This window comes from Oenanthe melanoleuca, chromosome 9 (assembly GCF_029582105.1).
Source record: "Oenanthe melanoleuca isolate GR-GAL-2019-014 chromosome 9, OMel1.0, whole genome shotgun sequence".
Taxonomy (NCBI): Eukaryota; Metazoa; Chordata; class Aves; order Passeriformes; family Muscicapidae; genus Oenanthe; species Oenanthe melanoleuca.
The window spans coordinates 4,594,458-4,712,500 of NC_079343.1; the positions used below are offsets into that span (position 1 = coordinate 4,594,458).

At 50.4% G+C, this 118,043-nt stretch overlaps 7 protein-coding genes across 8 annotated transcripts; 4 read left to right on the forward strand and 3 right to left on the reverse strand.

Annotated features, from left to right (window-relative positions):
• Window positions 1-4,941: 4,941 nt before the first annotated feature.
• On the reverse strand, window positions 4,942-20,189 carry TRA2B (transformer 2 beta homolog). Of its 2 annotated transcripts, XM_056498536.1 has the most exons (9): window positions 19,950-20,189; window positions 13,772-13,905; window positions 10,268-10,430; window positions 9,974-10,162; window positions 9,089-9,204; window positions 8,183-8,266; window positions 6,394-6,456; window positions 5,860-5,933; window positions 4,942-5,358 (listed from the first exon to the last, which is right to left on the reverse strand). In XM_056498536.1, the coding sequence occupies exons 1-9, from the start codon at window positions 19,983-19,985 to the stop codon at window positions 5,348-5,350; spliced, it is 870 nt and encodes a 289-aa protein (XP_056354511.1). In that variant the 5' UTR covers window positions 19,986-20,189; the 3' UTR covers window positions 4,942-5,347. The 2 variants fall into 2 exon arrangements, with proteins under 2 accessions (XP_056354511.1, XP_056354512.1); XM_056498537.1 differs by lacking the exon at window positions 13,772-13,905 and having other exon boundaries at window positions 19,950-20,024.
• Window positions 20,190-29,735: 9,546 nt separating this feature from the next.
• CFAP410 (cilia and flagella associated protein 410) lies at window positions 29,736-36,182 on the forward strand. The gene is made up of 7 exons (XM_056499161.1): window positions 29,736-29,886; window positions 31,159-31,177; window positions 31,756-31,802; window positions 32,489-32,718; window positions 33,480-33,639; window positions 34,007-34,100; window positions 35,256-36,182. The coding sequence occupies exons 1-7, from the start codon at window positions 29,810-29,812 to the stop codon at window positions 35,370-35,372; spliced, it is 744 nt and encodes a 247-aa protein (XP_056355136.1). The 5' UTR covers window positions 29,736-29,809; the 3' UTR covers window positions 35,373-36,182.
• A 3,300-nt stretch (window positions 36,183-39,482) lies between these two features.
• Window positions 39,483-45,798, reverse strand: PFKL (phosphofructokinase, liver type). The gene is made up of 22 exons (XM_056499248.1): window positions 45,557-45,798; window positions 44,924-44,997; window positions 44,755-44,832; window positions 44,482-44,671; window positions 44,215-44,380; window positions 44,067-44,111; window positions 43,890-43,998; window positions 43,478-43,573; window positions 43,306-43,398; window positions 42,896-43,021; window positions 42,744-42,808; window positions 42,518-42,581; window positions 42,286-42,432; window positions 42,117-42,187; window positions 41,942-42,029; window positions 41,670-41,822; window positions 41,395-41,559; window positions 41,163-41,224; window positions 40,743-40,854; window positions 40,555-40,654; window positions 40,342-40,447; window positions 39,483-40,257 (listed from the first exon to the last, which is right to left on the reverse strand). Exons 1-22 carry the CDS (start codon window positions 45,639-45,641, stop codon window positions 40,110-40,112), a joined length of 2,343 nt encoding a protein of 780 aa, XP_056355223.1. The 5' UTR covers window positions 45,642-45,798; the 3' UTR covers window positions 39,483-40,109.
• Window positions 45,799-47,873: 2,075 nt separating this feature from the next.
• PROCR (protein C receptor) lies at window positions 47,874-50,340 on the forward strand. Its single transcript, XM_056499251.1, has 4 exons — window positions 47,874-48,138; window positions 48,219-48,455; window positions 49,294-49,560; window positions 49,642-50,340. Exons 1-4 carry the CDS (start codon window positions 48,078-48,080, stop codon window positions 49,752-49,754), a joined length of 678 nt encoding a protein of 225 aa, XP_056355226.1. The 5' UTR covers window positions 47,874-48,077; the 3' UTR covers window positions 49,755-50,340.
• Window positions 50,341-55,936: 5,596 nt separating this feature from the next.
• Window positions 55,937-67,469, reverse strand: DNAJB11 (DnaJ heat shock protein family (Hsp40) member B11). The gene is made up of 10 exons (XM_056499250.1): window positions 67,295-67,469; window positions 66,956-67,112; window positions 64,126-64,223; window positions 63,105-63,237; window positions 62,112-62,254; window positions 61,494-61,576; window positions 60,724-60,781; window positions 60,093-60,204; window positions 59,393-59,552; window positions 55,937-56,316 (listed from the first exon to the last, which is right to left on the reverse strand). Exons 1-10 carry the CDS (start codon window positions 67,360-67,362, stop codon window positions 56,252-56,254), a joined length of 1,077 nt encoding a protein of 358 aa, XP_056355225.1. The 5' UTR covers window positions 67,363-67,469; the 3' UTR covers window positions 55,937-56,251.
• Window positions 67,470-67,733: 264 nt separating this feature from the next.
• Window positions 67,734-77,057, forward strand: TBCCD1 (TBCC domain containing 1). Its single transcript, XM_056499249.1, has 7 exons — window positions 67,734-68,090; window positions 68,164-68,313; window positions 69,470-69,836; window positions 70,784-70,970; window positions 72,033-72,530; window positions 75,574-75,749; window positions 76,305-77,057. Exons 1-6 carry the CDS (start codon window positions 67,755-67,757, stop codon window positions 75,701-75,703), a joined length of 1,668 nt encoding a protein of 555 aa, XP_056355224.1. The 5' UTR covers window positions 67,734-67,754; the 3' UTR covers window positions 75,704-75,749; window positions 76,305-77,057.
• A 1,137-nt stretch (window positions 77,058-78,194) lies between these two features.
• On the forward strand, window positions 78,195-84,395 carry CRYGS (crystallin gamma S). The gene is made up of 3 exons (XM_056499252.1): window positions 78,195-78,578; window positions 82,392-82,634; window positions 84,067-84,395. The coding sequence occupies exons 1-3, from the start codon at window positions 78,558-78,560 to the stop codon at window positions 84,337-84,339; spliced, it is 537 nt and encodes a 178-aa protein (XP_056355227.1). The 5' UTR covers window positions 78,195-78,557; the 3' UTR covers window positions 84,340-84,395.
• Window positions 84,396-118,043: the final 33,648 nt, after the last annotated feature.

Consider the following 118,043-nt stretch of genomic DNA (forward strand, 5'->3'; position numbering starts at 1 on the left):
ATCTACATAATTACTTAATACAATTAAAACAAATACACACGATAAATAATATAAATAATAATTTTTTTGCAATGCTTTTTTTGGAAAACAAGGATGTGTGAACCCTTCCCAACCCAGATCCAAGCAGCCATGACTGGGTGTGATCCCACTGTCAGAAAGGCTCCAGGAGATGCCGAGCTGGCGCCACACACTCCAGCCATGAGCTGTGCACGTTCTCTGCCCGCTGCTGGATGGCTCCTGCAGCCTCGGGGGCTCTGCTGAAGGGTGTCCTCAGGTCACCACCTGCCTGCAGGTTAAGTGACATTTTTCTCTCTCCTTTTGAGAATAAAAGCCTAATCCTTGTAGAAGCGCACTGAGGACATGATTGAAGAGAGAAACAAGGTGCAGAATAATCCTGGCTGGGTGGGTGACAAGTGGCCTTGTGCACTCGGAACAGAGTGTTGTGTCCAGGGCCAGGCACCCCTTCCTGTGCTGGGGGGGTGAAGGGCAGTAATCTGAATTCCCCAGATTTTAAGGCAATTAAGGACACTTCAAGCACAGCTCCTCCTGCTGCTCCATCCCACTGCCAGTCTTCCCTGGCACACGGAGATGGATGGAGTAGGAATAGCGGTGACGGGTGCTCGATGCCATGCCTACAGCAAAAATAGATGTGGTTGGGCTGTGATGATGCAAAGCCAGAAGAATCCTTCTCCTCCGATTTCCCCGGCTTTGCTTTCAGCGTGGCTCCTGCCTGGCTGTCATTTGTCACTGGTGCTCGTGGCTCCTCCATCCCCAGCACATTTTTTGGGGGTGATTTTAGGCTGAAATTGGTTGATAAAGGCCTTTCCAAAGATTTTACCCTTGTTCAGGTCATTCCTGCCTCCTCAGGGATGAGCTGTCAGCAGGAATGGGGCAGGAAGCTGCTGGTTCATTGTATGAGGTCACTGCCACTGGGAAGCAGTGGGAGAAACACCAGGTTTTGGGATTAATTAGTGCCCATGGGATGCAATACTCATTTACCACTCCTCAAACCAGCCTTCTGCCAGAGCTGGAGGTAAGAGAGGAGTCTCCTGCAGTTACCTGCATGAGCTCATCCCTCCTGCCCCTGATTTCTGTCTTTGCAAAAAGAGCTCAACAAACTTCTGAAGATGCTTTCCCAACCCTATGGAGCTGATATTATTTCCCAGGTTTGGTGAATCTGTCTTGGTCCAGATGTGATGCTCAAGGGAAGTAGGTGCTTTGGGGAGGAAGATTTCAGAGCACTGGTACAAAACAGCTGGAAAGGCAGCAACCAGATGGGAAAAAAGGTACTAAAAGTGGAGCAGGATCCAGCAGGAAAGGGAAAGCATCTTCCAAGGGCAGCCTTGTAGGCAAGAATACTCTTCCCTGGAAAGAGATGCTGGCATGGAATGAGCTGGAATGCAGCAGCAAGACTGATAAAATGAGCAGAAGGCCATGAGAGGTTGGAGGAGGGTTTGTTTAGTCTGGAAAAGGTCAGGATAACCCCTGTGTGTGAAGGGCTGCCTTGAAAAAACAGGACAAACTAGGAAAAAAACGGAGTGTTTGGTTGGTTGGACATGGGAAGAGAAGGAGATGCTGTTCCTCTGCTGGAGGTTTTGGGAGGAGGTCAGGCAAACATCTGTGACTACCAAATCCATGTTGGGGCCGGCCTCTGAGCTCAGGATAAACAGTCTGGCCCACAGCTCCATTTTATCCCGAGCCTTTGGTAAGCCTGTCTTGGAGCAGGCAGCTCGGGATGCACGAGGTTTCATCACTTACTGGGACTTGCACTCAGGGCACTGGTTGGGTTCCTGCTAACAGAGCAGGCTGGAGCACCTGTGCTGGGATCTCTCCCTGGATCCCACATCCCCACAGGGTGTTGGGAACAGGACAGAGAAAGGACAGCAGGAGGAGGGAGGATCCTACCTCCAGCCAGCAGGGATGTGCTGGCTCCAGAAGTTACCCCAGGAGGCTGCAGTAATCCAGAGGGAAAAGAGCAGTGACCTGGCCCAGGAGGAACCCACCTCACCTCTGTGATCTGCAAGTTTTCCCTGAATCCTTAAGGATATTTTTCACTATTTATCACACAGAGAATCTCAGGAGAGCTTCATCCCACCCCTGCACTGCTGGGATTGGGAACAAGCTGGGAATGCAGCTGCTCATTGCTCCATGGGGGACACCTCTGGCTGCAGAGACTGCACAGGTGAGGCAGTGCCTAAAACAGCGTCTCAAGTAAACCCTGGCCTAAAAATGAATCCATTTCCTTCACAAAAGGACTTGGTTTGTTGTCCTTTGTCCACAGTGGGATTGGGACATGCTGCAGAGCAGCTCCCACCTGCCCCTCACCACTCTGAACAAGCCATGAGGCAGCTCCAGGCTGAGCCAATCCCAAATTTCCCTCATATGGTGGTGATGAACTGTCTGAAATGTGGTTTTTGGCTTTTAGAAACCTCCCAGCCAGAGAATGGTTCAGCTGCTACAGAGGTGAGGGAAGAGCATCAGGGACTGAGATGGAAGCAGACCACCTTGGGAGGTGGGATTATCCCTCAGGAAGAGCAGAGCTGAGAAAATAATTCACAATTTGGTTGGAAAATGCATCCATGCTTTTCAATCATTTTTGCCCACCCTTTGCTGGGACATGAGTGATTCCAGAAGTTTCCAAGTCTGTAACAGTTGGGAATGCCAAGGTGGAGGCACTGGCATAGCTGGGTAATTAAATTAGAGTCTGTGTTAATTACACCTGCACTGGGGCTGAGCATGAGTGAGACATTAATGATGGGAATGGTGGACAGGCAGCAGTAGCTCCTTCCCAACAAGCTCCAAGTTTTGCTGACTGTCCCAAGCTGATGTCAAAGGTATGGATCAGTGGGAACACGGTGTGGAGCAAAGGCCAGGTGCCAGAGATGGGCACTAAGGAGGGTCCTGGTGAGCTGTACACTTTCTATCCAGGCAGGAAAATGAAAGGATCCAAAGCAGCTCCATTGGGATGGGAGCACCTGCATTGTGTGTGATCAACCTGCTGGAGAAAAAAATGGGATTTTTAGGAGCTCGTGGAATTCCATGAGGAGCAGAGTGCTATTGCACTACTTGTGCAAGGGACAAGTACTGCAGTACTGCACAGCTCCCTCAAGCTCCACAATCCCTCCAGGACCCCTCCTCGTGCCTAGGGAATGCCAGGAGAGGCCACAGGGACAGGAGCATCTCCTGCACAGGGAGAGGAAATTCCACCTGCACATGCGGGGAGAGGACAGCAGCACAAACAGCTCCTGGTTTCCTCTTTCCCCTCCAGGTTTTTATTTGCCCTCTGCTGACGGGAAAGCAGGTCGGGAAAGGGCAGAGCCTGCCACATCCAGCCAGATGCTGCTCCAGCAGAGGATTCCTCACTGCCCTGGTGGGATCCACGAGCGTCAGGGTAGGCTCTCCCCTCCCATGGATAATTCCTGCCTCACTGCTGGCAGAGCACCAGGTCAGCCAGCTGTGGGTTCCAGCAGCTCACACCCCACAACTGCCTGTCAGCCGTGCCACAGGGCAACAATACACCCTGGCAGCATCAGAGCCTGGGCTGCTCCTGGAGTGAGAGCCCCTGGAATTATTCAGCAGCAGGAAATGCTGGACAACAGGCTCTCCCCACAGCAGCTGCTTCCCCCAACCCAGGAACAGCTTTAATGTGGATTGTGGGGTGCACCTCAGCAAGCTGCTCCTCACAGACAGCACTCAGTTCCTTGGCACCCTCAGTGGAATTTTCATCTGGATCTGAGCATTACCAGCACCCCTGGTCCTCACAAGGACATTGAGGGGCTGGAGTACAGCCAGGGAAGGAAACAGAAGGGGCTGGAGCACCAGGAGAGGCTGAGGGAGCTGGGAAAGGGGCTCAGCCTGGAGGAAAAGGAGGCTCAGTTGTGGCTCTGCACAACTCCCTGACAGAAGGGGACAGTCCAGGGGGGTCGGGCTCTGCTCCCAGGAACAGGGACAGGAGGAGAGGGAACAGCCTCATGCTGTGCCAGGGGAGGTTGAGGCTGGACATCAGATGGGGTTTTTCTCCATGGCCAGGCACTGGAAGGAGCTGGGGGAGGGGATGGAGTCCCCATCCCTGCAGGGATTTAAAAGCCCTGTGGATGTGGCTCTTGGGGACACGGGTGAGTGGTAGCCTTGGCAGTGCTGGGAATGGTTGGAGACCATCTTTTCCAAGCTAAATGATTCCATGATGCACTGTGGCCTTGCAATGCTCACACCAAGCAGAGACCTGGCACAGTGATTTGGGACACTCAGCCCAGGAGTCATGTGACACATTCCAAAAAATGTGTCACCAGGAACAGCCAACTCAGCCCCGAAGGGGCTGTTACTGCTCAGACAATTTAGAATAACTGCCATGGTCCTGTTGTCCCTTCTGGCCAGTTAGAAACAGGGAAGTTTAAAAAAAATACCTGGGTAATTTGTAAATCCCTAAGACACCTGGTGTGCTGCTGTTGGCCACCTCCTCTCTAGGCAGCTGAAGCAGGCAGGGCCTGTTCCCTCAGTCTCTTCCTCTGCATGATGGCACACCATCCCTCAAACTTTGTTCCCTACATCCACAGAAATCATGAGTTTTGAGTCTAGATATTTCCATTATTTCCACAAAACCCCACATTCTCACCACAAACTGATGTGGAAAGCTCCTCCAACACAAGATTAAAAAATAACTGGCTCACAAATCCAAGCGCACAAATTCACTACGTGGTATGACAGATACACCATGAAGTGTTGGCCCAAAATCTTTTAAATACAAGAGACGACAGCTGAACAGACAAATGAGGGATTCACTGCTGGTTTCACAAGTGAGAAATGGACTTAAGAAGCACCTCAGGTGAAATTTACTTATGGGACACCAAAAGAACTGGTTCTTCCTGGGAGGAATGGATGGCACTTGCCCTGGGATTACCTCCACACTTTTGTTTCCTTGGCAAAAATAAGAAGGAAAAGAAAAAAAACAAACGTCTTTTTATTTTATTTTTTCTTCTTGCTTTCGGAGAGCATTTTACACAGGTTTGGATCTTGGGAATAACTTGGAATCAGTAGAAAAAAAAACTAACTCAACAGTTTTTGTCTTTACAATAGAAACCTTTCAGAGTCAAAATGGAGACTAAAAAAATACATGCAAAACATACTCCTTTCAAAACACAACTGGAAACGAAGCACCAAACTACACAAATATGCAGAATGAAACAGCATTGAACACCACAGAAGTTGTCTTCATAAAAGGTGTAAAAGTCACCTAATTCACTAGGCACTGTCACTTGGTTAAACAGAAGAGACAATAAAAAAATATTGTCCACAAACTTGCAATTTCAACTCAAAGGCTGTAGCTAGAAATTCCTCTATGTGTCATGCTTTAATAGCGACCTGAAAGACAAAAACCCAACAGTCAGACTTCAAGGATTGAGAGACTTCTGGCTAAATCCACTGCCTCTCCATCAGATCTGAGCCTGATGTCCTAGAGATAACCAAACTGCCAAACTCCAGTTTAACAGAGTTCTGGAGGAAGAAACAGGATCTCAGACTCAAAACAAGGGCTGTTATCTCACTTGGTTTTCCTAAGTATTTGCCCTGTCCTCAAGGTTGCCAGTTGCTCAACAAAGCATTAAAAGAACTGTGGCTCAATAAAATATCCACACCTGTGTCAATCTTAGTGGACACAGAAGCTCAGAAGAGGTTCAAGGAATGGGAAATTTACTTTTGAGAGGTGAACTCTGTAACTGGGCCAGGCCAAGTTAAGGCCAGACTAGATGGGGCTTGGAGCAACCTGGTCTATGGAAGGTGTCCCTGCCCATGGCAGGGGTGGCATGGGATCAGCTTTAAGGTCCCTCCCAACCCAACCCCTCCCAGGAGTCCCTGAGTACTTACGAGGTGAGTAGGACCGAGACCTGGACCGGGACCTGTAGCCCCCTCGGCTGTAGTATGGGGATGGTGACCTCCTCCTGTGACAGGGGGACACAAACAATCCCTTTGTTAAAACCTGAACAGGTGAGAGGCAGCAGCTTTATGGGGGTAGCTCTAACCCCATCCTGGCCTCAGGAATGCACTTGGGAAAGCTAACAAGCATGGGAAACCTGATCAACACTTCCACTGGGTAACAAAGCAAAGATCTGAATTCTCTTTTTTGTTACCAGGTTTTGTTAGCAGTATTATTTTTGACTAACACAACAAATACAAGCTCTTGCACTCACAATCTGCTTTCATGTGAATTTAGTCTGAAGCCAGGAGCATCCCACATAAGTAGAGTAAGCCAAATCCACCTTCACTTTCAATCTGAATTACTTGTCCAAGGTGAAGATTTCCTTGACTTGCAGTCAGTGCTACAGCCAGGCACCCCCAAACCCCTCCAATCCAGGCACTCCCAAGTGTTTCCTTGCCTAGTTCCACTAATCCAGTACACACCTGTAAAACTGATCCCTGTCCTGAACAGCTCTCCAGCCTCCTCCGCCGCCACCACCTCCTCCTCTGTGAAAACAAAAGCAGAATGACTTTTAGGAATTAAAAAAATAAACAAACAGTTCACTGTGCAAAACCCTCCCATCATCAGAGTAAGAGAATGATGTACAGATAAGACAACATTAGTTTCTACACTGGATGATGCTGAATTACTTAATTCAACATTGATTCTTAAACACTTATTTGCTCAAGAAAAACCCTTTTATTTATTATCTTCAAGTAGCAAGATTGACTCACTATCCTGAGGAAAAATACCGATTCCAAGGTGGAAGCAAGGAAAACCCTCCCATCCTGACATTTTAACACTTTAGAGTCACATTTAAACAAGAACTGTGATGTAACTTCTTATAAACAGAAACAACACTTTATAGCATTAATATTGAGTGGGTGGACTGGAACCTCCTCAGTTTCAGATCAGCAAAGCTTTACCAGGAAACCAAATGAAGTTTAAAATCTTCCCTAGTTGTTTCCTGGGATTGGTTTTTTAAAAGGTTATTCCCTTATTTACAGACACAATTTTTCAGGCAAAATTAAGCCTCCCACAACAACAAGGAGAAACTGAAGTTTTAAGAGGACAATTCCCATCTGACACTGAATTTCCCTTAAGGCCTCATTTTCACAGAGGGTAGGGAATAAAGGAATTGTTACCAATGGAATTTTTAGGGTGGGGTATGCAATGCTCCACTGCATCTTGAACAATTCCAACTTTTCCTTCCTCAGGGAAGCGCTCACAACATTGTAACACTTCTCTCTCCCTCAAGCAACCCACATCTGCAGTGGGGGGAAGTCGCAGACCATGCCATTTTTCAAGAAGCCAAACGAGTCATTTGTGGCTCCATATTTATTCACAGAATCCCAGAATGGTTTGGATTGGATGGGACCTAAAACACCCCTGTCACAGGCAGGGACAGCTCCCACTGGAGCAGGGCACTCTCACTGGCTTTCCCCTGATCTAATAACTTCTGGTAACGTCCACAAACCCTGCCAGAATGAAAAGGCAACACTTAAGCACTTAAGACTTCTGCAAGTGCAGGAATGTTTGGTAGTGCAGACAGAAGAAATTAACTCTTATCTTTGTGTTCAACTTAGGTGTCCCAGAAATAGTGAGGATTTTGCAGGGGACAAGGATTTTGCTGGAAAATGCTGAAAACAAATTTCTCTATCACCAAAACCAACTGCACCCCAATCATGACTACAGACACATCCAACCTGACAAGGGGTATTAAAAAAACCTTTTAATGCAGATGTCCAATACACAACACATCATGTTCCAACCCCCAATTCCTTATTTTTGACAATATTTGAGGTGCCATAATGATCAGCAGGAGATGCTGGGGACCACTGAAATGTCTCACTTTTTATCTACTACACTGTGCTCAAAATTTAAGTTGACACTCTAATACCAACTCAAATATTAATCTGCACCATTTCAGTGCTAACAGATGAACCAACTAAAGATTCCAAAACGAAAATACAAAGAACACACTTTGTTTTTCAAAACAGTGCAGATTCAGAAAACCTTCTGGACTAAGCCTGGCCACAGGTTAAACACCATCAAGTATTTCTCAATCCAACCAATTTGATTTGTACTGCGCAGTCATTTTGGTGAAGATTCCAGAATGACAGCAAGTGCAAAAACATTCTGGAATAGTTATGTAGGATGAACTGCCTGATGCTTGCATAGGCAGATGAGAAAGCAGTTTAGAAAGCAGCAAGATATTCCAAATATGCTCACCTGTATGATCTGCTGTAATAGTCACGGTCATCATAGCCTCTGTCGTAGCCTCTGTCATAGTAATCTCGTCGCCGTGAGCTGCCACTGCAAGGAGTGAAGGAAATTCCATTTGCTAAGATACAAAACACTGACTTTGTCTGCAGCCTGGTAAATTCACACTATTTTAAGTAGATTATATTATTACTTCCCATCCTTACAGTTGGAAGACTAAGAGCACTCCTGTTTTCCCACCAGTGCAGGTGGAACAGAGCTACTTAAATAACTGCTCTTTAAATGCTTGAACTTTCAGTTATTTTCCTCAGCCTTTTGGAGAAACTTCATTCTGAGGCAAGTCTTCATGCACTTTTAATTCTGAAAAAGCTCCTGTTTAAGCAACTTTCTGACTAAACAATCAGAAACCTGTAAGTCTCAACACAACATCGCTATAACCACCAGTAAGCTCAAAGTCTTAGGAAATGAACTGGGGAATGACTTAGGAAAAGAATTTACACTGTTGGCAACTGGAAGTCAAAAGTGCAGTGTGTGAACACAGCAAGCTGCTAATCCCAAATGTTAACTGAGCCACTGAGCAGCTCCTTGACCATTATTTGTTCTTTCACTCTTGAAAACCTGAGCTTGCAAAGGTCATGAATATTTGAAGGCACATAGGAAAATGATTTAATTTAGAAATTGCCAAAATATCTTCCTGTTCACGCATGCATTACTACTGATGCTCATATCTAGTGTTTTCAGTGTACAGCACAGCAGCCATAAATAAGGAACACAACTTGTGCATTTATGTGTGAGCCCAAGAAACCAGGAAAACCACTCAGAATCAGAGGTTTCAGAGGAGAAACAGGAGATTTTACAGAACAGTGAATACCACCCTGTACTGGTCTGGGGGGAAAAACCACAGATAAAACTTACTAAGTGGGTCTTCCCATATAGATTCCAGGGGTAGGTGTGTGAGGTCTTTTTGTTATGGAGAAGTCTACCCGGATCCTTCTTCCATCCAGCTCCATTCCATTGGCACGTTCCTTTGCCTAAGGATTGACAGAAGAGCATTAGCTGTAGGTATGAACTTTAGCAACAACACAAATTTCTAACCACTGCTCTGAGTGTTAAAATGTCCTAAAAAATGGCTCTGTTTGGAGGCAGGTCTGAGTGTCACACCTTACAGTGAATGTACTGTGTAAGACACTCCACGGCAGCTGGACTTAAGTGCCAGTAACCACTGAAACTGTAACTTCTGTGGCAATAAAAATCCTGACAGGAACATCACTGAGAAACTGTTTCAGTACCTCGGACATGATTAAGAGCAATCTCTGAATATGCTGATGTAGGGAGATGTAACTACTCCACCACACAACATAAAACATTTACAAGTTGAAACACCACAACTAAGGTATTCAAATGTATCCTCTGAATTACCATAATCTTGAATACAGTATCAGTCATAAATAAAAAGTAAAAAGCCAAAACCAATTGCATTTTGGGGTTTTGTCTGTCAAGTAGCAGGACCTACACCTCAAGCTCCAACCCAACATGGAAGCCCTCATGCCAGATGTGGAAAAGACTGGAGACATTCTGGAGTGGAGTTTATGCAGAATATAAACCATGTTCCAGCCCATAAAGGGCAGCTCTACAAGGACTGAGTGACTACAGAATTCCCAATTCACTCTGCAGCACTTTTAAGCCCGAATTCCACAATTATGAGAATTCCAAATATATTTCAGGCTATGAGTTTCCCCTGTGAAGAACATACACCCCAGGGGCTCAGAGAAGACAGCCCACACTGTGCACCCAACCTACTTCCTTGGCATCCTCGACGTTCTCGAAGTAGACGAAGGCGAAGCCGCGGGAGCGCCGCGACTGCTGATCGTACACGATGGACACGTCGGCAATGGGGCCGTACTTGGAGAAAACCTCCCGCAGGTCTCGTTCTGTGGTGTACAGACTCAGCCCAAACACTCCCAGACAACAGTTTGGATCGGGATTTGCCTAAAGGGAGGGACGCAGATATGAAACCTCCAGGAACACCAGCCTTTCGCAAAACCCCTCTGCGTTTCTCAGAGCAGAGGCTGGTCCCAGGACTGACACACGTACCCTGTTCCCAATGTGCCGTCTCCGAGTAGACATGGGGGAATGGCTGTGACTGTGCCGCCGCCGGTAGTCCCGACTGTACGACCTGCTTCTGGATCTCCTGTGCGAGCGGGAACGGGAGCGGGACCTGGTGTAGTGCCTGCGGGAACTCCTCCTCGATCTAGACCTGAGGGAAACAATGTACACAAAGGTACAGTGTTGGGCTTGTTGGGGTGTTTAACATTTCAAAAACCTATCAGGTAGTCACAAAAAGCTTAAGTAATTGTTTTCCAAAATCCTGCAGTACCACACACCTCGGCTATAATCCATTTGCTCACTACTCTCAAGGACTGTGTGCTAAATCTTTGCTATCAGATTACTGCAGATTCTCTCAGGGCATTGTTTCTGCAGTCCAGGAACTTGCACTTGCTCTTCCTTCAACAAAGCTACCTGGGTGTGACACGCTAGTGCTTAGAATATTCAGTGTTTAGGTACAAACAAGTGGGGTTGCTTTCTTTTCACATGTATCAGACAAAAGGGAACAGTAAATATGCTTTAACACAAAGCATGCATCACTGAGGGGGGCACTCTCTTAGAGCTGCCTTGGGTGACACAGAGAAGCAAATGCCCCTGAAACAGCTGAACACAATCTGAAAAAATCAAACCTGAGCTGGCTTGTTTAGCACTGCTTGCTCATGAATATTTACATGTTCACACTCTTAAGTGCATTTATGCGAAGGTGCAACTGCTCCCTAATTCTTTTTCTTCAGAAATATTTTCTTACATCGTGAGCTTTGTGGACATGAAGGTCTGACTGAAACTCTTCAATTCCTTCTCATAAAGCCTCAGCCTTCCCAACACAGCTGATCCTAGAGAAGAAGCAGGGCACTCTCAGGGGCTACACCTGATCTTGGTCTGCTGATGGCTGCAATGAATAACCTGCATTCTACACCACTCCAAAGAAAAGCCCCTGCAAGGCTAAGAAGAGCAATAAACAGTGTAACAGTCAATGGATCATGGATCTGAGTTACAAACTGATTTTCAGGCTCTTTCAGGTCTTAAATGCCCCCTTCCTCTAATTCCACAGCAGCACTACCCCACTAGCATGAGGGAAGCTCTGAACTGCTTTTACTCCTGAGCATTTAACAGCTTCTTCCAGGATTTCTCACCAAGGGTCACAGCCAAATTGTTCAAGATATCTTCCCAGAAACACCTCCAACCTCATCAGGAATGAGCCTGGGAAGCTCAACTTAGAATGAATATTCATGTGCAGGAGAAATTAATTCAACATGTACCATTACAGCACTTGTCACTATGTATTTATAAAGAAAACACTATTTTTGGCAACAAAATAAAAAAAAATAAAAAAAATAAGAGAGAGAGAGAACTTCCCCGAAGCTGGGAAAACAGGAAAAAAAAAAAAAGAGAGAAATTATAATACCAATAACAAAAAAAGAAGCTCCACACATGCACACAGTCACATTTCAGCCAATGATATAGGGGGAAAAAAAATTAAGGCAAACACAGAACTGATATTTCAGATACCGGAATGGTATCAGCCAAAGACAGGAGCTACAAACTTGAATAAAAGTAGATTTTAAAATCAAGTATATCCACACCCCAACTGATAAAAACACCAGGACACAGGTTGGTTCCCAAATCAAAGTTTAATTTATAAAGCTGGTAACTCAAAAATACATTTGCAACAGAAACTACCAAGAAATACAGAAGTTATCACAGGGTTATTTCTCTGGGGGAAGCCAGAGTTCAATGATCTGCACGTGACCACATCCCAACGTGTGACAGCACTGAACAGAGATTAAAGTATGCTGTTTCTAAATATGTGCCTCGACACAATTCTGTCCAAATCTACTAATCAACACTACCTCTGGCATGTCATTCCACTCTTTCCAGCTATAGGCATCTTCAAGACAGCTGTTAAATGCTCAGGAAGCCAAGCTAGTTATAAACTTCTACTTTTTGGTCATCAGAAATAGGAAGCCAGTTAACAGGGTATTATCTAAACACTGTTTATTGCAAAAGTAAGATTTGCCAGGTCTCTCATAAATTCTACATCTTATCTTGCTTCTTCAGAATTGTGTACGATTTTTACTCAGCATTGTGGTTATTCTGATAGTGGGAAATGTTTCAAGGAGTATGGAATCCCTGGAGTCATATGGATTAAGGAGAACATGCTGGGAGGGTGTCCTGACTTTGTTGTTTTAATGTTAAAAGGCTCCCCAAAGGTGTTTTGCAGCCTCCCTCTCTCGAGGTTTTCAAACCCCAATTGGATAAAGCCCTGATAAAGACAGCAGGGTCTGAGCCCAGAGCTGAGTGTTCTGAGCAAGATCCAGGGTTGGGTCCTTCCTGAGCTGCCCCTCACTGCTCACATCTCTCACTGCTGGCACTCCCACAGGTCACTCCAATTCCACACTCAGTGACGGTACTACTCTAAAAAGTATTTAATTAATTATTTTATTTGACACATTTCTTCTTACACTACAAGGACTGCCAGGTGCATGATATGACACTTGTGACTGAGTCTGAATTAAACAAAAAACCTCATTCTTCTGCTGTCAAAGCATCCCAACTACCTTCTCACAAAAGCCTTTCTGTTTCATCTTGCAAGATTTAACACACTATTTGATAGTGTTTCCAACTGTGGGTGATTGCTGACAGCAGAGCATCTTCCTCCAGCCTGCCCCCAGGCTTTGGCAATTCATTGCTTGTTCACATAAAAAGTGTGCTGTGAACAGCTCACCTGAAAACCATACTGCTGAAACCTCACTTTTTTTAGCCTGAATGCCTACAAATTAGTAGAGAAATGATCAACACATTAATTTCTGTAGTCAGCAGTCAACTATCTACTCCTCTAAGAGGAATTCTGAGCCTGCACACAGCTTGTTTGGCAGGTGAGTATCAGGAGAGGGAATACAGTGCAATAGGCACGTGGATGTGTGTGCTGCCACCTAACAAATACAATAAGCAAGCTCTCCACAGCTTTTCTGGAGGGCTTGCAGAGCTAATATTCAAAGCTTCCTACCCTGCCAATTTTCTACTTAAATCAATGGATTCAAAATGTCAGACTGTGAAATTCACATTTATCTCTACTGCTTCTTTTCACTACTCCAGGAACATCACTGCTTCCAATGAAGAAGCATAATACACGAATGTGGCTTAAAGTGGGAAATTTGCTGATGCACCAAACTGTGTTAATGCACAGAAAAACTAAGACCTAGAGTTCCTAGTATGCCATGCTCAGACACAAGTCAATATTCCACGAGATAAAAGGCAGGCACTTCCAAAGTGTATCAGCAAGGATACAAACTTACACAGCTGATTTAACTGTTGGAAGAAGCAGCAAAAAAATCTCAATTTCTATAATTGGGCTTTCCCAATCCTGAAACCACACACATCCCTTTGTATTCCACATCCACAAAAAATCCACTAACTCTGGGAACAGCGCTGGCTAAGCTGGGCCACATCTGACTTGTGAGGAGGAGGAAGAGGTAAAAGAAGCAAACTCACCTGGATTCAGACCTGGATCTAGATTTTGACCTGGAGCGCCTGGAATCCTCCTTAGAGCGAGATCTTGCAGGGGTGTGCCTCCCCGACTTGCCAGACCCATGAGCACTTCCGCTTCTGGAAGCAGAACGGGATTCCTGCACGCAGATATTGAAAGCCTAATTTGTACACAATTCCTTGTTCACCTAGGGGCTGTAAACAAGCTCCAGTGAAATAAATGGTAAATATTCATAGCTATGTGTCCGGGCAGTCGGCATTAGCACTGCCTAGATTTTTTAAGGAGTTTTTTTTTTTCCCTGGTAGACACTTCTTTACCCTGCATGTACTTTTGCTATTAAACAGATAATGCATGCATGTTTAGCAAAATATACAGGGACACATAAACAGACTAGTAATTACTTAGCGTAGTGCTTTCAGATTCCAGATTACTTCTTATCTTAACTTCATTTTTATTCCTTTTCTTCATTCTTCCGTTTCAAATTCTGACTTCTTTCATCTTCCCCACTTCACACAAATTGCTCAATATTCTACAAGTGGGACTTCTGGTCTGATAATTAGCATGCATTCACTTTCTTTTTTTTCAAATTTCAGCTTCACTTATTCCTGAGCTTCAAATAATTCTCATTTATAAAACTTGTCAAATGGCGACTTCCGCATTTTCCTTCTTCAACATTAACCTTAATAGAAAAAGAACAGGATGAAGAATATTTAAGAACTCCAGGATAAAATCTAGTGCCAAAACTGAAACTAGAAAAAAAAAGTGTTGTGGACTTTTTACTATAAATGCAGTTCAAGAATTGAATCTACCAAAGCCCTATAATTTTATCAACAGATTCAGTCAACTCAGTTTAACTTAGCCCTAAGCAGCTAAATTTGCTATTTATTCCTGTATTTAATAGCAAGTGCAATTGGATCAACTGAGTACCTACTAAGGAATTGCAGCATCAGGGAACTCAAAATAATTTGCACTACCAGCCACACACTGAGACAAAATCACCAAGGAGTGACTCCAGTGAGGTCCTGCTGCCACTGACAGATGTGCTTTTGAATGCAGAAAGCACAGCTGGTCCTTCCACGAAACCCAGTGATTGGAATTTTGGGCCCCTCCTGCAGATTGGCAGTCCTGGTGTGAAGGTTTAGAAGCACACACCCCCAGCTGCTTGCACAAGTGGGATTACATGTGCAGGCATCATGTTTCCACAGAAATCTGAATTTCCCACTGACCAGAACTGCTCTGGAGTAATACCCCACCTGCTCTGCTATTTACTGGCAATCTCCTCTGGCAGTGACATGACCTAATTAGCAGTTCCAACTTAAATGTTTTTATTTTTAAATCAGTGTAATGCTTGGCTTCAGTCATATGCTTAAAACAGCTGAATACACTAGAAGAAAGTATTCTTCATCTAAAGATATTAGAGAAAATTCAAAATTCAGCATAATTATACTTCCTCTTAAAAACAAACCTAAACTTAGTGTAAATTCTGATGAAGAAAGCTCACTAAGGACACTGGATACCAGATTTTTCTCAAAAAATCCCACTTTATCTTTCTAACATCTCTTAAACCTGAACACTAACTTAATGGGAATCCTGTACTAAGCATTCAGAAATTAATTTCCCAACCTGAAATTTAATCATGCTTAAACCACTTCCCCACAACTTCAACCAAATGTTACCTGTTTACAGTTTCCTACCATACAGGGGAAAGAAACAAGAGGTACAGGATAAAGCAAATTTGCAATTAAACCCAAGATCAACAGAAATAGCACGAAGTTGGCCAAGTATTCTTCATACAGATGTTTAAGATTTGGTTGTAAACTAGTTTTCCCATGTCCTAACACTTCAAAGGGCAGGGGGAATATTACAGAGTAATTTAAGTTACAATTAACTAACTTAACCTAAATCCATTACTACCTTCCAAAGAAAACACTCCACAGAGATGAGTTCTGAGTTAATGTATTAATTTTGCTTAAGAAGTTTTAGCTCTTTTACAAAGTCAGATAAAGCAAGATTGAATGAGGACTAAACCACAAATTTTCACCTGAGGAAAAATACTTAAATTCACAAAAGATAATCTGGGCTAAACAGAAGGAGCTGTGACCAAATGTAGGTGGTCTGAGACAAGAAAGGAAAGGAGAAATGCAGGATCAGAGGGAAGCAGTTGGCAGGATTATGCCCACAAATACATCCCAAACCCTTTTTCAGAGCTTTTAGAAGTCAAAAAGCTTTGAAGAAATGAGTAGAGAACAGGTAAGTCTTCATAGATTTGGTACATTTTTAAGACAATCTTTGCTGTAGTTTGTTAAGGTTGATGTGGAATCTGGACACTGAGGAGCTGAGGAGAAGCTTGGGAAGAAAAAGTCCTGAAGACAATTACCTACCTAAATCAAAACTAAACAGCTGGCCCATTTTCATTCTCCTCCTCTGCATTTCACATTTCCCAGTCTTAAAATATCTTTTTTTTTTTTTCCCCCCCAGATCATCCTTCAATCCACCACACTTCACAGGATTATGGCACTTCTTTATTCCAGCCTTAAAGGAATTCTAACCCCCAAAATACCAAGTTGCCCCTTTTCCACCCCAAGCCCCAGGAAATCTTCTCTATCCAAAATTCCAAGAACCTGTGCCTGCAGTACTGCAAATTTATTTTACACCCTTGAGGGTTCACATCAGCCACTCCCACAACTTACTTCTCCCATCTGGTTTTGTTTTCTTTGTATTTTAATTTTCCCACTCTTTGTTCTTTCACTCTGTGAATTTTAAGTCACAGAATTTTAAGTTAAGGAAAAATGCCTAAGTGTGGTCCTGGCATGACATAGGGAAGAGAGAACAACCTTCTTTACCCTGCCTGTATTCCAGCACTGCTGGTCAGCAGATCCAGACTGGTATTCACTAAACAATGATCATTTTCCCCCTCTAACCTTAAGTTAGCCAAGTGTAATCTTAACCTCCCTCCCCAGATCCCTTGAATAGTTATCAACAGTTCTTCCCCTTCATCAGGCACTTCTGGAATTCACGTGGAAGCCCTGAAATCCAGGCTTGTGGATTCCAAATGGTTCTTTGCAGACCTTGAGCACATTCAAACCAAGTGCCAGGATGATTTTAACAGCTGTAAGAACACTCACAAAGAGCATTACAGCCATGTACTCTGAGCAGGGAATGTCCCAAAGCAGGATTATTTGGGGGGGCAGAGGTAGGAAAGGTTTCCATGGACAGAAGCAGCTGGAAAGCAGGCCACAGTTCTTTGCACTTCTGAGATTCACGTTTTCCCCACAGGAATGGAAGTTACAGTATTTCAGCCAGTAATGTAAGATACAGAGAAATAAAAATATTAAGGTTTTATAATCATATATTTGTATGAAGTTATGTATTCCACTTGTTTTCCTAAGGAAAGGTGCAACCTCACGTGACATTATCAGATCTGCAGCCTCTTTATGCAAGGTGTCCCTGTGCTGACTCCACATTCCCCAACCTCTCCATTATGGAAGCTGCCTCTCTTCCCCTGAGGGACACGAGGTCACTGCTGGGGACTGTCTCACCACCCCTTCCCACAGGTTTCCAAACTCCACAGAGAAAAGAACACAGTGTGCTTTGACAAACCAGGCCACAGCTTCCTCCCATCACCTCTGCCACTGGCCCTGTGGGTTCCTCCAGCGCCCCAAGCTGGAAATTAATCCATCAGCAAAACCCAAATTATCTTCTGACAGGTTTGGGCAATGAATAAACTTCCCAAGAGGCCCCATCAGTGCCAGCTGCTGAGGGAGGAACACAGGGAATGTGTGTTCTGGAGCAGGATCACCCCTTTGGTGGCACTGAGTGCTCAGCTCATCTCTAACCCCAAACTGCTTCCTCAGACCTCCTTCTCCCACCATTTAGTATTCAAAATCACTCCTCCTTGAAAGTACATGTATTAAATACCTTGTAAGGAATCTGTAAATTGTGTGTTTATACATTAAAAACAAACAAAACCCCCCACCCTCATTTGCATATTGAGCAGCTTCTGACCACATACTAAGCCATGGCTATCATAATTAACTGATTCACAAGGAGGATTCATTAATTTGGCCTTTACCTCATCTATTTCCAAGCCCTCCATGCCTGAATCCCATGTGCTTCAGTGAGGACAATTTCAATAAAAAGAAAATTAAGTTGGAAAACCATAGCATTGCAGCATAACAACAGCATCTCAAGTATATCCCAGTATTTAAGTATTGGAAGCATTTTGTAATATTATTGTTTATTCAGTCAAAAAGTTTCTAGAGTTCAGCCCACTATGGACCATAAGCTGTAAAAGAGAATTCAAGTGGGGATTTTTTTCTTATCTTCCCCCTCCCTTTTTAAAAATGCCATAATCCAGTGCAAATTAGTGCTGCTGCTTAAACAAGTCCCATTCCTGGCAAATGCACCTGGAATTTCTTCATCCCAAAAGCTGCCATGAGGACTCAATCAAGTCAGGCCTGAAAACCAATGCAGCTGGAAATGGAGTAAAACAAGATCCAGCTGACTGAATTCCCAGATCTGACTGACTGAAGGAACACCACAATGGAAGAGAGCAGGAGCACAATTCCTGTTGGCAGCCTGTACCTGGGGCAGTTTAAAACAGCTGCAATCATATTCCAAACTATTTATCCAAACACTTAACTCTACTCTGAAGAGACTCCAGCTTGGAAAAGCACAAAAGCCATTGACTCAGTAAAACATAAGCCTTAAGTAAGCAAAAAAAAACCCATAAATAACCCTGGCAAGAGCAGAAGGAAAACTAATCCCTGCTCCAGTCTGCAACAGCAGGTGTGTAGCTCTATGGTTTCACTTTCACAAATAAACGTCCATTTCAAACAACTTACCTATTTAAAAGCCACAGAAGTTCAGACATAACTCATTTTAGGCCCTGGCAAAGACGCCTACAAATGCTTTAATACACCTTTTAAATTAAATATAAAAACGCAGCAGACAACAATTCCTGCCTCAGTGTTCTGCACTTTTGTGTTTCAAACAAAAGACTTTGCTATAGAAGCTTTATTATTTCCATGCTTTCTGACTGAAAACACAATGCAAGTTAAACTTTATTAAGGCTAATCTGGCTTCCAGTCCGACCTGCACAACAATTAAAGCATCTTTAAAAAAAGAAACACACAAATAATTCATCCTACCCAAAAAAACACCCCCTCCCTAAAAAATTCAGAGTGAATGAAATGAAAACACTGGCGCTGGTACGAGTCTATTCCTTAATCCCTGTCTTCCCCCATTTATTCCCATTTTTAGCCCCATGAAGATCAATTTTTTTTCATCTTACCTACCTTGAAGTAGAAACACTCAGATATTACAGCTTCTTATCGAGGACTAATAACGTAAAACCATATTCTAAGAAAGACATTGCTTAGAATTACTTCGCTCTCTAGTATTTCTTGCCCCCTCCAGTTTCAAACTTAAGAACTTATCACCTCCACTACTCCCTCCGATGCTGCAGCAAAATATTTGAATTATGCTAAAAAAAAAAAAAACCCAAAACACAGTACTGACCCTAATTAAAAACATCAAAGGCAAACAACGCTGATCCAGTAAATAAAAAGGAAATACAGATGTGCATCACAAATTTGAAGCTTAGCAGGTCATCTATTTCGACATTAATAAAAAATTCATCGGGACAGCGAGATCTTCCCGAAACTACGAGCCTTGACAGATATCTCTGCAGGTTTCACAAAGAGAAGGGGTTGCCTCCGATTATCGCGTTTAAATTACAGGAGAGCCCGAGACACCTGGACGCCAGGCCCGAGGAGAATTATTGTACAGAGCAGAGGGAGCGAAAAGCGGTCTAAATCAGAGAGCAACTCGAGAATGGACTGCAAGGCGGCTCTGGAGAGGGGATAATTACAGGATTCCCCTGGCGCAGGGGTGGGATAGAGGACGAGGAGCCCCTGAGGGCTCGGGGCCGCCATTTTGTCCCTCCCGGGCGCGCGCGGTCCCGGCCCAAGATGGCGCCGGGCGCCTCACGCGGGGAGCGGCCCCTCCGCCATGGACCCCGCCGCGCCGCCTCACCCGCCTCTCCGCTCCCGCGGAGCCTCCGCCACCCGTGAAAAGGGACACGGGGGCGCCGGCGCCACCCGAAGGCGATGGAGGGGTGTGCGGGGACGGGAGGGAAGGCGGGGGCCCGGCCGCGCAGCGCGCTCGGGCTCTGTGTATTACCCGCTCGCCGTAGTTTTGCTCCCCGCTGTCGCTCATCGTCCCGTCCCGCCGCTCACGCCGCCGCCGCCCGAACCGGACACGACCGTCCCCGGCGACAGCGCCGTCCGCGCGGGAAGTGACGAGACCGCGGGGCCGCGCGCGCGCGCCCGGCAGGACACGCCCCCTCAGGGGGACACCCCTGACCTGAGGCCACGCCCCACACGGCACCGCCCCCGAAGGGAAGGCCACGCCTCCAACCTTAGCCACGCCCCCGAGTTTGCGCGCCTTAAGAAAAAGCCACGCCCCTGCCCTGAGGCCGCCCGTGAGGCGAGGCCACGCCCCTATTGGCCACGCCCCATTCAACCCCACCCACTCAGTCCTCACCGCCCTGCGTGCGATGGCCACGCCCCCTCGGCTTAGACCACGCCCCGTGACGTCATACTAAAACCCCGCCTCAGTGAGACCCCGCCCCTCCCCTCAGGTGAGGCCCCGCCCCGCCCCCTCAGGTGAGGTCACGTCGCTCGCCCTCCGCAGGCCGCAAAAACAGTTTAAAAATGGGATCGCGAGGGATTTTTTTTTTTTTTTTGCGTGTTTTTTGAGTGTTAAAGCATCAGAGCACGTGGGGAGGGAAGAGCGGGATATATCATAGGCACCCACGGGAGGGCAGCAGAGCGTCGCTGAAATGGCGGGGTTTCCTCCGTGCTTGGCATTGTTTCTCCACAAAACATGTGCAGCCACTAGTGTCGCGAACACGTCCATTGTATCTGTTTTATGTCACAAGCAGCACCAGTAAAGCAGCGGCAGCCCCAAAGGGCCAGGACTGTGTAGGGATTGCAGAGAGGACCGCCCGGACTTAAAACACACAGCTGTGGTTTAACCAAAATACCAAATCCTTCAGTGCTTTTCAAACCAAAACACAAGGGTTGGAGTTGGGAGACAGGAGGAGACATTGCACCTGCTCAGCTCATCCCAGTGAGTCCCAGAATTGTCTAGTTTGAAAGGGACCTTAAAGCTCATCCATTTCCACTCCATGCCACGGGCAGGGACACCTTCTGCTATCCCAGGCTGCTCCAAGCCCTGTCCAGCCTGGCCTTCCAGGGATCCAGGGGCAGCCACAGCTTCTCTGGGAACCCTGTGCCAGGGCCTCCCCACCCTTACAGGGAACAATTTTTCCCTAATATCTAATCTAAACCAACTCTTTTTCAAGTTGAAAGCGCGTGTTTTATTCCATAAACTGCTGCTGCAGAACATAATCCTACTCCAGAAATGCTTCTGTAGCCATCTGACATCCCAGCAGTGGCTATTTTTCCTCACTGAAATGCATTTCCTGTGCAGTGAGTGCTGGCAATGCCCTGCCTGCCCCGTGGTGATGTTAACAAGCAGCGAGGCAGAGACCTGAACAGGTCAGTGCCTCTTCTAAGTGGCATTTTTGGCCACTGGGATTATTGCTGTCACCATTCCCCACACAGATTGAAGAAGTGGCAGCAGCTGAAAAGGAGGGGAGAGCAGGCTGGAGGCAAAGTGAAAGGGTAGAGAGCAAATTGTTGATGGCTTCGTGGTGCACTCACAGGTGATGACTACAGAGACACCCAGGGGGAACCCCAGCTCCATTTCCATCATCTCTGACACTCGTGAGAATAGGCAAGCCAGAGGTTGCTTGGCTGCCTTCCCTCTCCCTTCCAGCCCTAGAAAACAAAGGTGAATTTATCAGCTAAAGAGGAAGGTGAGCAGTATTTTCATAGCTTTTGCTGATTTAAAAATACCACAGGGTTTTTTTTTTTATGCCAATGGTTTCATCTCAATGCTTTGCTTGTGTTACAGCACAGTTGCTGACACATTGATCCTGAGTTGGAATGGCTCAAATCCTGGCCCTGCACAGACACCCCAATAATCTCACCCTGTGCCTGAGAGCATTATCCAAATGTTCTTGGAGTTCTGGCAGCTTGGGGGCTGTGCCCATTCCCTGGGGAGCCTGCTCAGTGCCCCAGCACCCTCTGGAGGAAGAAGATTTTTGTGATATCCAACCTAAACCCCACGTTCAGCTTCAGCTGTTCCCTGGGTCCTGTCTGTGGTCATAGAGAGCAGAGATTGGAGCTGTAGCCCCTGATAAACTCTGCCCTCAGCCTCCTCTTCTCCAGGCTGAAGAGACCAAGTGACCTCAGCTCCTCCTGCCTTTCTTGCAGGAAGTTTAATGGACATTTGTTTTTCCAGCCCTTGGTCTCTATTTAAAAACCTAGGCAGTACTCAACCCTCAGAGACTGCAAACCCCAAAACTTCCTACAACCCTCATCGCATTGACCATCTCTCTTCCCCTTCACCACTGGAATAAGAAGACACCAGCAGGGATAAATCATCTGGAATTTCCTAGGAATGAGGGTCTCTTCCCTGTCCCAGTGGTGGCAGACACTCTAATGCTCCCAAAAATACTCTGAGCAAGAGAAGGGGGCATGGCAGAAAAGAAACAGCAGATCTGAGCATGCTTTGATCCTTTCCTTCACATTTAAATGTGGGTAACCAGGAGTTAGGGAAGCCTCCCTGCCTCTGGGGAACATCTGAGCCCGCTGTGCCTGGCCTCTGCAGCAGTGACACAGATGTGTGAAATGATCCCAAGGAGATTATCTCCCTGCTCCCAGCAGCACCCAGAGAGGGAGCCTTTTGTGCAGGGAGTGCAGCTGGATTGAAGAGATATTTTTCTGTTTGCTTAGGCCACTTCCAGCTTGTAGTCTGGATTTGGGGGCCTCCTGGCCATGATCTCCACAGACATATTCCTGCCAGAGTTTGTAAAACACCTTTTGCAGTTCAATTAACAGTCTCACCTGTGCCTTGGACACTGTTTCCTACAGCATTCTCCCTGAGAAACTGGCTGCTCATGGCTTCCACAGGCATACTGTTTGCTGGGCAAAAACCTGGCTGATGGCTGGGACTGTCCCTCTGTGCTGGGACCTGTGAGGCACCTCCAGTCCTGGGACAGCTCTGGACCCCACAGCAAGAGAGACATTGAGGGGCTGGAGCGTGTCTGGAGAAGGGAACAGAGCTGGGGAAGGGGCTGGAGCACCAGGAGAGGCTGAGGGAGCTGGAAAGGGGCTCAGCCTGGAGAAAAGGAGGCTCAGGGGAACCTTGTGGCTCTGCACAGCTCCCTGACAAGAGGGGACAGCCAGGAGATTGGGCTCTGCTCCCAGGGAACAGGGACAGGAGGAGAGGAAACAGCCTCAGGATTGGGGTTGAAATGCTAAAATAAGGAGCAAGTTCCACTGTGCCCAGTGCTTGTAGATACAGTTGTTATCAGTTCCTTTTGCCAATAACACACATTCTGTGAATACATTTACATGGGAATTGGGATCCTGCTGATTTGCAAATCAAAGTAGAGTATGATGTTTCTTTATGCAGAATGTGTGATGCTGTGAGATGCACAGGAAAGAGCCTGAAGGGATCAGGATGATATCAAGTCCCTCCCTTATAAAGAAACCAAAAAACATGGGAAAAGGGCAGAACATTAGAATCAAGGTGGGCCAGCAGGCTCCCTCTTGCCTTCCTCCTTTCTGAGGATTTAGTGAAGGGAGCCCAAACAGACTGGGAGCTGTAGGGAATTAAAAAAGGATCTGGAGAAGGGCACAAAGAAGCACAGAGAGCTGAACCAGCACTTTTCTCCACCCAGATCTACCAAGGACAATGCTGCTTTGCAGCCAAGTTGTTTCACCTCTTAATCCTGTTCCTTCCTTACATCCCCCCTTAGGAGGTCAATGTCATGCAAGAACAAAGATTAAGTGATGATTAAGAACATTTAAGTGAAGATTAAAGATTAGGAACAGTGAGTGGAAAGTCATGAGTAGAAAACGTTTGTGGCTCAGAGCTGCTTTAACTCCCAGAACAGCAATTTCCCTCTATCCAGTTATATGTAATTCCCAAAATTGATCCCAAGTGGAGAACACTGGCTCGTGCCTACACTGTTGAGGTCTCTGGGCTGCTCTGACTATATCCTGGTAGAAACCTTCCAGCTGCTCCTCATCTGAGCAAATGCTGAAGTACATCCTTAGGTCCTGCTAATTTGTGCTGTGATTGAACTTTGATGTTAATTTTTTCAGGGTTTTTTAACAGATAACCAGCCAAAGGAAAAAAAAAAAACAAAAAAAACCCCAAACATAAACGCAGAAGTGGGAATTACTTAAATTCCTGATTCCAAGTGTATCTTGGAAGTTTCACAAATCCACCTGCACAGATCCTTTTCAGGATCAATGGAATGAGTCACTTGCTATATTTGCCATGTTTACCATGTAAAAGGCAAACAGGGATGCTCACCCGAGGAGTTGTGGCATTTGCCAGCTGAATTGCAGGCTGAAAAAGCCACACTTCTGTAAGTTATGGAAAGGAGTTTGTTTTTTCCAGCAGCACACACGTGCAGCTGCAGAGCCAGCCTGGCAGCTCCTGCTCCCCTCCGCCTCTCTTCCCCCAAACCACCCACACAGCACATGGACACGCTTCCAGAGCACCAGGAACTACAGCAGGGAGTGAGCCAGCTAGGGAATCATTAGTGAACATTGGCTGTCCTGCTGCCAAGGGGGATGGACCAGGCTCTCAAACAGCTTTTCCCTGGAGTGTGTGTGGCACCTTTTCCTTGTGAGCTCCCCCTGCCATCCCACTGCAGCCCTTCCTGGCTCTGTGCTGCCCAGAGCTCTGCCATGCCCAGCACCTGTGCAGCTCTTTGCTGCAAGGGTATCACAGAAACCATCCTGCTAGGAATTAACTTTATCCTCAAGTGCCAGAGCAGAGGGAAGTGAGCAGAACAGATCAGAATCATTTAAGTTGGAAAAATCAAGTCCAACTATAAATCTTACACTGCTGAGTCCACAGTTTCTTCTCTGGGAACAGAGTCTGACCCTCAGCTGGCTGTCCCCTCCTGTCAGGGAGTTATGCAGAACCAGAAGATTCCCCCAAGCCTCCTTTTCTCCAGGCTGAGCCCCTTTCGCAGCTCCCTCAGCCTGTTCTGGTGCTCCAGCCCCTTCTCCAGCTCTGTTCCCTTCTCTGGACTCAATCCAGCCCCTCAATACTGACCCTATGCAGCTGGCTGTGATTTCCCTTCACTGTGGATGTCTGCCTTGGGAATTCTTATTTGTTGGATGAGACAGATCTTGTCTGTTGGGAAATTCCTCCTCCTGGTCAGGCCACTGGAGCTGTGCAGTGCCCCAGGTGGCTTGAGGTGTGGCTCTGGTGCCTGTTCAGCTGCTTTCTGGTGACACAGGGCTAGTGCTGGTGTGCTCACAGGAGACAACAGAGGGACCAGGAGCTTTCCTGGAAATCCTCTCCAAAGCTTTTTCCTCAGAATTTCTGCAAAAGCCTCTCTGTTAATTTGGCCCTGGAATGCTCATCTGCCTCCCTGACTCTGGAAGAGTCTTGTAGACACAGGTGTTCCTTTTGGCTGGCTCTTCAGAGGGACTAAAGATGGAGCCTGTGTGATGTGCCTGTCTCCATCCATCACAATGACATGATTATCTTGTTGGCTCTTGCCAAACTTTGGCATTTCCTGCCAACATCTAAATAGTGATTGCTCTCAATGTTCTGACCCACAGCAGTGATGGCTGCAGAAAGGGAATGTCCTGTGGGTGAAAGAGCTGCTGGAGAGCTGCCATGAGCACCCTCAGAACTACAGCTTGGCCGTGACCCCACACTGCAGCAGTTACAGGAACAACTTGTTGTTCAGAAATGAGGCATTCTCAAATGCATGGGGCTTTTCCAAGGAAAAGGAAAGGGCAGGGAGCAGAGCCCATCTCCAGGAGGGCTGACCACCTCTCTCCAGGATACCAGGAAAATAAAACTCTCCCAAAGCCATGTTGCTTCTTCTATCCTATTTAACAGCTTTTCTCAATCAGGATGGTGCTTGATAGGGATCAGCTTCTGGAACACATAAAGCTGCTGTCAGCAGAGTGGGGTTGCACTGGGAGAGATGGCTCTGCTTGCCATCCCAGCTGCCAGGACTCAAGAGGTGTCCATACAGGCACTGCCATCTCCAACTCCATCTCCAGGAAGTGTCAGTGAGATCTGACGTGGCCAATGGAAGACAAAACCACTCCATGCAGGACCTGAAGGAATGTCAGGAAGCTGTCCTGGGGGGAGATTTAGGTTGGATAATAGGAAAAGGTTCTTCCCCCAGAAGTGGTGGGGCATTGAACAGGCTCCCCAGGGAATGGGCACAGCCCCAAGGCTTCCAGAGCTCAAAGAGCGTTTGAACAACACTCTCAAGGATGCACAAGGTGGGATTGTTGGGTGTCTGTGCAATGCCAGGAGTTGAACTGGATGATCCTTGTGGGTTATTGTGTGATTCTATGACTCCATGATACCTGGGAGGGCAGACACCCATAGGTGACAGTGACAAGCCTGGAGGGCACTGTGGAGGTGTGGCTGCTACTGGCAGCACAGGCAGTCATCACTTTCTCTGGCAGCTCCCAGCTCCTTCAAATTCCCTGTGTGACTCCCACTCCAACAGAAATCCCACACCACATCCAGGCAGTTCAGTTCAGTTACCAGGACACTTAGGGGGTTCCACCTTTTCCTTCTGAGGCTATTGTGGGAATCACAAGTGAGCTGTGAGACCCTGCATAGAGGAATCACAGCAAATGTCCTGGTTGGAAATGAGAGGTAAAAATACATACAAGGATTGCATGCAAGAAATTATTTTCCTGCACCTTCCACAGAGCCATTAAACAGGTTTTAATAGGCTCATTTTGTAAAACACTGATATGAAGCTGGAAAGGAAATGTGAGGCTGCTGTATAGTGCAGACCTGACTGAAGATACTTCAGATATAAGCCCAAATGTACAAAGATATTTTTTTCTTTCTGGCTCCTACAGACTCAAAAAGTGATCACAACCCACCACCAGGAATTAGGGGGCGAGGTGGGGCCTATTAGTGCCATGGGGAGATCTGACCCCTGCTCTGGAACATTGAAAGGTCTATGAGTGACACTGCAGGGCTGTGAGCAGGATGTGGACGTGCCATGGATTGTAGGTGATCCCGTGCAGCCTGGAGAGGCCACGTGGTCCCAGGCCTCAGGGGTTCTCCTGTTCTCTCCATGCACTTTACAAGCCTAAATGCATTATTTAACTGCTCTCTTTTTAAGAGACTGGGGCAGAGGTTTGCCTGAGATGATTATTGCTGCTACTTGGAGAATTAAACAGTGGATTAAAATAGATTTTATTTAATTAACCTGAATGAAATAAATGTTTGCATCCGATTCAATCTCAGGAGAGGTGTCAGATCAGACAGTGCCAGTAAAACTGACTGACCTGTGCTTTTTCCAGAGGGATGAGCACAAAAATCTCTCTGTGGCATCTAGAGAAGATTCCTTAATCTCCTTAGCCTGTCTCGGGCTTGGCTGCCCACAGTGCAGCAATGCAGGGCTGGGGCTGGGATTGCAGAGCTGGGGGTTGGAATCATGCTTGGGTGTTTCTGTGTTCCAGTGGAAGTGAAAGCAGCCTGGGATTCAGTGAACAAAAGTACCACAAAGTCCTGAATATTGCTGTTCCTCAGGTCCTGCTGCTGCCCTCACCGACACACAGCCCAAGTGCCCAGACCCTGAGTTTCCTCATGCCAGCTGGCCTGTGGACAGCTGCATGCAGAAAACCCAAGAATTCTAAGAATTTTTCCATCTGCCTCCAAGTGCTTGTGTATCCAGCTCTAAAATCCACCTGTGTCCTGGCTGTCTGTGGGTCTGATGGCAGCTAAGTGCTGAGACAGAAAGAGGGAAATGCAGGGGGACAATCTGCCTAACATATTTATCCCACATTTTTCCTGAAAAGTGCATGCCCTTTGATCCCAACAAACACATCCCTCAGCCCTTCCCTTACCTGGAAGTGTGGCAATCAGGAGGGGAGGGAGCTCAGTGCAACCTCAGTCCTCTCCCCACACAAGGCCATCACCACAAACAAGGGTTCATTACTAGTGTGTTCCATAGAATCATGGAATCATTAAGGCTGGAAAAGCCCTCTAGCTTCGAGTCCAACCATGAACCTGGCACCACCATGTTCCCCACTGGCTCCATCAGGAACAGAGTGTCCAGCAGGCCCAGGGCTGTGCCTGTCCCCTGTGCTGGCACATCTGAGGCTCCTTGAGTGCTGTGTCCAGTTCTGGGCCCCTCAGTTCAGGAATGACTGGGGCTGGAGTGAGTCCAGAGAAGGGAACAGAACTGAGGATGTGTCTGGAGTGCATGGAGCAGCTGAGGGAGCTGGAAAGGGGCTCAGCCTGGAGAAAAGGCTCAGGGGGAGCCTTCTGGCTCTGCACAACTCCCTGATAGGGGAGGGGATCTGTGGAGGGGGTCAGGCTCTGCTCCCAGGGAACAGGAGGAGAAGGGAGCAGCCTTAAGCTGTGCCAGGGAAAGCCCAGGTTGTACATTGGAGGAATTTTTTCACTGTAAGGATGGCCAGGCCTTGGAAGGAGCTGCTCAGGGAGGTTTGGAGTCCCCACCCCTGCAGGTGTCCAAGGATTGCCTGGACATGGCACTCAGAGCTTTGGGCTGGTGGGGATCGGGCACATGTTGGACTCGATGATCTTGGAGGTGTTTTCCAGCTTAAATGATTCTGTGTTTGTAAACCATGTGTCCCATCCACACACCTGAACCCTTCCTTTTGCAGCAGCATCCAAACACCCACACAACCAAACACGGAACACCCAACCTCCCTCTTGCAGTTGTTTCTGTTGCCAAGTAAGGTGGAAACACACAGAAAAACACTGGGAAACTCTGTGTTAATCCCTTTTTTTGGACTAACCACACTGCTTCTCTAGACCCTTTTATTCCAGCTCTCCCATTGAACCACCTGCTGCTGTTGCACTGCTGAAGATAAAAACTGGAGGTTTTTCTGTACCACATCATATGGTATTGCAGAAACCCAGCAGTCCAGGAGAGGATTCCTGAAGGACTTTGGCTCTGTAAAAATGTGTCCCGAACCACTTGAGCCCCAAGGTTGGTTCAAAGGTGAGTGTTAGTTTTCGTTTTGCCCCATGGGATAAGAGGAGTAAGAAACTATAGTGCTGCATTAGTCATTCTTGAGATAGTTATTAACTCTTGTTTGTACAAAACATACTTTTCAAGGGCTGAACCATCACCTGTTGGAATGTTCAGGAACTGACTGAGGAGAGAGGGGGCCAAAGATGCAGATGGGGAACAGGCAGGGATGGGTAAGAGGACATAAATTATATACCTATTATAGAAAATGTAGAAATATTTTATTTGTGCACACTTCATACATATATAGATACAGGGGTATATGGGGATATATGTGTAAAGTCAGATACAAAGTTATACACTCATGTGTTATTCCAAGGGGGAATGAGATCAAATTGAAGGAGTAGGTTTAGGTTAGATATTAGGGGGGAAAAAAAATTTGTCTGTGAGTGTGGTGAGGTCCTGGCACAGGTTGCCCATTTAAACAATCTGGACATCTTCAAGGCCGGGTCGGACGGGGCTTGGAGCAACCTGGGATAGTGGCGGGTGTCCCTGTTCATGGCAGGGGGTGGAACGAGATGGGCATTTCCCATCCAGCCCAAACCATTTCACGATCCCACGGTGATCCTTTCACATAAATATACACCCACAAAGGCGTAGCTCTGTGTACAAAACATTCTCTAATGAGACATAATTAAGCGGCTAATAGGATTTACCCGTAAATATGAATAACCACCTCAAGCCGCGCGCGTTGCGGCCGCCGCGCTCGGGCGGGCGGGGCCCGGCGGCTGCGGCGGAGCCGGACCAGCGGCGGGGCGGGGAGAGGAGCGGAGCAGAGGGAAGGGAGGAGAAAAATCCATCCCCGGAGCCGCGGGGCCGCCCCGGCCGGGCGGAGCCTGACCCGCCGCTCCCGCCCCTGCAGCCGCGGCGCGGCCCGGCCCGGCCCGGCATGAGGCTGAGCCGGGCGGCCGTGCTCGCACAGGCCAAGGCCGCCGCGCTCGACGGCGTCCGCCGCCTCAACTGCTGGTGGGCGCGGGGACAGGGACTGAGGGGGGACAGGGACTGAGGGGGACAGGGACTGAGGGGAACAGGGACTGAGGGGAGCAGGGACTGAGGGGGGACAGGCAGGGATGGGCCGGGGGACAGGGACTGAGGGGAGACAGCGACTGAGGGGGGACATGCAGGGACTGAGGGGGGACAGGGCCTGAGGGGGACAGGGACTGAGGGGGGATAGGCAGGGACTGAGGGGGGACAGGCAGGGACTGAGGGGGTACAGGGACTGAGGGGGACAGGGACTGAGGGGGGACAGGGCCTGAGGGGGACAGGGACTGAGGGGGGACAGGGACTGAGGGGAACAAGGACTGAGGGGAACAGGGACTGAGGGGGGACAGCGACTGAGGGGGGACAGGCAGGGATGAGGAAGGAGGGCAGGGACTGAGGGGAAACAGGCAGCGATGAGGAAGGAGGAGAGTTTCGGATGAGGCTGAGAGGAAGGACAGTGATGGAGGGGGGACCGGGATGGAGAGGGGACTGGCAGGGATGGATGAGGGGTGGTAGGCCAGGATGGGGAGAGGACAGGTGGGGATGGAGATGAGATGGGTAGGGCTGAGGCTGGAGACACAGGCAGAGATGGGGAGGGGGTTCAGACAGCGCTGGGGAGGGGAGACAAGAGTGGAGGGACGAAACTGGGTGTCAGGCAGGGATGGACAGGGCTGGGTAAGGACAGACAGGCAGGAGTGGGGACCAGGCAGGGCTGGGTGAGGGGTGTCAGGCAGAGCTGGGTGAAGGAGGACAGGCAGAGCTGGGTGAGGGGTGTCAGGCAGGCTTGGGTGAGGGGTGTCAGGCAGGGCTGGGTAAGGGGTGTCAGGCAGGGCTGGGTGAGGGGTGTCAGGCAGGCCTGGGTGAGGGGTGTCAGGCAGGGCTGGGTAAGGGGTGTCAGGCAGAGCTGGGTGAGGGGTGTCAGGCAGGCTTGGGTGAGGGGTGTCAGGCAGGGCTGGGTGAGGGGTGTCAGGCAGGGCTGGGTAAGGGGTGTCAGGCAGAGCTGGGTGAGGGATGTCAGGCAGGGCTGGGTGAGGGGTGTCAGGCAGAGCTGGGTGAGGGGTGTCAGGCAGGGCTGGGTGAGGGGTGTCAGGCAGGGCTGAGTGAGGGGTGTCAGGCTGGGTGAGGGGAGACACAACAAGGCCCATGACTGTGCTGGAGCAGTTTGGTGGAGCAGGCTGGGGGCTGGTGGGGCTGTGGGGGGTGCAGGGGGAGGCTCAGCCCTGCTGTGCTCTCACTGACCCCCCTCTCCTCCCACAGGGGCAGCCACCTGACGGATGTAAGTACTGGAGGAGCCAGAGGAGCCTGGGCCCACAGCTGCAGCGGGGACACCATGGAGGCCATGGGGCTGGCAGGGGACTGGGGAGGGCCTGGCTTCAGGTTGGCCTGGTGCCTGTGAGCTGCAGGGCTTTTCAGGGTTGATTAGCATCTCACACCATTAAAAAAAAGTGATTGTTGCTGTTTCCACATTGGAAAATTTCTCTCCAAGGCCCAGCATGAAGCTTCAGAGAGCATGACCCTAAGTCCTACCTCTGCAGTGATTTTGGATGAGGTTCTGTCTGTAGGGGAAGGCTGGCAGGGGTGGGAGGGAGCCTTTCCTGCCTGTAAAGGCTACAGAGTTGCTGGAGCAGAAGAACAATGTGACGCTGGCTGGTATGTGCACTTCCACTCCTGAGCAGAGGCTGGAGGAGCTGCTGACGCTGCACTTGCTGTGTCAGAAAATCTCTGATGCTGTTAAGCTCGGTTTAGACTGAAGCAAACCCAAATTCCTAATGGTGCTTTTTGTGATTTCAGTTAGGTTTATTTATATTTTCCTCCACGAGTGCCAGCTTGTTGTTTCTGTCTCTTCCTGCCCAGATATCCATATGCCGGGATTTGCCCAACATCGAGGTGATCACGTTCAGGTGAATGCCAGTTTGCCAGCTTTGGAGAAGGCAGGGAAATCACCTTTTCCTGGGGATGGTTTCTTCCCACATTGCTGGGGTTGTGTGTGTGAGCTGCCTGGTTCTTCATGCCCCATTTCTCAAGTAGCAGAGATACAGAAATGATTATTCCTCACAGCTCCTCTGCTGTATTCCCTGTGCTCCTTGAGAAAATATTCTGTTTTGATAAGTGATAAAATAAACCCCTTAGGATTGTTGCTCCTGAAATTCTATTCTGTAGTTTTGACGGGCCTCTGTATGTGGCTTGTTTCCAAAATGCTTGTTGGAATATTTTGTGGATCTCTCAGAGCTTTCCCTTTCCATAATACACTCAACTTTCACCTATCCTGGGAATCCCACGGATCCAATGTTCTGCACATTCGAGCCTTTTAACTTGGGAATCTTACATGGGTTCTCCTTGGGTGGGTCTGAAGAGTTGCTACAGAAAAGGGGGCACTTTGGGGGAAGAAGAGGCTCTTTGTCATCCTCAGCAGGGTGGAGCAGCGGCTCTTTCAGTTCTTCCCTCTGCTGACAAAGATGAAATACCGCAAGCCATGGGCTGAACGTCCCAGGGGTGAGGCTGTTGCAGGAAAGGGGAGTGGGAAGTGCTGTGCTCCCTCCTGGATGGGGCAGCGAGGGTGGGACGGGCTCTGACCATGTCTCCGCAGCGTGAACGGCATCTCGGACCTGGAGCCGCTGCACCGGTGCCAGAAGCTGAGCGAGCTGTACCTGAGGAAGAACAACATCGCGAGCCTGGATGAGCTGTTCTACCTGAAGACGCTGCCGCGCCTGCGGGTGCTGTGGCTGGCGGAGAACCCCTGCTGCGGGCCCGACCCCCACCGCTACCGCATGACCGTGCTGCGCAACCTGCCCAGCCTGCAGAAGCTCGACAACCAGGGTGGGCTCGGGCTCCTGCAGGCAGCCCACAGGGCCTGGCAATGGGGGTGTGTGGGCTCCTCTCGGAGGTGTCATGTGGGTTTTCCTGGAGTCAGGAGGTGTTAGGGGTTGAGTTAGATCCAGTGCTTCTAAGCTGTTTTTTCTCTTTATCTTCCCTTTCCATTTCTCTTCCCCTTTCCCATCTGCCTTCTCTTCCTCCTTCCCTTTTTCCATCCCCATCCCCATCCCATCTGCATCCCCCTTCCCCTTCCCCTTCCCCTTCCCCTTCCCCTTCCCCTTCCCCTTCCCCTTCCCCTTCCCCTTCCCCATCCCCATCCCTCCCTATCCCTCCCTATCCCTTCCCTTCAGGCAGGACTGAGCGCCTCATTATAGCTCAGACAGTACCACTAATTAGTGGTTTTTACAGCTCTCTCTTTGCTGTGGCCAGACAAAGGTTCTATAACTGGATCTGCTCCTGTAGAAAAGCTTCTCTGTTGTTTTTTTCTATCCGGTAGCAGCAATTTGGTGGCTTTTGGAGCTTTCTCCAGGGACAAGAAATAGCAAAGCATGTTTGCATCCCTCCCTGATACCCTTCTCACTTTGGTAGGCTGGTGCTTGCTTCCAGCATCCTCCTGCACAGGTTTCGCTGCAGGAGGAGGATGAAAGCAAAATGCCAGACAATTTTTGGACCGAGCCCCTTGGGAACAGCTCTGCAGCACTGAGATGCCATCCCCCTGGGCTGCTGCAGCTGATAGCAACAGGCATTTGTTGTGGCCTTTGCAGCTGTGACAGAGGAGGAGCTGTCGCAGGCGCTGGTGGATGGCGTGGAGATCACGGCCCCGCCGGCCCGCAGGAGTGTGGAGAACGGCTGGTCTGAGTCCAGCGCGTCCAGCGCCGCCGGGTCCACCACGGAGCTGCTCAGCTGCAGCCTGGAGGAGACAATGTGAGAGCTGGGCAGCTAGCAGCATTTCTGGGCTGAGCTCGTGGGGCAGGAAAGGACCCTGACATTCTGGGGGCCAGGCCCACTGCTGGGGCAGGTTCCCATTGTTCTGGTTACTGGGTCAGTGGCACTGCTGGGGCTGGTTCTGTGTCTGCCAAACAGGCTCTGCTGTGGGGGGTGACCCAAGCTCATCAGCTGCATGTGCAGGCAGGGATGCATCCTCTCTGATCTGGGAGCTCCAGTCCATTCCCTGGGCTCCTCCAGCCAGATACTCTTTGCATGGTTGCCTGTGATGAGGAAGGATTGGCCTGGCAGAAGAAGGTTCTCCCACCTCGTGATAATAACATTTGCTTTTCCTTCCTACTTTTAGCAAAACTCAGGAGGAGCTTGATATGAAGCAAGTTCCCAGGGATAAATATTCCTCCTTTTCCTCTCAAGAGACAGATTGCAGCTGCAAGAAGAGAGTGAGTATCTTTTAAAGACCAAAATGCTTTTCCTTGTATGTGGGGCTGAGCCCCAGCATTGAACGATATGGAGGACTTTGGATGTCCCCAGAGGAGGGGAGCAGAGCTGATGCCAGGGCTGGAAGAAATGTTCAGGAGCAGCTGAGGGCTGTGAGTTTGTTTGATTTGGACAGAAGGAGGACAAGGAGTGACCTCATGCCCTCTGCAGCTTCCAGAGGGGATCTGGGGAGGGGGTGCTGAGCTCTTCTACCTGGGATCCAGCAAGAGGAGACATGGGAATGGTTCAAAGCTGTGCCAGGAGAGGTTCAGTCTGGAAGTGTTTCTTTAGCCAGAGGAGGGTCCAGCCTTGGGAAGGGGCTGCTGACCAGGAAGCTTAGGTGGTTCCTCAGCCTCCTCCATCATGTAGCCTTGGATGAACCTGGATTTTGGTGGTTCAGCTGGAACTTGCAGAGTTCTGGACTCAGTGCCATTGCATCAATCAGCAGAGCAAGATCTAACCCCACTGTCTCACTCTGCCATAGCTGCCTAGAGCATCACCACAGGCTCTGACCATTAAAAAGGGGGGAAGTCACCCATCATTGCAGCTGGAGAAGTTCAGGTTGGATGTTGGGCAAAAGATTTTCCCTAGAAGGACAGTTATTTAGGCTGTGGAATCCCTCCCTGGACTTCTTCAGGACATGATTTGACAGAGCCACAGCCTGGTCTTGGCACTGGTCCTGTGGTAGTGGCAGGGCTGGGGGCCTTCAAGGGTCCTTTGCAGAGAGTACCAGCTCTCCTCATTCCTTAGAGCAGGGGTCCTCTGTCCTTTCCCATCCTGCACATGCTGGAGAGTGAGGGTGGCCGGTCCTGAATGTGCTTTTCCTTCCAGAAGGCAGGCTGGAGCGTGGCCAGGAGCCAGAGGCGTGAGGGCAGCCCGCACAGGACTGGGCGGGTGGGTTTGTCCTGCATTCCAGCCTCGTCACGTGCCACATGCAGCCTCTGCCTGTGTTTGCCCCGAGGGCTTCCTTGTTAATCCCGCTCCCGTGGCTGCAGGTGGCTGTTCCAAACTGCTGCCAGTGCTGCTGCTGGTGGAGGAGTTGGTAGGAAGAGCAGGGAAAATCTAGTGTCCTTGTCCTGGCTGGCTGGTGCAAAGCAGTGTCTGCCTTATCCCGACAGAACAATGTCCTGAATGCCATCCTGCTGCTCATGAAGGAACTGGACGCAGAGGGGCTGGAGATCATCCAGCAGACGGTGGCCAGGAGGCTCCAGAAGAAGGAGGTGCAGGAAGAGTGACAACGCCCATCCCCATTCCAGGCTCCCTGCAGCCCCAGCCCCGCGGCGCTGCCCTGCCCACACATCCCTGGCTGCAGCCAAAGCCTCGGTGCTCCCCGCTCTGCCTCCCATGCCAGGGCATGGGATGGGGTGGGATGCTCCTTCTCCAGAGATTTCCTGCTTGTGCAGCAGGCTCTGACACTGTGTCCTGTGTGGCTGGGGCTCTTGGATGGGAGCTGCAGGCAAGTCAGCAAAGCAGAAAGGAAGAGGGCTGCAGCCAGAGGTGCTGTGTGATCCGAAGGGGAGCAGAGCCTGCTGCTGGCTGGAAAGGTCTCTGCCCCTCAGCCAGCCTGGGAGTGCACAGCACCTCTGAGGGCAGCTTGTACCACAGAGATTTGGTTTGGTAAAGTCTGACAGGGAGATATTGCCTGAGATGGTCACTGGCTGGTGCAGGTGGTGAAGGTCAATGTCCCCTTATTAATTTATTTTCCAGCTCTGGCTGACTTCCTCAGGTCCTTCCTGGCGCACACAGTGCCTGCTGTGGTGATCAGGCAGCTCAGAGGAAAGCTCAGAGCAGCTTAGGTGAACCAGAAATGACTCCCACATCCTGAATGCTCAGCTGTCCTCTCACCCCAACATTCCCTGCAGGCATTAGAGCAGCTTAAGGAAACATTCCTGTTAAAAGGCCCTGAGCATTCTGCCTGCTTTGCACAGGCATCAGGGGTGGGTGTTGCTCTTTAACTGATAAAACTGCATTTTCCAAGTTTTATAGAGCTGTTAAGTGCAAACTAAACTGTTGTGACATACCAAATAAACCAAATTATCCTTCAAGGCTGTGTAAGTGGTGGCTGGGTTCAGCAAAGGCCTGGCTGGGGGCACTGCTCCATTACCTCTGGTTCAGGGAGTGCATTGTGAGCCTGGAGCAGGAGGAGGGCTGGGAGCCCCGCGCCTTCCCGCTTCACTGCACCTCTGACACGGTGAGCCTGCTCCCAGCGCTGCTCTGCAGGGCCACTGGGCTGCCTTGCAACCTGCCTGCAACCACAGGGAAGCAAAGGAGGTGGTGAGGAAGGCTCAGTGCAGAGCCACGTGGGCAGGATGATGGCCCCAAGATACGGGACACGAGCCCTCTGTGCCTCCCAGCGCTGCACTGGGGATGTTGCCTTCCCATGGCCCTCCTGTCCCTGTTTGTGCAGTGTCAAGGCTGTGCTACCAGGAAGGAATTCTCAGGGATGGTGACAGCCCTGTGTCCACAAGCCTGTTTGCCTGACCTTGGTGGGAAGGAACACAGTTTGACTCTTGTCACTCAGGGAGAGATTTGCTCATGCCTTTAGCTCCTCGAAAGACCTTTGGTCTTGCCTTCTGCGTTAAACCCAGCTGCAGTTGTGTGATTTATGATGTCCCAGACTTCCTTTGACGGCCAGGGCCTGGGAGACTCACCCTGCTGAGTGCAAGTCTTCTCCCAGGCCCCTGGCCTGTCCATGTCAAGGAACAGGGGACTTGTTGTTGGGATGAGCTGGACCCCAGCTTTTCTGGGATGTGAGTGATCAAAGGAAGCATCCATCAGGACTCGGTCATGGGGCTGGTGGAGCAATCTCCATGCCCTTGAGGCCACACTGACACAATTCCTGGAGAAGTTTGGCTGCTCCCTGCCTACGTGCTGTGCTTGTTATCCTTGGCTGCTGCTGGTGCTGCCCTCAGAGCTCCCAACTGCTCCTTGCAGCATCCCAGTAAAGCCCAGTGGGAGCTCAGCCTCTCCTGGGCCCTGGCAGCCTGCCTTCCACTGCAGGATGCTCCTGGAGCCTCACTCTGCCCTCTTTTCAGGGTGGGCTGGATGTGCCGGCAAGTTTGAGAGCACAGTCACATCCCTTCCTGCTCATCCTCGGAATGCAGTGGCTGTGCCTGTCCTTTTTCTCCCAGGAATTTGGGCCTCCAGGTATTTTTTTTAGTGGAAATGAGGTGTGAGGGCTGTAATGACTCCTGTCCCTCAATGTGCAGCTGGTCTGAGCCTAGGGACACCCCTGTCCCCATTCACAGCCTAAACCTATTTGCTACAGGGCTGTGCTGCAGACAGATTTTCCACATGACCTGCTGTCACCCTGCCCTGCCTCAGCCGGGAATATTGAGCGGTGAATGGAGATGATTCCCAGCTGTGGGAAATGCCAGCAGCTGTACTGAGCCACTTCCCTTCAAACCATCCTCAGAGACTCTGAGAGGCTGGTGGAGAGAGAGGTGTGAGGGAGAGAGGGAAGGAGTGGGCTGGGGCTCCCCCAAAGTGGAGTGGCACATGGGAGAGCCCATTTCCCACCCAGAAAATGGAGCTCCGGGAGAAGCCAGGTCTGCCTGTGGTCCCCAGAGCAGATACTCATTCAAGAGCAGCAAGGTCTGTTTCTTATGGGTCCAGGGAGGAGACAAAAGTTATTATTTTCCTCTGGAGCCCAAAATGTGTTCAGTTAGGGGAAAAGCACTGAAATAATGGAATCATGGAATGGTTTTGGGTGGGAAGGGACCTGGAAGCCCATCTCATTCCACACCCTGCTGTGGGCAAGGACAACTCCCACTAGCCCAGGTTGCTCTAAGCCCCATCCAACCTGGCCTTGGACACTTCCAGGGAAGGGGCAGCCACAACTTCCGTGAGCAATCTGTGCCAGTGCCTCACCTCCCTCACAGCTGATAATTCCTTACCAATATCCTGTCTAAACCTGAGGCACTGGGAAGCCATTCCTTCTCGGCGTGACACTCCAGGCCCTTGTCCAAAGTCCTTCTCCAGTTTCCTTGTTGACTCCTTCAGGTACTGGAAGGTCACAATGAGGTCACCCCAAAGCTTCTCCATTTGAACAATCCCAGCTCTCTCAGCCTTTCCTCCCAGCAGAGCTGCTCCATCCTCTGCTCATCCTGGTGCCTCCTCTGGCTCCACATCCTTCCTGTGCTGGGCCCCAGGGCTGGGGCAGCTCTGCAGGTGGGGTCTCACCTGAGTGGGGCAGAGGGGCAGGATCCCAATCCCTTTCCTGCTGCCCACACTGGGGTCAGCCCAGCTCAGGGGGGTCCTGGGATGGGGCATGGCCAGCCTTCACCACCTGCAGCCCAACCCCTCCTCCAGGGGCTGCTCCATCTGCTCATCCCCAGCCTGGATTGATCCCTGGGTGTTGCAGTTTTTGCGTCTTATCTACTTCAGCACCAGCACCTGATGGTGTTAAGCCTCATAAGAGTCCCATGGGTCACTTCTAGAGCCTTTCCAGGGCCCTCTGGATGGCCCTGTCCTTCAGGAATGTCACTGCACCCCCAGCCTGGTGTCACCTGCAAACCTGCTGAAGGTGCCGCGAACCCTCTGTGTCAGTGATGAAGATCTTGAACAACACTGCTCCCAGTACAGAACCCTGGGACACCACTGTCACTGATGGCCACTCTGAGCCACTGACCCTCTGGATGTGATCATCCAGCCAATTCCTTATCCATCTAACAGTCCATCCACGGAATCCAGCTCTGGCCAATGCAGACAGAAGGATGTTGGGTGGGATTGTGTCCAGGCTGTATAGAAATCCAGATGAACGTCATCCATAACCTTTCCCTTGTTCACTGAGGGAGTCATTCCATCAGGGGGCAAGTCAGGGGGCACTTTCACTTGGGGACAGCTCCAAAATAACGGCATGTTTGACCCCAAAGACTGTGATGCATGCTGGTGCTGTCCTGTGGGCTGCAGCCATCAGCCAAGAGCCCCAGGAGGGAAGTGGCCTGGGAAAGGGGCTCCCTGTGAGCGTCTGGCGCAGCCTGAGCACACAGAGCTCAGCCAGGCCAGCACACTTGGCCAGAACTCTGAGAAACTGCCTCACAAACAAGCACTGCACCACCCTACAGCACTTGGCTGTTTCCCTTAAAGGTGGGAACCGAGTGATCTTTCTCTGGAATTGAGACTCAATTGTGAAAGGATGCTGACTTTGCACCCACCACGACCTGAAGAGAGAGGAGAAGCTCCCTGTGGTCCCACTCTCCCAGGCTTTGAGGAAGCACCAGACCAGAAATCTCTTGGCCCAGCATTAACCAGGGTGGGAAAACCATGAGTTTTTGCTTGTCCCCCCACCCTGCCCCTGTCCTGCCACCTGTCCCCCCCCCACAATGACCACTCCAGGAGGCAGGTTTGGCTCCAGCAGGTTTTATCTCTAGAGGAGAAGAGCAGCACTGCAGGCAGTGCAGGATCCGGGGGTCACAGAGCAGCAGTGAGGTGACAGACACGGCGCCCACAGCCACGCGGTGACATCGCAGCCAAGCATCATGCAAGGGGACAGGGGCTCGCCAGGACCCCCGTGCTCAGCCCTCCAGACCCCCACGGGGGATGGAGCTTCACCAGGGCACCCACAACTCCTGGGACCAGCTCCAACCATGGCTCTGCATCCTCCTCGCTCCCCTCCCGCACGTGGGGCAGGCGACTACAAGCAGCAGCAGTTGGCTCAGGCGGTCAGGCCGCTAAATAAGGACTCAAAATACCCCATCATTAAATAAGAATAAACTATTAAGGGAAAATCAAGGGTCTGGGCTGTGCGGCTGGGCTCAAGCAACTCTTCTGCATCCGCACAGGGACCAGAACCCACAGCAGTGATTCGGGGCAGGATTGTGCCGTGCTGGGAGCCAGCACCAGGCTCTGCCTGCTGTAAGGGGTCGATGGCAAAGCTACAGGGCTACTGAGAACAGAGGGGACGCAGTGCTCCCCCAGCAGCACGTGGGCACAGAGAGGACACGGCGGGGCTATGGGTCAGCCTGGTGGCACTAGAAGCCCTTCTCGATGCTGAGGGTGCGACGAGTGACGTGCTCCATCTGGCCCGAGATGTACTCGGTGAGGCTGATCTGGTAGTTGGCAAGCATCTTCAGCATCAGCCGTAGGTTCAGCCACCACTGCTCCTGGGGCAGCCTGTGCCTGGCAGGGGGACACAGTTCTAGAGCAGACACCCCGGGAAGGTTCCCCCAGGAGCTGGTGAACTGCTGGGGCAGGGGGACTTACTCAAAATCCGTGACTTTCTTGAGCTCTGTCACGGGGCTGAAGGCCACCACCTTCTTCCGCAGCCCGATCACACAGGCAGTGTCTCCAGAGTTGGCAAACACACGCCCTGGGAGGGGGACACTGCTGACCTTGGCTACCTCACTGGGGGCCAAGCCTGGAGCAGCGGCCACCAGCCTCCCCCACCCCCCATGGGAAGCCCAGCCCTCAGCTCACCCTTGCTGTAGACTTGCTGCAGCTTCTCTGACATCCACAGCACCGCCTTCACCCCCAGCTTGGTCCCGTAGTTCCGGTCAAAGGGAGTCGGGGCTCCCCCCTGGGGACAGAGAAATGGGGATGTCAGGCCTTGCCCAGCTCTCAGGGCCAGCAGGGCCCATGTCACCCTGTCCCCTGTACCTCTGTACCTGCTGGAGGTGGCCCAGGACATTGATCCTGCAGTCGAAGATGCCTTTGCCCTCGGAGGAGTAAAGGTTGTAGAGGAACTCGGTGGTGTAGTGCTCATGGCACTTCTCATTGCTGGGGAGCAGAAGGAAGCAGAGGGGGGCTGCTCCTTCCTCTGGCATGTCCAAGGGTCCCCCTTTGTTTCCCATAACACCTTTTTTGTGCTGTTTTGTTCCCCCTGAGGCCCAGAGCCCTGGCCTGTGTCCCCAGAAAGATCCTGTGGCTGGGGTGGGGACGGCAGTGGAGGCACCCAGTGTCCCAGTGCACCCAGCAGAGGCACCTCACCTGGACCCCTCCCTGGCTAAGGGAAGGGCTCAGCTCCAGCCTTGCTCCCTGCAAGGGCTGGGGGTTGCAGTGACTGTCCCCAGGAGCCCCCAACTCACCGCAGCACCAGCCCTCTCTGGATATCTGTCTTCATTTTGTCAGTCAAGTGCTCCACGTTGGCCTGCAAGATGAACACCAAGATTCCAGCAGCCATCCCAGAGTGTCCAGTCCTGACATCAACCCAGCATCTGAACAGCATGGCTGTGTCCTGCAGCTCCTGCCCTGCTCTGGAGCCCTCCCTTCCCCAGTTTTCCTTCTTATTTTAGCCAAGAGCCGTTCCTGCCCGCTCACCTTCAGGTCGTGGATAGTGAAGGGATCCTCATAGACGTAGGCAGCGTCGGCGCCCACGGCGATGCCGGTGACCGTGGACAGGTACCCGCAGTAGCCCCCCATGGTCTCCACGATGAACACGCGCCGCTTGGTGCCCGAGGCCGACTGCTTGATGCGGTCACAGCTCTGTGCCCAGAGAAGGGGAGCTCACACCAGGGAATGCCACATTTGCTCCCCCAGCACGGGACATGACGGAAGGTGGAGGAGGCCCTGTGAGCTGTCCCTGTGTCCCTCACCTCCATGGCAGCGTTGACGGCCGTGTCGGAGCCCAGGCTGAAGTCGGTGCCGGGCACGTTGTTGCTGATGGTGGCGGGGATGACGCACATGACGATGCAGAGCTCCTCGTACTGCCCGCGGGCCTCCACCAGCTGCAGCACCCCCTCGTACGCCTGCAAGCAGCCGAGGGATTGGGAAATGCTGGCCCTGCAGCCAGATCCACATTCCAGAGAGATTCCTCTGGGATGCCCACAGCCACCCTGCCCCCACAGAAGCAAGGATTCTGCCGCACCTCAAAGCCCCCAATGACCAGCAGCCCCTGGATGTTGAATTTGCGCACGTTCTCCACGATCTTCTCCATGCAGGTCTTGGGCAGCGTCCTGTGGTGGGGAAGAGGGGGCAGACAGTGGGGTGAGGATGGTGGGGACACCCCTCCCCTACACCCCCATCCCCAGGGCTGCACTCACCTCTTGGTGCCCAGCATGGAGCCGCCACGGCCCAGCCATCCTGCCACGTCGTGCCAGCCCACCTCGCGGACCTGCGGGCACCAGCGACAGCTCAGGGGTGGGAACAGCCCAGCCCCTCTCCCCCAGGGCCAGCCCCATCCTCCAGGACACCCCATCACTGTCCCCTTACCTGCCCCTTGGCCAGGCCCTCGAAGCCGTCGCTCACCACGTAGATGGTGTGTCCCTGGCAGATGCCGATGCGCACGGCCGAGCGTACAGCAGCGTTCATGCCGGCGGCCGGCGCTCCCACGTTCAGAATGGCCATGCTGAAAGGGCTCTAAGGGACAGGGATGGGAACAGCATATCCCTGTGTGTCCCCAAGGCGGGCATGGTGTGCCCTGCTGCTCCCCATCACCCCTCACCTTCTCCTGAGCTGGCTTCTGGTGCGCCAGCAGCTTGTAGATGTTCCAGTTGTTCTCAAAGCTCCTGCAAGGACACGGTGATGTGTCCCTAAGGCACATCTGGGGGATGGGGGAGTCTCCCCAGTGCCCCTGGGGTGTGACTGGGGACACCCTTCTGGCTGCAAGAGCCACAAGAAGCCCCTAACCAAGAGGGATGTGTCCTCCAGTCCTAGTCCCTGCCCCTCACCTTCCACGGAGCTGGATGGCCTCCTCAAACCTCTTCTCATCCATGGCCTTCTGCACATCCTTTGTCTTGGACCGAGAGAAAGGTGCAGCACTATGACACTCACATTCACAGGGAGGGGAGTGGGACCCCCACCCAAATTCCCTGGTACTCACCACCTGGACACACTCCATGAGTGGCAGCCGCACCGACTGGTTCCCGGACAGGCTGACCACGCAGGCCGGGGTGTCCGGCGTGGCCTCCAGCAGCGCCATCACCGCCTCCATCCCCATCTTGCTGCTCTGCAAAAGGACAGGGGCACCTGTGACACTGTGGCCACCAGTGCCAGCTGGGTGGGATACTCAGGGATGCTCCCACAGTCTTGGAAACCACGTGGCCGCTGATTCACTGCTGGAAAGCTGATGGTTTTATTTAAAAATCCAGTAAATGAGGAGAAATGGGTGCACAGCTCTGCCCAGCACAGCGGAGCTGAGTCCATCCGAGCCTCACCCAGCTGGCACACCCTTTCCATTGGGCAGAGGGATGGCAGGAGCCATCCCCTCTCTGTGCCCTCCCCTGGACCTACCAGCACGCGGTCGAAGGCGGACGGGGTCCCCCCGCGCTGCACGTGGCCGAGGACGGTGACCCGCGTGTCAAAGCCCAGGCGCTGCACCACCAGCTGTGGGGAAGAGGGGACGTCACGCTGGGGACCCACGGGTGTCCGTGGGTGCCAGGCTGGTGCCGGGGCGGTCGCTTACGTCCTTCACGTAGTTGGAGGAGATGGGTTTGCCGCTGCGGTCGATGGCGCCCTCGGCGATGATGATGATGTTGAGCCGCGAGCCCCGGCTGCGTGTCTGGCACGAGGGGAGGACAAACGGCCACCGCGGCTCAGCCAAAACTCACCGTGGGCCGTGTGTGAGCGCCCTGCCCTTCCCACCACCAGTGCTGCCCTGGGGGCTCCTCGGCTCACGGGCAGCTGAGCCCCCAAGCCAGCGCTGCCCCTGGCACGCGAGGGCTGGATTTGCGCTCGGCTGAGTGCCCCGGTTCACAGGGACAATGGCGGCAGCTCCCGAAGCTTCCCAGGGGCCGGGCACCGCTGCAGGGCTCAGCCCAGCCTCTGCAGGGACTCCCCGGGGGGAACAGGGCATGGGACGGCAGGAACCCCCTCACCTCCCCGAGCCTCTCGCACATGAGGTCCTCCCAGCCATCCTCCGGAGGGGATTCCGGGATGAAGAGCCAGTCAGCGCCCGAGGCCAAGCCGGACACCAGCGCCAGGTACCTGGGGGGACACGGTGGTGACAGCACTGGCCCCAAAACGTGGCACCCTTCCCACCCACGGGGGCTTACCCGCAGTGGCGACCCATCACCTCCAGCACGAACGTCCGCTGGTGGCTGCAGGACACAGGTGGGAAGAGAAGGAGGTGGGTGGGAGCGATGGCCGGGGCGGTGCAGCCCCCAGCCCCCAGCCCCCAGCCCCCAGCCCCGTCCCGCTCACCTCTGCGCCGTGGTGGTGATGGCGTCGATGACCTCCATGATGCGGTGCAGCGCCGAGTCGGTGCCGATGGTCATGTCGGTGCCGCAGAAGTCGTTGTCGATGGAGCCCACCAGCCCCACGATGTTCAGGCGGCAGTTCTTCTTCGCCACCTCCTCGCTGATCTGCCCTGGGGGGGTCACAGCCACCACAGCACACCGGTCACTTCAGGGCGCCGGAGCCCAGCCCTCGGTGGGGCCGCAGCAGCCCTCGCCCGGGGGGCTCACCCACCCTCTCGGAGCAGCTCGTCGAGCAGCCCGGCCCACTCGGAGCGGAAGATGTCGGCGCCGGTGAGGCTGCCGTCGCCGCCGATCACGCACAGGTTGGTGATGCCGTGCTCCACCAGGTTGCGGGCGGCCCGCAGCCGGCCCGCCCGCGTGGTGAAGGCCTTGCAGCGCGCACTGCCGATCACCGTCCCGCCCTGGGGACAGAACGGGCACCTGGCTTGTCACACGCCTTCGGGGGCTGGGAGCTGGGGTCCCGTGGCCCCGTGGTGACCCTCACCAGCTGGATGATGTTGGAGACGCTGAGCCAGTTGGCCTGTTTGATGTTGTCACCCCCCTCCACCAGCCCCTCGTAGCCCTGTGGGGAAGCAGAGGGTGGAGGTGAAAGGTACCCCGGCACAGGGGGGGGGATCCCCCCAGCGGTGATGGGGAGCAGGGGGAACCCCAACCTCATAGATGAGGAACACCTTGGCTCCCACGTATATCCCCATGCGGGTGACAGCGCGGACAGCGGCGTTCATGCCTGGAAAAGTGATACGTGAGCTGGAGTATTCCATGGGACCCTGCACCCCACAGCGATGGGATCCTGTCGGTGACCCTGAGGTGTCCCTTAGAGTGGGGGAACCCCATGGGACCCTGCACCCCACAGGGATGGATCCCATCGGTGACCCTGAAGTCTCCCTTAGAGTGGGGGAACCCCATGGGACCCTGCACCCCACAGCGATGGGATCCTGTCGGTGACCCTGAGGTCCCCTTGAGTGGGCGGGGAGCCACGTGGGCTGAGACCGGGCAAGCTCAGCGCACAGCCGGGCCGAGAAACTGCCCGGGAGCGAGCTGCTTATCCCGGGGAGGGGACGGGCATGGGGACAGGGACGGACACATCCCATCCGTGGGGCTCCCCCCGTGGGTCTCCTGCCCTCCCACGGCGGCGGCCCGAGGGAGATGGGGATGATGGGGACGGGGAAGCACTGGGGATGGGGTCCCCATCCGCCCGGACTCCGGCCCCGGCGGTCTCGGTCGCGGGCACGGACACGCGGGGAGGCCGCGGGCCCGGCCGGAGCCCCCCGCCCCGCCGGGCGCACCTTGCGCATCCCCGCCGCTGGTGAGAACGGCGATGGCCATGCCGGCCCCGGCCATCCGCAGCCGCTCCAGCTCCGCCGCCGCCATCGCTGCGCTCCCGGCACCGGCGCCGCCGCCGCTAACACGCCCCGCGACACGCAGGGACCGGGGACACGCCCAGGGACACGCAGGGACCGAGGACACGCCCAGGGACACGCCCCGCGACACGCAGGGACTGGGGACACGCCCCAGGACACGCCCCAGGACACGCAAGGATCGGGGACACGCCCCAGGACACGCCCCCCCCGCCCCGCGGAGTGTCGCGACACGGTGCGCGTGTCGTGCCGGACCGTGGGCACACGCCCCGCCATCCCGCGTGAGGGCCCAAGTCCTGCGGGAACTGCCAGTGGAGCTGCCCAGCCGCTCTCCGGAATATTTGGAAGGTCCTGGCTGTCCGGTCAAGTCCCAGGTGACGGAGCCATTGTCCCCATCTTTAAACGAGGAGCCTGGGAAGCGGACCAGCCGCCCATCAGCCTCTCCTGTGTGCCTGGGGGGATCCGGGGACAGACCCCCTGGAAGCTCTGCTGGGGCAGGCGAGGACGGGACGTGGGTCGGGACAGGAGGGCTAGTCCTGCCGAACCAACCCCAGGCATTCTCTTCTCCCTCAGAAGGGTCGTGGGTGTATTTTATCCGGATTTCTATACAGCCTGGACACAATCCCACCCAACATCCTTCTCTCCGCATTGGCCAGAGCTGGATTCCATGGATGGACTGTTAGATGGATAAGGAATTGGTTGTGTGAAAAACGAGGTTCCCTTTCCTGGTGAAATTTAAGAAGAGACAAACAGTAAAGCAAAAGGTTATAACATCAGGGTGTTTGGTATTCAGCCACAAGCACACCTGCTGTTTTGGAGACACCCCTTAAATTCATCAGCCCATTGCATATTCCTAGACCCATCATACATTTTCAAACTTTATATAAACTATTTTCAATATTTTAAGAACTGTTTTACATGGCTACTCCTTGAGTTTGCATTTTTAGAGCATACGTGTTTTTTTGGCTGTGGTTTTAATGTATTTTCTTTATCAGACTTAATTTGGGCTGTGGTGTTCAATTTCTACAGTCAGTGCTGGTAGCTGGTGTATCAGCAGTAGGTGTCTTTATTGGGTGTTATCCAACCAAGCAGGCAGGTGGTGAGGGCTGGCCATGCCCCATCCCAGGACCCCCCTGAGCTGGGCTGACCTCAGCACGGGCAGCAGGAAAGGGATTGGGATCCTGCCCCTCTGCCCCACTCAGGTGAGACCCCACCTGCAGAGCTGCCCCAGCCCTGGGGCCCAGCACAGGAAGGATGTGGAGCCAGAGGAGGCACCAGGATGAGCAGAGGATGGAGCAGCTCTGCTGGGAGGAAAGGCTGAGAGAGCTGGGATTGTTCAGATGGAGAAGCTTTGGGGTGACCTCATTGTGACCTTCCAGTACCTGAAGGATCTGCAGGAAAGATGGAGAGAGAATACTGCCAAGGGCCCTGACAGAGGGGAATGGCTTCAAACTGCCAGAGGGCAGGGTTAGATGGGATTTTGGGAAGAAATTGGCCATGAGGAAGCTGAGGCCCTGGCACAGGGTGCCCAGAGAAGCTGTGGCTGCCCCATCCCTGGTAGTTTTCAAGGCCAGTTTGGATGGGGCTTGGGGCAACCTGGGCTAGTGGGAGTTGTCCCTGCCCACGGCAGGGAGTGGAATGAGATGGGCTTCCAGGTCCCTTCCCACCCAGAGCTTTCCATGGCAATATTCCATGCCATGGCAGGCTGTGTGATGCCACTATGTGCCACCCCAGACTATGCCATGCTCTGCCAATGAGACGAGCTGGAGCTTTTACTAGAATTTCACATTTTTAAGTTTTTATTGATAACTATTTTTGATGCAATTAAAAAACAAACCTATGGAGGAGGCCCTGCCATGGATTTCTCATCCCCACTTCCCAGCTCAGCTACCCAGAGCGTCTCCCCTTTCCAGGGAGGGGGGTCCTGTTGCTGGATGCCCTCTCCACACAAAATACTCCCCATTCCCTGGGAATGGTCCCCATCACCGTGTCCCCCTGGGCTCCCACATCCCCCAGGGGAGTGGGACAGGGCCCTGCCCAGCCAAGGGCTGGGGAAACTGAGTCAGGTGCTGGCAGCTCGCCCAGTTCCATCCGTTCCGGGGGGAGCTCGGAGCCTCATCCTGCATCCTCAGGCGCCGCGGGGCCCGGCATATCCGGCAGGGAAGGGGTGCGGGTGGCTCGGGGTAAGGAAATGGGAGAGACCTGGCCGGAGTCCCGCTCTCCTCCTCCTCCAGCCCCACCTCCCCGGCCAGCTTAACATCCCATGGGCCGCCCGTGGGGCCAGCAGCTCTGCCCGGGCTGAGCTCCGTGCCGGGCCAGCCCTGGGGCCAGCAGCTCTGCCCGGGCTGAGCTCCGTGCCGGGCCAGCCCTGGGGCCAGCAGCGCGTCCCCAGCCTGAGCTCCGTGCCGGGCCAGCCCTGGGGCCAGCAGCCGTCCGTGCCATCCCCGCGATGCTGCGGCTGCTGCTGCTGCTGCTGAGCGGGGCGCTGGGCTGCGGGGCGGAGCAGGCAGGTAAGGCAGGGACGCGGCGGTGTTTGGGGACACTGGGGTTGCCTTGGGGCGCACGGGGTGATGTCCCACGTCTCCCGCAGCCCCGCTCGCCTTCACCATGCTCCAGCTGACCCGCGTCTACATGGGCAATTCTATGTTCCGGGGCAACGCCAGCCTGAATGGGCAGATCAGCCATCTCCTGGACGAGAATAATGTCACCCAGGTGCTCCCGCTGGAGCCTCCGGACGCCTGGGCCCGGCGGCGGAACGAGGTGATCACCTACCTGAGGAACTTCAGGCAGCTGGTGCAGCTCTTCAACAAGGAGAGACCCACCCAATGTGAGTGGTACCCGGGACGGGGGTGGGTGCCCCGAGGATGGGGAGCCTCTTCTGCGCTGCCAGGGCTTCCAGGGATGGGTGGGCGAAGGGATGGGGACACGGCCATGTGCAAAACCTCTCTGTGGGCAAAGGGAGCCCTTCTGTGGAACAGAGAATTTCTTACCCGGAGCACACCCTGGGAACGGGATCATGCTCATGCTGTTGCTGCACCTCAAGAAAAGGGCGGGGGGCTACAGCCTGTGGGGTGGTGAGGTGTAGGAACCTTGTCTGCTCCCTGCCTGTGCTCGGCCTGCATCCCAGCTGCATCCCAGCTGCATCCCTGCGTTCATCCCACCTGTATTCGCTTGCATCCCACCTGTATCCCACTACATCCCGCAGCTTGTGGGAACGCTGTTCGTGCTCCTGCCTGCTCTGCCCCACAAGCCCTGTCACCTCTGCTGCTCCTGCCCGGGCTGTGCTTCCCTTTCCTTCCCTTGGTTACCCCCAGAGCGGTTTTGCCCCAGCCCCACATTCCCGTGCCCCTGGTGTCACCGCGGGGTCTCTGGCATGACCCGCCCCGTCCCTCCCGGTGTCCCTGTCCCGGTGTCTCGCTCCAACCGCGAGAGCCACGAGCAGCTCTGTGTCCCAAACCTCCCTCCCTGTAAAACCACAGCTGTGTGGAGATAAGGGAGGGAAAATAATCCCGGCCGGTGGAAAAGTCAGTGTCGTGTTCAAACCGAGGGGAAGCAAAGCCGTGGGTGGTGCGGGGCTGAGGCTGTGTGACCTCGGTGCCCGGTTTGCTGCTGCTGGGACTGAGGGTGGAGCGTGGTGACCCTGTCCCCTCCCTCTGTCCCCGCAGTCACCCAGCACCTGCGCTGCCACCTCGGCTGCCGCCTCTACCCCAACGGCACAGCCCAGAGCTTCTACGAGGTGACCCTCAACAAGACAGCGTTCCTCATCTTCCACGTCCCCAACGCCACCTGGGAGCGGCGCTGGCCCGGAGAGCTCCCGGTGGCCGCCTTCGCCCAGGAGCAGCTGATGAGATACCCCACAACCACCCAGGACCTGCAGTATTTCCTCAACACCACCTGTGTCAGCATCCTGCAGGCTCAGAGCACCAGGACAGGTCCGTGCTGGGGCCGGGGCTGGGGACAGGGACATGGTGGCGTGGCCGAGTCGTCACCTCCATCCCTCTCGCCTCTTGCAGGAAAAGTCAGCGGCCGATCCCGCGCTCCGCTGGTGCTGGGGCTGGTCCTGGGAAGCCTGGCCCTGCTGGGCATGGCCCTGGGCATCTTCCTGTGCACAGGAGGGAGCTGCTAGCGTGGGCAGCCATCCCATGTCACCCCGTGGACTCAGGGGACAAGCCCATCATCTTCCCGTGCATCCATCACCACCCTCTGGAGGCAGGGGACAGACCCATCATCTCCCTGGGGAGGCAGGGGATGGATCCATCATCTTCCCAAGGATCCAGCAACTCTCCATGGATCCATCATCCCCCTGGGGAGGCAGGGGCTGGATCCATCATCCCTGCACAGAGACAGAGGATGGATCCCTCATCCTCCCGTGGAGGCAGGGACCAAGCCCATCCCTCACAAGGGATGCAAGTCCCTTGTGCCACAGACTTTGCTCCCCAAGGACGCCAAGTGGCTTTCCTGTTCCAGCCAACTGGCCCCACCAGCAGCCCTGTGGACAGTCCTCATGCTGGACAGTGCACTGAAACTCCACAAAGAACACTGGGCATGGATGGAAAAATGGGGGGGGGAGCGGCATGGGGGGAAAGCAGCAGGAGAAACAGCCATGGAATGCTTGAAAGGATGGTGTTAAACCCTCACTTCTCCCTGTTCCAGTGGGGATGGAGGGAGGATGTCAGACCTGGTGTAATAAAACCACTCATCAGCTCTCAGCACACCTTTGGCTGCTCTTGTTCCCCTTGGCAGCACTGATGAGGGGCTGTGGATCCATCCTGGACCACAGCTGCTGGTGCTGGGTGGGCTCCTTGGTGTTGTCAGCCCCTGTGCCAGACCTTGGGTTTGGTGCTAAGTTTTCCAGATCTCTGGAAAGACACTGGTGGTGTTTGCAGGAGGGTGTTGCACCTCCTGAGCTCATTTTCTCCCAGCTTTGGTTTGACTCAATTAAGTAATTTTCTCAATGTTTTTCATTTCCTCGCTCACTGTGAGGTGCTGAGGTCAAGCACACACAGCTGTGAGGGGACATTTTTCCTTTTCCACAATCCAAATCCAAGCTAAACACTCCACTCTGACTGTTTAAACTTTGATTGCATTGATAAGAAACCCTTGGCCACGTTTCCCTTTCACCCAAAAGGGGATTTTGAGCTTTCCTGTGCATCTCCACTGCTCTGGTGGCAGGAAGGGCTGGGGATGAGCCAGGAGCTGGCTGGGAACAGCACAGGAGAGAGGCTTTCCTGGGTTAGCTTACTTTTTACTTACTAAAAGCATTAGAGCTCATACTAAAACTTACTAACTTACTTCTACGAAAGTGTGAGTGATTTAATATACTTCAATCCATCCAAAGGCTTTAATTCAACCCCTGCACTCTGATTTCTCTCTGAAGAATTCAGAGACCCCTGAGTCGCTGACACCCTGTGAGCAAGACAGGCTGGGATGAGGGAAGATGGGAAAAGAGTCGAGGGACAGAAGGGATGTGATGATGACCTTAGGGCTCGTGGAGGGATGGAGGAGATGTCCAAAGCCCACATCTCATCACCCTGGAGCAGCCCCCACCTCCCCTGGGCTCCTGGGGCAGTGCTGGGGCGCTCCCCACCCTTGGCGGGCTCCGAGAGGAGGAGAATCCAAGACAAGGGAACGTCATCGCCCTTGGCAGGAGTGAGCTGTGAGCGCTCTGTGTCCCTGCTGCCAGCATCCAGGGACACCAGGGCACTGCCCAAGGTCACACGTGCTGCACTGGCTGCCCACAAAGGGATTCAGTCCCTTCCAGCTGGGAGAAACTGCTGCACTCCCAGCTCTGAGGTTTGGACTCGGGGTAGCTCTGCTACCTGCAGGTGTTGCACCATGGTCCCCAAGACTTGGAGAGATTCCCATTCCCAGTCCCCTCTGCCTGGGTGCAGCTCCTTGCTCCATCTGGGGTGGCTGAGATGCTGTGATGGAGCGGGGATGGCACCCAGGGCAGACCCAGGTGGCAAATCCTGGGGGGTGAGGCCTGGAACAGCAGAGCTTGTTTTTGCTTTTTGCTCCAGAAATGTGTCATCTTTTGGACAGACGAGCAAGTCTGAGCTTCTCCACTTCACACAGCTTTGGAAAATCCTTTTTCCTGGCCCCAAGCCCCCTGTGTGTGTGTGGAGAAGGTTCCAGAACGGAGCTGACTTGGCTGCTCTTCTTGAGTTTCCACAAGGGATGGGGCAGTGGGGATCCCCCAGAAGTGCAGAACCCTGAGGAACAGCCTCATCTCCATTGGTGTCCATGGGCAAGGCACCCAAACCTGGCACCTCCATCCCAAGGCACCTCCCTGGCAGTGACCAGCATCAGCATCTGACCTGGACATGGTGACAAGCACAGAGGGGTTATGGTGGCAGTACCCACCTCCAACACATCGTAGCCCCAAAATTTCTCTTCCTCACCCCAAACATCACCATTTGTTGCTCCAACATTTCTCTTCCTCACCCCAAAACCCTCAAGTGCCTCATGCTGGGGCTGCTGAAGCCTGGCTGGGTGTGGCAGTGGGGGACAGTGGCCTGGCTGCCTCAGAACTGGGAGCTGAGCTCCTGTTTTGCCACTGCTCCAACACAGACCAGCTTCCTGGCAGGCAGCAGCCACATACATGGCTCGTCCTTTCCCAAATTTGGCCACTCTTCCGCCGCGGATCACAGCCTGGGACGGGCGCCAGTGCGTGTTCCATCAGTGAGGGGTGGTTTCAATTTTCTCCTTGGAGGACTTCTGGGCTCTGCAGGAGGGTGAATGAACCCTTCACCCAGCTCCCAGAGTGACCCATCCTGCTATCTGCAGGGATTGCTGGGCAAGCCTTTGTTTTCCATGCATGGTTTCCATCAGCCCACTCTGCTGTTGCTGTCTTGGATAAGGGCTCAGATAAGATGCCCAAGCCTTGATCCTTGTTCCAGTGAGGCCCATGTGCCAGGAACCAGCTCTTTCCTTCATTCCATCCCATGGTGAACTTGGATGGGGTGGGCAGGTTACCTTTTGGACATCAGCTCCTTCTGCAAGGTTGGTATCTCCATCCTTTGGGAGCTGCCGTGGCTCAGGACAAAGCTGCAGGAGCTGCCCAAAACCAGTGATGGGCTCTGGTGCCTGCTGGGGGTGGGCGAGGGCAAAAAAGTGGGGCTGATGGGATCCATCTGGCAGGAAGCAGGATTATCCCTGTAAACACCTCTTACGCACTCGGAGCCTGCACTGGTGTCATTGTGGCTTTTCAGGACTAAACAAACCCAAATTCTCAGAGGTTACAGTGTCACAGGCGCAGATGTTTTAAATCCTGACTTTGGGACACCCTTGTTAACCCCAGGGGGCTGCACTGGGGTGAGGGGTTCTGTTTGCTCCCACGTGGAGGGATGGGGCTCCTAGCTGGGAGGAATCAGCACTTCACCTTCCCTTCCCAGCTGGAGGCTCCCACTCCAAAACCACGTGTTCGCAGAGCAAACTCTTCTCCTGGCACCAGCCCCTTCTCCATTCTTCCTCCACTGCCCAGCCCTGCAGCAGAACGGTTCAGAGAGATAAACACATGAAAACCCCAGATTTTTCTATGGAAAAACCCAAGTTTACACAGTGCTTTTAGAGAAGTTTCCCTGGAACAACGGCTGTTTGGCAACACCTTCACCCATGTCCCAGGGTTGGGAGCAGCCTTCAGTGTGACTGCCACTGGGAGCAAAGCCCTCCTTCCAAAACCCCCCCACCAAGAGCTGAAACTCCTTGGAGCAGCCCCAAAAGTTCACACCATGCAGTCTGGGATGGGGAATGTGTCTCTAGGTGCAGCCAGCCCAGGCTGTGGAGGGACAGAAGACACAGACAAGGCAGCAGGGCATGATGGAAATGTGGATCTGAGCCCTGTATTCCCTCCCATCATCAATCTCCTATGGAATCCTTCCATCTCTCCTTCCCCTCCTCTGGGATGGGAGGATCCAGCCAAAGGGTGGGAACACGGTGCTGATGGAGGTGATGACATCTAAAAGCCAACCTGAGGTTGGCCCTGAAGGAACACACACAGCCCCTGGAGGTGCTGAAAACCATTCCCTTCAGGAATAAACCACGACCCCATTTCAGCCAGGCCTTCCCAAAGCAGCATGGACTTCTCAGAGTGCATTCCAAGGACAAGTGCTTTCCTAGAATTGAACAACATGCCTCCATCTGAACCCTCACAATCCTCACCCTTCCAAGGAAATTTGTGTTTATTCCAGTTTGGGAATGGTGTTGCTTAGAAAGGACTGGAAATTCAAGCTGTGCATGACAGAATTCTCAGCCTGAAGGTTCAGTCAGCATCCTTGCTTGGTGCCAGACCACAATGTGAACACCTAAGCCTCGTGGGAAGCATTTCTGTGGATAAAGAAGTCCGTGTGTGCCATGACTTGCTCCCACCAGCTCCATGTCACTGGAGAAGGGGACAGAGGGTGTCATAGACATAGAGCACCATCTGCATTCCCAGTTGTTGGAAGAAAAATATTCCATGATCCTAAAAAAGCACATTGTGAGTGGGTCAGAACCAAAACCACTGGGAACATTTGAGCAAGCACTGCTGCTGTTGCTGGGCAAAAGTATGGGAGCCCTGGAAGCTTTGTGTGGAGGTGGGAAATGCATTGGATGCTAGGTCTGAGCACACCCTGCAGCAGGGGGGAAAGGGTGGAAGGAAGCAGGGATGCTTGGTTGGAATTTGGGGCTTTTTTTCCTGTTTTTCTCCTTGCTGGTGTGCAAGCCGGAGCTCTACAGCCATTGTTGTGCTCTCCAAAGAGTCTGGCCCCACAATGCAATAAAAACAAACCACAGGAAGGAAAGGAATTAGCAGGGAAAGGAAAAGCAGCAGTGGGAACAAGTACTCAGGCCCAAAATAAACCTGCTGGCTGCTGCTGGGGGTGCAGGTAGGAGAGGTTACAGCTTCCCCTGGGGGAGAACCTGGAGCTTAGGAGTGAAATTTGGATTTACTGCTACAGGTGAGCAGGGTTGCAAGGGGCTGGAGTAATAGGAAACAGCCCCATGCACAGGGATATGGGAAGGAATTTCTTTGAAATCTGAGGTTTCCTAGAAGCTTGAACTAAGAGGGAGCACGGGCAGCACCTGGAAAAGTCAGGGAATCATGGGCAGAGGAAGCAGCCTCAGCTGGGGTTACCACTTCATCCTTATGGAGTCTGAGGAGCACAGACCAAGGGTTTGGCATTGCAGGTTTGTGTCAGCTGCTCCCCAAACCCCTGCTGTGCTCTGCCAAGGCAAATGTACACAGAATCCAACAGGAAATCTTCCCGGGGCTGCTGCTTCCCCTGCGTCACTCCCACTGGAGCTGCAGGGGTGGGTGGGACTGCAGCAAGGGCAGCATGGACACGGGGGCTGTGCCTACCTCGAGCTGCTTCCTGCTCCCAAGGAAGGAAAAGGGAATAAAGCAAAAACAAAACCACCTTGAGGCTGCATCTGCTGCTCCCCAGCAAGCACTTCCCAGAGCCCATCCACTTCCCAAACTGGGAATGGAGCAAGGAGAAGCTGGAAAGATCCCACTTTACAGCCCCCAAGATCCCTGAAGGAACTGGAAGGAGTGTTGGGCTCTTCTCCCAGGGAACAAGGGACAGAACAAGAGGAAATGGTCTTAAGTGACAGAAAATTCCTTCCCTCAAGGGGTGGTGAAGCCCTGCCACAGCTGCCCATGGCAGTGGTGCAGTCCCCATCCCTGGAGGGGTTTAACAGATGTGTGGATGTGGCACTGGGGACATGGGGCAGTGGTGGCCCTGGCAGTGCTGGGGGAACAGTTGGACTTGACCTCAGAGAGCTTTTCCAGCCTCACTGATCCCATGATTTCTGTTGCTGCCTGGCACAGGGAAGCCCAGGTCTGTCCCAGAAACACACCACCAGGGAGGTTTTGCCATTCCAACTCCAACAAACACTTTATTCCCATCAGCCTCACCCGTCCTCACGGAGGACAGAGCGCAGGAGGGGAGGGAGCTTTTCCAGACTGGTTCCATGTAGGGGCAGTGAGGGACAACCAAGGCCATGAGGAACCATTCCCAAATTCCACCATGACCAAGGAGTCTTTGCTACGCTGGTGCAACTTCAAATTTCAAACCAAGCATTGACTTTTGGGACTTGGTAGTTAAGAGAGCCCACAGGGGCCTTGAGAGACTTTTTTCCCCAACCAATTGTGGGGCCTAACACAGCCCAGAGCACTCCCAACAGGACCAGTATTCCTGCCCTAAAACCAGACTCTGGATTCAGAGGGAAAGGTGAGGAAGGGCCCCAAAACAACAGGAATTTCAAAGAAATTTACACAAAGGACGTAAAAAGCAGGAGCAGCTATGAAAATATGTTGAGATGGCCAAGAAAAGTCACATCAAAATATATTTAAAAACCAGAAATTCCAATCTGTGTGGAATTTAAAACTCTTTTCCCCCCACCTATGTTTTCCTGCTCAAGGAATCTCTGTTGTTCCAGGACGTGGAACATGATAGGCAGCACCAGTTGTGTCCTGAAAAAGTATTTCCCCAAACTCTGAGCACTTCCATAATTTACAAACCAAAGATGGGCTAAACCTCAATCATTGCCCCCCTCCCTCTTCCCCCTTCTACAGTGGGCAGGAGAAAAGACTGCAAACAAATCTGACTTTGCATTTCCAGGGAAGTCCAATTTTTCCACACATCAATATCCCTGCAATCCATTGTAGACCTTCTGCACTGATCCTTGCTTCAACAGCTGCTTGAGACCTGCAAGGGAAGGGAGAGTGTCACACACAGAGCACAGCAGGGTGACTTTTCCAACACTTCTTCCCTGCTCCTGAAATCCCACACACTAAACATTCCAAGGAGCTGGCAGTTCAGGGATATGTATTCTTATTCCTGGTATGAAATTCTTACCAAACAGGCTAAAAGAATGAGTCAGCCCTTAAATCCATAATAACTCATCTCCTGGGGTCGACATGACAGGGAAGGGCTGGCAGGTCTCCACTGCTGCTTAAAGGGCAAGTCCACATGGAGCAGAGGAAGCAGAGTGGCAAAGGTGGGTGTGTCACTGTTTCTCCAGAGATTAGAGAGGGAGAGCCCTCTGATTAACTCAGCCTGGTCACTCACTGCCCTGGAGTCCCTCAGGACACAGCTCAGAGCAGCCTCAAAAACCACTGAGCCAAAAACAGGACCCAGAACAGAGGGAAAATCCCAACACTGTGGGTGATCTTCAAATAACTGAAAGAAGGACATTGAGGGCTGGAGTGTGTCCAGGGAAGGGAATGGAGCTGGGAAAGGGGCTCAGTCTGGAGAAGAGGAGGCTCAGGGGGAATCTTCTGGCTCTGCATAACTCCCTGACAGGAGGGGACAGCCAGGTGAGGGTCAGACTCTGCTCAGGGGAAAAAGGGATAGGATGAGAGGAAATGGCCTCAAATTGCTCCAGGGCAGGTTTAGATTGACTATCAGTAATGAAACCAACCAATTTACTTCTACAGAAGAAAATTCCAACCTTTCAGGCATGCAAATCCTTCAGGAAATCCTGCTAAAAAACAGTTTATCTCCCTGCAACCCTTGTCCTGCTTGTCTATCCTTAAACCTCATTCTATTGTCCTTGAAAACCAGTGATGGGATGTATAAGGGTCACAGTAGCTGTGTTAAAATACTGGAAAACTCTCCTGGAAGTATTAACTGGAAGTAGGATGTCTCTCTGCCAGGCAAGAACTTCTCATGTTCCTTCCCTGACAGCCAGAGATTCCTGAACTCTTTTCAGGAACACCAGGACAAAGTGAACCCCTGTCCAGGAGCTGCCCATTATTAGGAAAAGGTCATTCTCCAAAGCAAATTCACTTCCTCCTCTGCCTCCAGAGGAGGCTCCAAGTCACTTCCTGGCTGGTAGGTGAGAGAATGTGGCTCCTGAATGTCTGGTTCTTAGAAAGGAAGGCTGTAGATGGAGAAAGGTATGCTCCAGGAACCCTGAAAAAACTGGGATTAGCACTATTACACACCTAATTTCCCAGCAGCTTCCACACCTCTGGCAGCAGCCTGCAGGCCTGAAGAACACCCTCAATAGTGCACAGGATATTTCAACACATACCCGAGGTTTAATCAGGGATTTTAACCAGGAATCCTAACAATTGGTGCTACTGCACTTCAGGCACTTTTTACTGGAGCCTGAAGTCATTTTTTCCTTTGAAATGTTGCTGATACCAACAAGAAGTGACAAGTTACAGCACAGAGGGACAGGCAGCTCTGATCAGCAGTGATCAAGTCCCACTGCAGGAAAGAAGGGATATTATTTCTGCAACTCCAAAGCTTGGGGAGGTGCTCTCAGAGCCAGAGTATCTTCTGACAGCCCCAGGAGCTGGATATGTGGTCAGGAGATAAGAAATGAGGACCACTGCCAAGAATAAGGAAAGAAGGGATGTTTTGAATTCTGAAGCCTACAGTTTTCCATTGAATGTGTACACTGAACTGCTGCCACACACAGGGATAGACCTATTCCCTCATAAAACTCCTGACATCACGGATGTTTGGAGATACCCAGCACACAGGAAGGCATCTGACTGCCTGCCCAGTCACCTTCCCCTGGGAAATGGGGAATTGCTTTAGGAGGGACAGAAGCACCCAAGGCCCTGTTCCTGAACACACCCTTGCAGTGTCATCATCTCTCTGTTCCCAGATATCTGTAGAGGTGTGTGAGCAATTCTGTCAAAAACATGGAGGCTTCTGCCACTGCTACTGCCTAGTGTCCTCTAAACTGCCAAGAGCAACAGCTGGAATAACCTCACATCTGTTCCAGAGCTGCTGTTGCCTGATGAAGCTTCTGGAAGAGCAGCAGAGCCTGGACTAAGACTTTACAGTGGTCATTGTGCCCTGCACAACACTCTTGGAACAAGAGGGAAAGCACAGGGATAAAACCATGAACCAGGATCACTCTAAGCCCAGCTCAGAAGTACAGACCTCCCAGCCCAAACAGCTGCAGGAAGAGCCTTGGGACATCTGGAGCTGCAGCCACCAACTGGACTGCACAGGGCAGCTGGCACAGTGTGACCAATGCAGCAGATAAAATAAAATCCACCCATGGCTTGGCTTCCCACTACAAACTTGAGGAGTCCAGGAAATCCACTAAGAGAAGTGAATCCACTTCAGAAGAAGCCCTGGAAGAAGTTCTGGGGATGGGGATTTCCAGAAGAGCTGCACTAGTACATGCCAGGAATATCTTTGTCCCATGGCAGAGGATGAGGCCCTTGATTCCTACTCTGACATGGAGCAGCAGAACCACAGAGGCTGCTAGAGAAAAGAATTCTCTCCTAGGACTAGAGGATTTAAGGATCCACCCTCCTGGCAATTTTAGGATTCCTACATGGTTCATCAGGTTTCCATTTAAGCACTGAAGCTGAGCAGAAGATTTGTCCTAGAGGGAGTAGGGTGGAAGGAGCTGTGGGGAGGAACAAGCCCTCTCCTGATGCAGTGTGACATTCCTTACCCTTGACAGCAGAGGGAAAAATACTCCAAGAAAGTAGCAGCAAGGGATTACCCTTTGTGATCCCATTCCAGCCAAGGCAAAGCAGACAGAGGCTGTGGGGTCAGACTGATGAGCAGTTCCAAAACAAAGCACCTGCAAACTTGCCAAGAACTGCATTCCAGCAGCAGCACATCCCAACCTCAGCCACAACCACAGCAGCCAAGCTCCCTTGCTTCCAAGGGAAGTGGGAGTTAATCACAGGCCACCAGCCAAGTGTGCTATGCTGGACAAGGGGCACAGGGACAGGACAGCCCCTCCTGACTGCTGCAGCCCCTGGAGCTGGGCCAGCTCCAGCTCCAGGGCTCTGGCACTCACCTTCCCGCTGCTCAGCTGTCAGCTGCTCCTTGGGGAACTCCACATCAAAGGTGATGATCAGGGAGCCTTTGATGTTGTTGTTATCAAAGTTTGGAAGACCTTCTCCCTTCTTCCACAGCTTGGCGCCGGGTTTTGTGGTTTTATCCCGCACAATGTGAACCTGGCCAGAAAAGGAATTTCAGAACATTGGTAGTGGTACAGGAGCAGGATCCAGGGTCACTGAGGTTGGGAAAGACTCCCAAGATGATTGAGTCCAAGCCATGACTGATTCTGACCTTTTCAACCAGAACAGAGCACTGAGGGCCACATCCAGATGTTCCTTGGACACTTCCAGGGATGGGGACTCCACCACCTCCCTGGGCAGTCCATGTTCTGTGTGTCACCCCAATACTCCAACACTCTTTCCAACCCACTGGAAAGCTCCATGTAGCATTGATTCCTTGCCAAAACCAGTGATATCCTGTGGTTCCAGGCAGTTTTACTGGACACATGCCAGAACTAACACCAGGCACTGCTGGGACAGCCTGCAAGTGAGGCACACATTGTGCACCTCTCAGAGAGAGCTCATTTTAGCTCCATGGGAATTGGCCTGGAATGCTCCAACAGAGGGAATACTGGAGATAACCAGACCCTGAGCAAGCCAACCCTCAGCACAGAGCTGCAGCTGATTTTGGGATGCACACATCACCCTGGGGCTCACCTTGTGCCCATCCAAGTGGGCAATATCCATCTCAAAGCCTGTCAGTGCCTCGACCAGCGAGATTGTCACGTTTGTGTACAAGTCATCTCCTCTCCTTTCAAACACTGGGTGCCTGTGGAAATAAAAGCCATTCAACTTTACTCCTTCCTCAGAGGGGAAACAGGTCCTTGAGCGTGTGTCCTTCTATTTAGGAGCTTGGAGAAATCATAAATAGGAGGGGAAGTGAGAAATTCATCAAATTTAGCCTCTTTTTCCTGTGTAAGATATGCACTGATAAGTGTCTTTTCTATTTCTAGGGCACTGAGTGGTGAGGTGTGGCAAGAACTCCTGACTCACACAGCAATTTTCTTAGTAGTGCATTTCCTTACAATAGTCAGATTGTGCGCTAGGAAAAAAGGAGATATCTATTCTGAATCACACATGGTGAATTCAAGCCAAAAAAAATAAGATATTTTGATAATTCCACTTTTAACAGCATCAAGTCCAGCTTGTCCAGCACCACGAGGGCTGTGCTGAATGCCAGGCCTGCACCTGCCCTGTTGAAGGGCAAGCTCCATCTGGCCAAGCAAGAGCCTAACCTAAGAGCTAAGAGCCTAACTTAAGAGTTAAGAGCCTAACTTAAGAGACTTACTTAAGAACTTTTATTCGGAATCGCAGATCTCCTGGCTCCCCATCCACGTGGGGCTCACCTGTGGGGGAGAAAGGAAAGTTTTGCTTAAAGGAAATAGTTAGGAATGAGTGGAGAGACAAGCAGGATGTTGCAAACTTGCAGCTCACAAGTCAAAGGAAAAAAAAAAAGCAACTAATTGATCTGTAGATGAGCAAAATTAAACATATCCTGAAGAGCTTAGGGTTTTCTAAGAGTTGCCTCAGCAAGGTCACACCTCTGCTTTTCTGGAAGACCTGTCTGCATGTTAATGATGTCCTTTAGTCACTGAAGGGAAAAGGGGAACTAGAAGGACACAGTGCTTCCAACCACATGGGTTTTGTGCATGTCACCACTTCCAGCTAAGGGAGTGGAACTGTGTTATCCAGATTTAGAACTTGCTCTGTGTATGTCCCCACTCCCAGCTAAGGGAGTGGAACTGTGTTACCCAGATTTAGAGCTGGTTTTGTGCATGTCCTTACTCCTAGCTAAGGGAGTGGAACTGTGTTATCCAAACTTTGGAACATACTCCTGGATTCCAGCACATGCAGAGGACACAGCACTTCCAACCACATGGATTTTGTGAATGTCCCCACTCCCAGCTAAGGGAGTGGAACTGTGTTATCCAGATTTAGGAATATGCTCCTGGATTCCAGCACATGGACACAGCATTTCCAACCACATGAGGGGCTTGGGCACTGCCAGTGCCAGGGAAGGACTGGAGAGGAGCAGCTCAGAGCTGAGCACACACTCACCTTCCCCAATGAAGGGATACTCCATGCCATCCCTCACTCCTGGCTCTATCTCCACTTCCAGCGTCCGCTCCTCATTCACCAGCCTGAAAATGGGAAGATCAACCCAACACTCAGTTTCCAACTTTATTTATTCCAACTTCACCTCAACTTTAATTTGTGTCATTGGGGTAAGGAGAACAGCCTCACAAGCTCACACATGCTCTCCCTTGTTCTCACATCTTAACCTAGAGGGTCAGAGCTGCCTTTTTGGTGAGCTGAGACTCAGGGAGTAGAGAAGGTGAAGTTGAAAGCTCCCAAATACACAGTCAGCACCAGGGTGTGTGACTACAGCATGGCATTCCACATCCAGCTGTTCAGATTTAGCTGTGTGACTGTGCAAGGAATAAAAGGCTGGAAGAGGAAACTGGGGAGCTCTACATTTCAACAGATGAAAGAACCAAAAGTGTCTCCCTGGACATGGGAACCTCGTGCTAAGCCTTCCCAAAGTCCCCAGCTCTTCCTGGGAATACAGGCGTGTTCCCCCACCTAGTGGTGGGTTTTGGAATAAACATCCCTATATTCCTCCATAAAATCACAAAATGTATCATTCTGTGGAGCAGGAAAGATCACCAAACTCACTTGACGTTGGGACATTCATCACAAACGACTTCCTGAGTCATCTGGAAGCGCCCAGGCCCCAGCTGGGTGGTTCTCATCTCCTGCCTGCAGTTGCATTTCCGTTTGCCAGGTGCCTGTCTTGCCACTGGCTTGTTCCTGACAACCTGCAGGGAAGAGGGAGAGGTTGAAGCCAGCATTCCTGGGTCTCCACAAGGCTCTGGATTTCTCTGAACAAAGAATGGTTTGGGTTGGAAGGGACTTTAAAGATCACAGTAGTGCTACCACAGTAGCTCCAAATGCGGCCTCAGCAAAACACTGACAAGTTTTCACCTTGTGATCACACACTAAACACCAGAAAAGCTCTCTCTGATGTCACTGTTGCCATTCTCTTTCCTTTTCCACACTTCTTCACAGAGGAAAGGTAACACTAGGATGGAGAACCCCACACTCTGGTTATGACACTTCCTTGTCCCACACAATAGGGAAATTGTCTGGAGTTCCCCCAACAGCCACAACACAAAATCAACCAATGGAAAGCCAGCATGGAGGGATGTCAGCACCAGAGATGGAGCTTATTTAAAAGAAGACAATAATTTTCCATTAACTCTTCTCAGTTATATAACCTGGAAACTTGCAGTGACATGTTTGGCCACAGAAGGAGATTGAAAAATTTTCAATGTGGTTTTGCAAGAATTGCAAAGTGAATTTGAAGCTTATGAACAGCCCCTCAAATATCCCTAAATTTTACAGAGGGACAATTTACACCTCTTTCAACTGAGCTGGTGACTGACAGCCAACAAGTCAGTATTTTCACACTTCATGGAGATACTGCCAGATGCAAGAGGTGAATAAATGTGTGGTTTCTTCAGTAAACTACAGGAAATAGTACCCCAACATCCTCCACTGCCACTCCACAGAAAAAGAGCATCTATTTCAGCTCTAATTCTTGGGAGAAGATATTCTGAGCTCTGGTAACCTGGGAACAGCTGGAAACACTGAGACAAGTAAACTTACTTCTACAAAGTTTCCTGAATACACCTCCTCCAGTGTGACCTCCAGGTCCACGATGATGTCACTTCCTCGGGGAATATTCCTGTCTTGCTGGCGTGGGTTTCCTCCAAACATGAATCCAAAGTCCCCAAAGAAACTGGAGTTAAGCACATTGATTAGGTCAGGAATGAATTCTGGGCAAATGCTTCTACTCCACTAAAAACCAGCCTCCTCCCAGTTCTGAAGCTCCAGAGTAAACCCAGGAACCTGCTGCAGAAAACAACTAAAGCCTTCAAACAAAGCAGCACCTTGGGAAGAGTTTTCTGCACTAAAGAAAACAAAATTTGGAGCAGAACACTCAAAATCTGACCTCTCCACACTGCACTGCTGCTCAGCTGCCACCACCAGAAGGTGCAAACTCAGAGTAGCACTGCAAATCACTGCTAGCAGGTTGGTTTTCAGTAGCTTCAGGATAAGAGGGATGAGGAAAACTCCCTAGGAATCCTGCATATTATCCCTCAGAACAGAGCAGAGCAGCAGTGCAAGTCCTAACCCAGGATTACAGCAGCTGAGCAACTTCTGGAATTACTTCAGGACATTTATCCAAAAGGGCAGAAAAATCAGGATTTGTCCAAACAATGTGCAAATGCCTTTGGTTTTTAATGCTCCAAATTTTACAGGTGCTGTGCAAACAACCACAGCATTGCTTTGCAGAAGGAAAAGTGTCCCCAAAGTGATGTGTGACAACAGGTTAAACCCCAGTCACACACAGATAACCTGAGAAAGTTTCCACATGTTTGAAGCAGGTGCTGCACCTGAAAAAACACCCAGAGGTGCCCATGTGGGAAGCCTCTAGTGGTTCCTGCTTGCAGCAAGGAGTGGGGCACACCAAAACTGTATACCCACTGTAACTGTATTTCTTCAAATTCTCAACTTGCACATCAGTGACTCTGGGCCAGGTAAAAACCCCATCAAAGGGCTGCTTGAGCATCACAGAATGAGAGCAGCAGCTGTAGGACAGCCCAAAGGGGTTAAACCTCCTTACTGGGAGAAGATGTCTCCATGGGAGCTCTGGTGCCCATCCTTCAGGCCCTCCTCTCCATAGGCATCGTACTGCTTCCTCTTCTCCTCATCTGACAGCACCTGGAAAAGGCAGGGATGTGGGAAAAGCGTTCACCTGGAGCTGAGGGGAGGTGTTGGACAAGGCTCTGAGGGCCCACAGCACTTCTCACTGGGGACACTACAGGAGCCCTGCTTGCTGTGCTGGCTAGAAAAGTGAAGCACATAACGAGCACATTTCATTCATTAAAAAGGCAGGAGCAGCTTGGAAAATGTAAACAGTGAGTTTATCTTAAATATTAACAGAGAATCAGAAGGAATAACTCAAATCCTACTAAGTAGGACATGCTGAGACAAATAATCACATACCACCATCCCTGTGTCTCAGCCATGGCTTTTAAAACTTTTAAGCATTGGTTTTATTCCCTAAGTTTTGATCTTCACTCTTTCCTGCCTCAGAGATCCAGAAGTCTCTGGTCCCATCTAGTCTTCCTTGCCCCTCCTCCCCCACTGATCATATTTGGAAAGGCCAGAGGTGACAGATTGGCTTTCAGAAGGCTGTACAGGAGTGGAAACAGATGGAGAAGCAACTCAACAGGTAGAGAAGCAGCTAAAAGATGAAAACCAGCTGAATTTGGGGTGTTTGGAGAAGCTGTGGCTGCCCCATCCCTGGAAGGGTCCAAGGCCAGGTTGGACAGGGCTTGGAACAGCCTGGGATAGTGGAAGGTGTTGGGACTGGATGAGCTTTGAGGTCCCTCCCAACTCAAACCATCCTGAGATTCTGTGGAATCATACCACTGATAAATAAAAATAGGGAAAAAATCAGTGGTGACTTCACTATTATCACCCAGCAGATAGGGGCTCAGTTCTTCCTTTGCCACTTGAGATTCCCATGGAAACTCCTCCCAAATCCATCCTGAGATTCATGACTCTTTGTAGAAGAGTCTCACCTCCCTCTCCTGGGATCAGCCTCCTTCCTAGCTCAAACAGCTGAATTCAGATCACACAGCTCTGGGCTGGAATCACTGAGTCTGTGAAAATGAAGAGACTGAGCAGGTTCATTAACCTACTTTCCCCTCAATTTTTTGGGAAAGCTTTACCATTATCAGTTACCAAGACCATGAACAGCAGTGCTGTTAACAGAGGCAGTATAGTGAAGAAAATTCTGATTTATAAGGGACACCCAGTTCTGGTTCCATTTTGCCCAAAACAACCAAATCAACACACTGTATTCACAGCTAATACAGCAGAAGGATTTCCAAGCTGTCCTGGCTAAATACAGATAAAGACCTTGCAGGGAGGGCAGCAAAAGCTTCCTCCAAACCTCACACACATCAATACTGGATTTCTGATTTGATTTTACAAACATTTTTTCACTCAGCTTTTAAATAGAAATAATAATCTCAACTGCTGGCAAACACTTAAATCAACTGGAACTCGAGGAAGAGGCAGAGAAATCCTCTGCCAGCAGAAAGTGCCAACAAGATCCCAGCTCACAGAGGCAGCACCAAACTCACAGCTCCACATGCATCAATCCTGAGGTGCTGCAAATGATGGATTACTTTAATCCACAAAAAAATTATTTATATTCATTTTCCCTGTGATAATTAAGCCAGTTTATTAAAGTCTGAACTAAAAATGGGTTCAAGTTCTGAGAAAAAACTAAAGTGAACAGTTTTCTTTCTCAGCACAGCATGAATAAATGCTAGCTGGTTCTTTCACTTCCTCATTTGAGGGATATTTGCATACCTGAAGAGCACCAGGGATGGAAGCAACTACAAATCCTTTCCCCTGCAGCTGGATTTTTCCTAAAGGACCTCAACATCCCACCCAAAGAGCAAGTCACTGCTAGGAATATTTGCTAATGGAATTTTTCAGCACCATCTCCTCTGGGTCTCTCTGCTGCACAGAGCAGATGGAATCCAACAGTGACAGAAGGGAGGACAAAAAGGACAGAAAACATGGAGCAAACAGCCTGCATGCCATCACCATGTATGTACAGCCAGGCAAAGCAGGCTCTGGCTTCAGACCTTTGGGCAATAATCTATATTTGATTTATTTAATGCACTGTGCAATTAGTGTGAGGGATCATTTGCGTGCCACAACATCATCATAGAATAACAGGAATTCTGTAATTCTAACAAATGTTTTTCTCACTTAATATCCTCTAAACTCAAGACCAGCACCTTTCACTTCCCATCAGCTCAGACTAATCCCAGCCAGGCCCTACACACACTTGGAGCTGCTGCACCTCCACTTCTTCCTTGAGGAACTGGGAATAAATTCCAAAGAACTTTAAGCTGGTGCCTTGCTGAGAGCTGAGGTGTTGGATTATCCTCTGGCAGGAGCAGCTCTCCAAGCAACCTGGATCTTTGTTTGAGTATCTGGAATTGGATGTATTAACAGGGGCAGGATGGAATTTGATGTAGTAATAGGGGGAGAATGGAAATTAGGAAGGAAGGAAGGAAGGAAGGAAGGAAGGAAGGAAGGAAGGAAGGAGTCCCTGCCTGCAGCAAAGGGATGGAATGAGATCATCTTTAAGTCCCTTCCAACCTAAACCATCCTGGGATTCTGTGACAACAAAAGGTGTAGGATGGAATTCAATATATAACAGGGGAAGAATTTCACGTGGTAACAGGGGAAGGGCTGATTCCAGCTGCACCTTATGGAAGAGCCTTTACATCTCCTACCAACCTCCTTCCCCATCCCCTGAACGCCACAGGACGAATCCTCACGACTCTCAATGGCCAAACTCCAGTCTGTTTTCCTACGAGCCCCATCCACCCTTGCCAGCCCATTCCAGCTCCCGGCCTCACCTCGTAGGCAGCGCCCAGGTCCTGGAACTTCTCCTGCGCCCGGGGGTCGTCGGGGTTCCTGTCGGGATGGAGCTGCAGCGCCAGTTTGCGATAGGCCTTCTTGATGTCCTTGATGGAGGCGCCGCGGGACACCCCCAGGATCTTGTAGAAGTCTCTCCTGCCGTGAGGGGAGAGAGAAGGTGAGGGAACAGGGAGGGGTGCAGGAGAACGGGGATGGGATGGGAGGGAGACAGGAGGGGAAAGAGGAGAAAGGAAAGCGGTGAGGAGAAGGGAGCGGGGTCCCTCCGACCCTGAGTGGGGAAAGGCCCGGTGCTGAGGCGGAACCCCCGGCGCACTCACCCCGCGGCGGCCTCCCCGCAGAGGCAGAGCAGCAGGAGGCAGAGGCGGCCGATCCAGGCGGGGGCCATGGCGGGCCCGGCCCTGCCGGCTGAGGGGGAGCGGCGGCAGCGGCGCGTCCAGGCAGCTCCGCAGCGCCGCGGCCCCGGCGGCCGCCGCCAGCCAATGGCAGAGCGGGGTGTTTCCCGCCAGCCAATCCCAGCGCGCCGCCCTGCGCCGCCAGCCAATGGGCTGCTCACACTTCACCGCCGCCGGCCAATCGCCTGGCGGAGCGTCGCCGCCGAGCGCGCCGGCCCGGCCCCGCCATCCCTGCGGGGTGACTTCCTGCACAACAGCCAATCAGCGAGCGCGGCTCTTTTTCCCGCCCCCGCGCTGGCGGCGGCAGCCAATGGGCGGCGGCTCCCGCCGGGAGGGAAGGGCCGTCTCTATGGTGCCCGCGGCGGAACCCGGAAGTGCGGCGGCCATGGCGGCGGGGCCGGTGCGGCTGTGGGTGCGCACGGAGCCGTTCCTGGTGGGAGCGCTCCCGGCCCCGCCGCCCGCCCGCCTCACCCCGCACTACCTCCGCAAGACGGCCGCCTACGCCCGCGCGCGGGCGGAGCAGGGCTGCTTCCCGCGGCTGCGCTGGCCCTGCTGGCGGCACATCGCCTGCGGGAAGCTGCAGCTGAGCCGCGACATCGCCTGGCTCTACTTCGAGCTCTTCCGCGGCCTCCTGGGGCCCGCCCCGCCGCTCCGCCTGCGCTGGGCCGAGGCTGCGGCTGCCTGCGCTAACGCCGAGGAGCTGGAGCGGGAGCGGAGCAAGGTAAGAGCCCGGGCAGGGGCCCCAGCCCGCCCCAAGGGCCCAGCCTGACTGTCTGTCTCTCCCTGCTCTGCAGCTCTCCGTGGACACTCTGCAGTTCCTGCTCTTCCTGTACGTGCAGCAGCTCCACAATGTCTCCCTGCGGCGCTCTCTGCTCGGGGACGAGTGGCCCAGCCCCAGGACCAAGTCTCCCAGCCTGCCTGGGAAAGCGGCCGGCGGCAATAAGGTACTCGGGGTTCCTCGCTCTGCAGAACTGCCTTGAGCAGGGTTGGTTTATTCCTCTGAGGGTTTCACCTCTAGCAAAGCGTGAGCAAGGGTCCAGCTGCAGAATTCCTGTTCCTCAGTTGTGTTTTCCATGAGACTTTCTTGGAGTCCAAAGCCGACTGAGTATTCCCTAGGAGTCTTGGCAAGTCTCTTTTTAAGAAGCAACAGCCTTTTTGCTTATTAATCAAGCAGGAGACTCTCCTCATGCTCATGGTGCCTTTCCCATGGTCCAGTGGAGTTTTGAAGCCTAGGGGGTTCCTTGGCATCACCTTCTGTTTCTGAGAGGGGAGTTGGTTGTTCAGCTGTAGATCAGCCACGTGGAAATGCTGTTTCCTTTTGGTATCCTGCCAGGTATTTAGGAAGGAGTGAGTTGGATGTGTCCAGTGGGCAGCTCTCTGTGGGAGAATGGATTACAATTTGCAGCCCTATGTAAGGCCATGCAAGCCTCTGGAGTTCTGGCACAGATGTGCTTTTGTGGGCAGGATGAGCTGGTGAAAAGTAGTTTGGGGCAAGCAGGAATCATTTAAAATAGGAGCTGAGTAACTTTATCCTGAAATGTTGAACAAAAGTGGTGAGGACAAAGTGAAATCACAGTTGTGTGTTCCTTCAGCAAAACTCAGCTTTGTGAAGCTCTGCCAGAATTCCATTCTCCTGCTTGTTTTGGGCTGGAGTGCTTTAGAATTTGGAATAAGGATTCTTTCAGAGGGTTTGGTTTATTTGTGCACTGGCTGTGGAGAAATGTTCCTCTGCTTTTTATCCTGGAAGGCAACAGGGAATTGGGCTGCAGGGATTTTCCAATGGAGCAGCTCCAAGACCTTGAGTGTCAGCTATTGATTTGCTTCCTCCCTTTAAATACCAGCAGCAGCAGTGGCCTGGATTTGTGTAGGACTGTAGGAAAACTGGTGCTGCTCTCTAGAAGGACAGATTTGGTACTTGAGTTGGAATAAAATTTTTATTTTTTTGGGGGGAGGTGTGTTTCCTGTGGGAGAGCAGAGCAGCAGGAGTGAGCAGGATTGTGGTTTTCATTCTTCTAGAAGGGTTCTAAGCAGGGATTTGTACATATGATGTTCATGGAGCTTGAAGAACTCACCTCTTTGCATCTTTTCCTGACCCTCCAGAACTGGAACGACCAGGAGCACCTTGCCTTTGTTCAGAGCCACCTCTTGGATATGTTGGAGCTGCTGTTGGAACCAGAGCAGCTCTCAGCCTCTTCCCATTCCAGCTGCAGCAGCCTGGTGTCCTTTGAAGCTGTGTGTGCTCTCAGCTTCCTGCTGGAGGGCACTGTCAGCAATTCTGGCACTGTGCTGCCCCTCCACGAGCTGGCCCTCAGGCAGCCCTGCCATGGCCACAATGGCTATTCCAAGGTGACCAGAGCCTTCTCCCTGCCCAAGCTGGAGAGCTGGCTGCGCTCCTCCCTCACCCCCAATCCCTTGGGAATGACTGTCTGCCTCAAAGCTGGGAAGAAGCTGGCATGGGCACAGCAAGGTGGGAAAAACTGCTGGGAAGTTGTTCTTAGGAAGGCAGAAATATGGGGGAAATGGGGGGAAATGAAAGAAAAGGAAGGCAGAAATATGGAGGAAATGGGAATATGCAGTGGGAAAGGGGAATATGTGAGCAAAATAAAAATACATAGAAGTTTACAGAAGTGTGGTAAGTAGGAGTGTGGAAAAACAGAAGCAGAAGTATACAGGAATGTAGAAACATGTATAAATAGAAGTACAAAAGCATAGAGGAATGAAAAACAAAGTGAAAAACACAGAAATAAATTTAGAAATGCAGAAATACTTATATATACATATATATATATATATAAGTATTAGAAATAAAATTTAGGAAAAAAAAAACAAAACCAAACCCAGAAATGGGAACTTGGCTTCTGTTGCTGACCAGGGATCTGGCAGTGGGGTGGGACCTGGTCTAGGTTTTCTTGTCCCCAGTCCAGCCCCTCTCCTTCAGGGACATGGCAGTGGAACAAAGACACTTTTCTCTCTTATGATAAGTAGTTTAACTCAGTGTTTTGTTTCTCTGACTGCATGATTGTAAGAGGGGTAGTGGGTTAGAAAGATGGGCTTAAGGATTGTGTCCTAGAGGGAGCATTTCCCTTTTAAAACACACAATTCCTGCTTAAAACTTGCCCTCAGGATCTTCTTGCTAAGCTGAGTCTTGTGTTCAGGAACAGGCTTGTGGAACCTGAGATTCTTTGCTGGCTGGAGGTTGTGGGAGGCTCTGATTGCCCCTAAGTAATCTTGAAGTGGTTTTGGTCCTTCAGTATCTCTCAGTTTCTGAGATTTCTGGTGCCTTGTGCTGCTGATGCCCAGGAGGCATCAAGGGTGGTGTGACTGCTGTGGGAAGTACCATCCCTTAAACTTTGGGGCTGATTATTTTCCTGAGGGATTGCTGGACCCAGAACTTTTGTGGGCTTTGTTTTGCAGTGGAAGGAACGAGCAGGAGAGCCAAGATTGCCTGCAGTGCCAGGGTGGTGCCAGAGGTGTCCCCCATGGTGATCATGAGCCAGGTGTACAGGCAGACCCTGGCCAAGAGCTCAGACACTCTGGTGGGGGCTCACATCAGAATCCATCGCTGCAGCGAGTCCTTCATCTACCTCCTGTCCCCTCTGCGGTGAGTCTGGGGTCTGCTGGGGCACAGCTGGGCTCCTGGCTGACCAGGAGTGTGTCCTGGGGGCCCTGAGGCCAGTGGGATCCTGGGGGGCATTAGGAGCAGCATTCCCAGTAGGTCAGGGATTGATCTTACCCCTCTGCTCAGCCCTGTGAGGCTGTGTTCAGATCTGGGTTCCACAGGAGGGACAAGGAGCCCCTGAGAGGGTCCAGTGGATGGTACAGAGATGATGAAAGGACTGGAGCATCTCCCTGACAAGGAAAGGCTGAGGGAGCTGGGCCTGGTTAGTCTGGAGAGGACCCCATTGATCCATAGAGATCTCCAGGGGGTGCCAGAGGGTGGTGCCAGTGACAGGATAAGGAGCAATGGCCATAAGCTAAAACACAGCAAGTTTCACCTGAACATGAGGAAGAGCTTCCTTCCACTGAGGGTGGCAGAGCACTGCAGCAGCTGCCCAGGGAGAACATGGGGACATTCCAAACCCACCTGGACATGTTCCTGTGTCACCTGCTGCAGGTGACCTTGCCTTGGACTTGATGGAGGTTCCTTCCTGCTGCAGTTATGTTGAGACAGACTGGACTGACACCATCATCAGTCTTTAATTAACAGCTTTTTATGCTTTCTTTCAGTGGGCTTCTCTCAGACAACTCTGATTCCTTTTCTTACAGGCAGCTCCACACAGCATTGACTCCTTCCTTCTCTCTGCAAGTTTTCTTCTTCCTTCTGCATGACTGGCTAACTCCAACCTGTCCCTGATCCAGCCACCCAACCCTGTCTGTCCCTCACACAGCATCTTCTTACCTTGTCTGTCCCTTGCAGGACCACACATCCCTTCCTCTTCACAGCACAGCCAGCAGACTCTGGATCTCAAGCTCCAGCTGCATTTACAATTTTCTAGCTAGCCCACTCTTTTATAACACCCATCCTCACTGGGCAGCAAGGCTGTCCCCACTCCTCAGCAATCAGTACAGCTGTAACCCATTGAGGAAAATTGCCTTCTGCACTATCCTTACAAACCATCTCCCCACACCTTCCAGCCCTAATGCTTCTGTATTTCTTTGGCAGATCTGTGACCATCGAGAAGTGCAGGAACAGCACCTTTGTCCTGGGCCCTGTGGAGATGTCAGTCCACGTGCAGAGCTGTGACAACATCAAGGTCATGGTGGTTTGCCATCGCTTGTCCCTTTCGTCCACCAGCGGCTGCACTTTCCACACGCTCACACCCACGCAGCCCCTCATCCTCTCAGGGAACCAGGCAGTCAGCTTTGCCCCTTTCCACACCCATTATCCCATGCTGGAGGACCACATGGCTCAGGTGGGCTTGGCCACTCTGCCAAACTACTGGGACAGCCCCATGCTGGTGTGCAGGGACAGCGGTGACACGAGCGTCTTCCGGCTGCTGCCCCCCTCAGACTTCTACACCTTTGTGATTCCCTTCAAGATGGAAGGAGACACCACAGAGACCCCAGGGGGGCTCCCCCAGGAGTACCAGGAGGTGCTGAGCCAGCGGGAGCAGAAGGTGCAGGTGTGGCAGCGCATGGTGAAGGAGGCAGGGCTGAGCAGGTGAGTGCCCCCCAGGAAGGGCACGTGGACAGAGGGCTCTTGGATGGGCTTCCACAGAAATCCTGGAAGGATGGGTTGGGCTGTGTGAGCCATGTCTTGCAGGCCAGTCCTAGAGCATTAGTAATTAGCAATTCTGGGGTTCTGTTTGGTGAGGTGAGAAGAGTAATGCTCATAGGCATAGATCTGAGTTGTAGAATCCCAAAATTTTTTGGGTTGGAAGGGACCATAAAGCTCATCCTGTTCCACTCCCTGCTGTGGAACACCTTCCACTGTACCAGGCTGTTCCAGTCTCTGTCCAATCTGGCCTTGAACAGTTCAGGGATGGGGCAGCTTCTCTGGGCAACCTGTGCCAGGCCTCACCACTCTCAGAGGGAAGAATTTCTTCCCAACATCCCATCCATCCATGCCCTCTGGCAGTGGGAAGCCATTCCCCCTTATCTGTCCTTCCATCCCTTGTCCATAGTCCCTCTCCAGCTCTTCTGGATCTCCTTTGGGCACTGGAAGGGGCTCTGAGGTCTCCCTGGAGCCTTCTCTGGGTGAACATCCCCAGCTCTCCCAGCCTGGCTCCAGAGCAGAGGTGCTCCAGCCCCTAGCACACCTCTGTGGCCTCTCTGGATTCCAACAGTGGTTCATCCTTGTACCTTATACCTTATTGTACAAGGATACTTTATGCTGGGTATCCCAGAGCTGAAGGCAGCTCTGCAGGTGGGGCCTCACCAAGTGGAGTGAAGGGGGACAATCCCCTCCCTTGCTCCTGCTGCTCCTGAGGAGGTGCTTTCTCATGGTTGTGAGACTCCAGGAAAAGCATTCCCAGATAGTGCCAAGGTGGGGGATCCACCCTGGCAGTGGATTGGGCCAGGGCTGGGTGTGCACCCTGAGCTGCCTGGGGTCCCTGTTAGCCCAACCTTCACCTTGGGATTGAAGCTGGAAATGGCTGTCCCAGCCCTTCCTGAGGTGAGCTGGGACTGGGCATGTGGATCATTGCAGCACTCACCTTGTGGGCATGGCTTTTAAATTTCTCTGGAGCAGATCACATGGATTCAATCCTCTGCCCAGCTTCCTTGGCAAGCACAAAATGGGGATAAAACCCCATTTCAAACATCTCTTGTTCTCCCAGGGCTGTTGCTTCCCACCACAGTTTTGGGAAGGTGTTTGGTCAGCACCTTCCTGTGAAAGAATTGTGAGGAAATAGGGATGATGTGCTTAGATTTGCCATCATCTGCTGCAGTCAGAGGAGGCAAGAGCTCACTGCTTATTCCATAAAAGGTGGGGGGGAACTCTGGCAAGTTTAGAAGCTTGTTGAAAAGAAACTGGGCAGCTGACAGTGGAAAATGTCTGTTGTCTCCTGCAGGCAGGGAAACAAGGAGGTAGACAAATAGGAAGCTTAGAGCAAACAGGATATCAGGCTTGTAGAAAGAAAAAACTGCTGTGCTCAAGCAGGGAGGTGAAAGAGAGTGTTAGATATAAGAAGACATCTTTCAAGAAGTTGAAGTTGTCTGATTGAGGAAAGTGGGGCAAAAAAAAGAATGTAAATCCTGCCAGGCTGAAAGTAAAACCACCATAAGACAGGACCAAGGAGACAGCTTGAGGAACAACTTGCAAAAGCATAAAATCCTGTTTATTCATTTTCTGAGCGTATCAGACAGAAAGTCTTTCAGGGTCAGAAGCAGATCAAGGTAGAGAAAAAGCTCTTGGAGAAGATAAATCCACAAGGGAAGAAAGAAGTGGCTGCCTTTGTGTTCAGTGGGGAGGAATTTGGGTTAGTTTGTGTCCCAGAACACTGCTTTTTGGGGAGTGGCTCAAATGGAAGAGAACATACAGACAGCAGCCTTGACTTGAAAAAAGGATGTGGATACATTTGTCTGAGGGTGAGTGGGACAAAACTGAATGGAATGGCCTGAACTGGAAGGGACCTTAAAAACCCAGCCCCTGCCATGGGCAGGGACACCTTCCTCTATCCCAGGTTGATCCAAGCCCTGTCCAGCCTGACCTTGGACACTTCCAGGGATCCAGGGGCAGCCACAGCTTCGCTGGGCACTTTATCTCAGGGCCTCAACACCCTGACAGGGAGGAATTCCTTCCCAATATCCCATCTGACCCTGCTCTCTGGCAGTTTGAAGCCATTCCCCCTTGTGCTGTCACTGCAGGCTCTTGGAAAGAGTCTCTCTCCATGTTTTTTTGTAGCTCCTTCAGGTACTGGAGGGCCACAATGATTTCACCCCAAAGCTTTTCTTCTCCAGGCTGAACAATTCCAAATCTCTCAGCCTTTCCTTAGAGGAGGGGTGCTCTATCCCTGTGATCAGCTTTGTGGTCTCCCCTGGAGCTGGTTTCCTGCTTTTCTCAGTACAGAATGGGGTCAGCACATCAAATTAGGAATGGGTTCAAAGCAAACTCACATAAAATCTCCAGAATACTGAAAAATGTTCATGTTCCATTTTTGTTCAGAAATGAATTGTGTGAACTCCTTGAAGAAGTCCATCAGGAGCTACTCAAGACCTGTGCCACCTTTGGCTTAAGAAATATCAGATGTGGGCTGATCCCAGAGTGCTGGGATGCTGTTCTGGAGATGCTTTTGTGCATCTGACCAGTGCCAGTTAGCCTGAGCTGAGTGGCCCACCCTGCTGGGGTTGCCTAAAATACCTCAAAAGTTCAATGAGCAAGAATTATGTGAGGTGTGTTTATAGGTGCATTTTTTCCCTGATCTCCAAACTCTCTGGTGCTGTCAGAACAGAATTTCATGTCTTTAGTGTTTAAGTACTGATTGCTAATATTGCTTTTCTCCCTTTTCAGACAGTTTTTCTGCTTTCCCTGAGGGTAAAGGGGAGGCAGCTCTGGAGCAGGGTGGGATGGGGAATTTTGTGTGACTTCTCCAACTCCTCCAGGTTCTGCCTTTGGGGTTTCATTATCATCACATTCACTTGGTTAAAGCTTTTTCTGGTTGTCTCTGCAAGATTCAGGAACCAAGCTTGGCTCTTCCTGATAACTAGTACTTTAAATAAATGTGATTTTTTTCCATATTTCCCTGCTGATGTTTCTGTTTCAGGGCTGAGAGGAAACAGTTCCAGTCAGTGGTAGAAAACAAATTCTATGAGTGGCTGGTTCAGACAGGGAACCGGCAGCAGCTGGACAGCCTGGTCCCTCCTGCCACGGGCTCCAAGCAGGCAGCAGGGTGACATTCCTGGGCAGGACAACATTCCTGGGCAGCAGAAGCAAAGGGAGGTGAGTAAAAGGCCTCCTCCTCTTCCTTCTTCTCTCCCCCCAAGAATTGTCCCATGTTTGTGTGCACAGGCAAGGCAGAGGTAGGAAAAGCAGGAGCCTGTTGAGTAAGTGTTCTCACAAGAGCTTGGCATTTGGGTTTAGTTCTTACTTTCCTGTGAAAATCCATTTTCAGCTGCAATCTGTGTCCTCAGCAGTGCCTTGTTGTCAAGTTTGATTTGTTGGAGGCATCTGTAAGGCAGATGTGCATATTGCACATAATGTGATATAAAAGTGATTGGAATAGCTGCTCTTTCAAAGAAACTGTACTGATGTCTACCCATCTCTTTGCTAAAGAGAGTTGAGTGAGACTTTGGGTAATTCTTAAAATGAGACTTTGGATAATTCCCACTCTTCTCAAGCAGAAGTGGTTTAGGAGCTGGAAACCTGCACTTTGTGTTCTTCTGCCATGGCATCTTTCAAACCATTAGAAAATAGTTTTATTTTTGATTTAGCCTTTGAACTCCTTTTTCTTTGCTGGTATTAGAAATAAAATTGTCTCATTTTATTTTGCTCTAGAGCTCTGGGAGCAGGCAGTGATGCCCTCAGCCCAGTTCTCATGAAGACTTTGTGGCCATCCCACCTGCACCCATTGGATCTGACACCCAGCCCTGGTGTGGATTGGACTGCCCAGCTCCTGTAGGATTCCTGCCTTCCCAGGAATGTGCTGCAGCCATCCTGCTGGTGTCTGAGAGGTGCCTGGCACTGGGGGAAGATGAAGTGTGCCTTGTTCAGAGCTTCACCCCAGTTAGAATCCAGCACACCAGGTTCCCTGGGACAAAGCTGGATGCAGGCTCTGGGCATCACCTGCATCCTCATGGTACAAACAAGTGGTGCTGTTTTTATAAATGTGAAGAAGAAATGTTTAATTTTTTTATTAATTAAATCCAACAGGGCTTTTTTATATGAAGATAGCACTTTTTGAAGATTAATCTTTGTATATAGTTGCATCGTTTTGACAAATGTCAATAAACCAGACTGTTGGATAAACCTGGCACATGTCTTGGGGAAGGGGTTTTACCTGAACAGTTGGTCTTGGAGAGACATATTCTTTATATTAATGAAAAGTGAAGCTGTCAGAGAGAGAAGCTTCTAATTTATGAGAAAAGGGGGAAAAAAAAAATAATATATATAAGTCCTGCCAAGCTGAAAGTAAAACTCCTGTAAACTTCAGCCATGGAGCTGAAGGTTTTGAAGGCTGCCCTGGCATGAGGTTTGGGTACAAGCCCTATTCCTATCTCTCATAATTTTCATAAAGATTATCAGCTTGAATAAGCTCCATTCTTGTGTGCTGGTGGGGTGTGTTTGGGGACGTGCTCATAGCTGAGCACCTAAATAAGCTTGGAAAATAGGCAAAGGCATTGCATGGATGAGTGGAGGCAGCAGCTGGTGGTGCCTAGGGAAGAGCCATCCAAGCTGAGAGTGAGGGGAAGGCACTGTGCTCTGGAGGCTGCACAGCCTCAGAATTCCTCTGAAGGTCTCCCTTGGCTCCTGGGCAGGCAGGTGAGGTGAGTTTGTTATATTTATTCTATTTCTGTAAGATGAGTTTATTGTATTTAACCAACCTCCAAAGGAGGGATGTGCAAAGTGACCACAGCTTTGAGCTGTGAACCTGCTGATAGAACCCAGCTTGTGCTTGGACTCTGATCTTCAGGAATTAAAAATGAAATCAATCCAAGTGGCCTCAGTGAGAGCCACAGCTCTGGGTGCTTCAAGGCTCCTAAAATGGGAAGAGGAGCAGCTGCTGAGTGTGTGTGCCCCGGGCTCTCCCATCTGCCTGCATTTACAGAGCTGCTGTTGCAAGAGTGCTTGTCCTGACAGATTTGAAAGAGGGGCTGCGTGTTTCGGGCGCTGCTGTGCCAAATTCGTGTCCCTTTGTCTCACTAAGCCTTTGGGCTGGGGCACTGAATAGCTGCAGAGGTGGTTTTTCATAATGCACTGGCGGGGGGGTGGCTGTGGAAGCCGGTGATCCTCGGCCTCCCCGCTCCGAGGGCTGCAGTGTGGCCGAAGGGAAAAACCTGCTCCAACCTCAGGTGCTGGGCTGAGAGCTGGGAGTTGGACTTGTGACACTTGCAGAGACAGCCAGAGATCTGAGCATCGTTTGATGTGTGAAATCACTCATTTTGTTGGGAGTGGGGTGGTGGCCACACATCCTTTCCTTCTCTCTCAGGAGGTGTTTGGAGCAGTGTAGCTCCAGCTGAGGGTGTCCCAGGAAAATCTGCAGCCTCTTTGCTGCACAGATGTTTCCATTGAGAGCTTTCAATGCAGATCTGGTCTTTGCAAGCCTCTGGTGTCTGCTCTGAGCACTTGTTTATCGTTCCTTAACTGCATCCTTCACTGCACTGGGACATGCCCTGATGAATATCATGTGCTCTCCTTACAAATGGGGTGGGTCTCTAAGAGCCAAGGAGGATTCCTTCTTGTTTAACAAGCTTGGAAGGGAGGGAGCAGCCAAATTACCACCCGTCCTCCCGGGCTTGGCAGGGGGGCTGCGTGTTTTGAGTGCATTTGGCAGAGTTTTGGTGTTCTGACTCAGCAAACGGTAACAAAGGGAGGATGGCGAAGCCTTCCTTTATTCCATAATCCTGTTTGCTTTTCTGGAAATCGGCTATAGCCTCAGAATCACTGACTCAATTTTTGGATCCCATTCTCATGACAAAGCGGCTGTCTGGTTTAAAACAAGCCCGTTATAAAAAGGGCACCTCGGATCCTGGCTGTTTGTAACAGCTGCTGACGTTCCTCCGGCACAGGGGAGCTTGGCTGGAACGGAAAATGTCCAGAGCTGGAACCAAGGTAAGTTTATTTGCAGTGTATTCATGATTTTGGCTAAAAGTGCACAATTTCACAGGGATGAATTGTGGGGAAACTTTGTTTTCTTTGTTAGGGTGTGGGATGGGGGATATGCTTGAAATCCCTCCTCACGTGGAGGGAAGCTGGAGCTGAGCCCTCCCAAGGATTTTCCCAGCTTTTGGCTGGTTCCTCTAGGTGTGGCTCTGCCAGAGGATGGAGTCAAGCACAGTGACTGGTGAGGAGGCATTTTGGAATGGTTCTAAATCTAAATGAGCAGGGTCTGATGCCTTGTAAATCGGGGTGGAGGGGGCTGGGAATGGCTGTGCTTGCAGAGTGCAGTCTCACGGAGGGCTCCCTTGGAGCTTTGGGACAGCAGAGCTGCCACATCCCTTTGCTGTGCTGAGACAGAAGGAGTCCAGGATGATGGCCATGGCACCGAAGGGAACAGTGCTCCCTGAGGGATGCACACTGCCGGGATTCGGTGCAATCGGCAGGGATGAAAATTTGGAGAAGGAGGTAGGTTGGGAAGCCCAGCTTCAGCTGGAGTGCATCTCAGGTGGGGATCCAGCTCCTCAGGCTTGGCTTTAGCAGAGCTGAGCTGTTTGATCCCACAGAACTTGTGCTGGGTCTGGGACTGGGCAGGGAGAAACAGCTGGGAAAGGAAAGAAGGGTGAGGAATCCGGCCAGTGTCCTTTATGGAATGTCAAACACTCTGTGGGGCTGCAGGGACAGCTTCATCTGGGTTTGGTTTTGGGCTGGGTTCCTTTCAGCCTGTGGAGGCTGTGAGACCCAGGGCTTTGGAGGCACTGGGCAATGCCATGGCTCTTCCATGTCCTTCAGCTCCGTGGCTCTCAGGGGCTGGGCTGCTGCTCTGGGAAGCCGAGGAGGATGTGCTGGTGGCTCCCAGATCCCACGTGCAAACTTTCTGTACCTGAGCCTGAGAAAGGTGCTGGGGAGTTACAACAGCTCCATCCTTGTGTCTCCTGTCAGCTTGGAAAGCCTTGAGCACATTCTGCCTTTCCCCTGCCAAAAGCTGTGTAGCACGGGGAATATTGCTGCTGTGGGGCAGCAAGATGGTCAGGAGGAGTTATCTCCTGTTTCTCTGTGCTGTGCTCTTGTTTAGCACATTCCAGGGAGAAGAAAAGGGCAATGTAGGGATTTAAACAATTTCTCACAATCCTGGTGAGTGATCCGCCCTGGAAAGGGATCACTGCTGACAGAGGAGGCACTACTGGATATTTTTTATGAGTTTTTTTCTAGCTAAGCTTATGTTGAAAAGAAATATGCGGTAACTCAGGTTAGGTGACTAAAGTGAGAGTTTTACATTCCTGCAAGGAAGATCTGCTCTGGCAAACGTGGTATGTGCCTGTAAACCCCAAAAGGCAAGGTTTGGGCAGGGAGAGGTTAACAGGGGAGTGCTGGGAGCAGAGCTCCTGGAGGGTTTGGCTGAAGGAGGGTGAATTCCCTGCAAGTGAGAGGGGACAGCAACAAGGCTGCAAATCTGGACTTGGAATCTGTAATTATTTTATGGGTGAAAACATTAAGCTACTCTGTTGGTGCCCAAATCTATGCAGGAAAGGTGGGGAGAGAAGGTCTGAAATGAGCTGAGGGTGTGTCTGAAGGGCTGTGCTAGAGAATGGGTGGGCAGGATCCCTTAAATTCTGAGATTAGACCAAGAGCAGCACTTTGGTTGGACACAGTTCTATAGGAACAGCCATATCCTTAATGTACCTTTGGATTTCTTTGGCTTTGTGGTTTTGTAAGTACAGGCAAAATGCCCCCCTGGAAACATCAGGAAGCTTTGCTCCATTTTGATTGTGTAAGGCTGGGTGGGGAAGGAACTCTGAATCCCAGAGTGGTTTGGGTTGGAAAGGACCTTGAAGCCCATCCAGTTCCAGCCCTTCCATGGGCAGGGACACCTTCCACTATCCCAGGTTGCTCAAAGCCCCATCCAACCTGGCCTTGAGCTCTTCCAGGTTTCTTCTGCCCATAAAGCAGATCCACACTTCAAGAAGAGGGTGACTGGTGCTGCATGACTGCCAAACTCAGCCAGCAGAGCTTTCAGTGCTGCCTTCGAGTCAGGCTGGCAGGTTTTTGGGTGATACCTTTAGGGATAATGATCCAGAAGCAGGATCTGTAAAAGGCAGCAGGAAGACCTGGCCAGCATGGTTAACTGGCCAAGAGTGGGAAAACAGGAAAACATTTCAGTGCTCTCCTTTCACAGCCTTTTTTCACTGCTGGAAAGGTCAGAGTGATTCCCAGCTCTCTGCTGAAGGTGGGAAGAGTTTGCTTAGGATGTTAGGAGACAGGTTGTTTTGTGTGCACCTTTCATGATGGCAGATCAGTCCTTGAAATTAAGAGGAAAATAACATTATCCTAATAAATGTTAAATAACAGGCCACAAAAATCAAGAGCATGAATCCTCTGGCATGATCAGTCTGACTCCGCAGATCCCTTGGTCAGGCTGGTGGGACAAACTGAGCAACCACCTCCAGGAAAACTCTGGCTAATTTAATTTTTAGCACAAAACAAGTTATTAAAAATAAAAAGTGAGTGAGTTGTTCTGGATTTGGGTTGAAACATTGATTTTTTAAGAGCAGGGAGGTTGCATCCATACAAAGCACTGTAGGTGTAGTACAGCTGGTGAGGATGTATCTTAATAGTCAAACTATGGGGGAAAAAATGGGAAAAATGGATTTTGGAACACTACATGTTGGGTGTGGCCAGAAAGATTCTCTCTAGACCAAGTGGTGTTGTGAGCAAGCAAGGGATGTGGTCAAGATAGACATGATGGTTTGGGAGTCCTCTTGGAGAAGAGCAATGTTTGATAAGTAGTTGTCACCTGGGAGGACCTAAAAATGGGGCTGGAGAAAGGACTGGTCTGGTCTAGGGCTTGGCAATATTTCCACAGAGGGATTTTTGAGGAAAGCTGGGTCTCCTCTCCAAGGCTGGCTGGGTGGGTGATGCCTCTGGTGGGAGGAATGGGATTCACTCATCAGCTCCCATTTCAAGCCAGGTTGTGATCAAGGAAGAAGTGCTTTGGGGCCAGCAGCCTGGCTGTAGAGCAGCTCTTGAGAAAGAAATGTGGGGAAATGATGGATTGTGAATTTGTCAGAGGTTTTGTGGACTTGCAGCAACCAAAGCAGAACAAGTCAGCTGCAAATATAATCCTTGGATATCCATAAAACTGCTACCCACCATGCACATGGAATTCTCCCTTAGTTTCTCCTGGCATGGGCAAAGCTTGTGGAATGTCCACCTTTGGGCAGTGAGTTTTGAGAAAGGAAGTTTTGGGTTGTTCAAGTGGGAACAAGGATGGGCTGGAAGACGTGACCTGGGAGGAAAGTGACTTCTCCACTGGTAAAGATCTCGCTGCAAACTCTTGGTGAGTCAATCTAAAGGAAATCATGGAATCATGAAGGCTGGAAAAGCCCTCTAAAGGCATCAAATGCAACTACCCACCCATGTCCCCAGAAACCTGCTTTATGCATTCCATTGGCTTCTTGTAGCTCTCTGACCATGATTTAGTAACTGCTGATCTAGAGAAGGCGGGAGGGAATTGTTTTCATAGTGTTCTGCTGGAAAAAGGACAGGGACTTCTCTGTGGGAGTGTGGGGCTGGACTGGGACAGAACAAAGGTCTGGGTAGGGCAGAACACTGGTGGCAGCTGGAGGCACTGGGGCCAGAGAGGTGAATTAGTGTGACTGACTGCAGTTGGTCCTTGGTGATTCCTGATATCTGGAGGGCTCTGCTTTTAGACATTTCCTGCCATGATGTGGCTGGATGAACAACTTCCCCTGTCTCTTCTCATTTCAGGTCACCTTCTATGAAGACAAGAACTTCCTGGGCCGCTACTACGAGTGCGACAGCGACTGCCCCGATTTCCACAGCTACCTGAGCCGCTGCAACTCCATCCGCGTGGATGGGGGCACCTGGGTGGCCTACGAGAGGCCCAACTACGCTGGCAACATGTACGTGCTGACCCACGGGGAGTACCCCGACTACCACCACTGGATGGGCCTCAACGACCGCCTGGGCTCCTGCAAGTACATCCAGATCGTAGGTGTCACCCCGTGCAGGGGATGCTGTCCTGTCACACAGCCTGGGAGGGTGGGGCACGGTGCTCATCATCCTGGGGAGCCACAGAGGGGCTTTGCTCTGGGAGCAGCAGGGTGTGTGGTGTGGGGACAAGGTGAATCTCTCCCAGTCTGGATTGCAGTGGGAAAAAGCAGATCCCTTGGAGGGTGGGTGAGTTTTCATAGGAGCAGCAGTGTGGTTTGCATCAGCATGTTCCTTTAGGGATTTCAGAGCTTCAAAGCTTGCCCCTCACCTTTTCTCTGGTGTGTAACCAACTGATCCAACAGTGGAATGTAGGTTTTGCAGGAACATTTGGAATGAGGGGCAGTTTCCTCTCTAGCAAGCCAGGACTCCCTTCTGATACAGGGGACTGAATCTTTGTCACCAAACCCCTCTGGGCATGGGGAGACCAAGCCCTGGAGTGCCCAGAAGCAGGAGGGATGCCTGGAGCCCTCCTTGGAGCAGCCTGGTGCCTCCTGGTATTAGGAGAGCACAGGAGGTGTGCTCATCCCCTCCTGACTGATGATGGGGAGAAGGGAACAGAGGGAATGATCCTTTTAGGAAGCCTGTGGGGAGAAGCATCCTTTAAAACTGTGGATGAAGTGTGGATTGGTGCTGCTGCTCCTGCTGAGGTTTTGCCACTAGTGGGGCAGATTGGTGATCCACGGGTTGCTGGCTTGGAGCACAGCTGTGAATTCCCACTCCATGGAGCAGATCCCACAAAAAAACTGAGAATGAGTTTTGGTTTTCTGGGAATCTAACTCCTCTCTGAGCCTGTTTGAGCTGGGTCTAAATCCCTTTTCATGGAGCAGGGGGAGTGTCCAGCCCGTTCAGATCACTGATCTGGCTTAAGACATGGAGTGAGATGTAAGAGCAGCACAGCTTCCTCCACCTGGACAAAATGTGGGAGCCTTATCCTGCACATCCACCTGGTATCTCCACAGCAGCACAGAGCCAGCAGCTCATTAAAGTCCTCCCAGCCCAGAGCAGAGACCACAGGAGGGGGTCTGGCTCTCTGATGCTCACATGGAGCAATCCTGGTGCTGCTGACCCATCCTTACCCTGCCTTCCTCCCCACGGTGGGGTGTGAGCTGGAGCTGCTCTGCACCTGATGCTCTGTTCAGTCTGCCCCAGCTGCTTCTCCCTGTGCTTTTGGAGGCTGATGTGAGATTCCAGCCCTGTCCTGGTGCTAACTCTGCCCCTGTGTCCGAGCTGGGATATATCAGAGCTCCATCCCACGCTCTGGTAAAGTCACCAGAGAAGCTGTGGCTGCCCCAAATGTCCAAGGCTGGGTTAGATGGGGCTTGGATGAACCTGTGGGAGGTAGAACTGAATGAGCTTTAAATCCCTTCCAACCCAAACCATTCCACGACTCTATGATTTTATTTTTAATTTTTTTTTTTTTTTTTTCCAGCCGAGCGGAGGCCGAGGCCACATCCAGGTGTTCGAGAAGGGAGATTTTGGCGGGCAGATGTTCGAAGCCACCGAAGACTGCCCCTCCATCATGGAGGAGTGGCACATGCGTGAGGTGCACGCCTGCAGGGTGCTGGAGGGCGTCTGGGTGTTCTACGAGCACCCCAACTACCGGGGCCGGCAGTACGTGCTGCCCAAGGGGGAGTACCGCAAGCCCGTGGAGTGGGGCGCGGCCAGCCCCGCCGTCCAGTCCTTCCGCAGCATCTCCGAGTGACCAGCCCCGCCACAGGGCTGACACACCCCCCCAATAAAGCAACTGACTCGCTCAGCTCCGCCTGGTCCTGCTTATTCCCGGGGTTTGCGTGCCGGGGGGAGATGGGGTGGAGCGGTGCTTTCTCTGCGTGAAACATCCCCTGTCCCCATCCTCATCCCCGCTGCTCCTGTAGGAAAAGCCATCCCGAGTGCTGGGGAGCCTGGCAGCCCAGTGTGAGCGAGGGATCCCGCTGCTTAAACTGGGGCTGGGCACCGCTGGAAGCAGGGCTGGGTGTGGGATAGAGGCGGTGAGTGCCTCTGGGAGGGGGCTGCTGGGTGGTCCTGCCAGGAAAATTAATCCACAAACACCAGAGGTTTATGTCCAAAACGGAGACAGAGGAGTCCTTTCTGCTTTAGTCGAGTAAAGGGAGAGGCCATGGGGCATTCCCCTGGGATCTCTCAGATTTTTGGAGGACGCAGCCTCCTTTTATCCTAATTACCTGGCCACATTTCCCTCTCTTTCCCCACTGGCTGAGGTACTTGAGAGGCACAGACTTCCCAGAACACCTGATACCTGAGATTCCCCTCTAATGTATAACCCTCCCTTTTAATTTTTAATTCTTATAGAATTCATGGTTTTTCCCCATTGCTTCTTTCATCTTCCAATATCCAGTTTCATTTACCTGTGTACCTACAGTTTGTTTGTAAAGGCAAACATCTTTTCCCATTCATCAATCAGTGGAATCCATCTCATTGTTTATCTCTCAGTACTGACTTTACCTACCAGCAGACCCACAGCTTATTTGTAAAGAAAAATCCGACTTTCCTCTCAATCCTGAAGGGCAGGAAGAGCTCCTTGCACACCTGGGCTCCCAGTTAGCCCAGTTAGCCACCAGGAACATCCCATTTTGCCCGGTGCTGCCGGAGGAGGGGCAGGTCCCAGGCACAGCCTCCCGGGCACGAATAACTGATGGCTGGGCACTCTTCCCCTGAGACCCCCGGGGACCTGCAGCAGCTCGCACACGGAGCCGAGGGGCTTGGGGACAAAGCAGAGCCCTCCCAGCCGTGCCCTGCAGTCTCCTCCCGTTGATGTATGAGGTTATTACAGAGCAGAGAGCCAGAGCGATGCTGGTCGAGCCACGGGACTGCCACCTCCCGGGAAAGCTGCTGCCGGTGGGGAAAGGGGGCAGCTCCAGCCCCCTGGACTTCCCCCAGCACAAAAATGAGGTGAAGAGTCGCCTTTTCCTTCTTCCTCTCCCTCCTCTCCCTGCTGTCCCTCCCTGCCCCATTCCAGCCTTTCCCTGCAAAGGGTGATGCATCTTCACCCACTCCTATCCCTCCTCCACTCCTCTCCATCACAGACCAGCAGGATGCTGATGATCCAGCAGCATGGTTGGGTTTCACTGTATTTCCCCCCATACTATGTCTCCAGGACTAACCAGCCCTCAGCTCCTGCTCCCTTTTCCCCCCTGGCTCCTGGCAAAGCTCTCCAAGGGCAGCAGCTCGAGCACAGCCTGGCTCTTGGTTTTTTTGACAGTGAGCCTGCTGCTGACCCTGTTGTGGATGGAAAATCTCCTGTAGGTAGGCAAGCTCCACCCTGTGCATTTCCAGCCATCTCCCACCCTGATTTTGGGGAATGTCACCCTGTCCCCATCCCACATGCCTTGCACTGGATGGGTTTGGGATGCTCCAGCTCTGTGGCTGCTGGTATGCATCCACCCCAGAGCACTGGAGGAGCCAGACCTGGATCTGCTTTGCCCTTAAGGTGACATTTTCCCATGTCCTGCCAATTATTCCAAGTCTTACCCTTTCTCCTTGTCCTCCAGGCTCTTTCCCTTGGGTGAATGTTGTGTCCTCAGCATTTGCAACCGACACAAATAACAATAAACTGCTACTTGGGTGTTTTTTCTATCATTAGTTTTTAATTTTATTGTTATTCCAGATGACTTTTTCCATTTTTCCCTTGCCACAGCAGCACAAGGAGCAGGGAGCCTGTGGAGATGAGCGGGGAGTGCAGCAATGCAAGCCCAGCCGTGCTGATGCTGGTTTTTCCTTGACAGCTAATTTCCATTTCCCAGTATCAGGGGGTCTGCTCCAGTAATTGGCATGCAGATTGTGTCCAGTGGGCCTGTTAGACACGAGCAAAGGCTCTGCTGCTTGGAATAAGCCAACCCCAGGCTGATGGATGGGGTGTAAGGAGGTCGTGGGGAGAGAGAATATCCAGATGCCCGTGTGCACACCTACAAAATTCCCCATTCTGTGCCCTCCCCCCATCCTGACTTTCTTTATCCAGCAAACTCTAATATATCATATTTCATTGAGACAAATCCTGCTCCATTTCTCTCTCTTTCCCTGTTTCCCTCTAAGGGAAATGTGATGGAACCTGCTCCTGGATTTAATGAGAAGATGGTGTGGTGTAGCAGGAATTAAAGTGGTGCTGTGCTTCATTAGCAGTTGGGAATCACAAGGAGCAGACCAAGATGTTAATTACACTTTGGGAATTAATTGGTATAAGGCATTTCTCTCCTCCATCATCCATTATCTGGTGGGTGTGTGAGGACTTCTGGAAGCAGAGACCTCCAGGCAAGTGTCTGTCTGTCTGTCCCCCCTCCTCAGCCTGCCCAGCACCAGCCAGACTGAGGGTCACTGGCTGGTTTGGAAATTTTGAAGTCACCTTCATTTCCATCCCCTGGCTGGTTTGGAAATTTTGAAGTCACCTTCATTTCCATCCCCTTGGTGCTCAAGGTCTTGTTGTAATTCTTCCCTCCTTTCCTTCCTGTGTCAGTCTCCTCCAAAATTTTTCTCCAGCTGCTGGGGAAAGCAGGTCTGGATGGGATGGGGCAATGGTGGGAGGTGGCACTGTGCTGAAGGAGGAAAAAACATCCCCCTCAGAGCTGATCCCTGACATCCTGGTCCTTTTTCCTGCTCCTTGACCTGTCCTTGCTGGTGCATCCCTTCCCTCCAGCTCTGGAGAGCCTCAATCTGCCCCTGCAGCATCTCTGCTGCTGAAATCTCCCCAATTCTCCAAGGTTAGCAGTCTCCAGTTTCTTCCCTTTTCCACCTTGGGTTCAGCCTGATAAAATGCAAAAGCTGCTAAAAAGTTGAGGGGAGTGTTATTTTGCCAGAGGACAGAAATTATGTGCTTGGAAATGAATATTCCTCTGAATACTGCCAATTTTTTCCTTTCCTGGTGGTGGCCCAGCGTGGGGCAGGGATGTCACTGTGATGGAGCAGCCCCAGTGGGACACTCAAACTCAACCCCACCCTCCCAAATTGCTCCCAGGCCCTGACAGTGGGACTCAGCCACCACAGCCAGCCCAGGCTCCCATTTTCCCTCCTTTTCCTGAGGTTCTCAGGGCTTTGTGGGTCTTCCCTTGGCATTGCTGATGGTATCAGCACCTTGATGCACCTTTGTTCTGCCAGCAAAGATCACTCCTGAGTGAGAGCCACTGTCCCTTCCCTCCCACACCTGGGAGGGCTCCAAAGGTGTGTGGATGTGGCACTTAGGGATGGAGATGTGGCAAACCAGAGCAATTCAAGGCCCCTTTGCTAGGAGCTAAAAAAAACCCTAATGTTTTCAAAACTCCAAAATTAATGGATGGAGAAAGGAGATGTTCAGTCCTTTTGTTTAAACTTTCTTGATTTTAGATCTTGGTTATCAGTTTAGGGGTGGGTTTGGCAGTGCTGGGGGAACAACTGGTGATTTTAGAGGACTTTTCCAACCTAAACAATTCTATAAATCTGTGATTTCACAATTCCATGATTCTGTGAATCTGATTCTGTGATTCTATGCTTCCATGTTTCTGTGACTCAGGGCAGCACTCCATTGCCACCTGCTTCCCTTGGAGCCCTGCCACTTCAGATCCTGCATTTCCCACTGTCTGCTCACTGAACCCCAGTCCCTGAATCAGGGATTCATCCTCCACCTCAACCCCTGCCTGGGCAGTCTGAAAGCCCTCCCAGTGACTGCAGCCCACACCTTGGTTTTGGAAAAACACTTTCCAGTGTTGTTTTTCCCTCTGTTTTATTTGTGAGTCCCCTGTTGGCCCTGGCTGAGCTGTGGTTTCAGGATGCTCCTTCCATCCTGCTGTGGGGAAATTGTGGCCCCAATCTGGGTGCAAAGCTTTGGAGCTGGTTTGTGTCTCTCACACACGGGTATTCTGGAGACTCCAGCAGTGTCTGGCCACTGTCACACACATCCTGTCACCCAGAGGTGTCTGTGAGTGGTGCCGTGGGAAGGAGCTGCCTCTCCAGCATGTGTGTACGGGCTCGAGGGATGCTGGCACCCAAACGGGGCTCTGAGATCCCCCAAAATTGCGGAGGAAAGGAGAAGAGAGAAAGAGGAAGAGGGCACTTGGCAGGGCGCCATCCTTGCCTTTGCCAGAGCCCAGCAGAGGGCAATAGAAGCAAATGGAAGAGACGAGACCTTGCGAGGGATGTGCTACACGAGCCGATTCCCAGGCAGAGCGACCTGGAAGCGCAGGGATGTGCAGGAGGATGTTCAGGCAGAGGGAATGTGCGCTGTGCAGGGAGCAGGGCTGGGGGGATGCTGAAGGAGGTCGGAGCAAAACACAGCAATCCAAGGTTATTTTGGTAGGAGTTAAAGCAGAACGATGCTTTCCTAATTCCTAAATCCATCGCTTTGGGGTTGGATGGAGAAGGAAAAGGAAATATTTAACCCTTTTGTTTAAACCTTCTGGATTTCAGGTTAGTTTTCCTGAAAAGTACTGCATGGCTGATCACATCCAGTGGATGATGCTGGGAGGAAAGGCTCTGAGAATTCCCAGTCCCGATTATATTCCACCTGGGTAACTGTGACAGAGCCCAGCTCAGTGTCTGGATCTCCTGGAGTCAAATTCCACGCGTGCCTGGAGCCTTCTTTTGGTTCTGCCTGAGCCCTGGCAGGAGGGATGTGCCCCAGGCTGGGGCTGGCAATGCCCACGGGCTCCCGTCCTCCCTGCAGAGGGAAAACCAGGGCAGGCTTCGGGGGAAAGCAGCAGGGAAGAGTTGGGAACAGCATCCCCGTCCTCCTTCCTGCTGCTGGACCAGCTGGACAGAGCTTGGGCAGGAGCCTCCTCTCCTGCTGTGTTACTGCTCCCTGCACGCTCAGCCTGGCTAGGCAGGTATTCCCAGCTGGAATTCCTACATATCCATGTCACCTCCCTATGGTTTTTAAGCATTTTTTTGTCCGAACTCTTTGGAGTCACACAGGGTCGTTCAACAAGGAAAGCTTTCCGTGGCAGGAAGGAGGGTGATCCTACAGCTGCCCTCACAGCGGGGACAGAGCATCTGCAGAGACACGGCGGGGAAGTCTGTCCTGGCAGATTCCCGCTTGAGACCTTGTCTGTTTTGGGGGGGAAACAACAATTATTTCAAAAGGAGGGCTGAAATCCCTGTGGCTGGGAGCTGCAGGTGGCCGGGAACAGGATGCCCAAGAAGCAGCTTGGGGGGATTATTTGGGCACGATGCTGCTGCTGCGGGGTGCGACCTTAGGAAAAAAATGGGATTTTTTTGGGGGAGTCTGGCGCAAGCTTTTTGTTGAGCTGCTGCTGCTGCTTGGAGAGAGCACCGCTGGGCTCTGGTCTTAGAGGAGGAGGAGAAGGAAGGGCCGTCCCCACCTTCCTGTGCAGAGCCCCCCATGCTCCTCATTAAAGCCGTCCTTGCCGGTTCGAGCGCGGCGCGATCTGCCCATCTCCGCCTTATCTCCCCATCTGCCTCCTCTGCTGCTCCCAGATGCTCCTTATCTCCTCTCACCTTCCCGGAGAGCAGCGTGCTGGGGGCAGGGCCGGCTGCCCGCGCTCCCCACCTGTGATCCCCCCGGCTCTTATCAGGCTCCGTGAGTCCTGATCGAGCCCCTGTCTCAAAGTCAATCGGATTTTCCGAGCGCGCCCAAGGTCGGGCGGTGCGGGGAGGCTGCGGGGACCCCGCTCTCCCCTGCGCCCCATTCCCCAGGCAGCGCCTCTCCCCGTTTATTCTCCAACATTATCAATTACATTTGGATTATTATTCCTCATTGAAGCCCAAGTGAGCCGCAGACAGCTATTTCCTAATGGGGAAACGTTACAGGCAACTTATTAACGAACAATGCGTCATTAAGGGGGGAGAGCTTCAAAGGCTCCTAAATGCATTTCAAAGGACACAATGCGGAGCGGATCCTGCCGCATATCTGGGGGACATGGGCGAAATTTGTGACAAGGAATAGACCGGGCCCGATGTAATTAACTAATTCTCGATCAAAGGGGTTTTAGAACTGAATGGTCAGGGAATTCAATTATGGGTTTCCTAATGAACCACTCTGTGCCAAGGCAGGGGGATGCTTTCTTCTGGAAAAGCAGGGCTGAGGATCAGGGATAGTTTTTCTAGGAATGTTTGGGAGAGAAGCACCAGAGAGCTCCTCCCGGGTGGATTTGGTGCTGGAGGGACAGAGATCATGAAATCATGGAATCTCAGAATGGTTTGGATCGGAAGGGACCTTCAAGCTCATCTCATTCCACTAGGGTGGGTTGCTGTGAGCTCCATCTGCCACCATGTCCCTGTGGTGGGACATGCTCCCCCTCCCTGAGTTTGGGCAGACCCACAGCTCTTTGGAGCCAGAGCTGCTGGAAGGGGCTGTGGGATCCATCTCCTGATCCCCTCCCTGGAAAACCTGGGCAAGGGAGATTTCCTCCTCTGCTGCCTGAACCCAGCCTCTGGCAAGAATATCATGGTTTTCTGCTCATGAAAGGAGCGTCTTCTAGTCCTCCACTAGTTCTCTCTTATTATAGAAAGTTGATTTGCTCACTTTACAAAGGGAAATGTATTATGAATTTTCCCTTCATTCTCCTCCTTTTTTTTTTGCCCCGTTTAACAACCGATTTGTGTGTTGCATGAAAGTTACACAGTTCTTTAGATGCGTTTGCTATTTTATTTTCTTTCATTCAAAAATATGTCAGTAATCTTTTTGTTAACATGAAAGATAAAGGATTAGTAATGCAAGATGCAGTTTTCTTGTAACCTTCTTGAAAGCAGACTATAGTTTCTTATCTGGCTCTAACATTCATTTTCCTGAAATGAAAAAAAAAAAAAAAAAAAAAAGAAAAAAAAAGAAAAAGGACTTCTTAAAATGAAATAAACTATATTCGATTCAGATGAGCAGCGCCAGAGAAGGAATTTATTGTGGCTGGCAGAATGGAGCAGCTGCACTGAAGTCATTCTGCTGCAGCACTGGGGACCTTCCCAAGGATCACTGGGGGCCTGGGAAATGCTGCAGAGAAGAGAAATCAATGTGGAATCATGCAATCATGGAAAGGTTTAGCTTGGAAAAGGCCAGTATGATCACTGAGTGCAGCTGCTCCTTTAACCCATGTCCCCAAGTGCCACATTCACACAGCTCTTAAATCCCTCCAGGGATGGGCACTCCACCACTGCCCTGGGATTCCATGAAGAATCTTCCCCAATATCCAACCTGAACCTCCCCTGATTCAACTTGAAATTATTTCTTCTCATTCTATCAAGAGCAAACCTTGTGTTTGTGTTGACATCATGACACCTCCTGAGATGTGACCGTCCAGCTGACTTTGGCAGCCACCACGTTTACCTTGGGGACATCCAGGATGTCCCAAGCTGGAAATGGGCCACCCTCTCCTGGGCTTGGTGCTCACTGCAGATGTACAGAGAAGCTGCCAGGGAAGCTGTGGCTGCACCCTGGAAATGTCCAAGGCCAGGTTGGATGGAGCTTGGAGCAACCTGGAATAGTGGAAGGTGCCCCTGTCCATGGCAGGAGTGAGACTGGATCAAGTTTAAATCCCTCCCAACCCAAACCATTCTGGGATTCCATGATCTTCCACTTGCAGCTCATGAGCAAACAGGGATTTGCAGGACTTCCAGCTCCTGGGAGTTTATTTGAGCAGTGTTGGATCTCCAGGAGGTCCCACCTTGCATCACCCTGCCTATCTTGGCTCCTGTCCTCCCTGCCAGCTGGGGACAGGGCTCCTGCTTTGGGCTGTGCAGGCTGGTGGGGGCAGCCAGGGTGGAAAGGAAACACCAAGGAGGGGAAAAAGAGAGATGGGGACAGTGCAAGGGACCAGCAGGTATTTGAGAAGAAAACAGCTTCATTTTCATGCCATGCTTTGGGTTAGAAGGGACTTAAAAGATCACCTCACTCCAAATTTTCTGGAGTTGATTTCTTTGTACATGCAGAGGATGAAAGGAAACCCAGGGTGAGCAGAGGCTGGTTTTCACAGCACCAAGATCCTCCAATCTGTAAAACCAGGATAGCAGATGGAATTGTGCAACCCAGGAGGGGAGCTGATCCATGTGGGCACACTGGGGTGTCCTCCTGCCCTGCCCACCCTGCTGCTGTGCCAGCCACCCTATTTCACCAGCCTGACAACTCCTCAGGGGTTAAATCCTTCTGTAAACTGCTGGATTTCTGTGGCAATCAGCTAATGGGTGCTCAGCATCTAAACAAGGTATTTTCCCCCCATCAGGTGGATTTGGTTATTATTGAGTTGGCCAACTTTGTTTATAACCTGGTTTGCAGGGAATATTTTGTTTTGCTCCAGAGAATCTTGATATTTTCTGCTGTGGAGGGGAATAATGATTCCTGTCCCTCACAACATGAATTGCAGGGCTTAATAATTAAATAAAATAAAGAAAAGCATCATCCTGTGGGCTCAAATCTTTGCCTCCAGTGTTTAATGGAGCTCTTGTCCTGTGCTAACAGATCCGTGGTTTCATTTGAGGGAAAAGTGTGTTTTCATATCAAAGGAGCCCCCCTGCACTGACCCAGCCTTCCCTTCCCCCTCTCTGCCCTGGCACACATGCTATTTTAATATTTCATATATTTCATAAGCTTTTATGCTTCTAAAAGAGAAGTGAATTTGTGGAGAGTTGAGCTCTCCAGAGCTGTACTTCAGAGCTGGGAAGTAATTCAGGGTGAAGCCTGTATTAATCTCAGGTGAGAGAGATATTTAAATTCAGGCTACCAGTGTGAATATAAAATGGGGATCTCTTTACAAAAATTTCAAATTGTAATATGCAAAGCTTAAAGAAAAGAAACCCCAAGGGAACAGCTTTCTTCTAGAACATTTTGTTCCAACCATCATCTCTTTACCTTTATTTTTTTATTTAAAAAACCCTCCCTTTGCCATTTTGTATTTTTAAATTAAATCTTTCAGTTTTTAAAATGAAATTCTTTATTGCTGGGAGATGGTGATGGGGAAAGGGGGAGCAGGATGTAAGTGCCTGGCTGTGAAAAATGGTGCATGGACCCAAATTTTAGCTGGCACACAAAGAAAATAAATCCCTGCTTGGTTGGTCCAAGGAATGTGGGGCCACCTCCTCACTTGGGGGATGCTGCCTGAATCCTGTTTTTGGGAGAATTCTGTGCTTGGAGGGAGGAGAGAGGCAGCACAGCCATGTCCTTGCATCTTCCTCTGCCAGCACTGGGGAGCACTGGGATGAGCTGGTCCATCCCATCAGCCTTCTCCTTCTCCACAGGCAAACTTCAGGATGGATTTATGATCCACATTCTCTGAAAGCACTTTTGGTAGGAGGGGGATCACCTGCAGGTGTCTGTGCTGGGTGTAATGAGCCAGGATATCCCAAATCCCATGGTGCCATTCCTGGGAGAGCCCTGTATTTGCATCCATGGCAAACACCTCCAGGTCAGGAGAACTGGTGACAGATGACATGCTATTATCAGCTCTGTCAATTAATTAAATTATACATTATGCTTATGAGGGTGATATACTGAGCCACTCTAGATTAAGTGTTGCAATTAAGTCTTTAATTTCTATTTAATAAGTAAGTTATTATATGCTAATAAAAGATCAATTAGTTGCTAACAGAGCATTGATCCAGGTACAATGAGTGTGTCAGGGAAACATCAGGGCTGACACAGAAGGGGCTGGGGGATTTTGTGCACGACATGTGTACAATTAGGATTTTAATAAAGACAAGCTGCAGTGCAAAGGGGACATCCAGGTGGGCTTGAGATATTTCTCTATGTGTGAAACTTGGCCCTTCCCAGGCTGGCAGGGCTGGGACAGCCAGGATGGACCAGACAGAGAATCCCAGAATGATTTGGGTTGGGACCTTAAAACTTACCCCATTCTGTGTCCTGCTGTGTGCTGGGACACCTTCCACTATCCCAGGTTGCTCCAAGCTCTGTCCAACCTGGCATTGAACAGTTCAGGGATGGGGCAGCCACATTCTCTGGACAATCTGTACCAGAGCCTCCCCACCCTCACAGGGAGAAATTCCTTCCCAATATCCCATCTAATTCTAGCATCTGGCAGTGGGAAGCCATTCCCCCTCATCCTGTTACTCCAGATCCAAGGAGTAACTTACTCCTTGTCCAAGATCCCTCTCCAGCTCTCCTGGAGCCCCTTTAGGCACAGTCAGGGGCTCTGAGGTCTCATTGGAATCTTCTCTTCTCCCAGTGAACACTCCCATCTCTCTCTCCTGCGATGTCAGGACAGCAGGTGGTTCTCCCTTGTGGGGTGACCCCAAGGAAGGACCTTCCCCCAGCATGATCTCCAAACCAGCTGCTTTTACTCTTCCTGCTCCACAACCTGCACATCGTGGCATGTTTTCCACGTGCCTGATGCACCTCCCTTGCTCCCCACGGCCGTGCCAGCCCGCCCGTTCCCCCTGGGGAGTTTCAGGTGAGCGCAGAGCAGGGGGGAGCCTGCGGCTGAGCTTCCAGCGGGAGCGCAGGGAAGCTCCAGCGCAGCCAAGATTCCAGCTGAATATGGATGACATCATTATACGGGTGATCCTTTCAGCAACAGCGAGCCGGGCTTTAAAGTAGCGACCTACAGCATACAAATGATGGGTTTAAAGGAAATAAAAAAAGAGATGATTTGAATAGCAGACATTTAGAGAAGAAAAGCTTTCCACCCCCCCCCTCCCCTTTCCCCATTTCTAATATCTTCCGACGGGGCAGGCGCTGTGCATTCGAAAAGAAATTAAAACACTCCTCCTAAATACACTCCAGGCAGTAACAATGGCAAAGTTAAGAAGGTTAGGAGACTTAGTTGTCCCAGCAACATGTCATCAAGTTGGAATGAGCAGGAAACACAGATAACGGGGAGAAGGAGGAGGGTGGGGGGGAGGAGAGGAATAAAACCACAGGAGGAAAAATGCCAAGAGATTGAGGAAGAAAAGGGAAACCCCTTTTTATTTGCTGTTTCATTAGGATGAATCTGATTTTATAGTCCCTAAAAGAGGCTAAAATATAATCTCCTTTTGTGTAATGCGTGTGTTAGGAAAATGTGTCATCAGCAATTCTTCTGTACGCTCCAGCAATAGTCAGAAAATTAGCAGGGATATTCAGGGCATGCTACAAAGAAAAACAAACAGAAGATTCACATTTCCAGCCCGAGCTGTCATTTAAGAGTGTTTCCAACTTTTTATTCACCTTTTTGATTGTTCTTTATAGTTTGTCTGTGCTGCAGAACAGAGCTTGTGGTTTCCAAAGGAAGACAAAGCAAAGAGGAGGTTTGGGATGTGGCTGTAGCTGCCTGGAGAGCCCAGGGCTCTCCCAGTACTGAGAGGTTTTGTGTTCTGTGCTGTACATGGGTGTAGGAGGAAAGCACATGTGGTGCAAAGGACACCTGGCAAAGGACAGAGAGATGGAGGAGAAAGAGAAATGGGAGGTTCATGTGAGCCAGAACCCCAAATCCGGGCACACATGGGCCAGTTGTCCCTGTTCCAGGTGCTGAGGCTGTGTGGCACATCCACCCCGAGTGGTTTCCACACAGGTGCAATTCCAAGTGTCAAGGGAGCCCACAGCTTTTGGTGGATGTGTCCCCAAAGCCTGGTGCTGCTCACCAGTGCCCACCAGTGCCGGGTGTGCTGGGCTCCCCAGAAGGACACGTGTTCACTGCAGGGCAGCATCTCCCCTTGCAAGTGCTCCAGGTTGGACAGTGGAAGGTGTCCCTGCCCATGAGATGGGCTTTAATGTTCCTTCCAAGTCATCCCATGATTCTCTGATTCCATGATGTTGATGTTTGATTCCTGACTAGAGTTACAGGCAAAACTTTAATTAAAATAGTGATTAATTGCTCAGCCTGTGGCTGCAGAAGGAGGTTTGGGTGCTGCTTCCTCTACTCCCAGACAGAGTGCACTGGAATGTCTGGGGGCTCCTTTGCTTCCAAGGGGATGATGATACTGGGAGAAATGGGGTGAACTGGGACAAACTTCAGCTGGCTGCAGCAATCAGCTCCTGATGGCAGAGCAGGGGGCCCCTCCACCACCCCCAGACTCAGCCCTCCCCAGAGAGGAGAGAGGTTTGTGCTGACATGGGGAGTGAGGAGAGGGTGAAACAACAGCATGAGGGACTTGAGGATCCCAGAGAGTTATTCCAGCTCTGTGTCCCTAAGCTGGACTGAGTACCCCAATTTTACACGCTACTTTTAAAAACCCTGACCCATCTTTTTTGTGTGTGTTACCCCAAAACTCATGACATCCCCAAGCCCCTCACATCTGAAACCTCACACTGTGGCTTGCTCCACACTGAGATATTTTTGGTCCTTGCATGTGACATAAAGCCACCCAAAATGATACTGATCTCTGACAAAAATTCCTCCTTTTTCCTTCCCATCAGTTTCTTCCACAAATACTTATTTGTTGTGCCTTTTAAAAAAAAATTAATACTTTCTTGCTGTGGCTTCTTGTAGTGGATTATATTTTACAGCAAGCCTTGGTTTAGTTAATTGATGGGGAGCTTTGCCTGTGAGAATTCTGTAATCCTTGGCATTTTATCTTTGCAATAATTGCTGTGTTTGTGATTATTTCAAAGGACTCAGGGAGAGCAGACAACAAGAAAACATCTCATCCACTCCTCTTTTGCAGCTTGTCCAGGCACCTGGGTGGGCTCTTCCTCTGCAAGATGCTCCCTGTACAGCAGAGAAGGAAAACCAGGGTGAAGATCTGGGGACCTGGAGCAGGCACAGCAATGTCATGGGATCACTGAGGGCCTTGGTGACACGGTGGCACTGAGGACTGGGAGTCATCTTTCAGCATAAAAAGCTGAATTTTTGGTAAAAAGGTTTCATTGGGGTGTTGGTCTCTTCTCCCAGAAAAAAGTGACAGGACCAGGGGAGGTTTGGATGGGTTAGTTGGGAAAAATTAATCACCAGAAGTGTTGTCCAGCCCTGGCACATTAGCACAGGGCAGTGGTGGAGTTCCCATCCCAGGAGGATTTAAATCTGTGGGGACATGGGGCAGTGGTGGCTTTGGCAGTGCTGAGGGAACAGCTGGACATGATCCCAGAGGGCTTTTCCAACCTTTGTACTCCATGGTTCAGGGATTGGCACCTTTCTGTCTGTGGGCAGCTGTGGGCCCTGTGGGCTGGGATGTGCCAGGAGGATGGTGGGGACATGCCACATGGAGGACACAGGGTCACAGCCATGTCTGCCCTTGTCATGGGACTTGGGGCACGAGGCTGTGTTGGTGTTTGCTGTGGGATGTCAGGAATGGGGCCACACTGGTGTTCACCAGGGAATGCTGGACACAAGGACACACTGATAGTGGCCTTGGGCCACTGGATGTGAGGCCAGACTGGAATTCACTGTGGGACACTGCAGGTGAAACCACACTGTGTGATGCCACACTGGTGTCGGCTGTGGGTGATCAGACATGAGGCCACAGGGGTGTTTTCATGGGATGCTGGACATGAGGCCATGCTGGCCATGGCTGTGGGACATCGGGCATGAGGCCACAGTGGCCATGGCTGTGGGACATCGGGCATGAGGCCACACTGGCCATGGCTGTGGGACATTGGCCATGAGGACACACTGGCCATGGCTGTGGGACATCGGGCATGAGGCCACAGTGGCATTGGCCATGTGAAATCGGGCATGAGGCCACACTGTTGCTGGCTGTGGGACACAGGCCATGAGCCCACACTGGTGCTGGCCATGGGACACAGGCCATGAGGCCACACTGTTGCTGGCTGTGGGACATTGGCCATGAGGCCACACTGTTGCTGGCTGTGGGACATTGGCCATGAGGCCATGCTGGTGGTGGCTGTGGGACATTGGCCATGAGGCCACACTGGTGCTGGCCATGGGACACTGGCCATGAGGCCACACTGTTGCTGGCTGTGGGACACTGGCCATGAGCCCACACTGGTGCTGGCCGTGGGACACTGGCCATGAGGCCACACTGTTGCTGGCTGTGGGACACTGGCCATGAGGCCACGCTGGCACTAGTGTGGAGCACTGGCCACGCTGCCAGGCTGGTGTTGTTTGCCAGCTGGCCACTGGAGGCTGCTGCTGTCTTTGCAGTCACCGGCAGCTCCTGCAGTCCCGGAGCACCCATGGAGCTCTGCCTGGCCAGCAGGGCTGGACAGGAGGCTGGGGCTCCTGACTGTCCCTCAGGAGCTGAGTCTGAGCTGGGAAACATTCTCCTCTCTTGTCTTTCTGTCCTTCAGAAAGGAGAGTGAGAAGCTGGGTAGGGATCCTGGGTGCTGGGAAGGAAGAGGCATTTCTGTGCCACACTTTGAAGCAGGGTGACTTTCCAACCTCTCAGTGAGTGCCCAGGTGTGTTTTTATAAGGAATACAGACTTTTCAAGACTCTCTGCATTTTCATAGATTTAGAAGCTGTTTAAAAGGGAGCCAGGTCTGGTATTGTGGATAGTCCTGGCATAAAACCAGAGCCATAGGTGTGCTGATGCCCTGAGCAGGTTCCACTGGGACCCTGCCCCACACACCCCCAGCTGCCCATGGGCTCAGGAACTCCATTTAATCCTAGACCTGGGTGTTGGCTCCTGGCATAGGCCCTGCTGCAAGTGTGCTTGTCTCCAGTCCAGCCTCCTGGAATGTGTTTTGGGTTTAGTTTGTCTTTGCTCCCTCTCTTGAGGGGCCTCTTTTGGCTGGTCCAGCCCCTCGTTGTGTCAAAGGCTGCTGGTGGAGTCCATTGCCAGCACTGGGTGGGCTCTGAGGGGCTGTGCCATGGTTGGTGAGGGCACTGATTGTTCTGGGATCATCCTTGGCTCTCAGCTCATCCCACCTTGGACAGTAGTGGAGCTTCCTGCTGTGTGGTACAGATGCAACCTCATTGGAATAAGCCTGCTGTGTGTGACTTCCTGGCTGTCAAACTGAGGGCTTTCCATTACTTTGAAATTTATGGATGAAAAACATAACCCAGATGGGACATGCTCTGAATGCAACCTAATTTAAAGCTTGGGTGTGAAGCAAATTCCGAGCTGGACATACAACCATAAAATCATGGAATATTTTGGGTTGAAACAGACCTTAAAAATCATCCCATTCTGTTCCACCCTACGGGCAGAGACACCTTCTACTGTTCCAGATGGCTTCTAACCCCTCCAACCTGGCCTTGGACACTTCAAGGGATGGGGCAGCCATATCTTCTCTGGGCACCCTGTGCCAGGGCCTCACCACCCTCACAGAGAGGAATTTCTTTCTAATATCCAATTCAAATATCTCTTATTTAGTTTAAAACATGGAGAGACCTGACTTCTGTGGATATAGCATCACTCGTGCTTTCATGATACAGCTGCATTTTGTGAATGTATCATGCAAAATGTGATACTTCTGGTGACATCCCATGGGGAACAGAGGCCATTTGAGTTCTGTGGTGTTGTCTGGAGAAGGATGAAGGGAATGATGTGCTGTTTTTTAAGAGCTTCCAAGGATTTGGTAAGTGCAGAACAGGCAAATAATAAAAAAATCACAGGATATGTTTTAGCCATAGAGGTAAAAATGTCCTGGAAAGATTCTGTAGCTTGTCAGAGTGCTGGGAGTGTGCATTTACCTGCTTGGCTCTTGGGATAGTGGGAGTTTCCCTGAAAGATATCAACACACACACTACATTTAAGAAAAACACTTCCATACTTCTTGCTGCTATAACTGGAGTTTTAGTGACTTCATTTGAGTCAGTTCTTTGGGCTTTTTTTGCCTGTTATAATTTGCTCAAGCCCTTGGAATACACAGGAAAACTGAAGTTACACAGGTGTCATGACTCAGTGTAAGAGGTGTGCCATGCTCCAGCAACCACAGGTGTCCTGAACATCCTCTCATGCTCAGCCTCTGCCTCATCTTGGTGTGATGTGCATCAGCTCTTTCAAGCCCTTCTGGATGTGGGGATGTGAGCTCAGTGCTGGGAGCAGGAGGGGCAGTGGGATATGGAGTCTCTCCCAAGCCCTCTGTGAGGCAGAACTGAGGGCAGAACTGCAGGACTGAGAGCTCAGGGCACAGGAGGGGGCCTTCAGCAGCCTGAGGAGACTGGATTAGCTCCTGGAGATGCCTAGGGGGTCATGGCTCTCCTGCTGCTGCTTCATAAACACGTTCCTGCTGCTAAATCCATGCAAGTGTCATGATTGCAGGGGTGGAGCTCAGCTTGATCACTTCCCAAGCCTGGTTGCTGAATTCTTGTGTTTTCCTAAACCTGTAAGAGCTGGAATTGCTCATGACACTCCTGAGTTTAAGACCTGCCCAACACCTGGGCAACTGTGGATTAAAACCAGCGTCTGTCCATGGAAGAAAGGAATATCAGGGTTATCTTTGGGACCCAACCCTCAGGCTCACCTCCCTGTAATGTTGGCACCAGGGAAAGAGTTTGAGTCAATCGCTGGGCACAGATCCTACAGCTCTGCATGAGACCAACAGACACAGACCCATAGAGATTGGAAAGCCCCTCTGAGATCACTGAGTCCAGCCATTGGCTCTGGGAAAGAAAACTGGCCTTGCTTGAGGTTCCAGGATGCTTCAGTCCAGAGTCTTGTCAACATACTCCAGGAACCAGCCTCCAAAACCCAGGCATTTGGGTGCTGAAGGGCAGAAATGGGGGCTGAAATACAGAGGCTGGATTTGGGAGACAAAGAGAGGTTTTCTTTGTGCAGAAGGCTGATATTTGAAGGGAGAGGAGCACCTTGGAAAGTAAACCCACAGGGCAAGTGGGAGAAGAGCTGATAAGGAGCTGCAGGGTCTGAGGCTGTGCTTTTGGCACTCTGGAATGGCTGCACATTCCCTCTCCAGCTCCTCAACTCGTAGGTCCCAGGTGATGAGCAGAGGTCTCCAAGGTCATTGATTCCAGTTCCTCCTGCTCAACTGCAGATGGATCCCAGAGGCCACTGTGGCCTCTCTCATGTCCTCAGACTTGTTTCCAATACCTGTAGAAAATCTGTGGTGCACTGATGGTGACTGCCTGAGATTCTGGCTTTGCTCCCAGAGCTGATCCCACCGTGGATGTGACCAGGGAGGGATTTTATGAGTAAAAATAAAATAGGCTGGTGCAATCATTTCTGAGAAAGACTAATTATGACCCACAGGTAGTGGAGGCTCATGTGGCAAATCTACCAAGGTCATGAGACTCACCCCATTCCAGTACCTCCCTGCCAGTAACACCATAACAGAACCACTCCCTGTAAGAAAAACCTGGCATTTGAGGCAGCTTCTTTTCTGGCAGAGCAGAGGTGTTTTTTAATTCCACAGGGGGAGAAATTTATATGCAAAATGATGGATACAATTGACTCCCTGCCTTTAGGCATGTAGGGAAAGAGCTAAAAGAGATTGAGAATGCAGAGGGAGGAAAGTGTGGAGAACTGTGGCCAATATGAGACAGCACTGCAGAAGCAGGTTTACAACATCTTTGTATCCCAAAATTAGGGGAATTTGGGATCACTGCTGATGCAAGGAGACACTAAAGTGGGAGCAGATTGACAGTGGAGAACAGGACATGTTCCTCTGTGTGTATTTAAGCTGCTGGCTCTAATGGCCCTGGATGGTCATCCCAGGTCTGTGCTAGGCCTTCTGAATAAATTCCTGGGCTATCTTTCTGAGCTACTGTTCTGCTAAGCCAGGCGTGAGGGGATGGCCTCTACTAGATCCCAGCAGTATTCTGAGTGTCCCTCAAATCCCTTCTGTCTTGAACCATAAAGGGGAAAATGCAATATATTCCCTGGAAAAGCCTTGCTCTGCCAGCCCGACCCCACTCTTTGTATGCAGAACTTGCTGCTGGGAGTCCTTAATGTTTGTGCTGCTTCATCTTCCCGGGGTTTGGATTTGGCACGAGGGGCGTGAGCCATTTCCCAAGAGCCTCAAGCATTTGGGCAGCATTTCCATCCTCTGGCTGCCAAGGTTTTCCTCCTGCCTGGGGAAGCAGCAGGAGCACTCTAGAAATGACAGAGACGGGAATGCTGCAGTTTGGAAGCAGCAGCACTGAGGGAAGAAACTGTCCTTCCCTTCATCCACAGAGTCAATCCTTGATCACCTCCTGTTTTTCATATGCTGGCAAAAGCAGAGAGAGAAATCTCATTAAAGACCTTGCTGTTGGGAATGGCTGGATAGCTCATTAGAGTGGGCAAAATGACTCGTTTCCTCTCTGCAGGTTTTTTTTTTTTTTTTCCCAGGAACTCCGTGGAGGAAAGGAGTTCATTTAAAAACAAATATTCACAGCAGCGTGCCTGCAGGACACACTGCTCCAGCGTGGGATTCAATCCCAGCATCCAGGGAAGAGCTCTGCACTCATTTCCAAGAAGAAAACCTCATTAGGCACTTTTGGCTTTTTTTTTGGGTGCTGCTTGATTTGCTGTGGCTCAGATTGTGGGGATGGGTCTCCTGGGCTGGAAATGATGGAAATCAAGAGGAGGGAGAGGTGGGAGGAGGGGGTGACCATCCTTTCCCAGCACCCAGGGAAGAGCTCCGTGCTTGTTTCCGAGAGGAAAACCTCATTAGACACTTTAGGCTTGTTTTGGGTGCTGCTTGATTTGCTGTGGCTCAGATTGTGGGGGTGGGTCTGGAAATGGTGGAAATCAAGAAATGGTGGAAATCAAGAGGAGGGGGAGGTGGGGTCGGGGGTGACCATCCTTTCCCAGCACCCAGGGAAGAGCTCCGCGCTTTTTTCCAAGAGGAAAACCTCATTAGGTGTTTTTGGCTTTTTTTGGGTGCTGCTTGATTTGCTGTGGCTCAGATTGTGAGGATGGGTCTCCTGGGCTGGAAATGATGGAAATCAAGAGGAGGGAGAGGTGGGGTTGGGGGTGACCATCCTTTCCCAGCACCCCACCCCATGCCTGGCACACAGTCGCACACGTGGCCGCTGCCGTAGCGCCGTGCTCCTGCCAGGAGAAACTTGGGAAAGGGGGGAGAGCCAGGCAGAGACAGCAAGCACACTTATCAAGTGGCTTGGACCGTAGCCGATTTGAAATATTACTAACCTTGCATTTTCAAATTTGATGCACAACAACCAAGATGCTAATACTTTCCTTAGTTTAGAAAAAAAAATCCTTTCACCCATCTCTTCTAGCCGAAGATTAGGAGAGAAGCTTTAAGAAGATTTAAAAAAAAAAAAAAATCAACTTCTGAGCAGCGGAAAAAATGGTTTGTGATTCAGGGGCTCCGGGCAATTCATCATGGAAATTGGGTTTCTTAGCCGACATCATGTGAATCCTTTCGGCCCTGTCAACTTTTTAATACATTACATTGAGAATGTAAATCGTGTTGGTGAGGGGGAAAGAAGAGGGGAAAAAAAAAAGAGAGAAAAAAGAGAGCTGCTTCATTTTGGGTTTAGAGGGGAGGCAGCTTGAGGCCTGTAATTCATATTAACTAAATAATAATACTAAAAAAAAAACCCCTCTCTAAATCTACAGATAGGGATATACACCTAGGGAGGGAGGGGGGAAGGGAAGTGAACGAGACAGCCCAAAATTGAAACCATTTTATCCTTTTGAAGGGTGAGTATTTGAGTGGGGTTTGTTATGGATTTATTTTTATTTTCTTTATTTTTTTTTTATTTGGGTTTATTTTATCCCTTTCTCAGCTTGAGCTCGTTCTTCCATCAAAGAGAAGAGCAAAATTAATGTTTTGGGGAGGTGGAGGAAGATGGAGGAAAGAGAAAAGGGAAAAGCTGCAGTAATATCTGGGATCTTTTTGGAGTTTGGTGAATTTTTTTTGCTCACATCCAGGTGATTTGGATTAACTCTTTCATGGGCGGTGGAAGCTCATGCTGATTTTTTGACTTTTTAGAGGGCGTGAAAATAAAGCTCTGGATGGGGAATAGCAGGTGGTGCTGTGAGATCCCTGAGACTGGGCTTCATGGAATTGCTAACACGAACCTCTCGGTGCATTTACTCCCTGAAAATGTCCTTTGGGAGGCTTGCTGTGAGCTAAATGGAGCACAAAGGCTCCACATAAACCCCTGGATAGGGCTTAGCTGCTGCAGGGCTCCCAGCTGGCTGGGAGGTGGGGAAGCTTCACCAGGCATGTTCTTGTTATAGCTGGTGGCTTCTCCTGTGCATTGAAATGCTCCTGGCATTAGAAAAGGGGGATTGATCATTGAGGAGAGGCAGGGAAAACACAGTCTCTCTGGCCATGCAGGGAAAATACCTTTATTTTTCCTCTTTGGATGGTGCTACATGGAGATTAAGACTTATTTAACACCAGTCATAAAGTAATTCAGGGTGCAAGGGACTTCTGTGGGGCTGTATGTGGGTGTCCAGCTCAGAGCTGGGCTGGCTTCTGCATCCCAAACCTCTCTGTGCAAGTGCAACTCAGGAAGAAGACAGGAAAAGAGGTGTCAGGAGGGATTATAACTAGTAGGACAAAGAGTTGATTGGTTTCAACACAAATTATGAGCATTGACGTGATTATATGAGAATTGAGTTATGAAGAAGGCTCCTTCAGTACCCTGAGAGAGGGGAAAATGGCTGGAAGTGGGAAGTGTAGCTGGGGCACATCTAGAAAAATCAGGGACTCAAGATTGTTTGGGCTGCTAAAGATTTCTTGGAAAGCATCTGAGCAGTTGAAACCCCTCTCAGAAAAACCAGACAGGTGCTTTCCCCCTGGAGTGCTGATGCTGCCCACCACAGGCAGAGGGTGGTGAGGAATGGAAAGGGCTGGAGCACGAGGGCCAAACTCCTGGCTGGGCCATCTGAGAGTGGCTTTGAGCTGATAACACAAAGTGCTTCTGCCAGCAGTGTCTGCCCTGCAAAGTGACACCCAAGTGGAGTGTTGGAGGAGTCACCAGTGTGGCACATGTGGCACTGGGCTGGGCATGTTATCCCAGCACACAAAAAAATCTGTCACCAAACTGCTGCATGGGGAGGCAGCTCCTTTAAAAGGGTTCTTATGGTTAACCAGGTGAGTCCAATCTTCCCAGCTACCCACATCTAACACTTCATCCCTCTCCCTTTTTCTCCCAGCCATGACAGGAAGGACTGAGAACTTCCCACCTCTCCCATGGGACCACTGGTTTATCACTGGTGCTTTCTTTGCTTGGCATCTGTTAAAGTCCTGAAAGAACGATGTAAAGCTGAAGGTTTTCCCTTACTTGTGACTTATTAACTGCAGTTTAACTAAATAGCATTGCAAAAACAAATATTAACCCTGAATGCTTCTGTTAGGGTTAATAATCCCCAGTTTTATTCCTCTTTTGACTGCTGGATTTGGATGCTACTCCTCAGTCCAGACTGACAGCAAACACTGATCATGCCATTTTCCTGGAAACATTTGCAGGTGAATCTGTGGACACACACATATGGACTATGCAGTTATGCAAACCAAAGGGGTTGATATTAATAATGCACAAGGAAGAGTCTGGGTGTTATTTTTATGCATAGGAATATTCCTGTGTGTGACTTTGAATTCCACAGTCAAGCAGTTGATGTCATCGATGTATTATTTAGTCTGAGGCTGGGCACAGCATTTCCAGAGGGGTTTTTGGGCATGGTGTCCTTCAGAAATAATTCATTTCCCTTTTTCCTGCACAGCTGCAGTTGGAAAACAGCCCTTCTCCTATCTCCTTTCCATTTAGGCATTGCACCCATGGCCAGAACCTAATCCTGGATGTCTCCAACTCCTGCCAAAAGCCCGGTCTGCTCCAACCTTAAAAAGTTCTGGAAGGGTGAAACCAACACTCTTTGGGAGTAGACTCCAAAATACTGGAGTTCATTCACATGATGATGTCCAAGGACTTTTGAACTCCCTTCCCTGTGAGGGTGCTGAGGCCCTGGCACAGGGTGCCCAGAGCAGCTGTGGCTGCCCCTGGATCCCTGGCAGTGTCCCAGGCCAGGCTGGACAGAGCTTGGAGCAACCTGGGATAGTGGAAGGTGTCCCTGCCCATAGCAGGGGGTGGGATGAGATGAGCTTTAAGGTCCCTTCCAATCCAGGCCATACTAGCATGAAAATTCCATTGGTAGGGTCACCTCTGGGGGTCTGAAAAAAGGATTTTCCACCTCCCTGTGTGGGTCAAGAGAGACACATCTCAGGCAGTAAGAGACCCTTATCAATGGACGAAGGTTGTGTGGCCATTTCCCTGCTCAAGCTCGGACACATCATCCCCTCATTCTGCACAACCTGGCTGCCTCTGACCTCCGCACCTGCAATCCTACAGGGACCTCCCTCAAGAGGAGCTTCCAGAGCCTTTGCACTCTCACAGATGCCTGTGCACCTTCCCAAGTGCTTCTAGGAAAGCCTTAGGCAGGTTACTCGGTTGGTTTTTATTCCCTCTGGTGCTTCAGTCCTCAATTGCCTCTTGCTGGGATGGTGGAATGAGTTGTTGAGGCTGTCAGGGCTGTGCAGCACATAATGAAGTGCACACACGTACATCTATACATTCATATGTGGGCAGGCTTATGTTGTGATGCTGTAATACAGCTTAATTAGGACATCACTCAGGCATCTGGGACTATGCCTAAGCTGGAGATTTTTTTTTATTTTGGTTTTCTCATTTAGGTTTTAGTCAGATTCCCAAGTGAAATAAACAAAAGGCTAATTGCTTTTGGATTTTAATTACCACTGCAATACCTGGGTTTATTGTATGAATTGTGTTTTATAGGTGGTGAAAGGATACCGCCAGCGAGTGACAGATTCTCAGCTGACAACAGCTCTGTTCAAACCAAAGGAATTCTTTGCAGTGGGATCCAAAGGACAGCACATTCATTTGCTAAACTCCTAATTTTTTTTGTTGTGGAGTGTAACTTCAAGACTTGGCTGACTTTTAAACGTGATATAATTAAGCATGCCTGAAAATGCATTTATTAAAAAAAGAGACACAAAAGTAGAAGTACTTTGTAATCCACAGTGTTAAGTCTCTTCAAAATTCCTTGGATAGTTACACTGCTGCTTTAGTCAGGGTGACACAGCACAGTCCTAATACCTAATCCCAAGTGACTCTTCACACAGTGACTCAGTTACCAGAGCTGTTTGGTTCCTATCTGGTTATCTTTAATACCTTGATCCATACATCTCCTGGCTGCTTTGCCAGGAGGGTTATTCCACTGATTTTCAAGATGACAAAATAGGCAAATCCTCACTCTACATCTATTTATTAATCCTGAAAATATTTGACATATTTTTTCTACTCAGTTGTATTTCCTTGTCCATGATGTCCTGATTGAACAATTGCAGAAGAAAAAAATTCCTTCTTTGAACTGCTCCTGAATTTATTTTTTTTAGAAGTTGGCAACTCCAGATTTCCATTTTCATTGGTGGTCAAAGGAAATAGCAGCAGTCAGATAATGTATTTCAAGTGTATTTATTCAAAATATTGGCAGTAATGTTGAGTCTTACATAAATTTTTATATAAAAGCCTTGCACATCTGTACAAACAAGGAAACTCACCTCAACAATTTTGAACTTTGTCCTTCAGAGTGAGAAGAAATAAGAGGTGAAGAGTGAATTCATAGTTGAATAAACCATCAGATCCCGAGAGCCCTTGGGCAAAAGCAGAGTGTGGATTTGATAAGAATCCTGATTTTTTGAACCTATGGGTGGGAGGTTTGTGGAAGGACAAAGCATCTTCTGTGTTGAGACCTCTTTGGGTGTGTCCCCACAGGTAAGTTAATTATAATTTTGGAAGGATTTAAGGTTCATCTTAGGGAATTCAGTAAAAGGGCCACACGGTGGCTGCTTTCAGCAGAAGTCTGAAAGAAAGTTCTGCAAACCAAATTTTCTTTGAAGTCATGGGATGTAACAAAATTAAACTGTGTTTCTTTGGAAGTCCTGTGCTGAAAAGTATAATGAGTCATAAAATTACTGGTTTGGGTTGGAAGGGCTCTTAAGACCATCCCATTCCACCCCCTGCCATGGGCAGGGACACCTTCCCCTGTCCCAGGCTGCTCCAAGCCCTGTCCAACCTGGCCTTGGACACTGCCAGGGATCCTGGGGCAGCCACAGCTGCTCTGGGCACCCTGTGCCAGGGCCTCACCTCCCTGAAAGGGAAGAATTTCTTTCCCAAAATCCCATCTAACCCTGCCCTCTGGCAGTGGAAGCCATCCCCTCTTGTCCTCTCACTCCAGCCCTTGGAATTAATTTTTTCTCCATCTTTGCTGTTGGCTCCTTCAGGCACTGGAAAGCCACAATTAGGTCATCCTGAAGCTCCTCTTCTCCAGGCAGAACAATCCCAACTCTCCCAGCCTTTCACCTGGTTTTATTTAAAGACTGGAGATGAGAGCACACTCAGGCCTGTTCAAAGAAGGGTTTGCTCACACCACTGTGCAGCTCCAGCCTTTCTCTTTCAGCTCAGGGTTTTAACTCTTCGAGAGAGGCTGTAGCAATCTCCTTCATCTTTGTTGCCTTGACTGTTTGTCCCAGAAAAGGGGACACACCCTGGTTGTCCCAGTGTCCTGGGTTAGGGCCCCACATCAGAAGGAATTTCTGCATGGAAAAGCTTGCCAGGCATTGGAAGGAGATGCCCAGGGAGTGGTGGAGCCTCCAGTTCTGGAGGTGTCCAAGGAATGCCTGGATGTGGCACTCTGTGGTGGTGGCAAAGTGGGGATCAGTCACAGGCTGGACTCCATGGTCTTGGAAGTCTTTTCCAACCTCAGTGATTCTGTGGTGGGAAAGGAAGGATTTGTATTTTGCTGTGATGATTAAAACTGAGTGGGATTTATAAGTATTCCTCAATTTTTATACTGGGCACATGATGCAAAGCCTTGGTTGGTCTTGGCTTTGCTGTGTCAGGAATGGGATGTTCCTCTCCATCTCTTCAGCCTCATCTCTCCCAGTGCTCCCAGCAGGAGCCATGGTGGAATTCACAAATTCCTAAATGATGCTGTAATTACCACATGGTGAGGTTTATTCCTTTGGGAAAATGGCTCTTTTATGACCTCACATTCTGGATTGTCTCGCCAAGGGCAATGTGAGAGCTGGCACAGTTTGTGTCAAGTGGGTGAATTCTGAGATTAAAACACCCTTGAGATGAAGAGTCTTGGATAAGTGGGAACAATGGAGTGGAATATTCTGGAGCTACTTGGTTAATCGAGAGGGAAAATCAGTGGCTGTGTTAGTGCTGTTCAATTAAATCACAAGGAAACAGAGTGGAATTTCAGGGCTTAAGGACAAAATGAAACACCAATTATTTTTAATACATTAGAGAAAACGTTGAGAAGTTGTTTTTTGTTGAGGATTTACCTCAACAAGGATGGAACTTTTTCTAAAACAGAATTAGAAGAAATTTTGAGCTGTTGAAAACTTCACCAAACCAAGTATTCCAGCTTTCAGCAGAGCTTAAGTGAAGACTAAAAGAATCTAAGTTTTGTTTGACAAGACAAAGATTGTTTCTATCAATAAAGATGCAATGCATTTACAGTTTTCTTATACTGGCAATGTATGGGATGGTAGAGGCCAGTGAAAATAATCCAAATTATATCTCAAAGACTTTTTGTATTCCTGCACGGAATTTTTAACAAAAAGGAAACATTGCTATGGGGAGAAAAGGTCTCCCCTAAAAACCATTTGGTGAAATTGTCTTGTAAATTAGAGGAGGAGGAGGGAATATTTGAATGGGAAGGCTGAGACCTGCTGAGTTACTGCTGGTTGGAGAGAAAAAAATGGGTTTATAGAATTTGTCTAGGCTATATGAATTGCTAAAATGTATTGATTGATCCAAAATGACCCAAATCAAACAATGTGCTTTTCAATGCCATCAAATGCAAGATCAAACAGCAAGAAAGATTAGGAAGCACTGATGGGCTCCAGGAAGTTTTAATTTAGATATATCTTTCTAAACTGAGGTAGGGAATTTGAAGGGATTTTTGAACTTGAAGGGATTTTTGTGTCCTACCTTTTGCTGCCCCCAGCCACAGAGGGGTTTGTGACACTTGGCAGAGTGACTTGGAGCAAATGAGGGATACTATTATTCCCACTAAAGGAGCTGGGATGATCCTTGTTGGGAGGCAAGACACAGTGGTCTACACACACTAAGTGCATCAAAAGCTGTGGGTTCAGCAAACACCTGCAAATGAGATGGAGTCAGGAGAGCAGAGGGATGCTCTAATTTGACTGTGGTATCTCAATGTCAACACCTGCAGCAGGTACTAGAGGCATCTTTGCTCTAATAGACCCAGCACTTCCCACTGAACTCCTGGAACAGAGAGCTCCTAACAGGAGCACTTGATTGGGCTCAAGTATGATAAATTCCCAAGGAAAATAAGATGCTGACAGTGAGAGCAATTAACTGCTGGAGCAGCCTCTCCTGAATCCCTCAGGGCTGTTTGCCTCTTAATTCACAACTAAAGGGCTCTCTGAAAGGTTCCCTCCCGTTCAGCCACTGCCATGGAACAGGCTCCAAATCTCAGAAGGAAGTGGGAATCCTGCTGCTGCTACACTGGGAGTTGAAACTCTGTGATCCTCATGGCCAGCACAGCCTTCTCCAGGCTTGGGGAATTGGGGAATTGCTTATTGGGATTGGAAACTTGTCTCCAGCCAAAAAAGATGCATCCAGCCATGGGGAGTCATTCTCTTCCAACACCACTTTTACACTCACTGTGACTCAGCCTGGCTTTGAGACAGGTGTTTGAAGTTCCTTTGCTAAAATTGGAGGGGTTTTCTTGCCTTTGGGATGAATTCTGATGAAGATAATAACAGCAGATTTCACTTTCTGACCTTAATCCATCTGTCTCTTGCTGGCAGCTGGAGCAGGTTGTACCCAGGAGCTGGCAGAAGGAACCCTTGGCTGTGACAAAACAGGCACAAGGTGTGAAAGGTGCTAAGAATGAGGCGTCTATATATATGATAACAACTTGTTAGTACTTTCTTTACAATCATTTCATTCCCATTTTGCCCTCACTCATCTCCTCTTTTACATTTATTTTGCTTTTTTCTCTTTCTGCTTCTCTCTCCCAGTCTTGCTCTCCCTTCTCTCTATTCTGTCTTGCATGTATCAGACTTTCCTGCCACAAATCAACCCTATTAGAAGCTCCAAAGGGATTCTTCCCAATAGCCTCCCTTTGTGAACTCTGCCTTTTTTTTTTCTTTTTAATCTGCAGTGTTCCACATTACATTGCCATTGATTTAATAGACCACCATGAATTTTACTGCCTGTCAAACAACAGCACAATTATTTTGAATTCTATTGTGGCAGAGCTTGACACCCAGCTCTGGATCACCTTACACTTTTCACCCTTGCCAGAGTGCACTTGAAAACCCAGGGTAATGTTATGTGTGATTCCAGGACAGTATTTTGCAGTGTTGTTTTAATTCAGCATTTTAGGGATTGAATGATCTGGCAGTTGATGGATAAAGACTTACCTGAATCTGGAAATGACACGTGGAATGTGGAAGTTATTACAGGGTGTTAAAAACCCCAAACCAATCCTGCTCTTCCCTCTCACTGCTGCCAGCCCTGAATAAATGAGACGGGAAGAAGACCCATCCTAACTGTTGGTTCATTGGTTATGGGCTGATCCCAAAAGCTTCCCAAGCAGGATGCTGAGTCCTCATTGCTGGATATTAATGAGTTGCTCTTTGTGGAAAAAAAAGGCTGGATCCATATGCCTGGAGGCACATTCCCCATGGAGAGGCAAAAACTGCCCAGTACTTTGAGAGCTGATGTTGGCACTCACCAGTGTGCAGCAGATTTCTTACATGGAACGAGTGGATTACAGCTGGATCCAAATAAAGAAAGGATTGGTTCATTCAGGATGAATCAACCCTTTGTATTCCTGTTTAAAGAGCTCTTTCTATCATCTTGAATGCCTGGGATAGATTGTTTTCCTGATGATAGGGATAACAGTTTGGGTCTGTGTTGTCCCAGGGGCTGCACATACAGAAAAACTCCAACTCTGACACTGAATACACCAAGGAATGATATCCTGTGAATATTTTAAGGAATAGAAACAGGTTTATTGGTGAAAGTTTAGACTCAGAAGAATAAATTAGGGCAAGAGTGAGTGAGTTGTGCCTGGGACCTGTTTCCAGTGTCCTAAAGTTTTATTCCAAGATGAACATGGTCCTTCCCACAAAGAAATGTTCTCCTTGAGGTCTGAGGCAGATGGATTTGGGTTGTGAGTGATCACAGAAAGCTGTTTTGATAATCCAGATTGATTAAGGGCTTTTCCTTTTACAAAACTCCTCTGTTGCCAGGAGAGCTCCTGGTTGTGTTCAGGGTGTAGTTTCTGAGTGTGGGGATGCTCACCCTTGCTCACCCCTGAGCTAGGGCTTTGGGAGAGGTTTGCTGCACTGTTCTCTGCAGGGGAGAAGGTTTATTGTCCCCTCTCAGGAAGCTGGAGGATGATACACACATCTTGCCAGTCTCCATCATACACAGGGCAGGAATTTGTCCTGTTTTGGGTTCAGGGTGGGAAATTCATGGGCTGAATAAATCTCCCAGGGAACTCATGCAAGATGTGGTGGCTCTGCAGTGCATATGCTGGGAACCTGGCAGAGCAGGCAGGTCTCTGTGCTTTATGGCCTGGACAGAAGTAGATTGAGCCCAGGTCCCAAAAATTTAAGGTTTAAAAGGGCCAATGCCCTCCTTCCCCAGCGTTGTGACAAATATGCCTTGTGATCCATTGTGGAGATCCCAGTCAGCCAGAATAATTAGGTGGCAACTCAATTTATTGCCTGCAGCCCTCTAAAGCTCAGGAAGTGCTCTTTCAGCCCTCAGCTGGTATTTAATCAATATATCATAACTTTTATTAAGCCTAAATGCAATGCTTCTGAGATACTAAATTTAAAGTGCTCCTGAAAACCAGGGATGCTTTTGTTTGATTTACATATCACAGCATCATGCAAAATGGGACCAGGGTGACCAGGAGCCTGCATTACAGGAGGCTCCAGGGAGTCTTGTCCTGCTCTGCCACCTCTGATACATCACCAGCTACCAAGAAGGTGGGAGAGGGGTTGGAACCTTTTTGAGGTTCTTAATTACAGATGAAGAAATTGAGTTGCAGAGACAGCAGCTCTGGGTCCTTACAGAGGTGTCTCCTGCAGGTCCACATGCAAGAAAAATGCTCACACCCTTCCCAGGAAGAAGAAGAGAAATGCTGTGTCCAGGGCCATGTGGACATCCCATCCCTGGGGGTACTGAAAAGCCCTGTGGATGTGACACTTGGGGACATGGGTCAGTGGGGCAGTGCTGGGAGAATGGTTGGACTCTGATCCTGGAGGTCTTTTCCAACCCAAAGAATTCTATGGATTGGACACTCCCTTTGCCCTCTCACATCCTGGTCCAGTCTTGGCAGTGCCCTGCACCTCCACATGGGCAGAAGAACTCTGCTTGTACCTCCCTGCTGAGCTGCCTTTGTCAACTTCTGAGCTGGGAAAATTGTGAACTCTGCATATTAATATATAATATTTGAACTCTGTAAGCCCAATTCTAGTTTTTCTTCTTTGTGTAGGCACACTTTTAAAATCTGTAAGTTCAGAGTGGCATTGCTTTTGTGAAAAGTGACCAGTGAAGAGCTCCTGCATTAAAATGAGCATTATCTTATGGTCTTGTTAGGAAACAAGATAAATGAAGGCATCTAGTAGTTACCAGTAGTTACAAGTCTTCATGCATACAGAATTATTTGCTGAGCTGCTTTCTTTCCTGTTTGTTATGGACTTGATACTTTCCAATCTAAGGAGTAAAATACTCCTGACTGCTGAGGACAGAGAGAAAAAAAGAGAGGGGGGAAAAATTGAGACTAATTTAACTAATTTAAACCACAGGGAACTACTGGGTTGTCTTTCTGGTCACGGACTCCAACAGAAAATTCCAGAGGCATCCAGGTCCCAATGCCCAGGACAGGTGGTTGCAGTTTGACCTGGCCAATTTATGCCCAAATTACTCCAGTTTGGCAAAAAAAAACCAAACTCTGTAATGTGCCAAAAATGTCCCTGGGCTGAACAATGGGACCCCACATCCAGCTGGGATGGATGGGGAGGGTGAGAGAGACAGAATCACACCCCAATTTCCTACTCTGCAAAATTCCCAAGAGGTTTGCCAGGAACTGTAAAACTTTGGCAAGTGTTGGAGATTGGCTTAAAATCCTAAAGACAATATTTAAACCCCATGGAAATTCTAAAACAAGGATGTTATTAAAGTGGAATTAAGGACAAAGGAGTTGCTAATATCTACAAGAAAAGGGAGAATTAAGAATGTTTGGGTTTAAAATAGTATTAGGATATTAGCTGAAACCTAGAAATAAGGTTTATCTGTAAAACATTGTCTCTGAGAAGGTTTCAATTCATGGAAGAGATAATAACTTGATTTCAGACATCTCCTAACACGTTCCCTTGTGCCAGGGCCATCCTGGAGCTGGGAGGGCAGGGTGCTGTGTGTTAGGCTAAATTATAAGAGCCATTCAAATGGCTAGGGACAGGATTAAATCCCAGCATAAATACCCTTTGGAAAGAATGTGAATCCTTGTGCCTCAAGGGAAAAGCCAAATTCAAGTGAGAAAAGGAAGCTTTTGAAAGGAAAAGCTGCATTTTGAATTTTTAACCATGGTTCAAAATGGTAAAACTTTGCTATTGCCTGGCTGTTTTCTAACCAGGGAGGGCATAGAGGAGATATTTTTTAATCTCAAAAAATAAAGATTTTCAAAGCATAGTATTCCCTTCTCACTATGTTCTGAATGTGAGTTAGTTATTAATATTTTATAGTTATCAAAGACTTTCCCTTTGTTTGCTTCTTAATTTTTTATTACTTTTTTTTTTTTTAATTTTTTTTTAGCACTGACGTAGCGGTAAAATTAGGAAGCTGATGAGGATTCCAAGCTGCCTTCAGTGCCTCACAAGGCTCTGTGCACTGAGGTCTTCAGGCTGAGGCTGCTGGGGTGGCTGCTGGAGCCCCACCTGGACCACGGCCACCAGAATTAGCAGAGCTGGCTCCCAGGCTCCATGAATCAGGAGACACCTGGCAGCTGGAAAAGCAGTGAAGAGCCACACAGGGGCAGGTTCAGCTCTCTGCACAGCCTTCCAGAGGGAGAATGGTTGCCATGTGCAGAAAGCAGCAAAGTTTGAATAGAGCTGTTGGAATTTTTTTGTGTGTGAAGCTGCCTGGCTCCATTGGAAATCTGTGGAGCAGAGAGAGGTTGTGTTGTTTACCTTCTCTGAATCCATTGCAGACTTCATGAAGGTTCAAGAGACTTTCTTGCTGCCCATGGGGAATAAGGCATCACCTTACATATAAAGATAAGATGTTCTCCCTCTACCTGAAGCAGGTTAGAGATGGAAAAGAACCAAAGCATCCTTGAGGCTTGTCTAAAATTCCCATTGGAGCAGCTCCCTGTGGCTCAGGCAGAAGGTCTGGAGGCAAACAGGCAGTGCAAGGTCATTCCTGCATCCCATGGCTGTCTCCTGGTCTGCTGGAAGCTGAATATCACTGGCAAATGCTCTTGTCATTAAATATATTCTTTAGCACACAGATGATTGCTAAACTAAGCTTTAATTATTGGTGGAGCTGGCAGTGGTGACTGCAATTCAGGTTGCCAAACATTTCCCATTAAAAGATTCTCTTTCCCAATGCTAAATCCTTGCCAACATGGAACAGCTCAGGCTGAAATTTTCAGTTACAGGCTGTTGGCTTGGGCTGGTCTTTGTGTGTATGAATATGTGTGTGAGGAAGCAGGAGAGAAAGAGAGTTTAACCAGATCCAGGAGTGTGATATGAGGAAAAGGCATTGTTTTACAGTTATTTAAGGGGAAAAAATCCAACACCCACGTTGTTGAGAAATTCTGTTGCTTTCATGCTTTATTTTTATTTTCACAAGGACTTGAAATTTGGCTTTGAGACTGATCTGGGACTTTCAGCTCCTTCAAACTCTCTGGTTTTGGCCAAGTCTGCAGATGTGCTGAGAAAAGAATGTTTTCCCTGAAGTTTGTGCAGCCCAGGGCTTCAGGAAGGAAGGAGGATTCCTCCTTCCCAGGGCAGGTTGGCAGCCTGGGATGTGGTTTGGCCCTGGAATAATCAGAATGCAGTGTGAATTTCCTACACCCAAAGCATTTCTCACAGGATAGGGAGGCAAACCCCTATGATTGTGTGGGATAAGGGATTTCTGAGCAGAGGTGGGAGGGCAATCAGAGTGGGTCATCCAAGGAGATGAATGAGGAAAGGGTGAGTGTCTATATAGTGAGGTGTGTAAAGCCTTGTAGGGTCTCACAGCTTCCAGTCTGCCCATCCCAGCTGGTTGCAGGACCAGTCCATAGCCCTTTGTGCCCACATCTCCCTCCCTGGGATCAGAGGTGGGCTGAGGTGAGAGTCCTGAGAGTGGTAACTTTCTTTACATCATTTTTACCCTGTCTCCAAGACTGGGGAGATCTTCCCTCTGCATATTTTCTGTCCCAAAGCCCACCAAGTGGTGCCAAATTTGCTGAGCTGTTTGGGCTGTGCTATCAAAAGTGTCCCCAGCTAGAACACCTGGTTTAGTTGTTTTGCTTTAGTTCAGCTCTGCAAACAAAAACACCTCACTGGAAACGACTGGGGCTTAGACAGTGCAGGATCTGAAGCACAGATTTTGCACCTGTGATACAACTAAAACTCAGAATATCCATGAGTTGCTGATGGAAGGACCAGTGTTGAGTGTGCTGGGTGAGGCACAGACCCCCTGCAAAAAAACTATTTTAATCTAAGCCAGGAGCATCGAGTATGTGAGAAAGGGGAATGAAATCAAGCTTTATGAGCATCTCTAACTCTTTAGAGCATCAATTTGTCTACACCTCACCTTGATTATGTGTGTAATCCTGCCTATGCTGCTGTGCAATGGTTTTAAACTAAGACAGAAGAAATTTAGATCAGATGTTAGGAAGGAATTGTTCCCTGTGAGGGTGGAGACGCCTTGGCACAGACTGTCCAGAGAAGCTGTGGCTGCTCCATCCCTGGAAGTGTCCAAGTATCATTTTTGATTTTTTTTTTCCCCTAGTTTTGACTAGAACAAATTTAAGAATGTCTGTATATCAAATTTATGTAACTTCATGGAAATTTCTGGATCACAAATCTGATTAATTCCTTATTTGCTAGAAGTTAAATTGAGTAAAAATAGCAAAAACATAATGTCAGGGTGGTAGTAAATTCCATGAGGGCCTGATGCTCAGCTGGCATAAATTGTGTTGATTTCGTGGGTATGATGATAACTTATATCACCTGAGGATTTGGACTCACCTTTTTCTAAAGAGACCCTGGGATCTAGACTAGATCATTTCACCCTTCTGGGTGAGCAACCTAGTGGCAGCTGCTCCCTCTGGATTCCCTATTTATAATTCATGGAGATGAAACCAAAATATTCAGTGGTGTCTGGAGAATGACTCCTTTCACCAGGTGTTTGTTGGAGAAGGACTCACCAGATGTTTGTCTAGTTATGGCTGAGCTGTACCACTGCACTGGTGTGGTTTGGGAGCCTGTGGAGGAGAATGGAGAAGACAGGAAACCCCCTGAGATGTCTGCAGTGAATCTTAATGATTTTGAACTCCTGGAGAGCAGCTGCTCCATGTGGGATGCTTTGGAGTGCAGTTGATATTCTGGTTCCACCCATTTCTCGTTGCAGATCTGCCAGAATCCACCTGTGCTCAGCAC

What these genes read in the sequence shown, in the direction of transcription:
- TRA2B (XM_056498536.1), bottom strand. Translation starts at nt 19,985, where the DNA reads ATGAGCGACAGCGGGGAGCAAAACTACGGCGAGCGG. An exon ending in AGATCCAGGTCTGAATCCAG is followed by an intron (nt 10,431 to 13,771) that starts GTGAGTTTGCTT and finishes TGTTTCCCTCAG; the next exon opens with GTCTAGATCGAGGAGGAGTT. An exon ending in ACGTCGAGGATGCCAAGGAA is followed by an intron (nt 9,205 to 9,973) that starts GTAGGTTGGGTG and finishes GTCAATCCTTAG; the next exon opens with GCAAAGGAACGTGCCAATGG.
- CFAP410 (XM_056499161.1), top strand. Translation starts at nt 29,810, where the DNA reads ATGAGGCTGAGCCGGGCGGCCGTGCTCGCACAGGCCAAGGCCGCCGCG. An exon ending in TGCAGCCTGGAGGAGACAAT is followed by an intron (nt 33,640 to 34,006) that starts GTGAGAGCTGGG and finishes TCCTACTTTTAG; the next exon opens with CAAAACTCAGGAGGAGCTTG. An exon ending in ATTGCAGCTGCAAGAAGAGA is followed by an intron (nt 34,101 to 35,255) that starts GTGAGTATCTTT and finishes TTATCCCGACAG; the next exon opens with AACAATGTCCTGAATGCCAT.
- PFKL (XM_056499248.1), bottom strand. Translation starts at nt 45,641, where the DNA reads ATGGCGGCGGCGGAGCTGGAGCGGCTGCGGATGGCCGGGGCCGGCATG. An exon ending in TCTCCAACATCATCCAGCTG is followed by an intron (nt 44,672 to 44,754) that starts GTGAGGGTCACC and finishes TTCTGTCCCCAG; the next exon opens with GGCGGGACGGTGATCGGCAG. An exon ending in TCATGGAGTGTGTCCAGGTG is followed by an intron (nt 42,809 to 42,895) that starts GTGAGTACCAGG and finishes TCTCGGTCCAAG; the next exon opens with ACAAAGGATGTGCAGAAGGC.
- PROCR (XM_056499251.1), top strand. Translation starts at nt 48,078, where the DNA reads ATGCTGCGGCTGCTGCTGCTGCTGCTGAGCGGGGCGCTGGGCTGCGGG. An exon ending in CAAGGAGAGACCCACCCAAT is followed by an intron (nt 48,456 to 49,293) that starts GTGAGTGGTACC and finishes CTGTCCCCGCAG; the next exon opens with TCACCCAGCACCTGCGCTGC. An exon ending in GGCTCAGAGCACCAGGACAG is followed by an intron (nt 49,561 to 49,641) that starts GTCCGTGCTGGG and finishes CGCCTCTTGCAG; the next exon opens with GAAAAGTCAGCGGCCGATCC.
- DNAJB11 (XM_056499250.1), bottom strand. Translation starts at nt 67,362, where the DNA reads ATGGCCCCCGCCTGGATCGGCCGCCTCTGCCTCCTGCTGCTCTGCCTC. An exon ending in CATGGAGACATCTTCTCCCA is followed by an intron (nt 63,238 to 64,125) that starts GTAAGGAGGTTT and finishes GCTTAACTCCAG; the next exon opens with TTTCTTTGGGGACTTTGGAT. An exon ending in GATGAATGTCCCAACGTCAA is followed by an intron (nt 61,577 to 62,111) that starts GTGAGTTTGGTG and finishes TCCCATTTTCAG; the next exon opens with GCTGGTGAATGAGGAGCGGA.
- TBCCD1 (XM_056499249.1), top strand. Translation starts at nt 67,755, where the DNA reads ATGGCGGCGGGGCCGGTGCGGCTGTGGGTGCGCACGGAGCCGTTCCTG. An exon ending in GCTGGCATGGGCACAGCAAG is followed by an intron (nt 69,837 to 70,783) that starts GTGGGAAAAACT and finishes TTTGTTTTGCAG; the next exon opens with TGGAAGGAACGAGCAGGAGA. An exon ending in TACCTCCTGTCCCCTCTGCG is followed by an intron (nt 70,971 to 72,032) that starts GTGAGTCTGGGG and finishes TTTCTTTGGCAG; the next exon opens with ATCTGTGACCATCGAGAAGT.
- CRYGS (XM_056499252.1), top strand. Translation starts at nt 78,558, where the DNA reads ATGTCCAGAGCTGGAACCAAG. An exon ending in TGTCCAGAGCTGGAACCAAG is followed by an intron (nt 78,579 to 82,391) that starts GTAAGTTTATTT and finishes TTCTCATTTCAG; the next exon opens with GTCACCTTCTATGAAGACAA. An exon ending in CCTGCAAGTACATCCAGATC is followed by an intron (nt 82,635 to 84,066) that starts GTAGGTGTCACC and finishes TTTTTTTTCCAG; the next exon opens with CCGAGCGGAGGCCGAGGCCA.